The 115,298-nt window shown below is 40.4% G+C and overlaps 2 protein-coding genes across 3 annotated transcripts; both read right to left on the minus strand.

Annotated features, from left to right (window-relative positions):
• Positions 1 to 52,350: 52,350 nt before the first annotated feature.
• BRIP1 (BRCA1 interacting helicase 1) lies at positions 52,351 to 98,708 on the minus strand. Of its 2 annotated transcripts, none has more exons than XM_056506871.1 (20): positions 98,573 to 98,708; positions 97,445 to 97,572; positions 96,754 to 96,865; positions 96,205 to 96,396; positions 95,847 to 95,974; positions 95,216 to 95,350; positions 90,239 to 90,529; positions 89,588 to 89,800; positions 89,106 to 89,305; positions 86,163 to 86,295; positions 85,474 to 85,625; positions 85,221 to 85,392; positions 84,971 to 85,108; positions 84,455 to 84,616; positions 68,032 to 68,191; positions 67,458 to 67,579; positions 57,556 to 57,668; positions 56,073 to 56,155; positions 54,565 to 54,864; positions 52,351 to 53,891 (listed from the first exon to the last, which is right to left on the minus strand). In XM_056506871.1, exons 2-20 carry the CDS (start codon positions 97,535 to 97,537, stop codon positions 53,086 to 53,088), a joined length of 3,705 nt encoding a protein of 1,234 aa, XP_056362846.1. In that variant the 5' UTR covers positions 97,538 to 97,572; positions 98,573 to 98,708; the 3' UTR covers positions 52,351 to 53,085. The 2 variants fall into 2 exon arrangements, with proteins under 2 accessions (XP_056362846.1, XP_056362845.1); XM_056506870.1 differs by having other exon boundaries at positions 95,216 to 95,353; positions 98,573 to 98,692.
• Positions 98,709 to 99,360: 652 nt separating this feature from the next.
• Positions 99,361 to 113,867, minus strand: INTS2 (integrator complex subunit 2). Its single transcript, XM_056506835.1, has 24 exons — positions 113,498 to 113,867; positions 112,926 to 113,064; positions 112,213 to 112,315; positions 111,934 to 112,047; positions 111,546 to 111,676; positions 111,285 to 111,458; positions 110,553 to 110,779; positions 109,792 to 109,917; positions 109,147 to 109,218; positions 108,931 to 109,045; positions 108,212 to 108,280; positions 107,920 to 108,054; positions 107,587 to 107,763; positions 107,246 to 107,354; positions 106,450 to 106,554; positions 105,855 to 106,019; positions 105,491 to 105,692; positions 104,864 to 104,989; positions 104,147 to 104,336; positions 102,976 to 103,230; positions 101,862 to 101,969; positions 101,169 to 101,274; positions 100,835 to 101,011; positions 99,361 to 100,629 (listed from the first exon to the last, which is right to left on the minus strand). The coding sequence occupies exons 1-24, from the start codon at positions 113,788 to 113,790 to the stop codon at positions 100,460 to 100,462; spliced, it is 3,588 nt and encodes a 1,195-aa protein (XP_056362810.1). The 5' UTR covers positions 113,791 to 113,867; the 3' UTR covers positions 99,361 to 100,459.
• Between the last annotated feature and the right edge of the window lie 1,431 nt (positions 113,868 to 115,298).

Consider the following 115,298-nt stretch of genomic DNA (forward strand, 5'->3'; position numbering starts at 1 on the left):
GGGATCCTCCTCCTGTGTGACTTTGACAAAAACATTCAGGCATCATTGAATTATTCACATTACAAATCCCACTCGAGATGATCACAGAAAAAAAAAAAAAAAAAAAAAAAAAAGAAAAAAAAAAAAAGCTGGTTGTATTAATTTATGGGATGGAAAAAGGTTGTTCTTTTTTAGTTTGCTTTATGTTTTCATTGCAAGATTTCTAACCTGAGTATGTGACCAGTCCCAGTCCAGGCTCCCAGGTGAGGCCCCCAGGTTCCATTGGATTTCTCCTGCTTTTCCCACCTGGAAAGGCTTGGCAGGTGCTGGTCCTGCTGGAGATGCTGGTGGAGCAGGAACATTCCCAGGGATGAAGCTCAGCAATCCTGAGTGTCCTGGAGGATGTGCTCTGTTTGTTTTTCAAATCAGAAACACAAAACTGGGGACATCACTAAAAAAAAAATCCCAACAACCTGCACAGCTTTAAAAGAGATCAAGTGTGCTCACTGTGTGCCAGTTTGATTTACTACAGTTTAAACAGCTTTTAATTCTCAAGAATGTGGAGGTTGCTGTGTGTGGAGGCTTTTCCAGCCCTGGAGTTGCAGCCCAGAATGGCAATCCAAGCCCCACTTCAAATCAGATTAAAGCAAAAATTAGCAAGTGAGAAAAACCTGAATACACAGGAGGACTGTTTTCCATTGATGTGCTCTAATCTGTACTAAAAGGGCCAGGGAATTTTTTAAATTCTGTTTTTCTTGAAGGTAGATGTCCAAATTTAATCTTGGTGCAGGCTCAGTTCCACCCAGCCCAGCAGCACTCGGTGCCAGACTGAGCTTGGACTTCCCTCTAAATAGAACAAATATTTGTATCAGCTTGCTGAGAATGTGAGTAATAGGAATATTTGCCAAAATTTAAACAAGCTAAACTTCAGTCCTGCCAAAAGCCCCACCATTCAATTTGGCATCATTGGCAGCTCAAGGCTCAAGAGGGGCCTACGTCTGGAAGAGCTGGGGTGTTTTTGGCAAACATGAATTTATTTTTCTCGCTCTCCACATTTTGGAAAATTTGTGCCTCTCTGTATTAATTTATGATGTCATTAAATAATTCTTTTTGCAGCTTGTATAGAAAGAATGTTTCTTTTGAAGATGAGAACTCCCCTGAGGATGGTTATAGTGAAAAATTCCAGCCAGAGGGGGAAAAAAAAACCTCCTCTCTCCTTGGCCACTCATGTTTCTGCAGTAGTGCTTAAACAGCAAAAAAAATCTACAATATTTTAATTTAAGGACCTGCTCCAAGGAGGTGCCATGCACTTGACTGTGACAAGAGGCAGCCTAAATTCAGTGTGACTGGAGGGGTTTTATTCCTGGGATAGTAGGCTGGAAGAGAAATCATGAGCCTGTCCCTTGCTGCTAGAAAACATCACGTTTTGAACTGGTTTGCTCCCTGCAAAGAACAGGATCAAGATTAAAAATTAAAGAAAATGAAATCTTGGGAGTGGTACAAGCAAAGCAGAAAGCCTTGTCCAGCATGACCCTTATTTAATGTGCAAACACTGCTGTGAGAGAAATGCCTGTAAACACATTCAGGGGTTTGGGTGGAGGTTTCATCACAGGGTTCACAGCCCCTCCTTGCCCACCAGAATGAAATTTAAACCTGGCATGGGCTGCTCAGCCTCACTGGGGAAGGTGATGCCCCTGGGGCTTTGTGCCACCTTGTGGGTGTTTGTGCCCTCCAAGCCTCATTCCTGCCAGGAAGATCTTTTCCCTTTTTCCTGGTCATGGCCAGCAAATGTTCCTGCCTGAGCACTTTTGGGATTGCCAGTTCAGATGTGCCAGTGGATTTACAGCACCAAGGTGCCTCCAGGATGGAAATTGCCCTCCTGAGCCCCTGCCCACCAGGTCCTGAGAGAAGGAAATAAAAAAAGAGATTAATTAGTGCAAAGAGCTAATAACACTAATTCATTTAAAATCAGGATAATTGCAGATTTTGTTAATTAGAAACTCATTTAATAAAAGGAAAGCAAACCCCACTGGAATGAAAAGAGGAGAAATATCTACAACAGGTCACAAGGCTCTTGTTTCACTGAAAAATACTGATGGGGAAGAGGTTTGAAGGAATATTTGGCAAATGCCAGCATTTTTAATCTGGGTGTTTTTGCTGTCATTCTCCTTAGTTCTTAGCAAACACAAATTTTTGGCTTTGAACCATACATTGCTGCAGTTTTGAGGAACATTTTCAGCAGGGCTGTATTTACAAACTGGTGGAAAGTTGACTTTTTAATAAGAAAAATTAGGTGGAATGTCAGCACCGTCTACTTGGGCAGCAACAGCTTTAACAGTCCTGAAAGACAAAATTTGACAAATATATCTTCTAGTTGGGAGGTTCACACTGATAACAGGACACTGGGCCAGATCTGTGTACTAATGCTCAGCCCCTGCCAGCAGGGATGGACAAATCCTTGAACAGTTACTGGAGAACAACATGTACAGAGAACAATTCCTTACGTCACCAGCAATGCCTGCTGCAGTTCAGCAGAGATGAAAAGCAAGATTTTTGTGTTTTTGTGCCAAAATCCTAAGGCTCAGTCCTATTTCTGTTGAAGTCAATAGGAAAACTTTTATAGACTGCAGTGTAGCAGGACCAGCCCTTTAATCTTCCCCTCAGCAAGCCCAGCCTGCAGCCCTGGCTGTGCAGTGCAGCTCAGGAATGAGCCCAGAGTGTTTGATTTGATGGATGACACAGACACATGGAAACTGCACTTTACTCATGCCCAGGGTATCTGAGCAGCTACTGAGAGAATAACAAAAGTCTGAATCTAATATTGTATTTAATATCAGCTGTGAATCGAATACCTGAAAGGATAGCTGAAAATGGAACAGAACAATTCCCAAACCATTGATTACCCCTCGAAATCCAAGAGGTGATTTTAGCCTGGAGCTCTGGAGCAGATTGCCCTGGCCATGAGGAATCAATCACAGGACATCCTGCAGAGGTGATGAACTCCCTGGTGCATCAGGGTAATGGGAAGCAGTTGGGTGCAGGGCTGGAGCAGAGGGGACAGCTCTGAGCAGGGCAGGCTGGCCCTGGGGACAGGGAATCCTTTTCATTTACAGTCAAAGTAGCCCCAGTGCCTCACCTGATCAGAGATCTCTGGGGGAGGACTTGGTCTGAGCCTTACTCATGAGAACACTGAAGATGATGAAGAGTAAAAGGATTTTATCCAAATAAAAATCCTGCTGAAATGAGTCTGTTCTTGCTTCTCTGATGACACAGCCAGTTCAAAGCTTGGAGAGATCCCCCCACTCCCCCTCACCCTTCCCTTCCCACCATTTATCATTCTGAAGGCAAGGAGACAGCTGAGGGGCAGGAAAAGCTTCCACTGGGATTTCTGTCCGGGATCAGAGTGCAGGACTGGATTTACACCCAGCCCTGAGCTTTGCCTGCAGCCCCTGTCCCCTCCCCAGCAGCAGCAGGTAAGGAGGGAGGGATTTAACTCTGCCTAAACTCTGCCCAAGCTCTGCAGGCCTGGGGGGGCAGTGCAGGGGACTGGGGGGGTTTTGTCTTTTCAGCCATACAGGACATTCAGATCATCACATTGATGTTAATAAAAAATCCCATTAATTTCTAAAGGACAGGATATTCTCCTTCCACAGGTACTGTATCACCCTTCCTGACACTAACAGAGATAATTCCTTACTTGGCTCCACCACCACATTCAAATGTTAGTTTGGAAATTCTTTGTTCCTTTCTGTTGTTTCTGACTGTGGGTTGAGATCCTTGGTGGGGCAATGGTTCCTTGAATTGGTTTTCCACAGCTGAACTCTTGTGTCCTTCCCAGTTTTCCTTTCCATAGATACTGCAGTGCACCATTGCAATGAATCATGCTTTCTTCTAATAAAATATTATTTCAGTCTGATGCCAAAGGCCAGATTTCCATAAAAGACATTCAGAATGAGTAATAAGCACAGCAAAAATGATTTTTTTATTCTGCATTTCCCTCCCCACTCTCATTTTTTGGGGTCAGAGATGCCTTAGAAGACCTGAGTCTTTAGAACTGATATTTTATATCTTTGGTTTTGTTTAGGAGCTGCCTTTTCTGCTGCTCCATCAGCTAGGTACTGAGGTGTTTCCACCTTCCTCATGCTCAGGAGCCAGTTTAGTTCTTGATTCAATGAAATCTCTCTGCAGTTCCTACAGCCAGGAGCCAGGGGCAGCAGCCAAGGCTCAGGACAGAGAAGCCTCAGGGAAAAGACTTTTCCCCAAGGGAAATCTGCTTATCCCTCTCAGCCTCCCACCTCCCCTCTTGGCAAGGTGAAGACCCAACAGGAAAGTGCCCGAGCCAGAATTTGGGACATTTACAAGGCAGAACAAAGCTGAGCCAGCCTCCCTGGCAGCAGGGATGGAGGCTGCAATGAGGGATTTGGTTCCTGGCTATGCAGAACCAAAGTGAGCAGAGAGCACAGCAACCTCCAGCTCGTAAATTCACCAAACCTAACAACAGGGATACACAGAGGAGTTGCTGGGCTGGACCCACAGAACCACAGCTCCTCTGCACACTGAGGCTCCTCTGCTTTGGGTTTTGTTGCTAAACTGGAAACACCTTCAGCTCTTCAAGGTACCAAGGATGCCTTTCATGTGCTGGTAGCATGCCCTGAGCAGGGAACAACTGGGAATTGCAGTGTAAAGTGATAGTAAAGGCTGTCCTCACTTTTCATTTAATAGGGTACATTCCTTTTTGTAATATTGCTGAAAGTCCCTCAAATCTAAGTGAAATAAAAACTGTTCTTTTACTTACTGCTAATAACAGCCAGTCATGCTGTCCTTGAGAGCCACATATAAAACCAGTCAAGAAATATTTTCAAATGGTAAAATACTGCACTATAAACGAGACTTCTGGAGATGTTACCTAAATTAGCCTCCTTCAAATGCCTTTGTGATATTTAATCATAATCATAAAAGTCAGAGTGCTTTTGCCTTTCCATCAGAAACCAGCCTTATATGTTTTGCTAGTCCCAGCTCCACACTGGCTGGTGTCGTGGTGTATAATTTCATAGACACAAAGACACTTCACTACCATAGCTCTCATTATTAAACAATATATTTTAATTGTCACCACCTTTCTCATATAGACATGGGCCAAATCTGCCCTTATTGGCTTCAACTGAGCTCCACAAGGGATGAATTTGGCTCAATATATATAAAAATACAGCAAGTCAAGTAATAAAAAGAAATGTTTGGGTTTCTTTTTTTATAGCAGCCGGGTTTTTTTGCCATACGAACGCTCATGCCTGGCCAGTAAAATCCCCTGATAAAGGACTGAAGTGTTTAAGACTTCATATGCAGAATAGCCCATGGTGTTTAATTACAATAGCAAAGATGCCATGCTATAAAAGGCTTTCTTACCTGGAGAAGGGATCCATGCTCTGCAATGAAGCTTAATTACCCAGGACACGCTGAGTTCTCCCCTCTGGCAATAACCTCTAACACCAATAACTCTGCTGCTTCTTTTGACATCTGAACACTTGAATATTGTTAATTTATGCTCTAATTTCCTTATTTGAGTTACAGCTTTCCACTGGTTTCCTTCTGATGGAAGTATTGAACATTAGAAGAGCTTAATTCCTGGGACATTCCTCTTCCTTTCTTGCACTTTTCCCTTGGAATTTCTCTCTCTCTGCACTGCTCTGGCACTCCTGCTCCCCCATCTCCTTCCCAGCATACTTGGCTCCAGATGGAGATTTATGCATTTCCCCTCCTGTGATCCTTTCCTGCTCCACCAGCAAAGGTTTCAGCTTCATCCCAGGCCCAGAAGATGCAAATTTCTGCAGAATGAATTTACTGGAGACTTTAAAGGGAAAGCTTTACCTGGCTGCCAAAAGCTCCCAAGTCATTGGTTTCACAGCTCTCACACACCAACACAGGGCACAGCACAGGGAAAATCCCCATCCAACTGATATTATTGTGGAGAAACTGGATCTTTGTTATTTATTGAGTTATATCAGATTTATAGCTCACATTTCTGCTGAGCTTTTATTGATTCATAAAGAGAAGATTCCATTTTTACCTGGAAAATGCTGCTCTCTGTGGGGAGGGGAGGAAAGCTCTCCCTTGGAAAGGGCTGGGATCTGGAGCCATGATTTAGAACCATCACCTGCATGATCCTCCTCATCCTCACTCCTGCATCCTCACTTTTGATGGAGCCAATTTCCTGAGTGCATGTGAGAGCCTGTGGCTGCAGCCTGGAACAATCCTACCTCAGTGCTTCCCTTCTGTTGTTGATCCTTTAATTTCCTCCAGCAGACTCCTGCAGGGGACTCACAGTTTTATGCTGCTCTTTTGGACTAATCATTTACAACTGACTTGAAAAAAAACAACCAAATCCCTTCTCTGCTGCTACTGCTCCATGGAAGGGTCACTAATTGGGATGTACTTCCAGCCAAAAAGCAACACAGGCTTAACAGCAATTCACAGCAAGCTGAAAATTCTGCCCAAAGCTTTCTAACCTGACCAGGTCTTTAGAATTTTACTCCAAAAATTAGGGTTGCAATCCATAAAACTCCTCTGTAGTGCAGATTTTCACACTTGGAAAAGCCAGGTGAGCAGAAAGTCAGAGAAAACTGATTAATGGATGAAATCACAGAGGCAAGATCTATTCTGAATGTTACACACAGGGCTCTTCTCATGGGCATGGAAAATACAAAACTGAGAAGTTGCTGCAATTACAGATCTGGAAGAAAGGCACAAGCTGGATTGGAAGTTTAAAAACATGTGCCTTAGGGGGAACTGTTACCTAATGACAAAACAGGAAATGAGATTAAATACAGAAGGGATATACATTAATTTCTCTGAATTATTGATGTTTGTGGTCTGTAAAATGGAGATCAAAACAGTAATTTTATTATGTAAGAAAGCCAATATTCATTTAAGGCTATTTTAGTAAAAAAAAATTATTAAATTCCAACTTAAAGCTGAGAATCTGATGCCCAACTCTTAGGCAAGAGCCATATTAATTTATTTTATCCTGTTAATGTTTATTTCATTAATTTATTTTATCCTGTTAATTATGCAATCACAGATGCACATCCTTCCAAATACATTTTTTAATAGTGCAGCTTTTCTGAGCTGTGCTAATAACAACCATCACAACAGTTGTGATTTGAACACAGACATGAATGATCATTTATTAGAATTCTTTTTGTATTTCCATACTTTACAGTATGGAAAAAATATGGATAAAATTGTTCCTGAAGAATTATTTTATTGCATTAAAGAATAAATTTATACAACATTTTGATGCATTTTACACACCAGCAACCACTACAAACTATTGCTAAACCTTTAAATAAATACAAGCACATTACTTGAAGTGAAAACAAGCCCACAGCAGATTTTTAAGACCAGAAATGGGGTTTTCTGGCTCACCCTAAAAATCAGCAAATTCAGCCTTTCACATGCTCATGATAAAAACTTGAGATTAAATTAAAAAAACATTCTGGCATCCTAAGCCAAGTGTATTCCAAGCTGCTTTAGGGACAGAAAGGAGAGTTTAGGAGACAGGAAGGAGAATTTAGGGACAGAAAGAAAAATTTAGGGGCAGAAAGAAGACTTTAGGGACAGAAAGAAAAATTTAGGGACAGAAAGAAGAATTTAGAGGTAGAAGGAAGACTTTAGGGGCAGAAAGGAGAATTTAGGGAACAGAAAGGAGAATTTAGAGGCAGAAATGACACTTTAGGGGCAGAAATGAGACTTTAGGGGCAGAAATGAGACTTTAGGGGCAGAAAGGAGAATTCAGGGACAGAAATGAGACTTCAGGGGCAGAAATGAGACTTCAGGGGCAGAAATGAGATTTTAGGGGCAGAAATGAGACTTTAGGGGCAGAAAGGAGAATTTAGGGAACAGAAATGAGACTTCAGGGGCAGAAAGGAGAATTCAGGGACAGAAATGAGACTTCAGGGGCAGAAGGAGGGCTGGGAGGGCTCAGGGTGGCTCAGGGCTGCTGTGCAGGGCAGGAGCAGCACGAGCACAGCCAATTTATGCACTGCTAATTCCTGCCCCAGACCTGGGCTGATTTCAGCAGGAAAATCTCTGCATGGAGATCAACACTGCTCTCAGGCATAAGATCCTAATTATTTGAAAGGCATTTGTTTTCATAGCTTTTTTTTAATGTGTGCAGGTCGATGGCATTTTAATGCCTTATTAAAAGGCTGTTTTACAGCAGCCCTCTGTTGGCTGGCGGTGCCCATGGCTGTGCTTTGTGCTCCAGCATTTCACCTTCCCCAGAAATGTTTGCCAAATTCCCCTGTAAAAGTGGTGGATATTTCCTAAGACAAATAGTGGGAGGATTTTTACCTGCTCTGATTTGTCATTGATAGGGGAGATAGGACATGGATGTGTGTGTATGTCCCTGTGTTTGTGGTCTCTTGCAAAAAGGGTTTGTGTTCATGAAAGGATATTCTTGCTAGCTCAGGCTCATTTTTATAGGGCTTTTTTAGTTACATAAACAAATGGAAATGTTTTCATTTCTGGGTTTCTTTTAATTCAGTTGAAATCACAGCAAGACAAAATATGCCAATGCTCCCCTACCATGTTTTCAGCCCAGACATTGCCATGTGGGGTCTTTAAATGCACAAGAAATTAAAAAATGAGGCAATTCAAACTTGGAATAAAATGGAATTGATGAGAAGTTCTTTCATTAAATTACTCTGAAGGGCCATGTAAGGTAAACAAACATTCAAAAGTGGAAAGGAAGATAAAACCACATTTACCAGCATTCAGAAAATCCCAGGGAAATATTTCTTTTAAACATTGGTGAAGCCTTTGCTTTGTTGCAGTGAAATGGCAGAACCCCCACTGAGCTCAATGGGGCCAGAATTTGTACCCAGGTACCTCCTTCCCATCCCTCACACACAAATATTGTGCTAAACACCAGCTTGGTTGGGGTTGGCATTAAATAATTAAAAGTCCTTTACTTATCTGTCTTATTAGTCCTGATGAACACATGGCATGGAGCAGCAAAACTCTTCTAAGATAAAATAGAATCTAAATTGCCTGGTTTCAGTTCTGGAGGATTCTGTAGCAGCAAGCAATAATGAACAGATGAGGGAAGCAGCCAGACCTACAAAAGAAATAGTATTTTAAAAGGACTGTACTTAGAGGGGAAAAAAGGGTTTGCCTTTGTACATAAAGAGCTCTATTCATTAAAAGAAGTTTTTACAAATGTGGTTATTTCAAATAGTGGAAAAGTGTGAAATACACTTAAAATGAGTAAAATTTGTGGGTTTTCCTATGGGTTAAATATGTGCCATACTAATAAAGCTCTCCTCACACCTCTTCCTACCTCAGAGGTTTTGGCCTCATTCTGCAAGATGTTTGGAATTGAGGGAGCTCAGCACTTCCCTGCAATGGACCATTAGCCCTGCAAGCCCAGCTCTGGAGGGGTTTCAGGGATCCTGGAAAATCCTGTGGCCCTGAGTGAGGCACAGAGCAGTGGCCATGGCACACAGGGGGAGCTCCAGGGGCCAGCACAGCTCCCAGGAGTGAAGCAGAAATCAGAACACAGACCAATCACACAAACCAGAAACACCCAGGGAGCTCAAACCTTCCTCCAGGCAGCCCCCAGCAGGCAAATCTTAAACCAAAAATTGCCTGAATTCTGTGTAGGTGCTCAGACCTCATCACTGCAGAGTGCAAGCACCTCTCAGGTACAAATATAAATATAAATATAAATATAAATATAAATATAAATATAAATATAAATATAAATATAAATATAAATATAAATATAAATATAAATACAGTATAAGTACAAATATAAATATACACATATCTGTGGTGTCAGTGACTCAGAGACCCCAATATCAGGCACATCTCTCTCCTGAGCCTTTTTAATGACAATTAATGACATTAATGACAATGTGCTGCTTTCTGCAAGGGGCTCTCCCACACCCAGGGCTCTCCTTCCCATCCTGTTTTTAAAGCATACCTGGCACTCACACTGTATAAAACCCACATCAACAGCCCATAGATGAAAAAACATCCCTGCCCCAGGTTTCAGGAAAGGTGCCCAGTGGTGCAGGTCAGGATTCCTGGATAACCCAGAGGAACCCAGCAGGACCATGGATTTCCATGGGAACTCAACAAGGGTTTATAAACTGATGAAAATCTTTACAGGACTCATTTTCCACTGTTTCACCTTCCTAAAGCTTCCAACAACTTTAAAATGAAACAAAGGTGTTAAAATCTGATTATTTATAAGTATCTAATTTCCAAGCTTTTGTCCTTGCAGTTTTCAGCCACCAGAGGTGTGCAGAAGCTGAGCTATCAGTATTAAATGTAAATGTGGTTAAACCCAGTTCTGTAACTCTGGTATTTGTTGCTTCACATGTCAGTGACACATCTGAAATGTAATAGGACTCCTCCAGGGTGGGTTAGGTACAGAAAAATAGAACATTTTGGAAAGCATGGCTAGACACAAAAAATTAAAAGCTTAATTTCTGCTGTAAGAAAATCCCCTCAAATTTTCATAGCATTTGGTTTAATATAGCAAGAAAATGATCAGTTCACATGCACTGACCCAAGGAATCATAATGATATTTTATAAATGGAGATAAAACCACATGTTCCAGTCACATGGTATTGGAACACCTTCACTAAGGTACAGATTTGCTTCATCCAACAGTGGAGATGGAGAATTTAATAGCAGAATAATCTTCCTGAGCACTAACAAATTAATATATTTGAGTTTATTGCTGTGTATTTATGTCAGGAGACACTAATGGAGGACAGAGCCACGTGTTTCCTCAGCACAGTTGTGTTCAACAAACAAAGTCCCCAGCAGGAATCCCAGAGCAGGAGCTGGTGTCTGCTCCCACTGCTCCAGGGAACATTTCCAGGAGGACAATTGGGCATCAAGCTCTGTCAGGGGTTCCCAGTGACCTTTTCCTGCTGTTCTGGGATGGGACAATGTTGGGGTGAAGCTCCCAAGTTGCTCTGTGGATGGAGCTGTGCCTGAGCCTGTCCCCCCATGGAATCCCAATTCCTTCCACAGGGTCCCTGCAGCCTGCCAGGGCTTGGCCAACCCTCTCAAAGGTGAAACTTTCTTTGCATTTAACCACTGTCAGATGTTCTTTGAGCAGAATATGAATTTTTCTCCTGAGAACAGAACATTTTGTTGCAATCAGCCCCCGTCCCCTCCAGTGCTTTGATTCCCTCAGTCGGTGCTGCCCCCAGGCCAGGAGTGTCAGCATCTGTGTCCAGCCTGGAAGGTGTTTGGAACATGGGGAGGTGAAAATGGGAGCAGTTACAAGAGGTTTTGTTAAAAAACATTTTTGAAATGTTAAATCACACTGTGCCAGCCACTGAAATGGTTTCCTTCTCACCAAAGTCACACAGTGGTTTTACAATATTAACAAAGCCACAAAAAATCTGCCTGAAATAGTAGCAGTAGTCCTTAAAAAATCCTTCAAATAGCCTTCACCTGAGTGGCAGTGGCTGGGGAGCTGCCCAGGATGGTCCTTTTGTCTGTGACACCATTCCCTGGCTGGCTGTGGACTCACAATTAATCACTTCTGCTTCCAACCATTGCCTTGCCTTAGGAACTGATGTCAGCTGAGGACTTTCAGTGTGTTACAGAGCATTTGTAAATACATCAGTTCACACCTCAGTGTTGTACTTGGTACCAAGATACCATCCAGAGCTAATCTGATCCAGGCAGGCTGGAGCACAGCTCCTTCCCATCCTCCAAAGGCAGCAGGTGCTGGGCCAAAAGTCATCTTTGGAACACTGCAGCAGCCTTGTCCTGCTCTGGAAGCTGCTCCCTCCCCCTTTCCTCTAACTTGGCTCTGCAGGATCCACTCCAGCCACCATTTGACTTTAATCAGAACTGTGAGTGAGGTCCAAAAATCATTGCAAGCTCATTTATCCATCCCAGTTCACTCCCTTGATGCCCAGTAGCACTTTCTGACAGCGAGGTGCTGGGAATGGGTTGGTTTCCCTCAGAATCCAGCTGTGGTACACCACTGTGTGCAGCCTGTGTGTTTATTGGACTCAGAGAACTGATTTTTAACTGGAAACAACTTCTGGGAATCTAAACAGCACCCTGGAACTGGGACTGTGGCACTGCTGTGGTGACTTTAGCCCTGTTCACACAAGTACCAGCAGTGATGACACCTCTAAATTCAGTAGAGGCTTGGAGGCTCTGTGGATCCTGGAAGTATTTCCTGGACCTTTAGGACTTGTATTGACCTCCAAGCTGTTGTATTTTCAAAGTTTCAATTAATTGTGAAAGCTGGAGCAAAGCCAGAGCAAGTACACCCACTAGAGCATCACATGCTGCAGGGAAATCACTTGAAATCTTGCTGCAGCTCTGCATTTAAAGGAATTTTAAATTTTAATTGTTTAGTGCAAGAGAAAAAACATCCTTTCCTTCAGATCCAGCAGCAAAAGTTTCTGCAAATGCTTGGCCCTTAAAATATGATTTCCAGCACTTGACTTTGATACTGCCACAGGCAGCTGCTGTAGTAGTTGCCTGCTGCACTGGGAAAATCTCCTCACTCCAAATCAGTTATCTGCAAAGTCTATGCTTCATCTGAGCCACATAATTAAAGAAAATTTCCAGGGATTTCATTGGTAAGACAATACTTCCAGCTTGTATTACTCTATTACCAGCCATAATGATCTCCAAATCCTTCCATAGCCTATCCATCATTTTAGTTACATTTCTTGCTCAGAGGATGACTTTTCTAAATCAATTTCCCCACCTTTGGAAAGCCCTATGTCTGCCAGCAGCCACTTTCCCTGCTTGAGCCCAATTTATTCTTTTCCAGCCCACCTTGTCCAATAACTCCAGTCTGAGAAAGGGACTTCATTCCATTCGTTTCCCAGATCCCAATATACACTCAGAAAGTAAACTGACCAAATCTAGAGAAAAGCTTGAAGCTTTGTGCTCATTCCTCTGGAGCTCAGCACTTTCAGCTTCATGTCCTCACATTCCCTGAACTGATTGAAGAACATTCCCCAGACATTTCTGAGGCTCTGTCCTGGCCAGCCTCAGAACAGCTTTTATGGCCAATTTTTTTCATAACTCTAATATTAAACTGAACTACTTCCTTTATTTTTTTCACAGCTGCCAATTTTCCTTGTTTTACAAATGAAGATTGTCACTTCTTCTAATTGTACAGTAAGGCCAAGGATCAGATTAGGATTGCCCCTTTTCATCATTCATTTTCCAAACAGGACTTGAGTTCCAGGATTTGGCTGCCAGGAGCTCCAATTTCTGCCCACCTTTCCAGTCATTCATCAGGGCTGGGATCTGAAAGGACCATGAGCTCAGATGGAGAGGGTTTGTTAGTTTTTAAATTGATCTGAAACATCCCATTAGAATTATTGCTAAATTTCAAATTACAAATTTGGTTTTTGTCCTAATTTTTCATCTCACAGAGATCACTGGCTGACAATCATTTGTTGCACTCTGGGCTTCAAATGTGACCTAAGATCCTTTGATTTGAATGTTTTAGTTTATAGCTTCATCTTTCCTTCTTTCTGCTGTTTTCTGGGAAGTTCTCTGAGTGATGGCAGTCAGACCTTATCAGTTCAGCCTTGGGGGTCTGGATCCAGCATTCCCACCTGGCCTGGGAATTCTCTAAATGTCCCCAGACCTTTCTTTCTTATCACAGGTCTCAGTCCTTCCAAAAAGGACTTCCAGATGTTGCAGATTCTTGTTGCAATTACATCTGGCCACCTTTGATTTCTGGGTGAGTCCTGCAGAAAACAAGGGATTTGAGGAAGTAAAAAAAAAAAAGAAAAAAGAAACAACAACTTCTCAGATACTGGTGTTTAAAAACACTGTCTGGATGTTCTGAATTAATATTGTGTTAGAAGAAGCCAAATGGCTGTGTGCCAGGGCTCAACCCAAGGTGTATTTTTATGGCAAAGCTATAAACCCACAAAATAAGTGGTTCATAATGGAAATTCTGACACACTTTTAATATTAAGAGCAGAAATGTACTGCTTGTGGCAAGTAAGTATTTGACAGCTGCAGTACTCACCTGTCAGCTGCAGAGGCTGAACAATCCATCCTGAAGGGAGGATTCCTCCTTTATCTCATCCTGCTCCAGCCACAAGGTTTGGGGGCAGATGGCTCCAGCCCTGCTCAGCCATTCATCCTGGAGCTTTTCAAACCCCTTTTCTGGCTGATTACAGGGAAAAGCCACAACTGGGGTTCCCAGAGTTGTGCAGTGTGCTGCAGCTTTCAGCTGGAGGATGGGAGGTTTTCTGTCCCACTGCTCCTCCTGAGTGGCACTTGCCACAGGGAGACAGAGGCAGGAGGAACTGTGGGACTGAGCTGGCAATCAAAACCAAAAATCATCCCTGGAAACCTGTTCATACCAGAGCTATGGAGCAGTCCTTGAGCAATATTTAGGATCTAAACTATCAGTTTATACAGGCTGATACAGATCACTGATAGGCTGTGAAAGTGATAATAATAGAAAATATTGGCCACAATGAGAAAGGAGTAAAATGAGTAAAATAAGGCTGAAATATCACACAAATGAATACTACACCTAAGGCAGTTTAATTTGGGAAAAGACAAAGGACAGTTTTATTTCCACAGGAATGTCACCTACATTAGCAGTCTCCCATCAAGAAATCATTTACAGCATATAAAGGGAAAGCAGGAGGGAGAATTAGATCTATTCAATGGCCAATATTCCATACACTGGTGTGTGCTGGCTCTGGATCTCACCTGTCTGTAAAAAAAAAAAAGCTCAGATTTCCAAAGATAATTTGGGAGGTTCTGGATATTTTGCCATCCCAAACATCTTGATTTGCAGTCACATTCTTCAGGAAAACCCAGAAAGGAAGGAGTCAATGTTTGCTTGCCAGAATGGAAGCAGAGACCTGTGTACACACACTTACACACACAGCTTGAACTTATTTCATACTGCACAGCAGTTGTGAGGCAAAGTGAAGGAAACCTAAACAGCTGACAAATAAACACAGGGAGATGGATTCAACTCCCCAAGCAGCATGAATGTCTTCTATGCTATAAATTAACTTCTGCTCCTCCTAATGCACAGATTAACTACAGCAGCAAAAAACAATGCAGAAGCCCTTTTGAAAATAAATGAAGAGAAAATAAAAACCAAATCATACATTACTTAAAAATAATCTGTCTGGAAATGAATTAAAACATTTGTGACTGTGAAGCAGAATTCATACCTTTATTTCCAGCATCTTCAATTAACACCCCTAGGAAATTTAACACAGTTAAGTTAATATTCTGGAGAGTGTGCTGGATCCAAGGAAGCAGAGCCTGGGGCACAACAACTGCCTACAGATTTTAGGAGACTCCAAGAGCTTAAAGACATCAGCAATTTTTACTTGCATCTTGAGGATATTACTCACAAATGCACACTGGCTTAGCTTGGTAGATTCTAAGGGCATTTCTAGCATGCCTAGAAATTAAATCAAAGCTAAAAAAAGCCATTGCTGTGTGTCAAATCACCAGCAGCCTGCTGGGCTCAGATGGGAAACACTTTCCAGAACTGGAAAAACCAAACTCTGCTGGGATGGTTGAAGGCAGGACTGAGACACCACTGAAACTCTGACTGAAAAGCACTCCAGCAGCAAAACAAACTGGAGCACAGGGCAAGAATGGGATGGAGAGGCAGCACACAAAGGATCCTAAAGGTACCAGGAGACACCTCAGTAATTTGGCAATTAGAGGCTTTCAAAGGGCTGCAAATTCCAAAGAAAGTCATTCTTGGACAAGTTTTTTCTTTGCAGGCTGGACATGAGGAGGGGTGGGCTAAAGCTGCTAAACCCAGCCTGACAGAGCAGGAACATCTCCTGGGTCTGGAGGCTGCAATGTGGCCCTGGAGTGCCCACTGCTCCTTGGATCAGGAGATCACTGGAAGGATCCCAAACCTCTCCTGTTAGCATTTCCAGCCCATGTTGGTTTAAAACGTGGCACAAAGCACACTCACCTGATGGATCTCTAATGTCTGTATCTACACACCTTTAAGTTAATTATTTTAGTGGCTGTTTATGATAAAAGGTGAATGAGGGTGTTTTTTAATATTTTCTTCTTCTGATGACTGCTGTCATCAACAGAAACAGAGGATCCTGCCCTCATCCTGTGTCTTCTGAGCAAGTGGTGCCTTTTTTACTTTGGATATTTCCTTTTGGGCGCTCCAAATTTGAAATTAACACTTATTCTTAAACTATAAAATCAGCTCTGGTGAGCTGAGAACAACATCAATGTATCTGGGACAAGAGCTGGAGAGTTTACTTTGATTTTTCTGAGATCAGGCTTTGCTTTGTGATTAGTTTCATATATTTTTTGGGGATTCCTTAGGTTAATTTTAAAATATAAATTAATATTAGTTAGTTAAATCTCTGTTTGGATGCTGGAAGGAGCCCCAGTGTGGGTGCAAGCCCAGCTGTGCCTTGCAGAGGAGGAAAAGGAAGGGGATTGACAGCAGCTCTTGTTGCTCCCCAGCCCAGCTCTGCAGATCTCCAAGAGCCACAGTGCTTTCCTTGGACCAGCTCCCCTCCTTTTATTAGCTCCTAGCTGCTTTTCTGGGGAAGGAAATCAATGGAAACTGGATTTCTCAAAATATTTGTTTTGGTGTAAAACAAAGATAGCCCAAGAAAAGTACTTCAGGCAGAAATCTCATGACTGAAAAATTAAACTGGTAAGATTTTAAGACCAAGTTAAAAGTTATGGGTTTTCTTGGGTTTACTTTCTTTGGAAGCAACAGAAACCTACAAACTCCTTTTTGGTACAACAATGCTCAGGACCCTTGAGGGTCTCAGCATCAGCTTCTGGCATGATTTACATCAGGAGAATTTTCATAAAGAATTTTAATCATTAGATTTAAACACTTTAGATTTCAAGACAGATACAAAACATGCACCCCTGAGCTGTAAAAGCTTTAACAACTCAGACCCCTACAGTCCAAGCAGCAGAAGAGCTCCAAAATTCCCTCTATGGCACGGGAGCAGGATATGGAAAGTTGGAAGGTCAATGGAAAAAACTCTGTGCCATAGGAACTCCATTTTGTTCCATTGTGAAATCACCAGGGGAAAATAAAGGATGGAAGCCATGAGTACAAACACAACCCTGAGCAGGGGGTGCAGCAGGCAGGGAGCTGCTGGGAATTTGGGAATTCTGCTCTGTCTGCTCTGTGCAAACCCCATTTACCTGAGCACTGCACAGGGCAGATCCAGAACGTGTCCCAGAGAGTCTGGAGGGAGCTGAGAAACCCTGAGAGCCCCAGGCAAAGCTGGATGTGCTCTGAGCCCTGCCTGACTCAGGGCTGGGTCCTGCCTGGGGCTGGCCCCAAACCCCAACCCAGCCAGAGTCAGCAAATGAGGCTTTGTGCAGCCCCTCACTCCCTGTCTGCAGCTCAGGGAAGGAACCCCAACATTCCCAGGGCAAGCACTTGGCTCTCCCAAAACACAGGAGGCCCTTGCTCAGAGCACAGGACAAGCCCAGGAATAATTGTGAAAATAAATACTTCAAAACTTGGCTCCCTTTCTTCACCTCCACAAAAAGGAACAGTTAAATCCATAACCTGAGCTTCAGACTAAATTTATAAATTATTTCTCCTCTGCAAGAGTTAAAGCAGCATTTCTTTGATCTTTGTGTATGAAATACTTCAACTTTCAGGGGAATCACAGTCAATGTCCACTCTCATTTTAAAGTATAATTTGTGGCTTCAGCATTTACAATTTTGATGAAACAGAAAAAATATAATTCATTCAATATTGTTTATGTCTGGTTTAAAGTCCCAGATGTTACAAATTGAAGCTCAGATATTCAGATTTTTGCATCCTTTGGAATTTTAAACTGTGCCTATATGGGACAAAATTTTTGCCTTCCCAAGGCTCCTTCCCTGACCATCTCATGTTGATTTCAGAGTAATTTGGTTTTTACCTGACAGTAGAAGGCAGAAATTGGCTAAAAGTAAATTCTGTATCTTATTAAGGATTCTTTTGCTTTCCCAGTAACATTATCCTCTAAGTCTACACAGTATAAACCACAGAGCAAAGGAATACTTATATATGAATTATTTCCATATAAAAAGGAACTGATTTTTCCTATCAGTGTAATGTTATTGTACCACATACATGGAGCTGTCTGAAAAGGTGAAACCTGGGGTACAAGGTGGGAGAAACCCCTTGGAGCATGGATTAATGGAAAATAAAGAGCTGGAGGATGTTCATGGACTCTAACACAAAGCACAGCAACAATTTAAACGAGGATCAATACAAATGAAAGTTTATATTGACAGAAATATTCCCTAATACAGCACATGCCATTTTATATGTAGTAATAATTAGAAAAAAAGAAAAGAAGGATTGGTTCAACTCTGTAAATAATGGGAGCACCTACAACATTTTCATGTTTTCCTGTCTTAAATTTGATGTTTTTTATAAGACTGGATAAATTGGGAAGAACAATTAGGAAGAACAGCTCAGTTTGAAAGAACAAGCTCTGCAAACAAGGACTGGCCAAGGACAGAACAGTGTCTGTTTTGGGAATGACTTCACTGCATCCCCTCCAAAATAAAACTGCTGTGAGAAAAGAGAGAATTCCTTCAGGTACAAAGCAGTGTTTTATTTGCAGCAGCATTCATCTCACCCATTTTGAACAGCCAGAAATGCAGAAGAACATCTCCAGAGCCCAGAATGGAGAAGAGCTCTGAGGCCACACCAGAATGAATTTTCCCAAGAGGCACCAACAAAATTAGAAATAGGTGGCAAAAATAAAGCCAATTAAATGCTTATAAAAAATAGCCCCATGCACTATCCCTGCTCCTTCCCATCTGGAGTTTGTTGGGGGATGCTCCTGCTCTCTCACAGGTCCAGCACTCCCCATTTCACACCAAGGAAGGGCTCTGGGGCCGGGGCTGCCTGGATTTCCCAGGGATGCACTAATGTGTCAGACTTGTAAAATAGCTCTTAGTGCTGCAGCCCCATTTAGAGAAGGAGGAAACTCACTTTAAATACTTAAGGCTTTAATATCTAGTCCATTACTGTGCAGAAAGGTCTTGTAAAGAGTCAATTATGGGATACTTCTGATTCGATCCACATGCAAGGGAAATCCGCTCCTTTGCCTTTAAACCTCGGGACTAAGTGTCCTGTTTAAATAATTAGTGACACTTTTTCTTTGATCAAATTGATTCACATTGTTATTCTTTTATGTTAATTTAAAGCTTAATCCATGTAAAATCCAAGACAGATCTTAATCCATCACTCAGAGGCTTTTACAAAAAGGCACCGTCGTGAGATTGTCCAGAAAACACGACAGGTTAAAGACAGTAGTGAACCAAATTGAAGTGAAATGGTAAAATGCCCTTTTTTCTTCTTTTTTTGGCCTTCTAAAAACCTGTGAATGACCAAGCCAGTTAATAGCAGTAGCAGGGTAACAGTTTGGAAATAATTGTGAGTGGAGACACAAAGCTGGCAGCTGCTCTAGCTCAAACCCCATTCTCCAGCATGTTTAAGAATGAAGCCAAAATCTGGGCGTCTCCTGCTATTAAAAACGTGTTAATAATGGAAAATATTTTAAAATAAACTGCAGTTACTTTTACTTATATTCTTGTTTTCTCCTCAAAGCTTAGTTGCCTAGGTTACAGGGAAGTTACCAGCAACAAAGTTGGAATGAGTTTCAGACAGAGCTTGTTAAGGTGCTCAGCCAGCAGAGTATGTAGGAGAAAAAACACTTTCAATATTTATAATTTCCATATTTTGGTAAGATTTCTATAAATCTACAAATGAGAGACTGATAATACAGTTACCTCTATAAGTTTTGCCCAAGCCATAAATTCAAGAGGCCTTGCAAACTCTTTACTTGCTGTATACATTCAAAAAATCAAAATTAGTATTTCAAAGCTGAGGTAAAAATTCAGTACAATTGTACTGGAAAGTGACCTGATAATTTCTGGATATCAGTTATATTCTAACCATAACATTTCAGATTTTTTTTGTTTTCTGATAATAATTAAAGTGTTGTGCTTCTAGACAGCAGCACTGCTGCTGAATGACAGATGAGGCACAAGAAATACTTGGCTAAAATACTGCTGGATGTGTCTTCAAAAGACTCCACAGAGGATTTAAATCCTCCAAGTGTGTTTCTAAAATATTACTGCAGAGGAAATAACAACAGAAAATATTCTACAATAATAATAATAATTTAAAAAATCAAGGCAAACAAGATGTCTGTTTTGTTTATCTCCATGATAAAATAATTGAGTTAAATTCTTTTCTAGAGTGACAAATCAAAGGTAATTGCTGCAAAATTCCCACTTGGGGATGAACAGCTGGGTCTGGAGGACCTCTGCTGTCCAGGGGCTGTACAGCCACACTCCCAACACCAGCCCTGCTCAGCAGCCTTGCCTGAGGAATTCAGAACTGTACAATCCCTGTGAAATTGTCAAAATTAGTTCATTTAGCTTAATAAACTCAGCATTTCTGTAAAAGAGTGGCTCAGCCACCTATGATTTATAAAGTCAGAGACTCTGTGGGAATTTCTATAGGAAAATTTTGATTCACCTGCTTAAATTTGTAGGGTGGTGATGAAATTTGGGGATTTGTGGATATTTTCCTTACCCAATTTCAAATAGAGTGGGATAAAAAGAAATTTGCAGGTGACACCGGGGACACCAAAGCACTGAAAATCCAGCAGATCCAGTGTGGTCACACCAGACACAGCAGCTCCAGCCTGGAGAATCCAGCTGGAGAGAAAACCTTCCCAGGGTTCCTTCTGCACAGGAACAATCTCCACCCTCTGGGAGAAATCAAAGTACTCAAGAGCTGGAGACAGTGGGATGAGCCCCAGAGCAACTCAAATGGCACAAAACCATTGGGATCCATCCCCCACTGACCGAAGGGCAAAGACACAAATCCCTCTTATGAACAGGAGAAATACAAAAGTTATGGCTGGAAATGTGAATAAGAAAAAAGAATGCCTTGCTATTAAAGCATTGAGGCACTTTAGGGAGCATGAGAAAGGTAAGGGTTTTATTCTGCTCTTCAAGCTTTGGAGAGATCCCCCTGTGTGTAGCATGTGGAACCCTGGCCATGCAGAGCTCACACACAATCCACAGACTCAAAAAAGCAGCTGGGGTATAGTCTAATCTTGCTTAAGATACTAATTTTCCTTTATTAAGGAATAGATTTTATTTTTTAGGAAAAATGCCATGTGAAGGGAGGCTGCCCAAGGCACTGCTCTGTCCCCTCCCTTGGTGTCCTGCCCTTGACAAGTATTCTCCTTTTAGAGCTATTAAATCTTGGCAACATCCACTGCAGTTCCCACTTAAGCTGCAGTAAGTACATGTACAGAAGGGCTCTGTCAACATATCTGGAAAGATGTTTGGATTAACTAACAAAACCTATTTCAAATCTCAGATAATAAAATGTCCTCCTAAATCCTAATTGCAACTTTCATCTTGTGTCTTAGGCCCTGGCAGCAGCTGATGTGCCGACACAGATCAAGTGTTTAGTTTGATAAATGCGGCTTAGGGGGTCCTGGTATTGCTGACTGACAGAGTAGCTGAATAGGATCCAGCCTCCTAAAGGTGATTATCTGCCTAAAGAAGGAAGAAGATGAGCACAGGACAACCTTGTTTGTCATTTTGTGCACTTAATCAGACAAAGCTCATAATGCTAAGAGCTTCTCTATACTATCAAAAATAAAACACAAGCAGCTTTCAAATAAATTACACCACCATTTTACAGAGGGGAAAATCCATAAGCATGCCTTGCAGAATTATCTTTTGGTTGCTGTTTTCCAGCAGAAGAACTTGGAACTGGAGCATTAAATTATAGTCCCAGAGACTTTTCCTTACACTACTGAGGTTGGAGTGGGTTGCAGCCAAATCTCACTATACAGGACACAAAAAGCAGATTTTTTGTTTTAAAGAAGATATCCAGGTAGAGTCACTGGTTAGAACATGATCCTTTAGGTTAAATTGCTATCTAAAAGAAATAGAAATATAATGTTCCTCCCAGGAAAATACCCACCCACTAATGCCCCTTTTCTGTACTGAGGTAACACCAGGGGTATGTGGGCATTGCTTTGGCTTTGAGTCTGCACAAAAAATCATAATAATGAGTGAAAGAATAAAGCAATTCCAGTGTAACCTGGCAGAGTGGGGTATTTCTCACTTATGGATTTAATTTACACAGCATTGTGTTTAAAGGAGGTCAGTGAGCAGTGTCCTGTTACCCTTTCCTTTCAGTTTGTTTTATATGACAAAGAAAAGAACAATTCATTTTCACAAAGATCTCTTGACTTTCAAAAGGGAATATCTGAGAAGGGAAAAAAAGAAAATTTACTCCTGGTTCTGCTTTAAGGTTAATACAAAATCCACAGCTCTGTCACCAATTTCTATATGGTAAAATATCTGTGATATTTACTTCACATTTCTTTAACAAAGAAATTAAATTAAATTTAGTTAAATACTACTATAAATACAAATGTAGTATTAAGAGCAGACTTATTCAAACTCATACAAATAAACAACATTTTCAGTGGACAGTTCTCCATTTAAATGACAAAACAAAATCTCCAAACTGAAGAAGAAATCAAGGTACCTAAGGAACACAACTTTAATACTAGTGTTTGAAAAAAAATACAGGAATCAAAATCTCAATTGAACTGCATTAAATCCAGAAAAAGTTATACATTTAGAATTGCCAATAACTTGTTACTGGCAGCTGATGGAAACTAATGTTATTCTGAATTTTATCACAATGTAACAGCAGTTCAATTCTTATTTTCATATTTAAATATGAAGTCTGCCCTTGTTTACAACAAATATCTATAATTATAAATATCCTTCACACAGCAAATATTTAAGCAGCCTCAATTCTGAAGTGCAGGGTGTTTCTCTAAAGGATGTGAGCAGGCTCAGTGACAGGAGCACTCACACAGTGTCAGGACCAGTGCTGACTGAGAATTTCACTTGGTCATTAACTGATACCACAATAAACATATTTCAGCTCCCAATCACAGCATTTTCCAGCTAATTATCCCCAGTATCACTTATTCCTAATCATTTCATAGCTGATTCTCCACTCTGTCCCCCCAAACAGTTTCCAAGTGTGCTGTGATCACACCCAGTTCCCCACGGATCCTCAGAAGGATGAAGCTGTTAACTTGAAATGGTATTTGTCCTACTTTGAACGTTACCAAACTGTTTTCTCTAATCCTTTAGGAAACACCATAATGAGGCTCACCTAATGCCTTCCACTAGTTAGGAAGGCAAACTCCAAGATTTAGCTCCTGAGTCTGTCTCTAAATCTTCTAAGTGAAAGATGATTTACAGTTAAGCTATGAAAAATGTGACCACTCTCAAGTCTGGAAAGTCTCAATCTGATTGCAGGGAACTTCAATCCCGGGGAGAGGCTGCCTGACTCAGGCAATCAGCAGCTGGTGTGAAACATTCATTAACTTGTAAAAGCTTTATAGACTTGTCTGAGCTTCTATTAGAGAAAAAATGGTCAGGTTTTGCACTGAAAACACTGATCTGAAAGGTGGAGTTTGGAGCTTCTGTGGTGGAGATCTAAACAAAATGTTTCCCTGTCCCACTCTTGAAAATGTTATAAAATCAAATAAACCAGAAATCGTTACTGTGAGAAAAAACAGAGTCATGCCAATACATTAGGACAAACATTTAGAGAAATTCAAAGAGAAAGGGGGGTGGTTCTGGTTATGATAAAGCCAAATCTCCATCCTTTGGGAACTGAATCCCAAGGGGCTGGAGAACAAAAGGACAGGACTGACCTTAGAGAAGCCACAAAACATTCATAAAGACAAGACTACATTTTGTTTAGGATTTAAAGCAAAGATTTAAAAACTAATTTCACAGTGAGCAAACCAGGAGGTGAGAAGGGGAAAGGGGACCTATGCAATTCAATTCAAATATAAATTTATTTGTAGCAAGCCATTGCAGGTTGGTGTTTGTCATTTGCCTTGTCAGAGACCCTCCATCACACCCAAGCTCCATCCCCTCTTAACTCAGGCTCTACTCACCATTCCCAAACAGCCTGGGATTTACAAAACAGCTCTGCCCAGTTAAAACAGCACCAGCTGATCCAAATTAATAAAATTCAAGTCTCCAATAAACCAGAAGAAGCTGTTTTCTTAAAGTGAAATTTTCATTTCATAATTAACCCTTGTGCAGGACAAAAAAAAACCCCAAAACTGAACATGCAGCCAACTCAAAGGAACAGAACTGAAGAACTGAATTTTATATATCAAGGCAAATATTCAGCAAAATATGTATTTAAAGAAATGGATTTCAAAAATCTGATAAATACATAAAAGCTTTGAAGTAAAACAGCCTAGGGAATATGCAAATAATATCTCTGAAAGCAAATTTGGGTCTGATTCTAAAAACCACTCCTAATTAGAGTCAAAGAGGACTATTTCCTCGCAAAAATATCCTTCTGTCTTAAAGTTCTGTACACTGAGCAGGAATTTTATTAGCAGTTTGATGGCCCAACAATAATCACCTCAGTGTACAGCAACTCTGCTAAGGCTGACACCACTGTGCAGAACTGAAACCTCTGCTCCTTCTCCAGAATAATGAAATGGCTGGAAAGAAAATCAGTCTCAGAAAGGAAATTTTAAAATGGTTTAGAATAGAGGTGAATGCACATCCAATGTATTTATTTGAAAAACTCATTGGAACAGCCACAAGTTCCTCACATGGAAATGAAAAGAAAAGCAAAGATGAAAGAATACAAGTTTAGTGCCCATTTCTCCTTCCTCCTAAGGACAAATTCCAGCAGAAATGTGGGGAAGGAGCTGTTGTGATGGGCCAAGCACTGTGCAGAGCTGGGTGGGCTGCAGTCTGAGCAGCAGTACAAGCACACCTGCTGAAACATTCTCCAGCTCATGTTTACTTGGGGAATAACAGTTTGGGGTTGCACTTTCTTGCTATGACAACCCTGCAGAGGTGATTTGAAAAGGTTATTTCAGCATTTGGCTGCAGAGCTTCTCTGGGCTTTTGTCTGCTCTGCTGTGCTGATCCAAAGGAGTTCTTTGCAACTTGCTATTGAGAGAAGCTGTGAGAAGATGAATTGAACTGAAGATCAAATGAAAGCATCTCCTGTGGCACTGGGTGTGCCCAGACCTGGCAGCCCTTCACTGTAATTCTGTATCACTGCTTTAGCACATTGATGGAATCCATTCTGGAGGAAAGCAGCCCCAGAAAAGCCCCTGCAGTGCTCAGGGTGTTCTAAAGTCCTGGTTTTATTTCTGTGAATGCAGCTCTGACAGCCCAGCCCAGGCTGATGTGTGACTCAGGCAGGGCAAAATGAACACCTCAAACAGCCCAGGGAATTGTGAATTGCTTATTTGTTCTGAAGAATAAATTCAAAGTGTGCTTTGAACTTCCCTGGCTGTGAATGGTGACCAGGAAGAACAGGAGAAAGAGGAGAGAGAGCAAACAAATCCCATTTTCTGACTTTCAGCTCCATTGTCCCCAGTGGTGCTTTCCCCACCTTTGCACTGAGAATAACTCCAGATTTAAGGAGTTCCTTTATGCCTTGAAAAGGTTTGATCTCATCACAGCATTGTCACTCTACCCACAGCACACACCAATAAATAATGTGCATTTTTTATAACTCTTTCTGTAAGATTTCAGATTTTTAAGGGGAAAAGGAATTCTGATAAAACGTAGACACAGTATAATTGTTCTCAGTAACAACTCCAACAAAAAACAAGGTAAAACTGTCAGAGAAGCTGCCTATGTTTGTCAGATTCATTTTTTTATCTCCTATCTCTAATAACACAAATTATTCCCACAATCTTCAGAGATAGGATGGCAAACAATATAAAATATTCACTTACAAACAGCTTATATTTTGTTTTTTGGTGCCACTTACAAATATTTGACTGTTGTACAAAATCTTACAGGATTCTGTCCAAACATATCTGGCAAATCACCTGCTTATATTTAAAGCTACAGTGCTAATCTTATTAAAGCTTAATATTCCCTGTTCTGGCTTTGTATATAGAATATCAGTGATTTAGAGTTAAGTAAATAATTGTATTTCTGCAGGCTTCAGAGTGAAAATCTCAGAACCCTGGCAGACCAGAATGTTCTGTAATACCAAAGAGAAAAATAATTTCTATTTGAAAAATAGATTTTAAAATACATATTTCCAGGTTGCAAATGAAAAAAAAAAAAAAATCTATTTTTCAACAGCATGATCAGATTTTGTGTTATTAATTGGCTAAAAGTTCATTTAGATACTGGGGCTGGGTGGAAATAACTCCAGTGTTCTGCTGCCACCTGCAGCTGAACCAAGAGGATCATTTCTTCAGCAGCAAGCCAAGTGGGGCTGAAGTTATATATTATTTTCAACAATTAGTATTATATATCCAGAGTTATTATCCCCAAATCTGGCAAATTTTATTATCTTGCAGGAGTGAAGAGAAAACTGGTGAGAAATTAAAAAGGCTGATGCACCCACTTGAGTAATTCAGGAAAATAAATGTATTAAAGCATTGAAGAGTATGAATATATGTCATTTAAGCATGGAATATTCAATAATTGCAGAAAGAATTTCCAACTGGTCTTTATTTAATATTTAAAGTATTTTCACATGGTGTAATGCCTCCTTTTGGTCTTCCCATGTGGAAACCAGGACCAAATAAAAGAAAATATAAAAACATATTTCTCTTCTATGTGGGTCAGACAAAAAAGGTAACACAAAAATCAAATTCTGTTTCTTCAGAGCAAGCTATTAACAAAAAAAGGGTAAAGAAGTAAACCCCAAGTAAATATGCTGTGTTTTAAAGCTGTAAATGCTCAAAAATCAATCTATTCACTACTTGTTATTCTTATCATTCCTATAAGCTTTGGATCTGTTTAACCTTTCATTAATAAAACCCTCCAAATACTTCTGGAGCCATCACAAACATACTTGTCACAACTCCTTGTGCTTTCCTTGTCACCACAATCTGTATAAATAGTTTCCTGAGATTACAGGTCATTCCTCCAGGAATGAGGCAGCAGCAAAGGTCTATTACAACCACATCCTGATCCCTTTCTCTGGGTGTGTTATTTCTAAATATTTATTAACATCCAGAAGTCACCCAGCCCTGGATCTGAAGTGACAAGTAAGACTTTACACAGCCACAGAAATTAATGAACAACCTCCCACCCATCTTTCAGCATTGTGTAAAAATGCTCCTAATTTCTCAGTGATTTTTTAAATAAACAAAGCCATTGCCAAGAAAGACTCCTAAAGCTGGAGATTAAACCAGAAACTTTCTAGCTTTGAATGGTCAGTTCTGAATGGCTTAAATTCTTATGGAATTTATATAGAATGGAAGTCACTTATATACACACATATCCATGCCTTAATGCATGTGTGGGTATCTACAAGTGTTTGTGTGCACCTGTATTCAGCTATTTTAAAATAAAAGTTATAAAGACCTTCCCTAAAGCAATTACATCTGTGTGTGTGCACCCATATTCATCTACTTTTAAAATAAAAGACATAAAGGTATTGCCTAAAGCAATGCAGATCCAAGGAATGAACAGCCAAAAAAATGAAACAGATCCCTCAGATCTCTGCTGTCATTCCTGGATCTCTGCTGTCATTCCCTCCCAGATCTCTGCTGTGATTCCCTCCTGGGTCTCTGCTGTCATTCCATCCCAGATCTCTGCTGTCATTCCCTCCTGGATCTCTGCTCTCATTCCATCCCAGATCTCTGCTGTCATTCCCTCCCAGATCTCTGCTGTGATTCCCTCCTGGATCTCTGCTGTCATTCCATCCCAGATCTCTGCTGTTATTCCATCCCAGATCTCTGCTCTCATTCCATCCCAGATCTCTGCTCTCATTCCATCCCAGATCTCTGCTCTCATTCCATCCCAGATCTCTGCTGTTATTCCATCCTGAATCTCTGCTGTTATTCCATCCCAGATCTCTGCTCTCATTCCCATATCAGCCATGGGAAGCCCCCTGGCCCAAGCTCACAGTGATCAAAGTCAGCTGGTAACAGTATCTCAGCACAGCTCTGGCACCAGTGAAACCAGATCCACGTTCTGTGTTCCCAAATGTAGGAATTCCAGTGGATCATGGGGAGCTGTGATGGGTTTGACAACACAATGCTCTAACAACAAAACCATCAGGCAACATTTGCTTATTAAATTCCAGGAGGATGCCATGGCTGGTCCTGGCACTCTCCCCCATAGCTGTTCCTATGGATTTTGCAGCTTTCCATTTTATGAAATAATACATCTCCTCTCAATGTGTGAAACTCATCACTCCTGGTAATGTCATCAGCCATGAATTATTGCTGTGCTACATCAAGACTTCTTTCAGAGTTTCTTTTGGCACTTCATGTGCTCACTTCCACTTTCTGTCTGAAGCATTGCAAGATCATTAGCTAAATCTGGAATGCAACTGGAGAACATGCAGGCTGACAGAAGGATCTGAACCTTAGATTCCAGAGAGAAAAATAACTTATCAGGCAGATATCCTTATTGCCTGAAACCTCTGGCACAGTGTTCCCTGGGAAACCACTCTGGCTGAAGGCCACAGCACTCACATGAACTCACGCTGGGTTTACTGCAAATTCCTGATAGCAAAAAAATGCACAGGTCTGGTAACAATCACAGCTGGGCATGATACCATCCTGAAATGCAATTCTGTGCACCCACAGAGGATAAAACTGTCCTGACCCCTCTTAGGCATGGCTGAGGAGGAATTTAGCCAGGTACCCTGCAGGAGCAATAAAGCTTTTCCCTCCATAAGGGAGGTTCATGCTCTGAGTGCTGCCCACGCACTGGCAGAGTGGGTCTGAGTGTTCTCATCCTGACACACACAAAAATACCCCAGGGATGCACAGTGACTGTGCAACTCCTCCTTTCTGTGGCCATTTCTTTGTATTTCCTCACATGGAACCTCTCTAATGAGTGAGCTGCTGGACAGGTCCCAAAAGAGCTGCCAGTTTTTCCAGATCAGGTGAATACCTGGAGAGTTTGATGTGAGTCTCAACCCCAGCTGAGAAGTGCAAAGCACACTCACATCAGAACTCACATCACTACCTGGGCCCTTCATCAGGAGCTGCAGAGCTGCCAGATTGCCCAGGCCTCTCTGGGGATGGATCTAAATGAATTATTCAGCAGAACATTGCCAAGCTGAATGGTTTTTTGGATGGAAAAACAGGAAAAAAATGTTGGAACTCTAGGAAACATCAAAAAGAAATAAGAAAAAGAGCAAGGAAAAAAAGAGCCTGAGCTCTCTCTGCTCTAACTGTCGTGCTTGGAGCAGCTACTGGCACTTCCTGGTCACTTCATGAACTAATTGGTTCATCATTTTTAAGTTGAAATGCTCTGTGCCTGGACAAGTTCTGCTTTTGTACTTTTCTAATTCCTTCATCCTTTCAGTTGCTTTAATGCAATTCAGTGCTGACTCAGTTCATGCAGGAGAGATGCAGTTTTCGTTTGGATAGGAATTAAGAGACTCTCCAGTAGCAGCAAGTTTTTCCTTCCTGCACAAAATGCTTTTTCCCTTTAGCACGCTATCCTTCCATTGTGGCCCTAATCAAATAAACTGATGAAAGTAAACATCTGTAATTCAGGAGGCATTTGATCACTGCATTTGAAGCCAGGGGTTCTTTTACAAGTGAGCTGCCCTCTCCCAGGGTGGGACACGTGATTACCCAAGTCCTGTTGTTCCAACAGACATGCTTAAACCACCTATTGTGTGTTCTCTCCATAATTCTATTTGTGGTTTTGTTCTGTCCTGGCTCCTGCTCTGTGAGCTCCTGCCTCCCCTAATCCTCTTTAAATGAATGAGACACAGTTCTGAGACCCAGAGATCTTGTTATCAACAATTACCAATTTCTGCCTTTTTGCAACACTTAAGGAATCAAAGGTACAAAGAGGATATTAAAGATCTTTCAAATACATGAATCAATAAGCCATATTGGATTAAAAGAATTTATCAGCAACCCTTTCATAAATCTGGAAGCATTAAAACCAAGAAATATTACAGTGACCCCAGGTTAAGTACAATAAGGAGCAGAGCTGATGAAACATGGCTAATGATTGTATTTGAAATACACACAGGGGGCTGGAAGGGCACTGGAGGTTGGCCCCCACCCTCTTCATCATGCCCCACACCATTATTTGCATTGTGCTGGTACATCCTGAATGTTCCCAGTCCACAGAACAAAAGAAAGCAAAAAGCCCATTTTTTGTAACAGAAAGACTCAAGAAATTGGAGGGACCTGCAGCCCTGCAAAGGCTGGTTCAGAGGCATTTTGGCCACTTAAAAGAGAATATTTCCTTGCTACCACCCCACACCAGCTCCATTGGTGTTATTTATGATTCTGAATTGTTGGAGAACTCCACTATTGTTTAAAAAAATACCTGGAAAGGAAAAGCAAAGCCCCTTCTCCATCAAGGTTAGGCCTGCAAGGAGAAGGAGGAAAGGAATTTTAATAAAACTAAAGTAACTCTGTGGCACTTTCATAATTTTGATAACCCAGTAGGTTTTCTTTTGGCAGTTCTGTAGCAAAACACAGGTTAAATAATAGGAGTGTTTTATAATGCACAGCAGGAACAAAATCAAAGGTGGAGGAAAATCCTCTCTTCAAAGGTCAAATGCTTGATGGAAATTCAAAAAAGATCAAATAAAAATTACATTGAATTTGGGACGCTACACAAAGTATAAAAAATTCCCTTCCATTATAAAGAGAGTCTTGTTTTTGTGTCACTTATTTGATGTCTAGAAGGTCTCACACCTTACTAAAGCCACCACCTACACCTCTATTGATTTAATTTGTTTAAACAAACCAGGATTACTGAAATATATATTTGTTCCATTTCAATGACAGTCTAAGCACTGTGTCTCTACAATAATCATATTCATTCCAGAGATAAATGTTTTATAGCAATATCTTACTATAAAGTTAGTATATTAACTATGTTCTTTACTCAAACTCAAGAGACAAATTAATATCCACTCTATGCTGATACCACACATAAAAGGTATTTAATTTAATTGGAATAGCTGGTAGAGTAAAAGGAAAAATATATTAAAGACTGCACTGGAATACTAACACCCTTTTACAGTCCACAGTATATTTATTTCTTTACTGCCTAACTCTGATGTGTTTATTTTCTTTATGTAGAACCTTTACCTCCAAGCTGGATTTGAGAGATTAGAAAGCAGATAGAAATTTTTCATTGAAAGGGGCCAAATTCTGAAAGCCTTTTTTACTGAATATTAATAAAAATAATTTAAAAACATGGGCAGACCTGCATGAGTATTGGACAGCCTCTGTACAGTGCTTTAGGGTGACAGAAATTTAAAGATTCAGGTACCCAGAAAATCAGCTAAAATCAGTTTAACCCCACACCTTGGCTCCAGCAGGGTCCAGCATGATTTGATTCAGTCACACCTGAGGTGACAGGAGTGACCAAATGGAGGTGCCCAGTAATAAACTGGATAAACTGGGGCCAGTGCAGCACAGGGGCAGCTGGAGGAGGGAGTCCAAGAGGAGGGGCTGGGGATGGGCTCATTAAAGCTGGAAAAGGGAAGTTCAATGCTCAGAATCCCACCAGTTCCAAGGGGGGCACAGCAGCACATCCTGGTACCCCAGAGCTCCTGAGCAGATGGAAGCAGCTCCCCATGGATGGGCTGAGCTCAGGAATTCAACAGGAGGAATTCTCACTGCTCTGAAGGAAACCAAGCAACCCAAAAGTCCTGTCTGAGGGAATAACTGAGCAGTGCCAAGAGAGGCAGGGAAATCTCCACCCTTCCTCCAAGGTTTCTGACACTGTACAAATTCCCAAGCAAGCTGGTCTGAATTCCATCCTGCTTTGAGCAGCAGCCTGGACTAGGGATCTCCCAAGGTTCTACCAACTCAAATAAAGCTGTTTTAGGCCAGACTTAACATCCACCTGAATCCACAAGACCATTCTTCTGAGTCGCCAGAAGTGACCAGGAAGAGGAAAAAATCAGGACAATTATAATAATTCATAGCCCAGATTCCAGTTTATGGCTTTCCAAAGCTGGTGGGGTGTTTACTCTTTATTGACATCCCTTTTTCAATTCCTGGAATAACTAAATCAATCCTTGTTGCAGAGCTTTCTTCCATGGGTGTTTCTAATTGCTTTTGGAATCCATTTACACACAAGGCACAGGTTACAACCTGCTCCAAGGAGTCTCACAATTCAATTCAACAATGCAGGAAAAGCACCAGAGTCTTTCATGTACATCAAACACTTCTCATTCACTGCTGAGCTCTTTTTTTTTTTTTTTTCCTCATTAGAAACCCTTTTTTTTTTGTTATTAATTTCAAACAAAGCAATCAAATGTAATCAAGCTTCTAATGATTCTTTTGGAATGGAGGTAGCAGTGATAAAAATGTCCTTTTCAGGTTAGGTTTTTTCTCTCCCAGGCCTCTACACAGGTCTGACTGTAACCAGAAGGCACCTCCAGCCAGGTGAGGCATTTTATGTGTCTCTGGACACAGAAGCTCATGACTGCTGAGGATTTGATATCTATGCAATTCTTATTTTGAATATATTATTTCTCACTATGACAGCTCCAGAGAGGAGAGGTTAAGAACAATGAAGAGCTGCCCTCCCTTGTCTTTCAGCAGCTGCTTCTCCTCTTCTCTGCATTGTTAGCAGAGCTGTCTCCTCCCAAACCTTTCATCAGTTTGATGATCCCTGACTGAAGAACTGCTCTGCTCTGCTGCTGGGCTCACCAGGAGAAATGGGCTGAACCTGCACAGACACTGAGGCTGCCATGGAAAACCAGGGAGCTGCCCAGGGAGTCTCTGCAAACTCTCCCAGTGGAGGTTTCCAACATTTGACAAAGATGTTCTCATTGTATCTGAGCTTGTCCCAAACCAGAATATCTCTCTGCTCCCATCCTTCAGTGATTTCTGTGCTCAATGGATTCTTTTCCAAAATTTGGCTCCTGTGCATTGTGCAAACAAAACTTTGTTCCCAAACCACTCCATTCTCCTGATCATGCAGCAGACTGCAAAGTCTGTACAGACTAGAGGTACAGCAAATTCTAGACATGTCTGAAGTTTTATAGATCACAGGGTTTTTCCTTTTTAAAGGTAACACCAGATTTTTGTCTTATTCTCATTTTTCAAGTATCTAAATACACTCCCTACATTGACCATTCAGGTAGAGTCCAAGACACACTAGACAAATATAAGCTTTTATAACCTAATTCCAGAAAAAATGGCATTTCCTGGGTTCCCTTATTCTACTTGCTGAAGGTTGTTTTAAATTATTATAACTTTTACTTGTTAAAACATTCTTTATATCTATACATTGAATTTTCAAGTGAGGTAACTTGGGAGAGTCACTTCTCCTACTTTATCTTTTTTATGAGAGCAATGAAAATATAATATTTACACAGTTTGCCCCAAAACAGAGGAGTTTAATTTGGAAAATGGGAAGATTATTTCAATTACATCTGTAGAAACTGCTTTAAACTGCTTAAGAAACCTTCTTGAAGGTTTAATCAAAATGAACACTTTTAGATAACTAACAGTTATATCAAGGGGGCAAAATTGGGCATGTTAAGAACAAAATGATGACCTGAACTATGAAGCTCATTGATACTTTCAACAATGGATTCAATGTTACTATAACATATTTTTAATAGAATTTAAACTAAGCAGAACCCCCTGAATACCACATATAAACCTCCACTGGGAGAAATACTCAATTACTTTCTGCATGTATAATACCCCTCCATAATAATCTTCAACTTCTATAGGAAAGGAGTTGAAGTTTTTAACCAGGGATTTGGTCACACTTCATCAGTGTCATATTTACATGAGCTCAGCCAAACACCAGTGAAAGTTTTACTGTCAACTTACTTTGCATGTTCTGTTATTAATCCCCCCAAAGCCCATTGAGGTGCTCCCCAAGGTGCAATCAGTTCTCAAATGTTGGGAAGGGTGTTTAAAATTGAGGCTAAATGGATTTGCCAAGGTATGGAGTTTGTCCTATGGCAAGTTTTGAATGTGTAATGCAATTAAAAACATTCTGTAGGACCAGCTTGAAAGATGACAGAGAAATAATGCAGAATATGAAATATGGGAATGCTGTGCACCTGTATGATTTGCACACATTTATAAATACATCATAAAAAATATATCAATCTTATTTACAGACAAATCAGACAAGTCCTAATGGGTTTAGATACCCTATAGATAAAAGATCCAATAGATAACACAAGCACTTTAATCTATGTGCCTTTACAAGTGTTTAATGTATATTTCTATATAGCAACAGCAATTTTTAGTTCTTTAAGAATTACAAGTAATTGCTGTGTATATGGGAATTTAAGGTCCAAAAAGTAAGTGAATATGAACTATTCTTGAAGTGAGTCACATAAAGCTGCACATTTTAAAGCCATAAACTTCCCAGTCTATTAGAAATCGAGCACATTTGTATTTTAAGAGGTTTTCCAAGTGCAAGTGTGATTTACATTGCTCAGACACTTCCAGTTATTATTCATTTCCATGAAGGAATGCCCAGGAGAATGGCTTGGAATGATTCATCTTAGACTTGCACCAATTCTGTACTTTCTGTTTACACCTGTGTCTATGGCAGAGGTTTTGGTCAGGTTTTTTGGGTTTTTTCCCCCCAGAGCTATATTTTCCCTCTGAACCACCTCAACAACCACCATACCCATTATTTTACAATATTTTGCTATCCTTACAGAATATTGGAACTATTCTATGTGTTAGCTCTAAAAAAAAAATCCATATAGTAGTCAAGAACTATCAAGGTCATTTCCTTTAGATGAGTTATGTTTTGTCTGGATTTTTCAATTTTTTTCCTCTGGCAACATATGGCCAATCAGAATAAGAAAATCCCATCTGTTTGCAATTGGTTTCAGCTACCATGCTTTAGTCTGCTGGTAATATTTTGAATTCTAAGTTAAGTAGGTCTTAAGCTGAGATTTTTTTTTTTTTTAACAGATCTCTGCAAAGGAGAAGATTCCAAACCAGGTTTAAATCAGCAGCAATACTTTAAGAAATAATTTTGATTTTTCATTCTCTATTATTATCAGAATAAAAGCATTTCTAGAGCTGTAGCTCTTAAAGATAAAAGCACAGGGGAGGTGACAGCCCCACTTGGAGTGTTTTTAATATTTATATAGAGCCCAGTAGAGCATTCACTGTGCTGAGCTCAATGATGGTGTGTAGTTCTGATTTAAAGCACCAGTGGATAACAAAGCCTGGCTGCTGCTGGCATTGGAGCCACACTGGACTTGTCCAACCAGCTTGGAGTGAAGCTCCTCTCTCATCATCTCTTCCTGCTAAACAAACACCTGGGTGGGGAAAGGGGCTGATGAACCAGAGCTACATTTATTTTTGCTGGATTATTTATAATCCACACCATTCCTCCTTTCTAAAACACTGCCACTGAGATATCCTTGGAAGCATTCACATCTCCACTTTTAAAGCAGCAAAACTCCTTTTGAGAAACCCAGCCCAAACAGCTATGAGTTGATCAAATGGAATATTGAATTTACAAAAAAAAAAAAAAAAAGAGGGCAATATTGACTGTATTTGAATTTTTATTCACTACAGGGTGCTATGAGTGGTGACTTAGGAGATTTTCCTACTTCTAAACATCAACTAAACCAAGTTGCAAATTCATAAGACAAGAAAATCTTTCAGATTAGTGTCTGATAAGGGAGTAAATAAACCCTACACCAAACAGGAATAATAATCTCAGCATTTCAGTTATTAAACCTACTGTGCATCAAATCATCTCAGCAGTGCCTACGAGGGAAACTTTGGAGAATAAACACCTGATAAATCATCCCTGCAGAGACACAGTTAAATACAAACTCATACAATGTCCACAAGCAAATGAAAATTTCAGGGCAGATTTATTAGCTTGTGGATGTTCCTAATTACTTGAAAAACTATAGGCTTACTACCAATGGTAACAGCAAGCTGTAATAAGACCCTAAATCTTTGAAAAGAAAGAAGTTGCTCATTGAAGAAATGGTTTCATTTTCTCTCTCTCTTTTTATTCTTCAATCTTGCAACACAAAGCAAATATCTGGTGGGCCAGGGCAGTGGGCCCTGTTCTCCTGTCATTCCCAAAGGCTTCCTAGAAGTGTGGCCTCAGAGATGCAAAGCACAGGGCAGAGCAGGGGCTGATTTATTGCATTCAATTATTTTTGTTTAAAAGTTTCCTCTGGGGCACAAGCACGTAATATATTGTACTTTCCATTACCTGGTGCAAATGTAAAACATACCTGAAAAACACATTTCATGCTTATAACATATTAAAACAACAAGTAAGATGTCATGGCATGAGTTTGATAGATTAACTGCCAGTTACTGATGTTGTACTATATTAGTTAACAGCAAATTAATATCATCAGGCATATTTCCTCTTTTATACCTAAAAAATATTAGTATGGAACCAGAGATTCCCATAAATTCTTATCACTCAGTTCTAGAAGAAGCCTTTTAATCTAATTTGGGACAAGATAAGCAGCAATTTCTCCATTTGTTTGCAAACCTGTTACTCAAACCCTTTTCTACCTCAGTTACCTTTTGCTAATCAGAAAGTTTTTACCCTAAAAGCCCAAAAACCTGCACAGGCATCCCCAGGGGTTTTTCACCATGATTGTACCTGATGCCCACACACACTCCTGGACTTTAGGAAGCATTTCAACAATTTGCCCAGAGGTTCCCATAACTGTCCCTGCCATGGGATGTGATCAGGACCTTTTGTCAACACTGATCTACACCAGGTGACAAAAGTTGATTTAAGGGAATCTTAAAAACCTCAACCACGACAAGTTTTTAGAATTCTCTAAGTATGGCATAGAGAATACTAAATAGTTTTAAAAGAAATCACAAGTAGATAGAAAAGCCATTGAATAGAGGTAGAATTGGGTTATGCTTTGAATTTTCAGGTCTAGTATGGCACTTATGATTTAATATGGAGTGCACAGAGGAAGAAACTGTTTTTAAATGCTACATTTCAAGTTTTTGCTGTAGCATGGCATGAAGCCCCAAAACAATTGATATTTGTGCAGTCAGAACATCCCTGCTTCAGCTCCTTTCCAAACCACCTTCACAGGGCTCTGCTGCAGATTAAGTTGTGACAATTTAAACCCAGCACAGCTGAGATTCCTGTCACTAAACACAGAGTCATGAAGGGAGAGTCAGCCTCCAGTTCAGTGATGACAAATGAGCTCTAAAGGCTGACATTCCCATCTTCTGCCAAGAAGAAAAGCAAGAGCATCTTTAATGAATAGCAATGAAACTGCCTGAGAACCCTCCCGTGAGAGGAGCAGGGCTGTGTTAATACAGAGAAATATCAGCTATAAAGTAGAGGAAGAGCTCTAAAGAAGAGCTTGGCTGATGCCCAGAGCCAGCTGGCACAACTGGAACTGCAGAAAACAAAGCTTTGAAGGATCAGGGTTCAGCTCATTCTAAAAATATTAATAATGAGATGATAAATTGAGGAGAAGAGAAAAATTAGTTACATTATTTTGGGCTATAAAGCCAAATGCTGAAGTAAGTAAACACGGATCTCTATTAAATCCTTATCTTCATATTTTCCAGATCGAGCCCATAAGGAAGTTAAGAGTGGAGGAAGTGGGTTCAACTAATTAAAAAAGAGGCAATGCAGGAGTGCAGCTGTTCCTGCTTAAGCACAGCTTCAGAAAACTTTGTGCAGTTTTGCAACCTTGATCTCCAGGCATTTCACCCCAGTTTCCTTCAGAAGAGGATGAAGACCTTGAATAATGCTGTAGAACACAGCTGACCTTTCATCCAGAGTATCTTCTGTGGGTTTGGTTTTGTTTAAATTAGGAAAATGCTTTTTTTAAAAGAATTTTTTTGGGGGGGAAGAAACCTGGTATATAATAAAACATAGAATTTGAAAGCACGAGTGTTCTGGTAAATTTTTATTTTAATATTTTTGAGTGCTAAGCTAAAACTGGAATATAGATCATATTGCACTTAGATTCTTTCAAACAATAAAAAAGAATGACTGGGCCTGGTTTATTTAGAAACTAAGGAGTGTTCTCAGTGCAAAGGGGGAAGGAAAAAGTTCTGTGCTGGAATTCTAAAAGAGCAAGTATCAAAAAACTAGTGAAATGTGCAGCCCAGTGAAAGGTTCAGCATGTAATGATAAAAGCACAGCAGTGGTTCAAAAGCAAACAAATCCTGCTAGAATGAAAAATCAATGAGCTTTGAGAAATTCTGACAATGAAAAGGTCCCTCTCCCTGTGAGATCACATGGAGAAGCCCCATTAGCTGAGCAGCCATCTGCCTTTTCCTGCTCCCCACGTCCTGCACCAGCACCCAGCCTACTTTCTCCTTCATCAATACAAGCACATTCACAGTGCAGCAAACAGGCCCAAAATTTAGGGGAAAAAGGAAAAATAAATGATCCGGGGTGACACAGAAAGGTGCCAGAAATCAGCCCTTAAAACCAAGCCCAGGCCAAGGCAGGCCAGTATCTGGAAGGCAGGGCAGGAACTCCTTGGGCACAAAACACCTCCAGTGCCAGGGGAAGGGATGAATCCATGAGCCTGAGGCACATCCCACAGAGAAAACTGATTATTCACACACACACAGATTAAATATTGCCATAAATTCTTCTGCAAGGTTATCACACACAGCAGTGGGCTAAAGGTTTATGGCAGCCAGTGTCAAACAAATGTGATTTCCCTGAATGCAGCTGAACAAACCTGGGGGTGAAGGACAAATCTGGGTTATTGATAAGTGTCTCTGACTTGTCCCCTTTGATAACTCTCCAGTGTCTTTCCAGCCAGGCTAAATATTTCTAAAATAATGGCTGCAACACAAACTGTGAGGGAAGAAATTTTACAAGAGGCACCACATAACAAAGTGCAGTAGATAACACAAGTTTAGAAGGCAACAGGAGTAAAAATTCCACTCTCTTGAAGAGAAAATTGGCTCTGACTCACTCCCTGAAGGTGACATTCATAACAAAACCCAAAGCAACAAGTGGTTTATATTTGGGGTCTGTTTTATCAGCTGATAGTTGAAATCTGACTGTGAGAAAGGCAACATTCTGCTTCTATTCATGGCAGCTCTCTCGTTGCTTTGCATGACTTTCAAAGCAACAAAATAGTTGGGAAATAAATTTTAAAAAGTTCAAGAACTACTCATTAGCAGTCAGACATCTGCACTTCCCAAACCACCCAAAACAAAGCCTGGTTCTTAATCCCAGTGGATCATGTGGACAGCAGACTGTGGGGGAATGCAAGCAGTGTTTTGGCTACAGCACTAATTCTTTGCAGTGAATAAATATATTTGCCTAAAAAGTAATGCAAAACACACATATTCCCTTCCAAATTCCCCAAGTGCCTCGTCTTCCTTCCCCCATCCTTTCTGAGGGGCTCGGTTCAATGGACAAACATTGCTGCAATTCCAGCTAATGAAGAGGATGTGCCAGTTCTTTACCCCTGGAGTCCAGATCTGTTTCTCTTCAACAAACTCTGCTCTTCAATAAAAGTTCTACTCCAAGCATAGCATGAGCAGACCAACTTTATACAATGGCTCTCCCATTTATGACATGAGAAAACCATTTTCTCTATTACCATAAACTCTAATGATTCATTTGAAACCAGTAAAACAGGGGGTTTAGCCGCCTTGATGAACTTACACATCCACTGTGGATTCATCTTTTAAAAGGCATAAATAGCACAATGCATCAGAAAAACCCAAACCAAATCATTCCCTAGCTTGTGGCTTTATGAGTTACAATAAAAACAACCTTTATTTATTTATTTTCCCACCTATAAATATCAGAGAATGTTCAAATTTGGCACGGAATCAATCTGCATCTCAGTATTGTGCACTGATAAAAGAGATGGCAAGAATTTAAGAGATAACAACACCTGCTTGTGCCCCAGGGGAATGAGGTGTAAGCTCTTGGTGGGGTGGTTCAAACAAAATAACACTGACCCAAAAAACCCCACCCCAAACTACTCTGCAAACTGCACATTTCTCCCTTTCAGAAAGAATGCACAGGACCAGCGTGGCTTACTGTGATTTCTCAGATGATTTCCAAATGTTTCATTACTACAGAGTATGGGATACAATTTCTGATCCAGATGCTTAAAAGAACAAATCTAACAGAGAAACTTAATCTGAGCTAGACTTGGCAAATTTTCCAGAAAAAGAAAAGAAAGAAAAAAAAAGAAAAAAAAGTAGAATGATGTTTTGGAAGCTGCTCAAACAAAAGCCAAAATGGAAATTTGCCTCTTTCAACCATACCCTGGGCTGCTGTTAAAAATAAGAGGGACACAAAGTTTCCACAAGTGTGAACTGCAGCTGAGGTTTATGAAAACTTCAATGTCACAACTGCCCAAGAACATTTCTTTACTTTTATCTTAAGCTAAAGCCACCATTCTCTACATTGTATTAGCAAAAACATATGAGGTTTTGCATATACATGGAAGATTCCAGATCAATCAGAAGGAAAACATCGATTTTTAAAAAATATTTTGCTTTGTAAATAACCCACAGAAGCATGCAGATGGCAGAAGTGACACAGTCCCCTACTCAGTAATAATGCAGACTATTTAAACTTTAACCTGACCACTTCAGAGCACCTAATGAACACAGGCTAAACTTCCAGAGGTTTTTTTCATCTCCAAACTGAGAAACTCTGGGACAGAGAGCTCCAATCTGCTTGGAGTCACGTAGGATTTATGGGAATTCAAATGTGCTGAGGTATTGCTTTATCTGATAGCCTTGTTCCTCTCCTGAAGAGAGACAAGGCTAAATCTTTGTACAGCCACACATCTCTCTATAAACACCAGGAAAATTTCAAATCTTAGCCAATTCTTTTTTATTATTATTATTTCAAGCCATTCAGAGAGGAGAAAGAACCAAATTTATGTTTGGCTTCACTTACTTCTGGGAAAGAATTTGGCCAAATGTTTATATTCCATCAAGAGGAAGAAACTATGAACTCCAACAATAAAAATAACCAATACCATATACAAATTATATATGGAAGAATGGTGGTAATTGTCTGTCTTTTCACCCCCCTACCTTATATTATTGCTGTATGGTTGCAATTTAAGAAGTAGAAAAGCTCCCAAAGTAGAATTCCTACAGTGAGCAAGCCAGACAGAACTACTGCAGGGAGTATCCCTGCACACCACAGGCTGTGTGCAGTTTAATTATGTAAATCTAGAATACCATATTCACATTATATAAATCAATTTTATTCTGATTTCCTAGCAAGGAGGAAAAGCTCACAGAACAACCCAGAGGTATCAGAGTTAGAAAACATCTGCAGCAAATTGAATTCTTTTATTCTGCTACAGCACTTGGCTCCCAAAGTGTGAAAAATGGCTATCACTTAGTAAAGCTGGTGTCCAACTACTTGAAAGCACACTCACTTTGAGAATAAAAGTTAAATTACAAATGTTCTTACCTTGATTGGAGATTTACATTTTATCATAGCACAGAAATTTATAGGAAGGGAGAGTTCAGTATATTAAATTTATGATGAGTTTAGATACCTTAACTTCACCTCAATTTTAATTACGTAACAAGATACCAAAGTACAATTTTAAAAAAGACCTGAACACGATCATTAATATAGACATTGAGACTCCTGTCAGTGGATTGTGGAGCTTTTAATTTGCCTGTGCATGACTGCAATGCTGGTTTAAATTCAGCCCCACAATGGCCAAGACATTTCCCAGAGTGATAACAAAGAGGGGTTTTGTTACGGCTGCTGGAGGGGTCAGTGGCAGCTGCACCCTGGGCCTGCCATAATCACTATAAAATACTGGCCTGCAACAATGGCTGCTCATTGGAATATAAAACAATTGGAATGTAGAATCTGGAATTTCAGCAGCTGCTACTGGACATTTTCCATAGCTTTGAAGCATCAGCTATCAGCACGCTCATTTTCTGCATCTTCACATCCCAGATCTCATCTTAGTGATAAAAAACATTTGTGGGATTGTACCACGAGTCATATGCCTGATATAAACCAGTATAAAAATAATCCCACAGAAATGGCAATATTCTTAATCCAAACCATTCCAGGGATGCATTTTGCAAGGCAGTTTCTCCAGGAGCTGCCCTGGTGGAGCAGAGGCACAACCTGAAGCTCGGAGCGAGACAGGAGAGGGGAAAGGGCAGAACCTTCCCAGCCCAGGCTTTCCTCCCAAAACAGCTTCATCTCAGCTTCACACCTGAGTTTATTTAAGCCAAGCTTAATTTCTGCACCAGGAAACAAGTGAAATGATTGCATTTTGCCACTCACAGCTTCTGTGTGCACTGGCCTTGCCTGATGAAAGATCACTTGATTATCAGCACCAGGCAGACAATAAATCACAGTGCTGTGACTGTCTCAGCACTTTAGTATTAATATACATTGGACCAGCTAATACCAGGCTTGTGCCTATATTTTAAAATCTCTCTCTCTTTAAAGAATATTTAAAGAAATTATTATATATTTTAAAACAAATTTCAATACAGAGGAATTCAAATAATTCTGCTAAGTTAGATGTCAGGCTTTTTCTGGCAGGCATGAGCAGGGAGGAGCCCTGGCAGGACAGGATTCAGAGGTTGACATTTATTTCTCACTCAATAGGATTCAGTTTCACTTAAATATAGCCCACAAGGAATTAAAGAATAAAATATTCAGTCCCTGACACCTAAGAGCTCTCAGCCTTCCCAGAAAACATGGATGTGATGATAAATACATGGCAGATTTTGCAAACACACATAGAGACATTTACTGAAACACTGTTCAGCTTCTTCCCAGAATTATAAATATATTTTTGTCTTCTTTAATAAGGCTTCAGCAAACAATATTCCCAGAGAGTTGAAAACAGCACTGACCCCAGTGAGGATCTACTGACAGAGACAGGAGGAACAAACACATTTTGGCTGAGTGAAAAGAAGCATATTCAGTGTCAAGCACAAGGAAAGCAATTCAGACAGATAATTCCTGGGAGACAAATGATTCTGGCACCAGCAGAAAGAAGAAACATGAAAAACCTTTTCCAAGGTTATCTCTGGATACACACCATCAGAAGGGGAAAGCCAGACTCATGGAAAATATTTAATCCATTGACACAAACTCAGGTGAGTTCCAATATTCCCTGGCCATCAGAACATTATTTCTTGGAAATTCTCAACAGGCAGCTGCTCAAGAGTTGATGTGTGGGTCATAGCCTTTCATATGAAATACAATAACACACTGAAAAAAAGTTCTATTTAAATTAATTCATTCAAATGGGTAACTAAACAGATCAGTTAAAGTAGCAGGGAAAGACAAAATGCTGAGCAGAAAAATAAAATTGTGAAGGCAAAGGAAAATTGTCCAAAGGAGATGTGACAATTTCAGTGTCCAATCACTGTGGACATGAGTCCTTTGCAGCCTGATTTGACAATTGCTGCAATGCTTGTGAGTGCTGCTTTGGAGGAGTTTTTTGCACTGGTGTTATTGCAGACAAACCTCAGTGTGCAAAACCACCACTGAAAATTCAGAAAGAAAATGGCTGCTGTACCTCTATATCAATAGTACAGCTGAGCCTGTTCATAGCAATAGATTCATTTCAAATAATGCAAGTAAATATTTATTTATGCAACTATTTTCAATTTTTGTCTGTCAAGGGATTTATCAAGCCAATATCCATGTGCCCAACAATGAACAGTGCAGGAAGGAGAATATGGTTTCCACAAAACAATTTCATTTTGATTTTTTGCAAGTGTAATATAGGTCTGTGCTTCAGAAATTCTCAGTTATGATCTGTGTGAAATGTTTAAAGAATATTTTACAGCTCACATGCTACATTTATTTTAACTTAAATTGTATGAAGCCACCACCACATTGAACTGGTGGTATCAGCTGACATAAGCAACTATGTAATATCAACCAAATGTGGCCAGACATTAAAATTATTTAATATAAGTAATGTCAGATGAATGTTATTCTCCTCCTAACCCTCCAAGGTATCTCAGTGCTCATATACAATAAATAATTGCCAGTCACAAACATTTTGCTTCAGAAATAGCCACTCTTCCATTTAGCTGAGATTGTCAACAAAAGCAAGGCTAGGAAAACCCAAGCTGATGTCATGGTTTTCATGACATCTTCTCCACAACAAAGCCTGGATCCAAGATCTGACCACTCACAATTTCTAAACCAGATTATAAAGCTAAATCCATGCAAACCCTTAATGGATCAGGATTTCATTTCCAGCGCTGCAAAAACTTCGGTTGTGGCCAAGTCTTATCAGCCACGGTGGCAGTCAGATTACAGGAGCTGTGCCATGGATCAGGGAGAGGCACTCCCAGCTTAAACCAATTACACACTTAGCACAAAGTTGTCAAACTGCAGACCCATGCCAAATCCTGACATGCAATTTCTGTAATGCTTACACATTTTAAGGAGAATTACAGTAAATGGAGAGCTTGGGTGGAAAGAGCAGCGTTTGGAAATGCAGATTTTAGTGGTGTGAGGGATCCACACTAACTGAAGCTTTACCAGGGCAGAATCTGCTGGGTTTTTACCAGAAGTCCATGGTTCCAACTCCCCTGCATCTATTCACAGGCAGGCAGATCTATTAAATGATTTGCCAGCTGGGAGTCATTTCTTTTACAATAAGCAGCGGAGTGAGAGGTAACTACAAAGCAATCCAGAGCTGTCCTAATTACTCCTTCCAGGCAGGAAAATGTGTGATAAAATGCATGTTTTGTGATTCCCTTCCCCTTTACTCACTTCAGCACTGTTAACCTGTAGCTTCTGATGGCCTTCCCTAGTGCCCTTAAACCTGGTGAAAACCCCCAGACAGACAATCACTGTACAATTTAAGGCACGTAATTAGCAATTATTTCATGCACACTTCACAATAATAATCTGTTACATTCTAAGGGGAAAGAAACATTAATGAGCTACTTCTGGTGCTGCTCTGTGTACTGTGTTTGCATAATAATGAGGCCCAATCTGCTGGAAAACACAGAAAGGACAAATTAATAAGGTGGTCATTTTTGTCTAATGATGCTTAATACAGTTTGAGCAATCTGCTCGAGACAAAAGACGGGCACTCAGACATAGCCGATTATGCATTCGCGTGGCAGCTGAAATCTTTATTAAACAGAATGATGAATCTGATTAACATGTGATAACAAATATACAGTCTGGGAGCAGGGCCCTGGCACCTCCCGCCAGCTCCAGGCCCCTCCGAGGCTTTACCCAGATTGAGGTCAGACTGGAATTCCCCATAGGCGCATTAAGATAAAAGTTTGCCAAATGTGGTAACGTGCTGAACAAAACAATATCCTGTTATATAAAAGCTACTGTCTCAACAGCTGACTGTCTAATCAGTGAGAGCAACAACTCCTTAATAAGTTTAAAATTTTAATTGTGGGTTTCCTTCGCCTTTTAACATATGAAGGATGATTTAGTACATTAGCTGAGCTGCATCTTAAAGCACCCCTACATTTGTGCTAGCAAAATATTCTCTCTAATTCCAAAGTACTGCCTTCTATTCCATTTCACAAACACAATTCTACTCCCCAGAAAGGAATATACAATGATTTAGGGTGTTTTAAGCAATACAAAAAAATTATAATAATTTATATGCCACTGATTTCATGTTAATGGAGGTTTCTAGGTCAATGGGGAACACAGGATGTGATTGAATTTGTAGAAATGGAGAAGTAAATTTAAAAATCTAATTTTCAATAGAAATAATTGATAAAAAGGGAGATTAAAAAGATGTACAAGATGCAATTTGTTAATCCCACCTTAAATTTAAGTCATGAAAATACAGCATTGCCTCTTTAAAGAGTGATCAAATCTGGGAGTAAATAACAGCTCTTAAATCCAGGGATTCTATTTTAAGCTTGCTTTGCTGGAGCAATGTGATTTCCATTAAATGAACAATTCCTTGCCTTCCAGAACCAACTGTACTTGATTTATAGTCAGCACATGACACGAAGCAATTTAAGATGACACACGATACCCCACGACAATGAACATGATTTAGCACAGGGTGGGCAGCAGTAGAAACTATAATGTTGATTTTATCTCCACAAATATATTATTCAGCAACAGCAGGAGCTTGGATTCAAGAGTATAGAACTGGGACTAAGACTGACTGAATCACAGCTTCTTCACTTTAATGCATCTGTGTTTGCTCTGGTAAATGATAGCACATCATAAATCATCATTTTCAACTCCTTGGAGTCATTCTGTGCCTTCATTTACATGAATATATTCCCAATTACAAGATAACAACAGCCAGTGGATTTAAAGCAAGGAGGTGATAAAATTAAAGCTGTATTTACCTCTAGCATCATTCATTCCCAGTCCATCCTACCTTTGTAAATAAATACCATTATTTTCACACACAAAATAAAACTCAACTCCCACATTCAAGTCACATGAATCTACCCCAAAGTCATGGGAGATGGACAGTGGTTTCCCAGCCCTGTGGAACATGATGGGATATTTTTTCCTCCCCAAGCCTCTCCTGAAACAAAGCCATGCTTTAAGAGATTAGATGTGTCTGTCCCAAAGCCACGAGCTCCCAGTGACTCCCCAAAGCCAGGCTGGGGGTTCAGCCTCCTGCAGCCCTGCAAGGCTCTCAGGGTTCATTTTAGTGGGTAGAGAGAGAGACAGGGAAGAATGGGAAAGGAGGAGACTCACTCAGAAAATCTGCAGGAGTCAAATGAGCATTTTTAGCTAAAAAAACCCAGAAGTTCAATCTCCAGGTGGGCTGAGAAGAAAACACTGGTTTGTTTTACATTTTTAAACCAAACCCAGCTGATCCCATATTTACACCTGATGGGATGGAAGAAACACAAAAAGACAGCTCAGAAGATAAAACAAAAAATCAACTCATTCTGCCTCTGAGGATCCCTTTATTCATATTCTGCCAGGATAAATTCCCTGAGTGTAACATTTCATTATGTTTGATACAAAATGAATGCTGGAAATGCCATGAAATCGTCGTGGTGGTGTTTGAAATCCCAAAATTCATGGCAAATACTGCTTCACAAACCTTGTCCCATCACTGTCATATTCTGCATTTCAAACAGCTTGGACAGCTGCTAATGACACACACAGACCAAAACATGAGGATCATATTCAGATTTTGGCAAAGATTCAGTCTCAAAAATCTCTCATTAAACTCAACTGTATTTTTATCCATGGAATAAATGAAGGAAAATGCAGGGAAGGCAGAGGTGTCCTGGGCTTACCTGCACAGACCACTCAGGATGGAGCCTCACCCTCCACTTTTAAGAGAAAAATACAAATTTCATCCAGATTTCAAAGGGTCCTATTGAGAATTCCATTTCACACTGAAATACAATACCTATAAATAAATTTCTTCCTGTTGACTCCATTAAACCGTGTCCATGTTCATCCTTCAGGGGCTGATTGACTTCTTTTTTTTTTGTGCCAAAACCAACATAAAACTACATGTCTGAAAATTCAAGTCTACAGCACTTGTGTAAATATGTTTTGTTCTGGTTTTCCTTTCATGAAAGACATGGATGGCTGCTGTTTTCCCATCTCTTCTCAGATGTAATATTACAGACATTGCAACAAATTAGGTATAGACAAATATATTCAGTGACCTGAACTCAGTTCTTAACTATCAAATCTCTGGTAAAAATCAGATCAATCATATAAAATTATCTAGATAAATATTCATTTTTCCTTTTACAAAAATATAATTTTACTATTTCCTGTACAAATCACTCCATGATCATTTTATTATACAAAATAAACTGATCTGACTTACCCATGACTGCACTTCATTACTGAAATGAGTAACCTCAGCTCCTATCAAAGGACTTGGAGAAATGGACTGAAGGACACAGCTCCTGCACTGCAAGTAACTTGTCAGAGAAGATTCCTTCTCATTCCAAATAGCATTTAAAGATAAACTGCCATTCAGGTCTTTCAAAGAGAAAGAAAAAGTGGTTTCTATAGGAATCAAGAGATTTTTAGAAGAGATAAAAGTCATTTTATCAGTTGCATTTCACATTTCAAAGTGTCAGAAAGATGGTAAAGAATGCTCAGTAATCCCTCCTAAAAATGAGTCCTTGTGGCAAAAATCCCATCTCATTAACTGTGCCATCCTAACACCACTGGATGGGCAACAGAACTGCCCACATGTGAAATAAAATATTTCATTTTTGGTCTCTGTCACCTGAAGAACAAAGGGTTGCACATTCCATGGGCTGGCACCTGGAATGATTTCCTAGCAAACACAGCACTTGTAATTTAATCACAGAATACATGTGGCCAGTTCATGGATTTTAACTGGGAAGGAATGGAAAGGATTCTGTTCTCATTATCCTTTTCTTTTATTCTTCAGCAGGATATTCTGAAAGGACCCAACAAATCTGGGAGTTCAGGGGACACTGGAGCTCATCTTCAGTGTTTGTTAAACATGCAGAGCCCACAGAGCTTTGAGGAAGGAAAATTTCACCATGAACTTCCCAAAAGGTGCAGGGGAAGGGTGTCAATGTTGTGAATGATATTAAACTTAATTGAAAAATGTAAGCTGGTATTTATCAGTAAGAATTTACCTTCCACTGGCATCTGATAAATCTTCAAAGTTTCTTTAAGGTGACCAAGACTTGCAGCATCTGAGATGACCATCATCACATTATCATCCTCTGAAATGGCCTCTGCTTTACACTTACAATTATTAATGGATTCTTTACTTCTTATATTGGCATTTCTGAAGAGTTTCCAGATTATTTGCAGCTCACTATTACTGTAGCAAGCTTTTCTCAAAATTCCTATAATTTAAAAAGTGGGGTGTAAGACTTATATACACACATGGTTTTCAATACAGTACTGTTCAACCATGCTGCAAACTTTCCACATTTACAAGATGGGAATTTAGGCCCTGATCCAATACCCACTGCAGGCACTGAAAAGACTTCTATTGCTGTAAATGGCCCTTGGAAGAAGGCCTTATTTAAAATTTTTAATGTGTCCAAAATTTACTTTTCAACAGATAATTTTCCCCTTGTTATTACTCCCAAATCAACCAGTGAGCTTGAATCCACTTTGAATAAAGCCATTTATTTTTCATTTTCAGATTTTTTAACTTTCCTCAATCAACTGGCATCTGAGATTCAGTTTAAACAACATAAAACTTCTTGCTGACAACAGCCACCCTGCTAAGTGCAGACATTCCTGTACCTCAGAATGCTCCTCCTGAGCACTGTGGTTCCATTTCACAGGTTCTGCACCAGGGACAGGATGATATTGATAAATTCAGGGTGTGAACGGAAGGTTCCTGATGAGATTACCCAAATCTTTAAAGTTCTTTTAGGAAAACAGGGAGGCAAGAAGTGCCTCCATGACCTGAGCCTGCCCAGTGTGGACTTTTCTAACTGGCCTGGTGTTAATAGGTGCAGAATATGGAATATCTCCCATTCTCCCTGAGGCACAGGTTTGGTTTGCTGAAGAGATTTTTGTCCTTTCTTGGTTTCATCAGATCCAGACTGTTTAAGCATGAAGCTTCTTTAATTGTTTCTGTATGAAACTGATGAGAATATCTTGTAATTAGGTCATTATCACACATGGCCAGTGGCCTGAAGATGAAGCTTATTAAAAAAAAAATAGAGTTGCTGTTACTTTTATGAGCTTTTAGACATTCCCAAATGAAAATGTCTCACAAAAACACAAAGAATTTCCAAAAAGCAACTCATCCCCACTTGGTACAATGTGTCTCAACAGATTAAAACCAAATTAATACAAGGTAGGTTACACATTGGAGAACAGCAGTGGAATTATCTGGATTTTGAGTCAGACTTTTGATAGCTCCATGCATAGGATTCATTGAGTTACTGTGCCAAGGTATTACCAAACTTCTCACAGCAACTGGTAGCAAATTAACACCTAATCCTGGGAAGGAACAAACCCCAATGAATGGGCCACTATGCTGCAAATAATTCCTCCCAGCCTCCCATAATGGCAGGAGAAATTAACCCCCAAATATCAGATTTAAACTCAAGACAGGTCAATGTGGCAGGACCACTGAAAACTGCCAGAAAAAATAACTTTTTTAAAATAATTGTTCTTGTCACAACTCCCTTCTCTCCCCTCAAAGGCTCTCTGCAGGTCTCATAACTCATTTATCCAGATACCAAATCCAGTGGAGAAATGAGCCAATTATTCTAAAGTATCCCTCCAGCATCCAGTGTGAGAGACTCAAAGGGTGGATCAGAAATCCCATTTTTCCCAGTGAAATAACTGCTCTTACCCTGTGCTTTGGGCAGGATTTCAGCTCCACAGACAATACAATAAAGTCCTTTCCTGCAAGGCTGGTTCTGTGCTTCCTTCTAACAAGGCAATGCACAAATGCATGTAAAAATTGGTTTTCATATAGTAATGATGCAGATCGAAGCATTTAAACAAAAATAAAATTAAATCTATCCAAACTGCTTCAGAGAAATGCAGTACTTGAAACACTCAATGGAGTATGAGTTTATCATTTATATTAGTTAATAATTCAATATAAACACCATGCCAAAATATTTAACCTTACTTAAATATTAACACTGCCACATAAAATATGAGGGATTTTATAGCCTGTAACACTGCAGGCTGTCAATTTTGTTGGGAATTTTGCAAAGCAGCCTGGGATGGTTGGTGCTTTTGTGTTTCCCACAAGAAACAAAGATATCTATTGAGTGTGTAAATCAGAGCTTTACAGATCAGGAGGAAACTATTCCATTGTATTATTTCACTTGAAAAATGATAGAATAAATTAATCTTAGTTCCCTTGCACCTCAGCACTCAGAACAGGTATTTCATCCATGCTTGTGGTACCTTTCTCTCTCGGGAGGAGCCACTTTGCCTAAGGGCAGCTTTCCTTCTGCTGCATCTCCTCTGAACCTTCAATCCTTGAATAAATTCAAGATGTTGTTGTTATTTTAGGCAACAGAGAATATACTGAGCTATTCTGTCAAAGTAGGAAAAGCATTTTCAATATTTTGGCCTTGATAGATGTCACAAATCCAAATAATTCTAAGAAATTTGGTATACTGACCTCAGTTCCCTTCCATCTGCAGAATGGGCAGCATTTAATTCTGAGAACTACCATAAATATATCACCTATAAAGAATATTCTTACCTCTAACATATCAAATAACACAGTTATTAAATATAAAGACAAATTAAGAATGAATTTACACCAAAAGAAACAGTCTACCCCTTACCTTCCAAACCCAGCAGAACACAAAGGGGTTTTATCACCTGTTGATTTGAATTTCTAGAGGACAGAAATTTTGTAAGAAATCATAGTATCAAGTACTGATGTTTCAATAGATGTTTTAGAAATAATGGTTAATTTGATATAAAGTTTAAATGAGTGTGTTTTGACACAGAGCAGGCCTTGCCTTAAAGCATTTCTGATCAAAGGAAGAGATACCACAAGCTCAAGAAAGGAACAATCTGCTCCAGACAAGGAAAAGGAGATGGATTTTCTTCTCTTTTTTTTTAATGTTATGGACTTAAAGACAGACAAATCTCCTGAAAGACAAATAAGAGGCTGTGGGCCACTGGATGAGCAGTGTGTCACAAAGCTTAAGTGATTTCTGTTATCATCTGTTTAGACACACAAAAATGCACAAGTGGTTTGGTGCAGAGGATTTGCTTTGGGAAAACTGAGGGTTGATACTCCTGAGGATGAAGCCAAGTTGATCCTCAATTCTGGGGAATGTGGCTGCAAAGCACCTGCCAGGACAGGGACCAACAGGAACTTTAACATTATTTAATAGAAATTAATAATATTTCTCTTTAGATGTGTCAGAGTTTTTCAATACTGGAATTTCTGCCATATCTACTAAATTAAATGTTGATAATCCAGAGTGAAATCCAGGAAACCTAAACCAAGGAAACTTGATCATCAATAGTGTAAAAATTGAACCAAATGCCTTATGTCAAATGCTGCAAGTTAAAGAAATTCTTCTTCCCATTCTTGCAAACAGTGTCCAATTTCATAAAAATGAATTTGTTGGCACAAAAGGCACAATTTAAATCCTACTGATATGAGCATGTTCACAGCACTATAGAGATGGATTCAAAGTATTATTTAAATGAACTTCTATGGAAAATGACCAGTTCATAATTTAATTTTTACTCTCAAACAAAAAGTATCAATATCTCTGAATCAATCTTTAGATTGTAAAAATCTTGCATCTTCATATGAGTGTAGGATGGCAATGAACAATCTTTTCAAGAAAAAGTCAATATGTTTTATTACAGAAAAATCCTGGCTATTTTCATTGCAGTCAATGAAAGAAACAATAAAATACTTTAAAAAAAAAAAATAGACTGGGCAAGATTCAAAGAGCTTTGTGTACAATTTACATTCCATATGTTCCATGTAAAAAGTGCATGTAGGACACACAAATGAGAATATGAATAAACACAGAATCCAAGCAACAGAAATTAGATCCTCTCACAAAACGAAAATTTAAATAAACCTCCATTTTTTTCTCTGGAGAAGCTTCTCATATTCATCAAATATCAAAATTTGCACAGCTCCTACTGGACATTTTGATGTAAGAAATTGGAAGGAGTCAAAGTACTGAAGAATACACCTGGTTTGGTATTTAGGCTAAATCCATCTATGACTTGATCTGCAAAAATATTGCTCTAGATGTTTTACTAAAAAACCCCAATCTAAAAAATGCAGAAAACCATAATTTGGTTATATGGGTGTTTTGATTTTTGAGGAAAAACCCCATTATTTGACTGTATTTAATGGTGGATTAATTAAATCTGTAATGGACAAATCAATATTTCCAAGTCAAATCCTACTTGGGTTTCTATTCAGAGTTTCCAGACATGATGTCCTCTAGCCATGAAATCAGGATGAAGAATCTTCTTTCTACCCCTAGAAAACTGCCCACTGCAAAACTCTCCCAGTGAAAACCCCAAAACCAGAATAAGAAATGGAGCCTGAGGGAAGCTTTTGTTGCATGAGGAGAGGGAGGCTGGAGCTGCCCTGTGATGTTTTGAGGGCTGCTCACCACAATTCCCACACAAAGTGTCACCAGGTGCCACTACTGCCCAGCAGGAAGGATGACACACCTTTATTTCTGGATCTGGAAAGGCTGATTTTCCTTTCTGGGGTCTCCACCTGCTGAGATCCTCCCTGCTCTGCTCCTGCTGCAGCTGCCACCTCTGCAGCACCAACTGCACTGTCCCTGCTCCTTGCATTTGCCATAATTCCATGGGGATTTCTGCCAGCCTCAGCTTTTTCAGCCACATTCTGTGTTTCTGAGGTGCTGGTAGCAAAAAGATCAGCAGGGACTGTGGAGTCCCCACATTCCACCCAATTCCCAGTGGTACAGGAGGCTGGAAGTGGGGGCTCAGTTCTCTGTTCCTCTGGCTCTGCATCATCATAGAGTTCTGGGGTGAAGTAAATGCTTTCATCCTCATCCTCATCCTCATTTACTGGTGAGGGCTCAGCTCTCCCTGCTGCTGGAGCTCCCTTACCAGGATGTCCTTCAGCAACTGGAGCCTCAGAATGAGTTGTTTCCAAACATGATTCTGGTCCACCTGGCTTGTGTTCTGCAGTTAATGATGATTGGCATTGATTGAAATGATCCATGAGGTCACTAGGCCCATTCACATGCTCCTGGCTGCTGCTTGCTGTGGCCCTGCAGTTCTGGGCTGCAGGGGTTGAAGTCAGGGGTTCAGAACAGCAATTCTCTTCCACAGCATCAGCATTGGTCCAACCATTCACTGTTCCTGTCTCTGTTTTAATTGCTGGCATTTTGGGGGTGCAGTCCAAATGTTTCCTTCTCTGTTTTACACAGTGAGGGTGGCTCTGTGAATCAACTTGCTGGTCACCTGTGAGAAATCACAAAACATAAATGAATTGTATCTGATTTACAGCATGTTTAGCACATCAGAATTACCACTGGTTTAGAAGGTTTACAATGATTTTACAACATTCATTAAAAATAATACAAACAAAAGTCCAGATGTTATAACTACCTGCACATGAATTGTCATAATTAAATGAATAGATTAACAGGCACATAAAGGTAGAGTATGACTGGATTTGAAATTTGTAATCTTTTGTTATTGTGCTCTTTCTTGATTGAAAGGAAATCAGCACCTTCCCTAAAATTCAGGGATGGATTTTACTTGTGAAGCTGGAACTAGTGCAGATCACATGGAAGGTGTCTCTAAACAACACATGTAGCTTGAACCAGGGCTCAACTGCAATAATGCTAATCCTGGTGTGTTTCAAATATATTTTAAATTATCTTCATAGTGTTCAATGGAAAAAGAAATTAAAATGAAAGCATTTTGATTGTACTATAAACTTATCAAAGATTATTCTTTTAAGACAACCAGATGGAACGAGAATTAATTTCAGTCTGTTGAGCACAGCTCCTCCACATTTGTGAATAATTATCATTTTCCACTATAGCACTTCTGTAATTTTCAAACACATTTGTTTCTTCCAGAAAAGATGCAACTCCACATTTGAGACTGCCAGTGGAAATGAACATACTCTGTGTCCCTGCTGCCATGCTGCCACTTGGCTGAGCCCGTGCTGTGCGACGAGCTGAGCTGATGGCTGCAGTCACTTCTGAGCCCAAATTCTGCTCCTGACTTTTAGCAGGAACATCTGGGGACAGAGGAGGGGTGTCCTCCTGCTGAGAGCCTTGGGAGAGGTGGCTGGGATGGGCAGGGGGCTCTGGGGAGGGGTCCCCCCCCCGCTGGTTCCTGCGGGCGAAGGCGCGCAGGGAGCGCAGGGCGCTGCCGAAATCCCCGTGGTGCTGCAGCTGCTGCCGGATCCACTTGGACAGTCCTGGGGGGAACACAGAGAACAGAATTACAGCATCTCTATCAGGAACCACAGCAATGAACAGCACCCTAACAGTGCACAGATTTCTGTGGAGGTACAGTCTCAAAGATTTCAAGAATTTGCTCGTGAAGCTACAACAAATCCTCCTTTCCAGGGCTGGGAATTTGATTTATTCAAGGGCAGTATTCTGATAAGGAAACTTAAAATATTCTTCTTTATCTACCAAGAGCCATTCTCTTTTACACTAGTCTTTTTAGGTTGAAACTGCTGCCTTGCATAAACACCATTTTATTTCTTTGATGCCTGGGTGTTCATTCTGCTTGTTATCATCCATTATTTAAAAGCAACTTACACAGAGTACAGCTATTTATTATCATATAAACAGGGTCTAATAAAAATTTGAATATAATGGAGCTTTTACAACTTTGTGTCAGATTAAGTAGCAGTAACTGAGAAAGAATCACAACTGTTGTACAACTACAAGTTTTATTATAACCTGCTCCCATCAAAATAATATTTAAAATTCTTAAATATCAGATGTCATGAGCATAACAGCTTTTTAGATGATATTGGAGCACACAGGGGTCAACTAAAAACTGACTGCCTCGATTTTTAGTGTTTTTGAACCCATCTAAATATTCTTTGAATACAATTAAAAAAAAAATAAAATAAATTTAAAAAAATCAAACCCACAACAACAGAGAACTTCACTCTTCTGTGAAGTTTTACTTTTTAGAGAAAGAAATCTTACCAAGTCTTGAACATATGAATTTCTTGTGTTTACTTCAATAATTTTGATGGATTTTAGTACAAGCACATCAGAGGAGCTGGACTGAACTGCAGCAGCTGAGCTCCACCTGCTGACTAAGCCCAGCATGGGCTGGTGAGCTCAGCTCTGCCCAGCAAAAAAGGGCAAGAACAAAGCTAAGAACACATTCCTAAGCAATTTATTTCCTCATTTTTATTTTTTTCAAGGTTCTGTGCAGGATCTGTTTTATTTCACCTGCATTTATTTTTACCCAGTATAAAACTACAAACAGAAAATCCCTGTTGTATATTGAATATTCAGCATTTCAATTTCTGTTCCATAGTTGTGGGCACATCCTGATCCTTCCTACTCACCTGTATTTGTACAACCACATTTCTGTAATTCAGAGTTTTCAGAGTTTTTTAGCATTAGGAAGTTTCCCCAGAAGATGTTTCCCCCTTACCAGTTATGTATTTATTTGGGTTATTCTTGAAGCGGTCGTCAACTAAAATAAGAGCCCCCCAGTCATTCCTGTGCCTTATACACCTACAAGTGAGGGGAAAAAAAATGTTTATGTAATTAGAGGGCACAAATCAGCAAAAATCTGTGGGAATTAGGAAACAGGGATTGCTCTAAGTCAGGTAGAATATGCAAAATTATACAGGAAGTGCTCTTCTACTGAATGCACCAAAAATTGTTATGGATGTCTCAGAAGCTCCATTTTCCTTCAGTTGTTGAATTTACAGGAAAACAGCTAAATTAAAAATAAAACACACAAATATTCAACAGCCAGTCAAACCATATAATTTGTTTTCCACTCTTAATTGGGCAAATTGTAAATATTCTAGAGCTTCCTGCCAGTTTGGTGGAAATGTTGTGGTTTTATCAAAATCCTTCCCCACATCTCAGGTTAGCAAGGACTTTGGCTCCTGGTTTTATAAGGAATTTGTACCTTTATGTCAGAATGGAAGCCTATTTTCTCCATTTAACTTTAGACATCCAACTGATAAATCAAACAACAAGTAATTGTCACTAAAACTTGATTTAAGTTCAAGCTGATTCCACAGTTAATATTTCACTATTGGTATTCCACAACTGAGAGTTCTTTTAACCTACTTTAATTAATGCCCCTTGATTCCAAAGAGGAATTTAAGAAATCAGGCCTGTAACAACAAGAATCCACAATGAGATTTCCTAATGTTACAATTTCTCTCAATTTTCTCCCTAAGCCTTCATTTATGTCATCACATTTGCATTAGGACTAATTCAAATAAGGAATTTTCCAGCTGATGTTTCTGTGGCTCTGTATCCATGACAGATGCACAGCACCTATGATAGATAGGGATGACAGTTCTAATCTTTATTTATATGATAAATTTTGTTGAAGGAGGATGAATTAATTCTACCCTGTTAATAACATTTGGGGGAATTTTTCCATCTAGGAAAGGGAAGCTATACCACTTCTTCTAAATCTGGGAAGAGATCAGTGAGCACAATAATTGAATTGACCTTTTGCAAAGGTCTGAAAAACCCCACTGCTATTTCTCCCTTTCAAAAATACTTGTAGGCTAAATATCAAACAACTGTTATGAGCCCACTGAGAGTGTCAACAATTAGTGCATGGAAAAGTCCTCAGGATCTCCATTTGTCTCTGCTTGTGCTTTTTTTTTTTTTCCTGTATATCTGGACTATGAGCAATAAAACTTCAACTAAATTGAAGTGGATTCTGAATGTAAAACAAAATCTCTGAATTATAACAATGCTCAAGAGCACAACAGGCTGAAAAGCAGAGTTGTCAGCACAGAGCAGCTCAAGAGACAAAATTTGCAATATGAGAGGTTTGGCCTCACTTACCCCTTTGTGCTAAAGTGGGGAATAAATCCTTAAAGATCTCCCTAAAAAAAAAGTTCTACAAGTTTATATAGTTTTAGTTATGGTTATCTCACCTTCCCAGGGCTTGGTTGAGAGCTCTGTAAGCTTGAATTTCATACCACTGACTCCCTGATAAAAGGCCTCTTGTACTTTTGTGCTGGTCATTGTACTTCCTCTTTAATTCAACCTAAGAAAGAAACCATCAAATATCTGGTTTATGAATGCTGTTGAAAAGAAGATGTTCTAAAAGAGGAGAACAAGCAAAAACATTGATTAAATAAGAGAATATATAAATTGTGCTTCAGTGTTTCAAATCTGTTTTTGTACACTAACCAATTCTGGCTTCTAAAATTGCCCTTAGCTGTGACCTGTTCCAATCATTTAAATGTATTGACATGAGCACCACACACTCATCCAAATCCCTGTGCCAGTGAGAGAAGGATAAACTGTTCAGACAGGTGAAAAAACCCCAACCCAGGTACAGGCAGATGGACTCCAAACCCCACATTTATTGGCTCTGCCAAAAGGAAATGTCCCACTGGAGCTCCCCATCCTTCCCTTCACCACTAAACCCACTCCTCATGCAGAGCTGGCACCAGACCCTGCTCTTCCCAAGGCAGGGTTTAGCAAATCCAACTTTTCTACCTCAACAGAAGCTGCAAAAGAGCTTTAGAGACAGAGGGGCCTCTCCAAGGAGCAGGAGTCAGCAACACCAAGCAAAATTCCCAGCTTGGCATCACCTCCTGAGGTTTGGAATTGTTTCACTGGAGAGCAGGGGGAGATCAGGAAGGGAAAAACATCTTCCCCTTTTCAAAAACACATCCCTGATGCTTCATAACCTGGAATGAACTGCCCAAGAAATCCCCTGCCTCCCCTTCCCACTCCCATGGATCACCACACACAATGCCTGCTCTGAATTGGAACAATTTGCATTAGAACATTATTTATATCAAAAGGATTTATTATTATTATTCAGCGAAGACTGAATTTATTATTTTTTAACAAGCATAAAACTACACCAAAAAGGGTTTTTCTGTTGCTCTTTTGTACAGTATTAACCTTTCTAAACTGACAAGTGAAAGGACACGCTTCAGGAGAGAAAACAGCAGACTTCTAACCTCTTCTGACAGGTAACTTTCAAGTTGCATTTGGATAAGAAATTTTATTTTATGTACTTATGCCCTTTAAATTGCCTGTCAAATTTACAAATCAATCTTTACAGCCAGAAAGTAAATTCAGTTTGATTTCACAGATTTAATATTTGTTCCAGTCACTCAGAATTTACTGACTGGCATGTGAAGTTTCCTTTGTAATTTTCCAAACAGAAGATGATTTCTTCTGAATGGTTTATGAACATTAAGCCATTCCTTAAAAAGGAATTTGGCTTTATCTGTGCATTTCTACAAACTGAAATACTACCTGGAGAAAGAAAGGGGTACTGCTCACCTTTGGGAATGAGGAATGATGTTGGAAAAGTTCACTGAAGCCTTTAAAACATAACCATTGACAATCTACTCCTCTGTGTGTTTTGCACTTGTCTTCTAGTCCCGGTCAGTTTTATAACAATTTATTTTTTTGAAAGATTTTGTTATCAGTAAGATTCTGGCCATTTGGAACCAATGGAGGTTTACCAGCCCCTTACTTTGCCAGCAGACTGTGCAACAGTGTTGGAATAATTGGTCCTGTGCCTTATGCTGAAAAATGACATTATTTTAAAATATGTGCATAAACCCAGTGAAGCAGCATTAAAATGCAAGCCAGTCAGACCACCTAAATAAAATACATTACTTCCACATTCTTCTAATACATGTCAGTGTTACCAAGTTTATTCTTGTATGCCACCACCAATGACATTACAAATTATATAAACCCCATTTTTTAATATAAAACCCCATGAGTTTAGGGGATTTTTAACCCAAATCCCTAGGTCTAAGTGTGTTACATATCTCTAAAACTTCCTAATATTAATTTTAAAAGTGTTACCAGCAAACAACCATTCTGTTTTCTCCCAGCAGAGACAATGCCAACCTGCAGTGCTGTGAGCTCAGTTTGCAGGGGGAGGCTGCTGCAGGTAAAAGGCCAGGGCCTGTCATTTTAATGCAATCAGAATCTATTTCATTGTGGAACTGCTGCATTCCCCCCCATCAATCCCAGGCCAGATTCAAGCTGACATGTTACATATGTGAAAAAGCCAGTGCCTCCTGCTAGCAAATATCCACAATGTGCAGGAAAGCACAGGCTAGAAGGGATTAGTTAAAATGTCAAAAGACAGCCTTTTACTTTTACCTGTTCATCCTTAAAAACATCCTCCCAGCTCTGGGGCAGGATTTGCAGACAAAGAGCTGCACAAGGCCCCTGGCAAGCTCTGCCATGCTGTAGCTGTCACCCAGATTAGGCTTTGATCAGTCTGGGAGGTCACGGGCACAGCCACACTCAGCCACGTTCCACCTGCAGAGCTCTCCTGCTTTTAATGCTTAATTAGCTCGACATCTTTCACTCTGCAACATTAGCTGGGAAACAGCAGCCAAAAATGATAAATGCCATGAACAATTTCTAGGTTTTTTTTAAGGTTTAGAAAGATACTTGGAGGCAGTTTGTGCTGCAGCTCAAGTGTATTTTTCAAACAGAATTAGCAATTGAGGTTTTTCTCCAATAACAACAACATTAAATGACATTTGTTACATTAGATTTTAAAATAAGTTACCTGTGGTGATATTCCTTCATGTGAAGAAACTCAGATTTACTCAGGATATAAATTGATTCATACTGTGTTGACCATGGATTATATGAGTTAGTTCATGGCACAAAGCTGAGAAGAGGAACTCAAAAACTACAGCTTGGTTTTTGACCTCCAAAATAACCTGGAAATTCACACACAGAACCTGCAGCCTTTTAGCAACACACCAGGTTGAGCCAGGTTTATTCACAGTGAACAACCAGTATTTAACAGCAAGGTAAACAAATATCAATCTATTATGGACTGATTATTTCTAAAGAAAAATCAATCAGAATACTGTAAACTGATTTATCACTGCCAGTACCATGACATGGAGTGGGCTAAAGCCATTTGTTTATTTTGTGCCATTTAAATCAGCAAAATGAACTCTGTTTGCTTTTACTTCACCTGGCAAAGTGAACAGTTTACTTCACTGAACCAAACTTTGCTTTTTGAGAACAAATATAAGTAACAGCTTAGAATTATTTTTTAACAAGTTAGGCCTATTCTTTGACAGCACATCACATCTCCAGCTGCCTCCTATTTGCTCTGGCAGGTTAAAGGAAGGGAAAACAGCTGGAAAAGGCCAGTGAAGCTGGGCCTGTGCCACTGCAGGGACAGGTGGAGGTGGCACATCCACAGCTGGAGCAGCTCGTGCCCTTCCCTCCCCAGCACTCTCCTCCCTGGAAAGAAAAACCAGAAAATGGATAGAAATGTTTTCTGCCATTCCACCAACTTGTTTCTCTGGTTTTATGAGAGGAAAAATAGTAATGAAAACAAAGACCATTGCTCACATCATCCAAAAAATTTTAAAGACACATTCATGTTTAACGTCCACTAATTCCCCACGTCTTAAAAACAAACAAGCAGAAAAAATAGCAGGTGGTCACTCCCTGCTTCCATCCCAAAAAAGACATAAAAATGTTTTTTAAAGCAAATCTCCCCTCCTAAAAATCTCATGTGTCCACTTAGAGTCTCTCTTCCACCTGAAATAGCAATAATTAGAATTTTTCAGGAACATGTTTGCCATCTACTTTCCTCCTGACGAATGCCAAGGAACCATAAAAGTTTGTGAGTGCAGGAAAGTTAAGACATAAAAACTCATTTCTTTTCTTTTACATCTGAAATTTCTTAAATAGAAGCAGCATTGAGCAGGGCAGCATTTCACTCATTTCAAAAGCAGGAACAAGGGCTGGGGGCTTTAAGACAATTAATGCACATGTAAGGACCTGGGTGAGTCACAGAACAAGCTCCAAATATCCTCACCCCTCCCAGACCCACAACATTTCCATTTATTAGCCCTCAGGAAAAAGATATTATGGCAAGATTTTTATCTTTAAATGTTCCAAGCATTCCAAGAGCAGTGTCAATACATAAATAATATGGAATAAGGAAATGCTTATTAGCTGCATTTTATCAAATTAGATTCTGATGATTACAATAATTTATTAAGGGCATTCTAATGAGTTCATGTAACTAAATAAGATCACTGGACACAAAAATAACACTTTTATTTTCACATATAAATAATGCATTTCCTTCTAAAACAGCAACAACCCCCCCAAACTGTGAATGAGACTGATCAATACTTGTACTGCTCAATTTTCATCAGGATGCTGTTACACAGAAATTGCTCAGGTGACCTTTTCTGCCTGAAAATTTCTATGTGCACTTATCAAAACTGCCTTCCTTTGATAACACTGAATAAAAAAAGGAAGCAACCCAGATCTCAGAATTACTCTGTCTCACAGGGAATATGGGAAGATACTGGGATTGAACAGTGCAATGGGAATGGAGATATAACCAAAACTAGAGAGTTACTGAGATAGAAAAATGGCACAAAAATAAACCCCATAGGGAAAACCACTGCTGGCTTGTTTCCCCATAACCCAAAAGTTTAAATTGGAGATATGGCTTCAAGGGCAGGGCAAATAAGCCAAAGGCACTGGAGTGGCCAGTGCCACCTCCAGGGCAGCCAAGCAGCACCTCCTGCCTTGTGCAGAGCCAAATTCCCTCACCCTGAGCTCCCCAGGTATCCCATGGCCAAACCCTTCCCAGAATTCTCACTCTGAATCCCAGTCTGAGAACAGGGAGCTCATGGAACAAAGCACTGAACACTTTGGGCACTGGCAGCTCCAGCCTGTGGCACCCAGATCTGGAGTTCCCTCTCACAAAGCTCGTGGCACACTCAGCCCAGCCCCATCTACTCATCCCAGCCTCACAGGGACTGCAAACAAGGGACTTGATTAAAACCTAATGCAAGCAAAGCCCTGCTCTGGAGAGGAAATTCAATCCATTTCCAGTGAAGCAGAAGTGAAAGAAATCCAGGAGGTTCCCTTGAGGTCCAGCAGCAGTGCTGGGGCTCAGAGTGTCACTGATCCCCACGGTGAGAGCTTCACTCTCAGAGCCCAACACACTCTGACAGCAAAGCACAAACCAAAGGTCACCACCACCACCTGCTAAGGACAAGAGAAACACAAGAAAATCACTTGGAAATTGTTTGGTCTGGATGGGAAAAGTGAACTGTTAATTGCAAAGGGGAAGTTTGGATTTGCTGGATTGTTTCACTTGGGGAGATATTCAGGGATGGTTCTGTGATCTGGGCCAATATTTTTGTGATCTGTCAACAAATTGATCTTGGCCTGGCACCAGCAGGACAGAAATGCCACCCTCTTGTGTCCCCTGTCACACTGAACTCCCAAGTTCCCATTCCCAGCCACATGATCTTACAGCTGCTCCCACAAATTCAGCTCTCAAATCATTTTGTTTTCTTAATTAACACAATTCCTGTTGGATGTGTCTTGGACTGTCTATAATCTTTGTTAGTTGTGGAAAAGTGAGAAGAAAAAGGCTTTGAAGGTATCTCAGTGCTACCACAGCACCTATGAAAGAAAGTTCTAGAAATGGTTTTCTGCTCCCCACTTTCTATTTGGAATTTTTTCTCACAGTACTGGAATAAAGAGGAAATTAAAAGTCTTCTATCCCTAAAAAATCCTTAACTTCACAGAGAATTTTCCAGTAAATATAACACAACAATGACCTCTCAATAAAATGTCATTTTCTGTTACTGGTTTTGCCCATATTTCTTTATTAATAAGTGAAAATATATTTTTAAGTGCTGTAAAGGCAAAATGAAATTAATACAGTGCAAGGGATGTTTCCCAACTCTGGTTAAGCATAATAATAATAATTTAAATTAAATGTTAAAATAAAAATAATTTTCTTAGAAATCTTGCTTTTCCTAGAATATGGTAAATAAGAAATTAATTTTTCCAGCAATCACTTATGGAGCACAAGATTCTCTCTCCCTTCAAGGGACACAAAACATACAGGCTTAAAATCTTCCACAAGGACCAGAAATTCAATATTGAAACATGTCATTATTCTGAAATGACAGAAATATCTCAATTTGTTGAGACAGGAGAAGAAGAAACTTCAGCCAAAGAGCTGCAAAATTTTTGTATCATTAAGTTACATAAAGCCCAGAAAATTGTAATTGATGATTTCCTTCATCTACAAGTCATGATAGTGGAAAGAAGAAAGGAAATATTCCCCCACAGCAGCCATGGGAAATAATTCCCATTAAAGGCAAACCCCAGCAGTGCCACTGCTCAGAGCTCCCAGCCCTGCACATCTGCTGCTCTGAAAGATTTGACTTTGTGCATTTTCTGCTGGATTTTGGTGGTTCTGCTGGCTGCTCCATGATTAATTCACTCTTCTGTAGCAGGATCAAAAGCATCTGGAGAGGTGGAAGTGCAGAAATGCTCTCTGGGCAGGGGAGCTGCCCATTATCAACATTTGGGAGCGAGCTCTTTATTTTCAGCTCCCCAAGGTAAGAACAGTAAATTATGACTTGAACTAAACAAGTCACACTTGGCTCCAAAATCAGATTTTCCTACCTCTACTTTCAGGTCCCAGAGGTAGGCAGAGGAAATCCTGGTCACAGCCAAAGAAGTAATTTTTGGCTCTAAAATAAATTTTCCTGCTTCACTCAAGCCAAACTCTACCATTGAGAGCACCAGAGCTTTGAGCAATCCTTGAACATTTTCTTTTATATTATTTTGTTTTAGCAACCCGATTCTTCAGCAATATGAAACCCTTTGCAATAACACAGAATTAGGGGGTTGGCCTCTTTCTTCAATCAGTTTTGTTTATAATCAGGTTCTACTTCTGAGCCTGAATAATTTCTTTCTCCCTAACCCTGAAAAAAATGTTTTAGATTCTCCTCTTTCCATGAACTTAAGATACAATGTGCCTAAAAATGCTGAAGTGAAACTAAATTTTTCTCTTTAAAGCCTCCACAGAAAATCCTGTAACTTATAAAATGCCCACAGTTACTTAAGGAATTCAAATGTTTGCCATTTAATACCAGGATATGTGGCATATGTTTAGCACAAACATGTGGAAAAACTAAAAACTGGATATTATTCATCACACTTGACAATGAGTTTCTTGCCCAAGATTGATGCCTGGATCCAAAATGCTACACTTCAAAATATCTAAGAGAAGTTAATTAGCAGTATGTTAGCATCAGATAACACATATGTGGGATTATCCATCTCTGCTTGTCACATTATTTATGTTCTCTAATATTACAGCTCACTGCTATTCAATCAAGTTACAAATCATAAAACATATTTAGAAAGCAGGTTGATCACAGACAAGTCATATTAGTGGAGATGAGCCAACATCAAACTGCCAACATAAAATATTGCTCTCCAAAGGTCCAATTGCACAAAGGCTGCTGGCTGTGCTCAGTCCTGGGAGAGTTACAGGGATTACTCACACAAGTAAGAGCTCTGGGCAGGAGTAAGGGGTTATGGAATTGAGGCTTAAGAGGACTTTTATTAACCCAAAAAGCAGACATCCAAGTGTTTTTTCATGTAGAACTGAGCACTTTTTAGTGATTTAAATCAATCTCAGAAGCATATAACTCACAGCTTCTCCAAGGGAATTGTTAATCATTTGCATTTCCTATTTTTAAAGGAATATAATTATTAATCATCTTATCATCTTCCTCCTCTGGTACCTCTGCTGAGCACCTATTGCTGTGTGAGTGCCACTGATGCTCTAAGTCCAGCCTGAGTGTAACTATGGTTTGAATTTTATGTCTGCTGGAAACTCAAAATCCTCCCCAGAAGTTTCAGGCTTTACCCAGTTTTCTGCTTCACCTACAAAATCCAAATGAACACCAACCAACTGCATCACCCCAGCAAATGTTGTGACTATTCTCTAAACTTTAACTCTTCCATTTGGGAATTCCAGTTTCTTTCCTGAGCTGAAAAAGATGCTTAATCTTCCAAATTTCTTTTATATTTCTACAAAGGTACTTCTTCAGAGTGACCCTCCTTCACTTTATCCTTCTTGCAACTCAGCTGGTAAAAAGAGTATGAATCCAGAATTTTTGGGGATCTGACAAACCTAAAGCCTTGAGCAAAACCAAACCCTGTTCAATATAAAGACATTTAAAATAAAACCCATTTCCTCCAGCATCCTGCAAGGAGCTCTGGCATGCAGCAGCTCTGCAGATCTCATGCTGAGACTGGTGCCTGCCCTTCTCTCATCCAGAATTGATCACTGCAGAGCTTTGGGCATTCCCATCTCTAAATAGACACACTCAGACCTTGAGCTGCTTGCAATTTGGCAGCTACTGTTTCTAGTCCTACTGAAAAATTTAGGGGTTTTCTTCAGTCTAATTAAAAAAAAAGAGTTCAACAGAACACTGATTTTTAAAGTAGAGTTATCAGAAATGTGCTGTAGTGCCTGTGATTCTGTTATTTGAAATATTTGGTTGAACTCAAGGTAAAATCAAACCATAATCCCCTGTGAAGATAACTCACCCATAACACATTCTTTTCAACCTAATTTTGTATCATTTAGAACCCAAACCCATTGATTTCCAGGAAATCATTAGGTATTAATTGTAGAGTTCCAGCCATAAAACAGACAAAGGATTTCCAAAATACCTTGTCAGCACATGCCCCTACAAACCAGCATTTCTAACTCCAGAAAAGAGCCTGAGTATTCTTTAAATGAATTTTTACACTACAGTAGAGTGCATTATATTTTAGTAGGACAAAAAAATGTTGTGGCTGAATGAGTGCTCCAAGGAATTCTGCAAACATTGGAAGAGCTGCCCTAACACAGCCCCCTGGTCCTTGTAGGATGTGGGTTTTTCCCAGCAAGGCTGGAATTAGGCACATGCTGCAGACAACAAAGAAGCCTTTGCTTGCTCACTTAAGCTCAGAACACATCTCTCAAACCAAAGCTGAGTCTGTTTGGCCTTTCAAGTCAAACCTATGATTTTCTTGTTTGATTTGGCATTAGTGAGAACCAGAATCCAGCTGCTCCTGGTATTTATTTATTCTGTGATCCTTCACTTTGTTTCTTGGCTCACAGAGCAGTCCCAAAAGCTCTCAGAGGAACACACAGGACAGAGCAGTGACAGTGACTGGAGCAGTGGCAGCACCTCAGTGGCACAGACCACTAGAAAGAAAAGCTGTAACAAACTGACCAATAATAAACCTTTTTTTTTCAGTAAGCAGAAAGCCTAGAAAAATACTTTTCTATATTTCTTGGCTTTCTTTTCCTTCCAGCTCTGAAGTGCCTGCTCTAATGGAACATTATCTGTCAGACAAGCTCTGCTCCAGTCAAAAGGAAGGAAGTGTTGAGGTGGGCAATTACACAGCAGTGCAACAGGATGCTGCTTTCACCACCTCCTGAAAAACACAAATAGTTTCAGATTTATTTCACTGGAGCCATTTCAAAATGCTATTTTTACAAGGCCCTTACAAGTGTTTGCCTACAGTTACATGGAGGTTGAATATTCCAAATAGTGCTGTCCTCAGTCTCCAGGAAGAGTTTATGTTGTGTCATAAATTCATGCCTCAGAATTGCAAGTTAATAAAGCAGCACAAGCTTGGAGCAGGTTTCCAGCTCCACTCTGTGCTGAAGTGGGACACATAATTACACTAAAGAAGGCAACGGGATTAGAAAGGTGAGACAGTGCAAGCAGTGGGACACACACAGTTCTACTGTGAAATAATAACATAATTCAACAATATTTATCTTTCCACCTGTTTTCTGCAATAACCTTATTTAAAATATTATTTAAAGCTGCAGCACCTCTTACCTGTGCAAGGTAACTCAAATAATTCAAACAGGATGGAGAGTTCAAAGCTAAACACAGAGAAGAAGTATTTTGTGCATATTTAATGTTACAAAGATGACATCAAAATCAGCTCTGAAGTGATGTCCTACCTGAAGGTCCTTCACATTTGGGAAGGGGATTCCAATGGTCACAACTGCCCTGGCATTCTCATCACAGAAATCCAGCCCCTCACTGACCTTCCCTCTGCACACAGCAATCAGGAGAGCTCCATCTGCAGCAGGACAGGAATACAGAAATTATCCAGGGGGAAACTGAGGATCAGGGGAAACTTTCACCAAAATGTTTCAAAGAGCTATTAATATAATATAATATAATATAATATAATATAATATAATATAATATAATATAATATAATATAATATAATATAATATAATATAATATAATATAATATAATATAATATAATATAATATAATATAATATAATATAATATAATACTCTGGCTGGCAAAGGTGAGTGGCCATAAAAATAAAAGACTTGTTAGAGGGATGAGATTAACTCCACTTTGATCAATAATATTCTGATTTCAACCACTAAATAGCAAAATAATTTTATGCTATATAATACAGGGGTAATTAATTATGCAAGAACAATGTGTATCTACAAGGAAATGTTAAACCTTGAATTTTACTTGAAGAGTCTGCTTCACCTGTTTTGAATGTACCTTTTTCTCCTTTACATCTGATTGCATCATAGTAGATTTTCAGCAGCTCATCAAAGTCACTCTTGGCCCCTCCCTGGGGCTCTGCAATGACTGTTTTTACATCCTCCAGGTTTCTCCACAAGCCAGTGTGCATCCAACGATCCTTTAACTTGTCCAGCATCTGAAACCCAACAGAGAAATCCATGTCAATCATTGAAACTGCTCAAATAAAGCATACAAAGCCATTTCTTTTACTGAAGTTACATTATTCAGTTTTTTATTTGTAAATGCAGGTTTTCCTACCATGCACAGAACCTTAGCTGTGCAGCACTTGGGAAACAAAAGGCATTATTCTGCTAATTAGAAATAAGGCAGATTTTTGAGTTGTCAAAGCAAAACTAAATCTATGACAGTGGCCACTAAAGAGCACCTTGTGGTATTCCTCAAAGTAGAGGAATGTCACCCAAAGGAAAATGGAAGTTTCCTGTTTTTTTGATTACTAAGTAAGATCAGAAACGAATTCCAAATTAATTTGAAACAAGCCTTCATATCTTAAATTTCCAGAACATTTCAATACATGAACATTTACATAGAGAAGTTGGGAGAGGAAATATTGATGTAGGATATATCAGCCTCCTCTGCTTCTTGAAGAGCCCACCTAAAATTCTAAAATTACCAAATCTGAACTGTGCACATTTCACTCCAAGTCAGAACATGCTCAAATTTCTGAAGCAAATCAACTTGTCCCACTTCTAATGCAAATAGTGAAAATGCTGCATTACAGAAATCAAAGTTTAAAATTAGCACAGAACTTGAAGTCAGCTGGGTAGGGGTCATTTAGCAAATGCATCAACTTCAACATTGAATTTTCTCAAGTCAGGGAGTAAAAAGGTCCCTCCTTGAGCTGCAGGGCCCTGCCCTTGAGACAAGGGGAAGGCTAGAAAAACAATCCAGAGAGAGCCAAGAAGCCCTGGGTCAATGGACAGAATTAAATCCTTTATTTCACCTTCTGCTGCTCACTTACTCCATGCAGTTACTGAGGTTCATATTTGAGATTTAAATCCCAGATTCTGCAAGAGGGGCTGTGTTCTTACTGTGTCTGCACTCCCCTCCTGAAGACTTTTCCATATTTTGCTCCAGGCTACACAAACTGCTCCATCTGGAACCTGCTCTTGCCCTGCTCCATTCCTCCAAAAGCCACAGCATCCCCCCACTGCAGCCCACTTGTTTCCAGTGCACTCCAGCCAAGATCCCAGGATCCTGAATAGGTGACTGTTACCAAAATCATCTGTCCTGTGGCCAGTTCCACAGTTTAAGTGCTACTGTGAAGCAGAACTAATGACAACTAATTGTTGTCACATTTGAAAATTTATAGGAAAGGTTACAAGGCCCTTTGCATTTTTCATGTCCTCAGTATTAAAGATCTGAACTCATTGTCTGACATGAAGAATTTGGATGGGTTCCTCACAAGAGGGGACAAATGCTGTTATCTGGAACTTGCCCTGTTTTGTGCCAGCCTCTGCTCAGGGAATTACTCTTGCTTTACTACTGATGTGACACCATTAGCAAGCACAGAGAGAGTAAGTGATGAGTATAGGAACAGTTTCCCCCACACAGCTGTAGCTGCAGAATAAATCCTCTCTGCTAAATGTGTCTGTCCTCCTGTCTGTCCCCTTCTCTCCCAGCTCTGCCATTTCCTGGCAGCATCCTGTCTGTAATCTCTTTTTCTATAAAGGTTGTAATCCTGTGACTGAGCAATGAGTGTCCATCTTGCCATGCCAGCCTGCCACTGTGGCCTCAGTTCTTGGATGTGATGTGGAGATAATTCTGGGAAAGTAAAGAATCAAACACATTACAGCTCTAAGTACATCCATTTGGGATCTGCCAGGGACTGTAACATCATTAACTGCCCAGATTTCATTCCTCCTGCTGTGGAGCTGGGCCCCACTCAGCAATCCCTGCTGAGCCCAGGGAGAGAACACAGCACATCCTTGGGTAGAGCTGAATTTCACTTTTACATCCACAAAACCATCCAGGCTTTGACTTCTAAGGGTCACTCACCCCTGATTTTCTCCTCTCCTCCCACCACAGGGTATTTCTCATCAACACACCCCTAGGAGATGTTCTTGCCAGAAGGACAAGATTCCTCACAAAAATTCCTTAATCTCTCAATCCCCCTTTTAGTGCCAGTCTCTGCCTTTTCTTGCCAGGGGCTCCTTTTCATTCCCAGTCTCTCCCTTTCATTCCCAGTCTCTCCCTTTCATTCCCATATTTCTCTTGTATTTGAAAAAAGTAACATTTATATTCAGAACTACAAAGATGGCTGGAGAAAACCTTTATCCAAATTCTTAAGAAAACATCTTTTCTCTTTGTGGGTTCCCCAGCCCCTCCAAGCAAGTCTGTCTTGGACCAAGCTTCAGGTTTCTTGTTTCATTGACAGCAGCCATCACAAGAGAAAAATCTGTGATTTTGATGGAAATATGGGAATTATTTATGAAATCTTTGGCAAGAATGGAGCAATTCATTTAATTCACACTACAGCTATTACCTCTTCCATTAATGGAGTTTGCTAGATATGGAAACTTCCCTTGTATCCACAAAAACACAGGACCATGGCATGGACAGACACTAAAACAACAAGAATTATGGAGCTGACTGAATACAAATAAATAAAATATAGAACACACACATGCCTCAGAAGAGCCAGGAACCAAGTGCGGGTTTCTCATAAAAAATTATTTCACTTTGGGTTGGAAAAGTGCAAATGGGAGCAAGATCCAATGCCAGGAATCACAGGAAGGAACCATTAATGCCCCCAGCCAGTCACTCCTCCCACCCAGGGGAATAATAGTTCCTGCACTGGAAGGCAGCCTGTGTATATTTTATTAAATCCCTTAAAAATGGATTCTCAAATGGTTTATTAACAAATGGTCTTCCTCCAAGAGAGCAGAAAATCTTGTTAGAAAGAATCTGTCATCTTCCTATGCACTGAGGGATGTTTACTGGGATAGCTTTTCCCTTTTATTCCTTCCTGCCATTTAAAGACACCTGTAAGCTGTGATCCATGAAAACCTGGAGCTCAGGTTCAGCATTCCCTCTGAAGCAGTTTCTGAAGTGACTGGAAGTTTGGGGATGGGGGGAGCTGTTTTCTCACCACCTCCTTCCATTGTGCTGCTCTCCAAGGCCAAACCCTGTGTGCCCACAAAGGAGAAGCTTTGCCCTTTTCCATTTGCTGCTTTGCTTTATACAGTGCCAAAAATCACATTAGGGGGCCCCCCCAGGTCATGAAGCAAACCCAGAGATTTGTTAAATGTATTTTACCCTAAGGCAAGGTGATTGTAATTTCCACCATTGGATCAAACTTGGAGATGTGCTTCTCCTGCAGGATTCATCACCTCCTGACAGAGAGTTGTGGAATAGAAAATAACTGACAAGAGAAAAGGTCTAACAGAAAAATTCTGGCTTATTTTAGCTCTTGTCCTGCTAATTTCTTTATATAAAATACTCCTTAAATATTTTAGCAGTGATTCATATCATGAATGGATCACACCTTTTCAGCAGAGAAAGAAAGGTATCACAGAAATAATCCAAAGAGCTTGGGGAGGCAATAAAACACCTAAAAATATCCAAGGATGCTCCAGAGCAGTACAGGACAAAAAGGATAATGACCTAAGAAGCACCTCACAGCATAGGAAAATAGCTCTGACTTCACTGGGTAGTTTAACAGCTCTTAAAAATGATAATAATTATTACAATTGCATTGTGTCCTCGTGCACCTGTAAAACTACAAGCTGTCTTTTTCCCCAGACATTTATACAATAACTGCACAAAAAGTATTTCAAGGTGAACAGAACTTACACAAACATTTTGTAACCCTTCTTAAAAATCTGCCATTATACTCTAAAATAACTCCACTTCTTCAAACTTTGATTTTAAAAATCTTGGATCTCTGCAATGATATGTAGTTGCACTTTTCATTGTTATTCAAATATTCAGGTAGTTGGAGGGAAGAAAGGGAAGAGCCATTAGGTTTCTCTTAATAAAAATCACAGTATTGGCACCACTGTTAGTGCAAAAAGTCTGAGCTCCCCAAGGGAGCAGCATTGATCTAAAAGCCTTTTCCCTGTGTTTGCTCCCAGGATTTTCTTTCTGAATAAACACTGCTTCAAATCCAAGTGTGTCTCCAGTGGGCTGGAAATGTGTTTGAAGGGTCAAACAGAAGTTCCACAGGCAGGCAGCACAAAACTCCAGAGATGGCAGCAGGAGCTGCTGCAGGCTGGGCTCCCTGCAGAACTTGTTCTGGTAGAACAGGAGACACAGCAGGGCAAGATCCAGCTGGAGAGACTGGGAGGGAAAGGGAGACACTGGCACCAAACAGGGCTCTCATCCCCCACCAACATGGAGTGTCACAGATTGCCAGTGCTGCTCCAGCCATTGCTCTGCAGTGTTTGTATCTGAAAAACCTTCAGTTCAGAGAGACTGTTGAGAAGAAATGCACTTCCCTTGTTTTGCCACAAAATGTTTCCCACCATTTGGGCTGCCTGCAAAAAAACCAAGTACAGGTTGTTCTGTATGACAGAAAAATCTGCATCAGCTGCCTCCTCTCTTCCTTTCAGTGAATATAAAAATAAAAAATCCCCATACACTGACAGGTCCTGCTGCAATTTGAAGCTCTAGGCTGGAGGACATCACATTTTCCACTCAAGCAATGCCCTGCTGATCCCAAGGCACAGATGTTTTTATCATGGCTCATTCCAGAGGAATTTTGCATTCCCTTTGAAACCTTCCAGGAGGAGATTTGCTGAGTCAGCTGCTCACCTACAGCTGGAAGTTTTTGTTCCAATCCCTCTGGTCCCAGGAGAAGCACCTGGATGAATTTTCTACTTCCATTATGAAAGGATGGAACTGTCTCTCTATTAGTGATAACCCTAAAACATATTCAGTCATTAAATCAGGATACTGCTTTACAATAGTGGCCTTAAATTCCTGTTCTTCCAAAGGAACCCTGGAGAGGGGATCTGGCCAGACTTCACCCACTTTTTTTGGTATTACAGGTTTCCATTAAATTAATTTCTTCAAGGATTAAGATGGTTTGGAAAAGCAGAGAATTGGCAGAACTTATCTGACAGTTCTTGAACTAAAAACTTTGCCAAAACTTGGTACTGAATGACCCAGAATCCTACAGGCAACTGAGCTCCAGGAATATTGGAACTCTTCACTTTGGGGGAAAAAAAAGGCTTTATGAAGAGTTTGCCAATGTGGGGTAACAGAATCACTTATTCCATTTTCACCTTCAGTTAAAAAACAAACAAACCCCAAAACAAAAGGTTAAAAGTGAATGGAAAGGGAACAACAAAAGGAAGAAAGGAAAGGGGAATGAAATGGGAATTAAAGATTGAAGGGACAAGAATAAACTGCCTGGAAAGATTGGTGTGAAAGGAAAATTGAGTTTCCCTCCAAAAATAGGAGGGAAAATATTTGGGCTAACTAACCAAGAAACTCTAATGTCCATTACCCCAATCATTGAAACCAGTCTGGAGCAGCACCTTAGAACTATTTTAAAAATCACATAAAAAGCACAAAGTCCCTCAACAAGAGTAAAAGGGAAGAAAAGTGAGCAAAGAAACCCAACCACATTTATCACAACCACCAAAAAATATTCCCCACTTTGAGAGGGACTAAAAGAATATTCACCTCTGGGCCACAAGTCATTTACCCAACTGGTAAAAATAATTTACATTTCACCTTTTCTTCTTCATAATCACCCCATACACTTTTTCCAAAGGTCATTTAAATCATATTTTTCACCCAAAAAAAAAAGAGAAAAGTCTCAATTTTGCTCCACACCCAGACATTTGCACTGCTCTGGGCTGGGACTCCACCAGCCAAGAATAACTGAGGCCATTGAATTATTTAAAGCAGTTGTTTGCACTCAATTAGATTTTCATGAAAGGTTAAGCAAGAGACAGATTCACAGCCCCTCCTCATGTTTATGGGAGGGTTCTAACCCAGGACAAGGTATTTCAAATTCATCCATCTGAATGACTGAGCCAATACAAAATATAAACATAATTTTTCATTAAAAAAAAAGTATTTTAAACTTCTAATTTCATTTTCTCATCTTCCGGTTCTAACAGATTTAATTTCAAGAAAACTTGAAAATATCTGTGCTAAAATATTTAATTTTTGAAATAAAATTTACTTTTAAAATAGAACTTTAAATTCCCACTTCTACCAGGAAACTGGAGAGAAATACTAAACATCCAAATAAATACCCATGCACAGGGTTAATCTTGTCCTGTCTGACCAAAAATAAATTGATTTAATGCAGCATTTTAATGGAGAGCCACACAAGAAGGTTATTTTTATCAAGTAGAAGCTCCACCTGCTTTCTCCTGCATATTTCCCAATTATTTATTATATCAGGGAGCATCACCCAGCAATGCAGAGAAGGGTTCTGAACCTGCCAATTCCAGGTGAATTCCTGCCTCATTTCCTTTCCCAAACACTCACAAAGTCTCTGGAATTAAATGCTCCAGAAGAGCAAAATAGAAAATTATTTTAAAAATAAAATTATTAATCCAAGAGGCTGTGCAGGGAGCTGGAGCCATGTTACAATTTATTCTGATATTTTAAATTTCTCCCAGAATTCTGAAGGAAGATCAGAGAGACTCTGAATTGTCCTAACAGGTGCTCATGGAGTTTGTCCTCCCCACTTCTCCTGGGAAAAAGCTGTCCTGGATTGGAAATCTATTCCAGGAGATTTGTCACTTAATCTATTTCTTCACAGCAGAAAATGAGTTTTTAGGATAAAACTTTAAAACCATGGAGGTTTGATTTTCAAGAATTTCCATGGAAAAGGTGTCTTTTTAAATAGAGAAGTACTGCACTTATTTTCTCAAGGAGAATTTTAAACAAACATGAAATAAACTCAAATATTTAGGGCCAAGGATGGTGTTGAGACCCCCACATATGGTGGGAAATGTGGGGTAAAATCTGTGCTCATCCACACAGCAGGGGAAATGGAAAAAAAAAAAAAAAAAAAGAAGTAAAAAAGAAAATAAATAAAGCTACTGTGCAACACAACTCCATAATTCAGCTAAACCCTGACCATGGTGAAAAACTCTGTATTATGAACAAGATTCTGATCACCATGTGCACACTCCAGCACAATAAAAGGTGAATAATTCATCATCATTTTCAAAGGCAAAGTATGCATCACTCAGCTTGGGGCAGCACGGGGGATTTCACTGCAGCCTTGTTCTTTGGGGACAGTGACAAAGTGGTGCTCAGCAGCAGCAAACTGAAGCACTGAAGTGTGTTCCATGTGCCATAAATCAACACTGCAGCCACAGGATGTCTCTCTGCTCCCAACATTCCATCAATTTTTCAATAAGCCCCTTAAATAATGGAAAACGTGAACGGCGACAACAGTAATGAAAAATGAAATGTTTTGCACGCCAAAGGCTTCACAATAACACTGCTAATATGTTGCTCCTGCAGCTAAAGGAGATTTTTAATAGAAATTTTCTCCCAAAAAACTCAACATTTTGCCCCCCAAACAAACTGGAGAGTCTTTGCTCAGTCCCATGGCAGCTGTTTAGGAACAACCTGGCTCAAACCAGGATTTCTTTTGTGGTTTTAAAATTAACCAAGACAACAAGTTCTGTGTTTCCAGGCACTGCTTGTACATCCACCCTAGGCTATCATTACACCTTCCCATCCCAGAGAGGGAAAACCCTTCATGCAAAGAGAGCTCTCAGGAAAAAAAAAAAAAAAAAAAAGGATTTTTAAAAGGATGGTTTAAATCCTGGTCTGGAATAAAAAGGAAAATGATGAACTGGTCATGGATGAAGTCAACATCTCCACTGCTGCTCTTCCCCAGCCAGAAGCCAAGCTCAGTCATCTCTGACCTCTTTGTTTTTTCAGAATAAAGTGAAAAAAATAGTGCAGGGTTGTGTTAGTGGCACATGAGCAATGAAGCACAGAAGCCCTGGAGAGCTGAGCCTCCCCCTGGGCACGGGGCCAGGCAGGGCCAGCAGGGCTGGGACCTGCCCAGCCTGGCAGGGACAGCTCTGAATCCCTCTGCTCCTCCCCAGGCCATAGCCCAACAGGAAATCCTTCAGTCCCCCCACCACATACACGAGACAACTCTAAATAAAGAAATAAATAACCTAAGTATTTCTCCCAAGTACCCAGTTCAGTCTCTTCTCCCTCCTTTCCTTCTGTCCTCCTGAAAAAAAAATTAGAAAAATAACAGAATAGGAAGTAAAAGATGAAAACACAGTTTTTACTGTAGCACATTGTAAGTTGTTTTGATATATTTTTGCTAAAAATTAGTTAATTACTGAGCTGTAGAATTAAACAAAATGCAAGGAATACTCTAAAATACTTCACTCACTAATTAAATGCTCTCTCACAGGAGCTTGCTTAGCCTATCAGGAGGTAAAACTGAGGAATGATTTTTCTAATTTTTTAAGACATAAGTTGATGGATCCCAGACCTTCCAATGATTTAGAATTCCTCTGAATTTAAAAAAGCCCAACTATTCCTTTCAATACATTTAATATACAGATTCTTGTATGAGCTGTTACACTGCTGATGCACAACATGCTCCCCAAATAAATCCTTCCCAGTTATTTTCTCTCCTATCTGGTGTTTTTCACACATGAAGAAGTCACATCTCTCCCACATCAGGCACTGAATCTTTCACAGCCAAGGCAAAAGGACCAAGAATTGCAGGTTGTGAATGTTCAGAACAACATTAATGTTCAAATAACCTGGGCAGGATACACCTTCTTAAGAATAATGTTGCTTATGGAAATTATTTTATTAAAAACTCCTGAGGAAAAAGACATGTCCAGTGTTATTTACTATTTACCCCACCATTCACAGAGTGCAAACTTCTTGAATGTGAAAACTCATTTTCAATGCAGTTCCTACTTATATGGGAGGAAAAATATGCAAGCAGCAAGTGTTAATTACAAGGGAAATTGGAGCATGTGTTAACGAGCTACAACAATTCAGCTTGCAGCACTTTGACAAGTCAGAGCTCACAAGTGAGAAACAATAATAGATTTTTCGTTTATTTTCCTGATGCTGTCTGCTCAGGGTATTTAAATTAGCAATGTAATAAAATATTAAACTGCCCAACTCTCAGGGTGTGAAATCCACAGGCCAAGCACTCATCTGCCAGCACAGCAGATAATTTTTTTAGACATAATATCCAATAATCTGCCACGACTGTCGCTCTGGATTGGATTTCAGTGACGAGCAGCAGCAGCAGAGAGGAGCTGCTCTGTGTAAAAAGCAAGTGCCACAGGGCACCTGAATTATTGCACAGCCCTTGCTGGCCACCACAGCAGTTCAGCAAGTCATGAGCAGTGTGTTTGCTCACTCTTTGCAGGCTGGAATTCAAAATGAGAATGTGGGACCCAAGCACAGGTGGGAATTTCCCCTGGGCTGAGGAGAACATTGCAGCATGAGGAGGAGCAGAGGGGGAAAGGGACAGCAAAGAGCTCCAGTCCCACTGCAGCACCAGCAGTCACAACAGGGCATTCCTTTCATATCACCTCACCCACATTTCCAGTCACCCAGAATATTCACCTGAGTGCCTCTCCAGCTCTTTGGGTAATTCACAGTCAGACACAGCCAGTTAAGGATGCTGCAAACTCACACCAGCAGCTTCAGAACATCAGCCACAGTGAAAAAAATTAGCATTTCCAAAGGAGGATCTTTATAGATTCTCCAATTACAGCCAAGTACTGGAAAACATATTAAAAAAAACCCAAAAAAAAACAGAAACATGAAAATGTTTCATCCCTGAGACTGAGAACAAAAAAAGGATGATCTTGGAATGTGCAATATCATCTCTTCCCTTGAGCTGTCTCTGACACTTCTCTGACCTCCTGATGAGCCACCTCAGTTCACAAAGCCACCTGGAAACTAACTGGGAAAAAAATGAATAAAAAATGAATAAAAACTTTTCCTTTGCTCAGGAGATCAGAAAGCAGCACAAGAAGTGTCCCAGGGAAAGGGGGAAGAACCTGCTCATCCAGCCACAGGCTCCTGGATCATCTCCTCCAAGGTCTCAAAGCATCTCTAATGTTTGGATTGTCCCTAATTTCCCAGAAATCAGGAAAATCACTCCATAATTTGTACATCTATGATCCTGTTATGCTATTTAAGAAGGAAAACACATTATGCAATTATCCAGATTGTCAGTTATCATCCCCAGAGATAAATTTATCTTGGCCTGCTGTCAGTAACCAAGCAGTGGGGAAAAAAAAAACCCACCAAAAATAATAAACTTAGACAACTCAAGGTCAAAAAATTCTAAATTAAAACCTTCTAATAAATCATTAAATTTTAGGAGAACTTCAACTAGCCAACTCTTCAGTTATTCCTCTGCAGAATCCAGCCCTGCTCTGGCTGTGGGTTTGCTGCAGCCTCTGTAATTGCACAAGAAATGATCCTGCCAGGCTGTGAATTGCCAGCTCCATCTGCAAATTTAGTTTGGCAGGGCTGGATTGAACTGATGACATTAAAGATAAATATTATATACCTACTTATACAAAAACTCTCATTCCAATTATTTTTGTATGGAGTTTATCATTCCTTCTGCTGTTTGTTTTTTTTTTTTTTCCATTTGAAGCAATTTCACCACAGTGCCCAAAGCAAAGTGTTCTGAGGGAATGGTTAAAATCTCCCCCCTCTCACAGGGATTCTTACAGACATTTGTACACCCAAGTCAATGGGAAAAGCGAACTGCAGACTTCAGGAATCACATGAAGATTTACAGGAGCTCCTGGAGCTCTCAGAAGGCACCTCAGATAATTGTATTTTTGGATGACTGTGAGAGCCTCAATAGCAAGACAGTTTATATGACTAATACTGAAATGATGGAAAATAGAGAATTGAACTGAAAGTAGATACTGTATATGATTAATGGGAAAAAAAAAAAATCCCATAAAACATTAAGAAGCTGAGATAAAGTTCAAAAAGAAAACTACCAGTGCAGGGGAAGAGCGAAAAACAAGTAACAAAGAAATAAAAACAGACAAGTAAAATGAAATTCTATCTGTGTTTATCAGGTGCAAATGTTGAAATGAATAATTTGGGAGCCATTAGAACTCAGCTTTTTTAGAGCACATTTTCCCCAAATCGTGGTCCATCAGACAGAAATCACTTCCCTAAGATTCCCATCTGTCCCTCAACCCTCTGCAGCTTTGGGGCTCCTGTCACTGTCACAGCACCACTGCAAACAAACGAGGCCTCTGGAGAAAGACAAAACCTCTCCCTTGGGGCAGAAAGCAAATGCTGGGCAGAAAGTGAGCATCATGATTAATTTACAATTATTTTGTAACTCACTCCTGAAATGCCAGACCTGTTTAAAGGCATCTTCCTTTCCATCCCAGGGATGCTGGGCATTAGCTGCAGTCAAAACATCTAAAATTGGATGACACACTGCAACATTCTCATCTCCTGCAGCATTAATATTGTGTTATATTTTTGTAACTGTGCCAATTATATTCTCTAACACTAAAATTATGCAGAAAGTTAATGTTGATGTAACTTTAAAGAAGAAATTTCTGTCACAAATGACACTAACAGGTCCCTACACCCTGAAAATATTTACACACAGGAGTAAATTTCTTCTTCAAAGCCCTCCTACAGCTGTCAACAGGAACATCAAGGAGAATATTACTCTTGATGAAGCATATAATACAGAAAATCACCCAAAAGAAAAAGTTCAGCATTTTTATGGAACTTAATAGATAATTCCTCAGAGTCCCATCTGTGGTGCAAAGAATGATTTTCCTATTTCATTTCAAATTCACCTTTTAATTGCAGGAACCTAATGGTTTGCAATTTTTCCTCCTTGTACATAATACAAGCAAAAAGACACTGTGGAATGTTTCTCTCTTATCTGGATATTGTCATTTTACTGTCTCAAACTTCTAAAAACAAGCTTTTGGCTGGGGAGGAAATCAGTCAGCATCAGACCTAGTGGGGAAACCCTGCACTTGCTCAATGTCTGTGGCTCTTACACAGTTCCAGATGTTCAGAACATTAATAATGCACTAACTCAAAACCTCTTTTTGAAACTTTAGAATGTGCAAATTGCATTAAAACCTCTTTGCCCTCATTAATGGTATTGTTACAATCCCAGTACTCTGGAAAATGTTTTTTGGCATTTGTTTAACTTTGTGATATTGCCATTTACTCATTTTAACAGCCAGTGCTCAAATCTTAATGCTTTTAATAGGCTGGGCTAAACAGACTACCATCCTTTGGAAATTTATTGAAGTAATTTATTAAATAAGTAAAAGTTGTCTGAAAGCAGCATTGCTTTGTTTTATTGATGGCAGGAAAAAATGGGTTTCTCATAATTTATTTACAAACCCATGTTTCAGGAAAGTTTCAGAAATGAAAATATTGTCTTTTCAGAGTTCTAGTCACTGTCTGTTACTGAAACACTCCTTGAAAACAAGAATTTCTACCAATCTCATGTATCTCAATAAGAAAAGGCTCTGTCTGAAATGCAGAAGAGCCAGACACTGAGAATTATCCTGAAATGATATCCCTTCCTCAGCCTGTCATACCTGAGGGTGCCACATTTACACCAGGCCAGGGCTTAAACCCAAGGACACAGCCTGAGGTTAAACTCAGCTCCCTCCTGTTGGCTCCAAATAATTCCCCTGAAGCTGAAGATTCTCAGTCTGTTGAAAGCAGCTCCACACTGCTCAGAGTTAATTAATATTGTTAATTCCTGCCTGGCTGGAGCTGTGGGAGGGTGCCAAGAGTGGTTTGTCAGCACAAGGGCAAACAACACCAGCCTGAGACTCCTGTGCAGGTTTGGTGGATACCTGACACAGGGAGAGGGAGCCAAGCAACAAAGAGAGGAGTCCCAGCCCAAAGGGATTTGCTGTCACCCAACCCTGGCTGCTCCCACTCCAGAAAACATCATCAGCCCAGAGAGCAGCAAAATGGGATGAGACTGACAGAGCCTGAACTCTGAGCAGCTCCTACAGTTATGAGACAGATAAAAACTCAGCAGTGAAATTTAACATTTATTTTTGCAAGTGGCAAAAGCTGCTGTGTCTCAGCACTACAACCTTCCCCCAAAACTCTCAAGGAAAACAGCCAGTGCAATGCAGCATTAATCATTTATATGCTAATTTATGCTAATTGTGGTCATGGAATAGTTTGGATTGCAAGGAACCTTTAAACAGGATCCAGTCCAACCTCCCTGTAAGCTCAGGTTTTCAAGCAGGGAATTCCAATCAGTTCCTAAGTCTTCCTGCTGAAAACACTCATTCAAACCCTTTTCAACTACAACTGTAAAAATTTTGCTTCCAAGTAATGACTCCTCAATTAGCAGATCCAAATTAACCAACAATACCTCAGAGAACACAACAAACCAAACCAACATTAACAACATTGTCCAAAGCTTCTTTTGTTAAAAAAAAAAAAAAAAAAAAAAAAAAAGCTACTAAGAAAGGTCAGTTAATTCATCATGATGGATTATCACTAAAATTTATAAGCATTAGCATTTTTCTCCTTGCTGGATAGCTTGACTTTGATATGACACATATTGAATGAATCATCCAAGATGCAGGCACCAGGCAAGATATATCTTAATGCAGACAGGTTGGCAACATGAGCCCTAATGGGCCTTATCTTAATCTTGTTTAAAAGCATCTTAGATTTCTGAGCAATCTTTTCACCTTCTGATATTCTCTTTTAGAGAGTGTTTTTTTCCTGGAGTTCCTACTGATTTTCACATAAATGCATTTTTGTTGCATAGTATCACCAGTTTTAGGAGCCTTAAAAATGATGGAGGTTTGGAATTTACTGAATGTTAAGATGGAGCTGATTTTTAAACAAGTCAATGTGCCACAACTCAACAGTGACACTAAAAATGTCCACATTGTTTGTGAATTACCCCACATGAACCATCCCAGCTGTTCAGAACAGACACCTATCAAATGTGGGGATGCACAGCTGATGGGTTGTTTGCCCATTTTCCTCCACTGCATTAACTCTATTTATTTGCCATACATATATTTTAAAGAGTCACTCTACAATTAAAAATGTATTTACTCAAATACTGATTAAGGTAAAGGGAAATTTCTCTACTATTGGTTTTTTCCCCATTCATACTACAGGTGGTAATTCCAAACAGAAATCCAATGTACACACTCAACTAAACTCCAGTTTCATAAAATTACCTGGATAGAAAGTACTCAAAATTCAGAGCATTGTCCTCAGCCTTCCAGAGAGGCAAAAAAACCCTTTATTTGCCATTTATACCAAAGTTGAAACCTCAATTCATAAAACATATTGAGCCATCAAAAAATCTGCTTAACTCATAATAGTGAGGTCCATGACCATGTGAATTAATCAGATCTTGACAGTCTTGAAAAATTCCTTTGAAGGCTGCAGCTTTTTAAAGAGAGGCAGGAATTTCCTGTGAAAATCACTTTTGAAATGCAAATATTCTGTATGATGATGAAAGAACAATACCTTGTTTTCCTTGTATTAATGTGCTTACATTATTCTGTATTTCCAACATATTAATCTCAGAGGCAACCCAATCCCAAATAAAAGTAGTAGGAAGAAAAAGGGCATCCATAGAAAAATATTGGCAATGTGATTTTAAAATATCATCCTTCAATTGTCTGCAATTTCTATTTATCAATACTTTGCTGGGCTCAGGGAGTGTTCCTGCAAAGAACAGAACACTCAGTGTGTGCAGGGTGACCTTTCAGTAAGGCAGAAGGGCAGGGAGGGGGAAGGTTCCAGAGCTGGCCAGCAATTGTTTTCCTCCTTTATTAAATGTCATTACAAAGTCTCCCTGTACTTACAATTCACATTACTATTCTCATAAAAACTTTCATAAATATTTGTCAGGTCTGGATATGGAAGATCAGCTCTCCAGTGTGACACACCTGGAAAGATAACGCTGCAAACTGAAAGATGGTCCAGATAAATCCTTAAATAAATTGAAGATTTCTTGTCAGATCATTTCCTTTGCATGGAAATGCAGAGTTTTGTGAGGTGAAATAAATTTATGCTCAGTAATCTGCTTTTTCAGGGGCTTACATTACCTGGTCTGATGTGGTCACCTAATGGTTACTGTCAGGAACTGCACTGTGGCTCCAATTCCTAAAGACACCCAGGCAAGAAACAACCCTCCCTTTGCAGCCTGCCAGTTAAGTAATAAAAGATGAAGGGTTTGTAAAAAAATAATAAATAGTTTTTATTTCATTTTATGAAATACTCTTTGTTTAGGAAGCTTAGCAATGAGGGGAAAGGTCTGAAATTCCATTTCCATCACGTTGTGCCTTTTAATCATTTGGTAGGATTTTCTGGAGATTTTTTTTTGAGAGGTCTTTTTGTTTTATCTGTTAAGATGATTTTTAAAAGTCATAAATAATCACTTAAAATTTAAGAAGTCACACCCTTGCAAGCAGTACAAGAAAAATGAGTATGAGTTACAGAATTATCTTGCAGGTTTATATTCCTGTTCCTGACCATAAACAACAGTAACAACAAATAGAGAAGAAAGCAGAACTACTGGGAGATCCAGATTAACCATAATTAGATAACTGTTGTCAGTGAAATTAGATATTACATAGCTTGAAATGGAGAAATTTGATTCCTTTCAGCCAATGTCAGTGAGCAATTCCCCTGACTAAAGAAAAATACACTCCAATCTCCAATGCAGTGAAATGGAACAAAAAACAAGGGAAGGAGAAATTAACTGGATGAATTCTGCATTCCGGTAGCACAGAAAGAACATGCAAAGGCATTCTTCCTTCTGAGTTATACACAAAGTATCATTTCATGATGTGATTTTTAATTTTTTTTCTTAAAAAACAATTTCTAAACCTTCAGGGAAACAACATAAGGAAAAAATATGGATCTGGCAGGTTTTGTGGTAATGCTAATTGAAATGACTGTCTGTACAAGTACATACAATTGTGTGTACACAAGCACATCTGTTGAGAAAAACCAAACATGAAAACAAACCTGAATGCCAAGAAACAACAATATATACCCATTGTGTTACTACAATACATTTATTTGATAAACATTTCTTTATGTAGATGTATAAAGGAGATCACAATGTATTTTAAAGATACATGATCTTGATGCCTTAAGTCTTAAATTTTTCTGTTCTGCTTGGGCATGCAGCTTTTAGTTTTATATTAAGGGTTACTAGGATCATAGGCTGGTGAAGACAAAACAGTCCTATTCCAGCTGGGGATTCAAAGAAAATCTCTTCAAACTTCAGGCCCTGAGCATAAACAACGTGAAAAGAGCAGGGTGGGCAGGCAAGCGAGGAGGGTGAAACTTCATGATTTGAGGCTATTAATTGGACTTCTGTATGCAAATGGACTAAAACCTATAAAAATGTGAGTTCTCCTGAGCTTACCTTATAGGATGGCAAGAAGCAGAGAATTCCTTGGCCAATTGTGTGGCAGACTGCCAGCAGCAGTGCTCCCACCTCGTCCTGGAACTCGAAGGTCTCGGTGTGCTGGAAGGTGGCGCACAGCTTGCGCCCGTTGGGTCCCGCTCCCACCGTGCCGACCCACACCTGGGGTGTGCACAAAGTTCATTCTAAACCAGGCTGCACAAACCAGCTTCACTAAGTGCATTTTAAGTGTGAAAGAAATATTGAGGTATTTCTCAAATTTGTATCAGTACTTGATGCGCAGTAATTGATGTGAGGTGGTTGTTACCAGTATAGCACGATGCACTTCTCTAGGGAAAAGTGTCTAAAAAGTGCCTCCTTATTTAATTAAAAATGTCCTTTCCCATTGCATTAAGCCAAGCAACAGTCTGGCCCTTTCTTTTAACTGACAGAATGGCTTTGCCATCACTTTGATTTGGTTTTAGCACCATGGGCAGCATTAGAGCTCAGCAGAGGGAAGAGCCATGCCCCGCTCACCTGGGAATTGCGGATAACGTGATTCGCCTCCAGCTGAATGGAAAACTTCACCCCAAGCTCTGAGGAAAAGGAATCCATGGGAGAGAGTGTGCCTGATGTCAGAACAATTGTTCTAACTTCATTTAAGTCAGAAAAAGCCTAGGTGAGAGAAAGAAAAGCAAGAATTTGGAACATCAGTACAATCTCTTTCAGATCTGATGTGATTTGTTATCACTCAGATTATTTTAGGTTTTTTTCACACTCAGCTCACCACAGCAGGGTTCAAGCACCAAAAATTCAGCATGTGGACAAGGGTTTTCTGCCTTGAACTCTTTTTGTGCTTGGGCCTCGTGAAGAAGGGACTTGCATCTGCATCACCACGTTGGTTTTCTGCCATCCAGGTGTAAGTTTGTTGTAGAGCAACCCTGTAATCATCTGCAAACCTATACAGAGAGAAATATCAGTAAAAACTACAATTAAACAATCAAACTGTGAGCATTCAGCTCATAAATGTTAGGCCTGACCTGCTGTTCTCTTTGAAGAGACAGGAGAGGACCATGAACAGGCCTTTGAGCACAATCTGTGTTGCAGGGCTCACAACTGGCACCTCAATAAGTTCCTCTCTCCCATGCATAGACACTTTTTCTTCTTTTTCCAGGACAGCAGCAAGATGTTTCTGCAAGAGGCAAATTCCACAGTAACAACATTCTAAGTGACTTCTCAAACCAAAGTTAAGAGAGATACAAGACTGTCAGCTCACTGCTTTAAAAGGTTATTTAAAACACCTATAAAGTCAGGGGGAAAGGGGCAAAGAAGGTCCAAAGGAAAGGGAATGATCCTTTCAATTTTTACCAATGCTTTTAACATATCTGGCTTACATAGAAAAGAGGGGTAAACTTGAAAATAGGGTAAAAACATTTCAACATTCAATAAAAACGCAGCTGGATAGAATAGGCAAAAACATCACTGGTTTAATGGTTCAAATAAAATAATTCTATGTGAGCAATTGTATCCTTCAAAACATTGATCCTCCAAAATTCCAGTAGCTTGAGTGGATTACTCCTGGTTTTCATCAGGAATGATTTTCAGACAACTTTTCAATATTGCAGTAAATTAGAAGACATGTTTGCATTTAACTTCTGTGCATTTTAAGATGTTTAACACCACCAATATTCTACATGGTGATGTTCATTTACATAACACACAACATTACCTGTAAAATGGGAAAAGTAATGCCAGTTATTCCCATTTTGTGCAAAAAGCTGAGCATTTCTTTGCCACTCCACACCTTACAGGCAGTTTCATAGGCTCTCTCCACCAGCTGCCCTGAGCTCTCCTGCAACCAGCTGAAAGAGAAAAAGCAGAAATCATTTCAGCATTGATTTTAGAGATTTAGAGACACTTTGCACGTACAAAGCAAACCTCAAAAATTGCACCAGACTTCTAAGATGATGATAAATGTTTCACTCCATTTAAGGAGAGAGATTTTGCTTTTCCATTGTGCCTGTTTTTCACTGTTGAACTCCCATGGAACTGCTTTGGATGCAGCTCATTGAAATGAGAAGAAAATGTCTCCCCACATGGTTATACTTTATAAAGAAAAGTAATTAAAATGTAATTTCCTCTTATGATATGTCAGGTTAATTCAAGCAAGACTTCTGCTGCATATCTAAAGCCACTCATCACTACTCCAATTGCTGCAGGTTGGTTTATCATCCCTGTCAACTGCTGACTTTCCAATTAAGAACAAATCCTGAGGCATGAAATGAACACTTTTCATATTACCACACAGAAAGGAAAGTAGGACAATAAAAACTGCACACTTAAACCTATCCACAGGTATTGGCAACTGCTGCAACTTGAAGCAGAATTAGAACTGTAATACAATGCAAAATGTGATTGCTAAAAGCATGAGCTAAACATGGAGCTCATCTCATTTGGGGCAGAGCTGGAATTTTCTCTGAGTGAGCATGTCCTCCTTCACCCCTGCAGAACCACAAGAGCTTGTCTCTGGCTGGAAAAGCAGGCAGCTCCCTCTCCCTCCCTCCCAGGAAAGGCTGGAGCTGTCTGCTCCATCAAAAGGCAGGAGGCATCAAAAGGACAGCTGTCAGTGCTGCAACAGCTCAAACTATTTACCTGCAAAACCAGTTCAGCATTAGCAACTCAAGAGCAAGGCTCTGGGACTGCTTCAGTTCTAAATTTCCTGCCCTGTCACCATAAATAATCTGATCCATGGAACAATTAAAATATAACTTCCCTTCTGCCAGGTTAAATGCAAACAAAACCTCACCAATACTGCCACAACAATCACTTCTTTGGCTATAATTTGCTTCATCTCATTAATGAATCGTGATCACTAACACAGGCAGAATTTGGCCCCAATTCCTCAAATGTAACATCAAAAAGACCTGGAATTGAAATTAGGACAAGGCCTCTATGACAGAAATTAAACAGATTTACAATGGGTAAAACACTTCAGGAAATGTAAAATGCCTCCCTGTTATAAACTTCAAACACCATCACATACTTTTGACATAATAAATGCAAATACAAATTTAACACAATGGCCAAATATCACCAAAAAACACTAAATTCTCAAATAAATTCCATCTGAAGTATTTACTTGCAAAGCCTGTAAAATCATTTTTAGAGCTAAGCAGGAAGCATAAATAAAATTAGCTAGATTCCCAGAAAGGTCTCTCTGGTTTTGAAGTGGAAATTGCTGTATGCAGTATTTCCAGGAAAAGAATGAATGGATGCTGCACACATGCCTTCAATTCCAGGAAGAGCATTTGCTGCTTCCCTCACTACCAGAAAATTCCACTGTTGACACAGCATATTCCATTGAACAAAGTGCTCAGCCCTGCTAAATGTGCATCTCTCAGAGCTGCCAGCACACCTCCACTGGTGCAGCTGCAAATTCCTCACAAAGGTCACTGCAGCACCTCTGTGGCACTAAGCCCATCCTTAAGTGCTTTCTGGAATGAGGGCCCAGGATCTTTGGAAGTGAAATAAGATTTTTTTCTAGCTCCCCATGCATTTGGCAGAGCCATGTCACTGTGCAGGGGTATTTTACCTATTACTGGCTACTTACACCCAGTCCTCTACTTTCCAGCAACTGCTTTTCATGCTGCTGGCAGATTTGCCAAGACAATCAACTTTAGTTTTCCTGATAAGGTTAAAAAGCTTGAGGCAGTCAAATCTTCAGCCATGCTGTTCTTATGTTTTACTAAAAAGTTTAACATTTGAAATATCCAAGGTAGAAGAATTTGCTTCTGCCAAGCAGAAAAAGTCCCTTGTGTCTGTAAGACACAAACTTTAACTCTGACAAGAGTGAGGATGGGAGAGTGAACACCTCCTGTGCTGTCCTGCACAGTCTGTTGCAGTAAATGAAGATACTGCACACAGTAAAGCAGAACTTAGTCAAATGTGAAATCACTTGGAGCATTATTCACTTTCTTCTGCTGACTTTGATGCTTCTACCTCACCCAAAAGACTTTGCCCTGGACCTCTCATTTCTTCCTGGGCTTTTGTCCATTTGCTTTTGTTACATCTCCTCTCATGATTTTCAACTTATGTTCAGCTCTTCCCCTTCCAGGAAGTTGTTTCCCAGGCAAAACAAAGAGCATGACTGACAAATTCAGTTTCAACTATGAAGAATTTGGTGGATTCCAATCTGATTCCAAGAACAGATTCCAACCCATTCCAAATACCTCCTGTCCAAGGCTCTGAAAGCATTCTATAAACATGAACTAATTCTTTGAAAAAATAATGCTATTATTATTTGTAAAATAAGCAAACAGAAATATAAAAATTCATCTTATGAAAACTTTCATGCTGAGCTTTATAAAGCAGAAGTCCAAAAAATGCCTCATAAAGAGCAGCACATCATTCAAGAGAACAAGACTTTTTAAAATAGAAGTCCAATGTTTCCATATGTTTCTCCAGTAGTTTATTTAACAGATCAAAATAGTTTATCTAATAGATCAAACCCTGTGGATTCCTCAAACAAACATAAATCAAACATCTGCACAGATCTAAATGTACCTTTGCTGCATTTTATCTGATGCGACAGAGTAACTTATACCATCAAATGGAATCAAAAGTAATTTTAAAAAGTATTAATTGATATAAAGCAATAAAGAAGTTGCCTTACTTGATCAAGGAGCAGCACACAGCCTGGAGGGGCTCATGGTGCTTCTGCCTGATGCTGCTGCTGACCATGAGCTCCAGCTCCTCCCGGGCAGCTCGCAGCTGGCTCTCGGTGACCCCGTAGCTCACCGACTCCCGAGCACAGTCCTCAATGTTGTGGGCTTCATCCAAAATGACTACTTGGTCTTTTAGATGAATGTCCATCTAAAAAAGAAAATTATTGTCTAGTAAAACAGAGTGAAAGACATGAGAAACAGTAACTAACAGGATCCTGTTAAAAAAAGGCATATTCTGCATCACAGTGAAAATGAAGCTTTTCAGGCTCAAAATTAATTCCCATAAGCTAGAAAATATTCAAGGGGAAAAAACCCCAGGAGTTATTTTGTAGATAGTATTTTGCGCATGAATGGGAACTCAGAAACATAATATCCAGTGGGCAATTTCTTTTTAACTCCAGTTCTTGCCGCCTGTCACCAATATACTCACACTGTCCCGGATCTGTGGGTCCAGGAGATAATTGTAAGGACAGAACACGATGTCTGCCCCCAGCATGAGCTCTCTGGCTGCAAAGTAGGGACAGGCACGAAGCTTCCTGCCCAGGCTCACCAGGTCTTCAATGTCCCAAGCCATGGGTGCAGGCTGCAGGGCATGGTGCTCACTGAGCTTGTGAGTACCGTGGTAATAGGAGCAGGACTTGCCCTGAAAGCAAAGAGCAGAGATTTAGTGGGTACAAGAAATAATGAAAAACATTCCAATGTTCCATGCACCTGGCTATTTCTTGGAAACATTTCTAACAGCTGCTTTTTATGCCAGACAGTAACACCTCATGTCAGGTAAATCCACGTTTCTAAATTGTACATCAATACAGGACACTTCTTTCTTCATTTATAAACCCAGAGATAACACTGTAATAAGACTTAAATTAACCTGGCAGTCATAAACCTTATTCCTGTCATCATAAGTTTCTGCAATATTGCTACTGTGTATTAACATTCTCTAACAATTAATATTTAATTTTAATGTCACCAGGTGGCATTTAACCAAGGTAATACAAAGAAGTAAAAAATGTTACTCATTCCAGCTGTTAAATCCGACTTTGTTTAATGAACGCTCATTTACTCAAACAAAATTACTCACATGTTTTCCTTCCAGCAATTCTACACACATTTCATTCCTGTTACTGCTGTTGGACACCACTGGATGAATACAGGTATAGTCCCTGCTGGAAAGGATTGTCATGGGGACACAGGAATATGCTGTCCTCTGCAGCTCCCTGCTGATCTGGGTTATTTGCTTGTGTGTTCGTGTCCCAAAAAAAATTTTGGGAACACACAACCGATCTCCATTTTCTTTCTTCTTTGTGTGACTGGGATCTTTATCAGGTTCTTTCCCAGAAGAACAGGAACACTCAGTGCAAGGGCCAGGAGGCTGCAAACCAAGACAAAAAAATGATTCACAAAATCCCACCATGAGATGAATGTGCTAAATCTGCTCATTGTCTGCAAAGTGCTCTCTGGGATGGCTGGTTCAGTCACCAGGGCTGCAAAAAGTTCTGAAATGTTAAAGCACCACATCCTTGCCTGGAAATCCCTAAAAAAAAAAAAAATTCCAGCAATCACAATTTTATCATAACCCAATGAGAAAGAATGATTAATCCAGTGGAATATTTACACACGTGAATAATGCAAATAAAGCTTCTTACATTGAAGCTTCAGCTCCAGTGATCAAGAATCCAAAACCTTTAATGAAGAAAACTTGGAACAGACACTCAAAATAGGTTTTTTTCCTTAAAGCAAGCAGAAGTGTAGACAGTCCAGGAACTCAGTGTGCAGATAAAACAGACTATACCACACACTCTCCATTAGAAACATGTTTGCTGTGCCTTTCTGCCAAAGGCCATGGAGTAACCAGGAGAATAAAAGAAACACAGGGAATAATTCTAAACAGAACCTAATCCTGTAAAATATTTGCTAAAAGCCTTTTTTTTTTTCCTCCCAGAGAAGCAGTGTCTTTCAGAACATGAAATACTGAACAACTGACATGAAATTGTCATGATGAATTTGAAGAGACACATAGGAAAGAAGGAACTCAAGTGTAACCATGTCCAAACACACCTCTCATGAAAAATAAAGAGTTCTGTCAGTGCCAAAGAGTTTGTGTTTGGGCTCCAGGTGGTGGTGCAGGTAACAGCATGTAGCTGTACTCCTCCCTCCTTTAAGTGTATCAGTAAGATTATCCATGATAAACAAATGCTAAGTCATGCTGTGTGTTACACCACAATTCTGGGGATCAAGCTGTCTTCAGCTCCACTCCAAGGAAAAGCAAGTTCGTGTTACCCTCAGCCCCACTCAGCCTTGTGTGCCATTAAATATTACAATACATGATAGAGAGCATGTAAATGTAACCCTCTGGAGCTGCCACTCACTGGGATAAAAGGTTCACTGATGTGCCAAATAAACAGGCCTCAAAGCAGATAAAGTTACACCATGCTGGAATTGTTACATTCCCCTCTCAGGTTGCCAGGAACAGCAGATTTCATTACCCTGTGCTGCCACATTAAATAGCCAGTTCCAAATATCCTGCCTTCTATATTGAATAATTACTTATTCACTGAAAGGATAAAAAGAAGAGTTATGAATGGCGCTCTTGTCACCAGGCAAGCAGGAAACAGCTGACATATGGTATATGTTACATACGTGCAATGCCCAGCTCTGGGCTCACACACAAAGCTCCAGTGCTAATGCTACCTTGATATTTCTATCAGTCACATTCTGCTTTGCTCCTGGAAATAATGAAAACCACATTACCAAGCTAAAAATTAATTTAACTGAAGCAGTGACTGTGTAGAACATGTCTATCTTTTAATTTGAATCCAAGTAAGACTGTGTTTTCAGAGGGAAAAACAACACAGGACACCAAGATGAGACTTTACCTCTATATTCATAGAGATAAATATATGAAAAATATTTCACTGCTAAGCCAAATAAAAATAATAGAAAAATATTAAGACCCATCAGGCAGCTCTTTTGCAAGAGTTCTTAGAACAAAACAACAGGAAAATGCAGCTCAAATTAATATATAAAAACATGAACAAAAAGTTCTCCTATGATTGGCTTAAAATATCAGATATTATCCTTTCCATAAAAAAAGAAATAATGTGTTCTTATGTGTGAGGCTTATAAATTACAGTATTTTACAGGTAGGCTTAAAAGTTTGGTTTAAGAGGTTTGGAATTGGTATAATAGTGGCATTAAGAAGCACTTTAGCCATTATTTCAGTACTAAAATGTTACCTTTAACTTTGAAAAAAGTTTTATGTTCAAAAAACACTCAAACCCACAATATTGAGAAAGTTGTAAACCCAGGCTGATTTTATAGTAAGTAGTTAAGAAATAAAACTGCCTGCAGTAGTCACAGCATTTCTGAAAGCCACAGCCACCATTAGCCCCAAATCCATTAATAAATAAAACCTTTTTAGAAGGTCCTTCATCATGAAGAAAAACTTTAGAAAATCAGTTAAAACACAGTTTAAAAATTGAGTTCTTCATATTCTTTCCACATTACTCAAGTGAGTTGATTAGCACTTGAATCCTTAAAATACCATCTTTAAATTTTATTAAAGGCAAACTATTTTAATTCTGTATTTCTCTAAGCAGAACCAACTGTGGATATCATATAGCAACACCTAATGTGGTGTTCCTCTCCCATTTCTACAGCAGACAGAAAGAAAAGTCTCCATGAACAAGGAGTTTTATTGGCAGTGCTGCCTCAAAGCACAAATTTTTACACTCATACTACAGAGATATTGTAGATGCACAAAACGCAACAAAAATTAGAAAATGTTTCAATTTATCTATGAAGGAATTAGGGAAGGAAGCTGATTAGAAATAATTCATATTAAGACAACAGAATTGTATTTCATAATACCCTCTGGCTTCAGAACTAAACCTGTTTTCAGCTGTTGGAATCTGAACGAGGGATTTTCATTTGGAGGAGAGTAAAAAAGATCCTCCTGTACTTTGTGCAGTATTTAATGAGAAACACCCAGCAACAGATGCCATTAGAGATCAGATATCAGCCTATATGGACCTTAGGCTAATGCAGCTTGTTTGTACTTCTGTCAGGGCTAGATAAAACAGCCTATCACATCAATATTTATATGGCAAAAACGTGGAAGTCCGATTAAAAAAGGAATAATCAAGTCCACCACCCTGTCCCGTGTGTAAAATAGAGCTAAACAAACACTGGGGCTGTGATCTTTGAAACACAAAGAGGTAAGAGGAGTTCTTCATATCTCCATCTACATTTCCCAGTTACAAAGGCACCTGAATGCTGCAGCAGTGAATGTCTCTTGTGTGAAATATCACACAAGCACAATCTAGGCAGATATCAGCAGTGACATTACCAGAGCTTTTCAACTGCTCCTTTGGAAGCTCTCAAAGCCCAGTATTCTGCTGCTGCTGCAGCCTCTTGTTTAAAGCACACAAAGCAGCTGTTTATCCTCCCCCAGTCACCAGCAGGTGAACCCGGTTCAATATTTATCACAGGCTTTCACAGATCACTGCTAACCAAGCAAACGTTTTAATTAAGCTGGAACTTGCTTCAAAGAGCTCATTCAAAACGTCAATCAGCAGGAAAAGGATCAGATACAGTGTCAGGTGAGAGCATGTAATACAAATCCACAACTTTCTTCATCCCATCGTGGTAAATTAGCCCATTCTGGAGTCCAGACCCTGATTGTAACAGGCTGCCAGTCCCCTGGAATGTGTAACAGAAGTCACTCAAACCCCATTGTGCAGGTTGTAAGCAATATGTTAAACTGCAATGGGCTAGCACATTAAGACAGATTCTTTTCACAGTTGTTTTTTGATACCCCAAGTGTTTGTTACACTACTCTCCATTTACTGTTTACTTTCTTTCCCTGCTAGAAAGGGGGATTCCTTAACCCAGCTGCCCCAGTTTCTCAGGCCATATGCTTTGACAGAAGTAATCAAGAGAGTACCCTGAGGGTATAATTTCCCCTTTAAACTCTCACTGGAGCTGCCCTCCCTTGCAGGAGTTAATAGCAGAGGGCCAGAGTTGGATTCCCAGGCTCTGGAGTGAGAACAGCTTTGGATGCTCAGGCACACACATCTGCAGGTGTTGGGATGCAGCAGTGCTGGGCAGCGCCTCTCCAGCCAACCCATTCTCCCTCTTGTAGTATAAACAGGGCTTGATCAGAAACTAAATCTGCTTGGAGCAGAGGACTGGCCACAGTAAAACACAGCTCATCCAAAGGCAGGGTAGCCTCAGTGAACAGGACAATGCTGTTATCATTCTTGTATCACCCTGAATACACAGTCCATCAGGGTAAGTGTTGAACAGAAGCTCTGCTGACTTCATGTCCTAACCACAACCAGAAAAGCACTTTTACACCCAACAGCCTGTGAAGTGATGCTCTTCCTGTTGGAAACTAAATGCAATTAAAGCTCAGAACTACTAATGAGAAATAAGGCTTTATTTTCTGCAATTTTCTTGATACCAGACAAGTTCTCAGTGTGCTAAAGGGAAAGTTCATCACAGCAAAATAATACCTTATTCTTTCATCCTTAAAAAGAAACTTAAACAGAAATAACTCCCTTTCTTTCTTCTTAGATTACTTCTTCCTAAAGATGTAGCAAAGTAGTTTTCAATTTTCTTCTAGACAAAAAATTTCTAGAAGTTTCAGATCAAATTTTTCATGTACCCACACCAAAGTACCAAAGGAAATTTTATAGCCAAGAAGGGAGAATGTCTCTATTTGAAAATCAACAGCACACTCTGGTGGTGTTTGGATTTCAAACTACCAATTGAAGCTCAGTGGCACAAAGCATTTCAAATCTTACTCAAAAATCTACAAAGGTTTCCAAAACTAATAAAAAACTATCTCCTATCTAATTATCTACAATACAGATTCACTTTTGTTAAGAAAAGTGGAAATAAAAAAGAAAACACAGAGGAACCTTAGCATTAGCTGCAATGTTTGCTCCAACTTCATTAAGCTGCATTTCATGCACAACCCTTTCACAGAAAATATTGTTTAAAATTGTTCTTGAACTAACACTCCTGATGTAAAAGGTATTACTGAATTACTCACTGTTTGGGGAGAAAAGGTAGCAGTTTTCATGCTTTTTTCAGAGTGAACAGTCAGCTCTCCATTTTTCCTCTGATGATAAACTTCTAAAGCATCAACCAACTGCACTCCTTTTGCACAGCAGTGACGTTTTCTAAGCTGCTGGGGAAAGAAACAGTGTAAAAATTAACTGGGCAGAGGGATGTGCTCACACTGGCAGTTCTGGTTTTGTTTCAGCTGAGTCTCTTTTAGTAACCGGGCATCAACAGGTTAACCAAATCTAAGCCACACAAAAGTCATTAGGGAAAGCTATAAAGTTTTAATTATAAAAGACTCTGTAGTTATTGCTGAGCTTTTCAGCTTTGCTTTCCCACTGTTACAAAACTTACAGAATTTATAATACCATCACCTGGGAATAGATATTTTGGGGATATTACTTGTTAAAAGGTGAAAGATTTTAGGCAGGGTATAATGAAGAACTTAGTGCAACAATGAACTCCTTTGTAACAAATAAAAAAAAATAAAAAATAAAAATAAAAACCTGTCATCTAAACTGGGATTGTGATATGACTCAGTTATTTCCTACAGCCTCCTCTGTAACATTAAGTGGGATTTTAGAGTTTGAGCTACACCCAGACTATTTCTGTCTGCTCACCTGCTGCTCTGTTTCTAGAGGACGAATCCTTTTCCTGTCTACTTGAAAATCATCCTTCTCACTGTCACGAAGAGATAACTTTTTTTTGGCAGACAGTTTTGAAGCTAGTGTTTCATTTTCCTTACATTCTGTAATTAACAAAATAAAATGGATGTCCATCACTAGGGATGCATTGAATAAGGGAAACATTTTAAATAGTAACTGCTAAAGTACCATAAATGTATATGGTGTAGGAAACAGACATTTCTAGACACATGAACCACTGTGCAGAGCAGAACCATGTCTGCTATTATGATGGTAAAGAAACCATCCCTGCCTTGAAAGCAGCAGAATTTTAGCTGCCTATGGATGAAGTTACCTGTGTTTGTCAGTGGGCTCCCAGTTTTTCTGGAAGTTCCTGTGCCAGGATGACTGGCAGAACAAGGAGCACTGGGAGTCCCACTGGGTGCAGCCTCGCTGCTCTGAGGCTGGGAGTGACACCTGCAGTGACACGGTGGGGACGGCTCTGCCTTCCTGTCCTTGTCACATGATGAGGTGGGCACTGATTTATCTGGGGGACAAAGTCATTAGTCTGTCATTAAAAGCCACTCCAGACTCAACACAAAAGCCAGAGGTGTATAAGAGTGAAGATGAAAGTTCAGGTGAACAAGAACTGCAGTGCACAGAAAGGAAAATCCTCCCTCTTCCCATTCAATCCACACAACAACCCAGCAGGAACCTCTTCCAAAGTGCCAAGAGCCCCATTCCCTTATGGCACCTAAACCCAGCTTAGCATCACTGCTTTATGCTGCCATTAAGGCAAGGGGTGGTGGACCCAGACCTGACACCAAATGGTTAAAAGCTGATGAAAAACAATTAATGATTTTATATTCTGCAATAAATATTGTGCAGTCTCTAAGACACTCACCATACAAAGCCTGCTGCCATGATAATGCAGAACAAAGTAATGCCAAACTTTTGCCACTTCCTGTGGGGCTCTCCAGCAAACAGTGCTGCCTGTTATTCAAACCTTTAACAATCTTTAAGGAGAATAAAAGAAACAGAATTAAAGAAGAGAAAGCAGATGTCTTTAACTAATCTTAGCAATAACATCCTGATGTCCAGCCTAAACTTTCCCTGGCACATCTTAAGGCTGTGCCCTCTTGTCCTGTCGCTGGTTAAAAGTTTTAAAAAATGTTTAAATATAAATCCATTAATTAATTTTGAAAAATTCTCCAAAAAAAAGAGAAAACTTATTGAAATACTATTATATATAATTATTCTGTTTAAACAACGTGTTTTACTAAATCATTTTCCCCCCCTAAAAATTTGAACATTTGTATACAGCTGTTATTACAGCATACATAGATAAATAACCACATAGTTACACCACATGGAACTTCTTTCTTGACATAAATGCTCCCAAATCCAAAACATCCTTCACCATTCCCTACCTATGGTCCAGATACAAGACAGAGAGCACTGAGTGGTTACAACTGAAATTCTCAAGATACTGCAAGCTCTGAATTTAATGTGTCAGCTTTCCAAATGCTGACAGAGATTTTGGAAATTCCAAATATTGGAAAACACAAGCTCTTAGTCTGGCATGTTGTACTCACAGCATTCATCATGGCAAGCTGGGAGGGGTAAGCCTTGCAGGGGAAGAGGATCTTCACCCCCCCAATTGTATATTCTGCCCCATCAGAAGGCATTGCCAGTTTTTGTCCCGTTTACTTCAGGTTGAAAACTACAATTAAAATACAGAATTAATAACTCAATGCTAACAAACAAAGCCTGGAACAAATGCAGCACCAAATAAAAACAGGAAACTGTTAACATGGTAACAGCTGAGGATATGAACAGAACTGGAATAGAGGAATTTATCCCATACATCAGCATTTCAGAATATTAAGCAACCAAAACCAGCCAGTTTTTTAACTCTAGAGATCCATCAGCTTGAACTGCAAGACATCATAATCCCCAAACATACAGCAGTTTGTACATTTTATAACAATGAAAAATAAAACAAGACAGTGACTTTAAAAACGAGATGTTTAAAAACACCTTTCTTCAACAAATAACACAGTAATTAGTCAGGGGAAAAGGAGCATCACCCACTTTAATAGTCTGTGATTATTACCCTGAAGCCAGACAATTTCCCTGTGTTAAAAAGGTGAAATTATTGAACTAAAAACATTGAGGAGGCATAAGCAGCTTTAAGAGACAATATTTTTGAACAACACAGGGGTTTTTTTCCCTCATAGTTTTTCAACACTGACAAAATAAGACAGCAACTTTAAACAGGCTGATTCCCAGGGATAAATTAACTCACTGAGGGATAAATTAACCCACTGACTTGTGTCCTCATATGACTTTTAATAATTAAACAAATACATAAAAAACCACCAATAAATGGCACGATTCAGCTTCACCATCGAGTTTCCCAATAGGAAAAAGCAATTCTAGCAGAAGGAGCTCGCTGACAGGAGTTTATATCCAACCCCTCCTTCCAAAAGGAAAAGCCACCTCACTCCAGGGCTTTACCCAACCCATTGAGGGAGGAGAACTCGCCTAAACGAGCACAGCTCCGAACTAAGCTCGCCCCTGAGGAGGAGGGAGGGCCCTTCGCGGTGTGCCCACATCTCCCTCAGCCACATCTCGATCTGGGCAGAGCTGCTTTGCCTGCCTAGGGCAGGCGGCGCTCAGGAAGCGATGGGGCCGCCCCAGCCCGGCCCCCAGAGCAGCACCTGGCCGTTCACTTCCCCTCTGTGCTCGGCGAGGCGGAGGCGCCAGCGGCCGCTCCCCGCGTCCCTCACGTCCCTCGCGTCCCTCAGGGCCCCGCGTCCCTCACGGCCCCTCAGCGCCTCCGTCCTTCCCGCCGCCGCCGCAGCCAATCAGCTGACAGGAAAGGGCCGCGCGCAGCCAATCAGCGACGCGCACACTGGTATGGTCCCGCCTTCCACCTCAGCCAATCACAGGGCGCGTCCTTGGCTTCCGGGTTGTGCACGTTGCCAGGCAACCGCGCTTTTGGCTCATATAGTTATTATTGGCTTTTATCATTATTAATATGAATATATTTATTGTTAATTGTGATAACTGATAAAAGATCCGTGTTAATCATAGAAGTATTCGGTTTGTATAAACCAGAATACTTAAGTCTAAAATAAAGCAATCTAAATTTTGTTGAATATCGAGACTTTTGTTTCTCATTTATAACATTATATTACCTTGGTTTTGTATTTAGTATGTTTTATAATATTTTATAAGTATTGCATGTTATTACTGGATATCATTACGATATTATTATCATATTATTATTATTATTATTATCATTATCCTTCTTTTAAGCAGAGTGCACAGAAAACACTATGAAAAATGAAGTTTTTGAAAAAAAAGTGTCATTTCTACTACTGCCACACACAAGTCCTGCTCTTGCCAGGTGTCTGTGCCCCAGGTGTTTCCCTCAGGTGAAATTTGGGATAAACCTGGAAAACTTAAAAGCAAAACAGGCAACTCCCTTTGAACTTCAGTCAAACTGTTGTTGTTTTGTTGGTTTTTTTTTTTAATTTAAATACCACTACAGCATATAAAATTACACTTGGAACTGAGGAGAAAAAAAAAATACATACATTTAGATTATTTACATAATTTACATAAAGATGACAAAAATACACTCGGTAGGCAGATGGTGACAGGGGGTGTTGCACAGGAATCCTGGAACACAAACCCAGGGGGGTTCCCACATTTCCACGTGGGAATTCCATCCTCAGACACAAAAGAACCAAATCCATGGTGGAGCAGGAAGGATTTGGCCTTGGAATTGCTTTGGCATGGCTGAACCCTGTCCCTCCTCTCCTTATCCCTCAGCATCCATTTCTTTTTTTGATCTTATCCTGATGACAGCTCAAGATACCTCTACACTCATTTCTTAAAGTCTTTTTTATCTCTTTTTTTAAAGTTAAAACACAAAACCATCTGAGCTGTATTCTTTAAAAAACCCATTTATATGGCTCATTTTTATTATCAGTACTCTTTTTTTTAAAAGAAACTTTTTAGACCAGTTTCAAACTCTCAGTGAAGGCTGGTTCATCTTTAAATTAAGTTCCTGATCTCATGAACTGAAGCTTTGACCAATGGTTTGACACACAAATTTTCTAATTTTCTTAGAACTCAGTGTGACAGTGACAGTTTTTGACACCACTTTGTCAAGTATTCCTTGGAGTCCTTTATTCCAACTTGCTCTGCAAGGCCCTGGATCAGGAAGGAGCTCATTTACCTCGAGCAAAGCACTTCAATCCCCAATTTTTCTCACCCATCATTTTGCTGTTTGCCCAACAAAATAAATATTCATTTTTCAATGTTATAAAACCCTTCCAGGTGTGTTGCTGTGTCACTTCAGGAGCTGAGCAAGCCTGAAAATCAGTTTCCCTGGAAATTATTTACTGATCCCATCAGAAGTTTTCACTGGAAGCAACAAAATCCTGTTGAAGGGATTTTCTTCTCAGCCATGACTGAACTGATGAATGAAAAATGTGGATTCTGCTCCAGCTCCTCATTCCACTTTCACAGCTTTTTCCAAATTTAGGCACCATAAAGAGAGGGAAAGCTACAGGCCAGCTTCCCTGGAGTTTTTTCTAAATTCCACTGACACTCATGTTAATTATTTCAATGATGGTGTTTTCCACACACTGGCACAGCTGAACATCAGGGTCCAGGCTGGCAGTGTCCCTGGAACAGCTTTTGCTGGAGGAATCTTTACAGAGCCCTGAGAAATCGTGTGGCTTCTCCTTCAGCTGCTGGAGACCTAGAACACAAAGCAGGAGAAGCAAAGTGCACCTAAATAAGTGCTGAGATTTGTTATTTCCAGCCATGACACAAATGTAGAGACTGCAAAGCTGAGCCAGCACTATTCCATGCCTCACCCCAGGGTATTTCCAGAGCCAGCAGGACATTCCTGCCTCACTCCCCTGCTCTGACCCCCTGGGCAGCTCCCACGGGCCCTGACTCACGGGTGATGATGGGGTCGAAGTCTCGTGTCTGGGTAGCAACATCAGAGGCACAAACTTGTCCAATCTGGATCAGCAGGGACATGATGTCCTCATAGAGGGGAGGAAAGGCTTGGCAGAAGGACACCAGGCAGGGCAGGGTGGGCATGAAAAACGTGTAACGCTTGGACTGGGTCAGGACTGCCAAGGAGGAGCAAATGCAGAGGTAAAAATAAATGATTATAAAATCCAACCAAGAACTGTTAACTTTCACAATTAGACAGACAAAACTGCATTCAGCCTAGAGAAATGATGCAGGCTCCCACAGCAGGGAGTTTTGGGGGTGCTGGGGTGGTACCTGTGAGCAGGGTCCCCATCACATTGATGGCCAAACGAGCCACACTGAGGGATTTGGGCAGGGCATACTGGATACACAGGTAGGAGAGCAACTGGATGGCAAAGATCTGTCAAAACAGAAAAGCAATGAAGTTACAGGATGTTTTACAACTTCTGTCCAAAGCTCTTCACCACACTCAACAGTAAGGAAATACTCTCTGTTTTACCATGAAGGAAACCTTAACAATAGTTATTGTGATTATTTTTCTGCTGGTATCAAGAAAAATAACCCACACATATTTTACATTAATCAAAGTGTTTCAAAAATCTCCCCCAGACACTATTGCTCCAACATTAATGATGGGCAATAAAGCAACACACAATGTGCAACACAACCCTTGCAGAAGATATTTAGGTCTGATATATTCTAGTTTTAACCTCAGTTGATCAGCAGTAACTTAATACTAGAAAGGATTAAATAAGAGCAACTATAAAGTTAGTTTAATATAAAAACAGGGAATCTTTAGCCCAACAAATTCCAGTTGCCTTCAATGTCAGGCCTTTAATTTAAGGTAAAAGTGCTACAAATATTACCTGAATATCCCAGGCAAGTTAGAACAGGATGTTTTCAGTGCCTGTTTTATTCTCCCCGCTCAGAATATTTCATCAGGGTTAATACCCACAGTGATTCCCCAGTCAGGTGAGTGCACTGTACCTGTTTTTCCAGTTCAGGCTGGGCAATGAGCTCAGGAATGAAATCCAGACAGATGTGCATGGATGGGATCCCAGCCACTGTCAGTGCCAGAAGCTCACAGGGATAACCCTGTGGGATTAAGAAAACACATGTGTCAATATGTCACAGGTGTTTTAAAAAGTCTGCTTCAACTAAGACCTTAAATTACAGTTGGGTTAATGCTTTGTTTCAAAATTAATGTGTTTATAACTCCCTTTGTTCACAGTTTACAGCAGGCCTGTAATGCCAGGGCAACAAGAGGCAGGCTGGATACACACCCAGGTCTGAATCAGCTCTTTATCCTCAACATTCAGTGATTGTTTGCATGGCAGCTCTCTCCCCACTCCCCAAAGGAAAGCAGACTGCAGTGACCTTTTCCTTCTGTGTCTTTCCTGTGCTCCAAATTTCACCATCAGCCCCAACTTGCTCATTTCACAACTGCCCCATAATGACTTTTTTATCACTTAATCAGTTCCAGGTCAAGGCAAATTAACTCCTTGTAAAGAGTCTGCCATCTGCCAAGGAGCAATTTAATATGCATTAAAACCACATTTATAGTTTTTAATTGCTGATCTTTCCCCTCTTTTTTTTTTTTTTTTTAAGGTGCTGAGCTGCTTTTGCAGGGCCAACCTTTGTCCTATCCACTCTAAAGAGATAAACTGTGCCCTAACAACAAGGAAAGATAAGGAGATGTTTATATTTGAAGCCAAATTAATTTTGAATAATGACAATATTAATTTAAAACCATGGCAAGAAAAAAGTAACCCACAGAAGATGTGGAACAAGTAATTACAGGATGATTAGGGCAGCTTCCCTTGGCCTAGATACCCAAACTGGAAAGGCAGAGGCACAGAGGAGGGGTTTAATGATGAGAACAGGCAGAGCTTGGGTGCTGCCTTCTCACCACAACCAGGACACCAAGCACTGAAACAGGGAGGAAGTGTGAGCCCTGCAAACTGGGGGACAGGAAGGAGAGAAGTGGGTTTTTACCATCCCTGAAGAACATCCAGCAGCCCCTGAGCCCTGCCCCTGGCTCACAGCCAGGTCCACAGCCCTCCCCCTGCAAACCAGAGCAGAGCCCTGGCGTGCAGCAGACCTGGAAATGCACCAGTTTGACGATGTTGGGGTCAGCAATGTACATCTGGTGCAGCAGGCAGCAGATCAGGCACTGCACCTCCCGCAGGTTGCACAGCAAACTCTGCTCCTCCTCCTCCTCCTGCTGCTCCTCCTCCGCCCCCTGCGGGCTCGGGGGGCTCTGCACATCCCTCAGCAATTCAGAACTGCTGCTCTGGCCCTTCTCTTCCTCTGTAGGCAAGCAGATCTCCAGGAGGATCTGCACAGCAGCACTGTCCTGGGGAGAAAAGCCACAGGAGATGTTTAAAAACCCCCAGTGAACTAAAACAAATCAAACACAAAATAAGGACAATTTAAGAAATGGAAGATTGCAATGGAATTAGGATTTCTACCTATAGATTTAAGTACAGAATGAAAATGACTCAGCTCAAGAATCATAAATCCTGTAGAAAATTTAAAAAACTTCAACACTTTATCTCAATCAAGATGCAAAGAAAAAAAAGGCTAAATCTAACAAAATATCATAATCACAGATGAAAAGAGTAAATTCAGTGGAATCTCATATTGGTTCAAAATAAATATCTATTGGTCCCTTAAAGCATCCAGAGCAGCTAAAATATGCACAGGGCCATGTAAATCACAGTATTCATCACCCTGCTCATTTAAATATAAAACTTCCTATTAACTCAAAAATCATATCATAATGGGAACTCCCTATGTGACATTTTTCCAGACAGAGGAATGAAGAGATGTCTGTGGAACAGGATTACTCAAGAATTTCCATGATGTCAAGCTAAGGAAGTGAACCATCCTTCAGCCTCCCACCTTCCAGTGCTGGCTGCTTCTCTGAAACACCTTTCAGATGATCAGGCATGGGTCTGTCACATTTACTGATGTTTTACTGCTCCAAATCCAGACTCAGGAACAGCCTCTGCATCACACAAGCATCAAAGCAAAAGGGCTGTTCTGACAGAACAAGCACTATCAAAGCAGTACATCAGCACAAAGCCTCAGACTAGAAAAAGAAAGTATTTAACCACCTGAATACAGAAGCAGCTTTCTTTTCCATGGTAACAGAAGCTGGTAAAAAAAAAAGAATTTAAAAGACCTCACTTTTTAATTTCCTGTGTCTGCACTTCTCTTTCATCATTGTTTTTCCTCACATCATGGAATATTCATTTCTTCCCTCTTACCTGAGCAGCAAGCAAAGCATTTTTTAACTCTTCCCTTGTAACTTCTGGGGCCTCTGGGCCCATTGCATTGTTCTGGGATGGCCTGATGTCCTGCTCTGCTGTTTCCTTCAGGTGAGCATTAAGGTAAGCTTTGGAAGCAAGAAGATATCCATTCAACATGTGCAAAATGATATCCATCAGAGGAGGACTCCTGAGATGGGAACAGTAAAACAAAGACATTTCAGTAACATGAACAAACTGAAAGCATTCCCAAAGGCTGGAGCACCACAGCATCTCCTCTGGCATTGCTGACATCTGGAGGAACCAATTTCCAAGTACTGCAAAGATTCCCCTGGGAAATGGAGCAAACCTGCCTCTGTCACATCCATCAGCAGCACCTACTGGCAGAAACTGGTGCCCAAAAGGATGGAATAACCTACAGGCCAAACCTCAGGCACCACCACGTGGCAGCAGCCATTTCCAACAGGCTGCACAAATTCCCACATCCAAATCCAAAATGGATGAGCCATGTGCAAATCCCAAAGTTTTCAAAGCACAGTTGGACAGGATGAAATGCTGCAACAGCAGGCACAGCTCCACAGACCTCAGGCCAAGCTTCAAACAACACAGATGCAACTGTGATTTGAGGAGATGTTCTGAAGTGCTGAAAGCTTTTAGAAGTTTTCTGCTGGACACCTTTATGTTAAGCACTGACTGTGCAGCAGCACAGACACTCACCTGTGAACTCTCTGATCACACCTCAGCACAATCAGGGGATCAATCATCAGATCATTCTGGGTGTATTTCTGCTGGCGCACGATTTTTGCTGAGGGCTGCAGGGCATTAACAGTCATCACCCACAACCTAAAATGAGAATATTTTAATGATTTTTAAAATAGAAAATTTATAAAAGGGTTTCCCTAAGCAGCCATGTTTTTCTAGGTCTATCAAGTAGCAAAAACCCCATTTGCAGCCCTTGAAGTCAAACAAGGTGCAGTTAATTTACAGTCCCTGGACTTCCAGCAGTTTTCACTGACATAGATTATCCACTTCATAAAAAAGACATTTTCTGACCAAAGTGAGTTCCAGTTCCATCAGTAATTCATCACAAACAATGGACACTATAAAACCATACTCTGTATTTTAAAATGAAGACTTCCTTTCCCCTGAGAATGAGAACCACCTTCCTTTTAAATGCAAAAGTTCAAAATGTCAACAAACTTAAAAAAATGCAGCTCCTCACATTCTATTCAGTCACAGCCTCCAATCTCCCAGATAAACGCATTGTGTGACTATTTCTTAAAGAAAAAGTGGCCTCCCACCTATGTGCACCAAGAAACCAAACAGTATTTTGAGCCTTGATACCTTCTGGGCATGACAGTGTTCAGAACCATCCAGAGTTTATTGACAGCCTGCAGGATCCCCCGTGGGACTCCAGCTTCCAGCAAGAGATTCATGTTCGAGGTCAACACTTCTGCATAGGGGATCAATTCTCCAGCTGAGAGAAGGGTCAAATGTTCCAGGATCTGCATCAGCTGGGTGTGATTTCCAGGCAGCATGGAAAAGGCTGTAAAACAGAAACAACAAACAGAAACATCAACAAACAGAAGCATCTTGGTAGAAATGGACTTCTGACATTTGAAGCATTTTGGTTATACAAATGCAGTATAATCACACACTTCCAAATCTACTATATTCAAACCAATTTGGGAAGAATGAAGTTCTTTACCTTCCTGGAGCTGTTTGGGGGAGTGGTTCTTGGCCATGTTGGTGAGGAGCATCCTCCTGAGCAGGGCGTCGGTGCCGGTGATCTGCTCCTCGCAGATCCAGTCGTCCACGATGCACAGGTGGGGGTAGTTGGTGGCCAGGAGCCTTAGCAGGGCAGAGTGCAACCCTTGGGGACATCAGGGACATCCACAGCTCAGATCTGAGCAGCTGCCACTATCAGCTGAACACATCTATGCCTTTTATTTCAGCCCCTGAGCTGAATCTCTGCCCAGCAGCTCAGTGAGGTGCATGTTCACAGCCTGACACTCCAACTCCAACAGAGAGCAAAAGTTACTCCTGGGAAAGTAACTCCTAAACTCAGCCTGGAATATTCAACATTCCCAGATAATTCCTACCCTAAAACCTGCCCTAGGGAGGTAAGACCTACTCTAAAAGGAACTGCTTTCCTCACACTTTCATTTTGACTCTTCAAACATCTCTGACAGATTTTCAAAGCAAGAAAAAGGAAAGCAAGCCACGAAAAAAGCAACAGCCACTGAGCTGAGAACACTCAGCCTTCCTTCTCATGCACTTTAGACCTCCAGACACGTGTTTACCTCCCAGTTCCTGCTGCAGCCCCTGTGCCTGGCGGATGAGGTACTTGATTGGAATCTGATCCATCAGTGCTGAGGAGTAGGACTTGGGCTTTCTCTGCATTGCAGCTACAAGGGAACAGGACAAGAAACCACATGTAGCAGTCACAGCTAAAAACAAGTATTTCTCCAACTGGATCAATAAGGAAAATGTAAAGCACTTGTCTCTGTATTAGCCTGGCAAAATCAAGAAAATATCAAATATCTGGAATTAGTTTTAGAGTACCTCAGACTTCCTTGAATAACACAAAAAAAAAAGACTGAAGAATATTGGAAGTTTTGTACCTTAAAAAGGGCTGGTAAAACCACACCAGATATAAACACTGAATTTTCACTGAAGTTTAATTTTACAACAGTCCTTTAGAACTGATTTAAAGTCTTCATATCAAAGGTAAAAATGGGATCATTAATTATTTCCAACTATAAAATTGCCAACTCAAAAAAAAGTGTGTGCAAGTTTGATGACATGTGAACAAATGAAGATCTCAAATAATTCTGAAGTCTTTGTTAATTGCTGTCACATTAATTAGATGCTCATTTCTTGTAACTTAGCTTGGAGCTCTTTTAATCTTCAAAACAAACTACTCTACCAGAGAGTTTTAGCAGGAACTTTATGTCCTGAATCTCTACAGCAATGTTTTATTCAATCCAAACTTCTAAAAGTTTTATGCTGTGCTTAAATCTGACAGAAGCATGAATTTTTCTCCTCTTTACACCTAATTTCCAGTTAATCTGCTCCCCCTGATGCTCTCACATTTACCTAGAATCTTTGTGTTGGCCAGCAGTGCCTCTTCATAGGACAGGACATAGTAGAGGACGAGCAGCTGTGTGGTGATGCTGAAGCGCTGCGTGGGACGAGTATTTTCTCCCTGCACATAAAACCACACACAAAGGTCAGGTTGAATTCTTTATTCTTGGTAAAAAATTTGGATTTACCCACAAATATAAGTATCTGAGCAATAAGATTCACTTCAAAATATGACTGTCACTGTAGCAGGAGGGAGCTTACAGGCAGTGAAAACAAAAAGTGAAGCAACACAAATACAAAACCCTGAACCACGTCCACATAAAGTACAAGAAAGATCCAAACAAGATGATTACCCCAGAGAGTCCTTGGAAAACATTGAGGATCTCCTGTTCTGTGACAGGCTGGTTGGTGGCCTCTGGGTTGGATTTAGATGCAGGAGTGAGGATGGAGTTAATGTAGACATCAATGAGGGGAAGCAGCTGGGGGTGCAGTGGGGTGGTGGTTTCACAGAGCTGCCGATAGATCCAGTCCTGCAACACAACATCCTGACTTAAAACACAGCTCCTTTGCAAATTACATGGTAGGAAGGTACAAGACTCATCAAGAATTCTGCTCCTGTAAGTCAACCAGCCTAAAAGCCTCATCAGCATTCAGAATTACAAACAGAAATAAAACAAAGGAGGTACCTTAATGGACACTTTGTGCTTGGTGAAGGAACGACTCTTCAGGAGCTGGTAAATGCAGTGGATGGGTAAAAAGCCAGTGATGTTGGCACTGAGGCTGCCTGTCACAGGCACACGGACTGCATGGGCTGTGACCACCTGAGGGAAGAGACAACAAACAGAAAAACACCCCTCAGCACAAGGCACAGGGTCACACAGCCACACCCTGACTGGCACCTCCTTATTTTTGGGGAATACCCCAAAGAGAAAGGAAAAGGCAAAGGGGGAATAAAACAAATCTCCAGGTTGAAAATACCTGTTCAGTGAAAATCTCCTGTGTGAAGATTGTCTTCATTCTGCTGAGTGAGCTGGGCTTAATAACAATCTGAAATTCAGAAGAAAGGACTTAGAATTGCAAGTTCTATCTTTCTTATAACTAAGGACTGCAAATTTATTATAAACAGTTAACTTCTAGAAAACTTTTTAAAACTTGTCTGTTTTCCTGGTATCCCAGTCACATCTGTATCAAATGTCAAACAGAAACATTTTCCAATGTCAAAGTTCTTCACCCCATGTCTTCCTTGTCCTAAAAACTCCCTCCCCAGCTTTTACATCTGGTGAGACACTTTCATGAGAGTGAATTGTTGGCAAATCTCCTTTGACAATTTAAGTGAAATTAATTTTTACATATATAGATACTTCTTTTAACTATTTTAAACATAAACTCTGCAGCTCAATTTGGAAACTACTTCAGTTAGTTCTAAAAAGTTAATTTCTTGGAAATAATGATTTCAACAGGGCAGCAGTTTTTAGAGATACTTTTATAATCAAGTTCCTCTGTATCAAGAGCTATGCACATTTTAATGTTCTTCCAGATAAATTATTAACTCATTTTTCAGGTTATATTTATTTTAGATTTAGTAAAAATAAAGTTTTTTATAGCAAAAGTAAAGTAAATACCAAGGTACCAAAACTCAATAAAAAAAGCTGATTTTAATAGACAAATGCACAGGCTAGAAATAGTTTAAGATTGACCTTCATTCCCAAGGTGGAGCAGACCAAATCAATGATGGCACTGAGCTGGTTGCTGTGGAAATACATGGCTACCAAGAGCAGCATCTCTCCAAAGGAAGCAGACACACCAGAAATGCTGATGAGAACAAAGAGGAAGAAACACAGGACATAAGTAAATGAAATATAAATAAATGTGAGATTCCTGGAATCATTAAAAGAAATCCAGCCTGCTCTCACCTTTCAAAGTAGGCTTCTTCCTTTATCATCCAACTGAGCCACATCACCATGAGCTGCTCCTGTTCTGGGGTGCTGCACAGAGAAAATCCAGAATAGATCCTTTCCCAGAAAACCAGTGCTAGTTTTACTGTCACTTGCAGAAAAGCCAGTATTTGAGAATCTTACACCAGGAGACTTTTTGCCACTTTACTTTTACTTTTTGCCACTTTTACTTTTTGCTTCACTTCAGCATCCAGCTGCTGATAAGCAGTGATATTTGGCACAAAGGTCACGCCAACTGTCAGGTAACTTCCTTTCTGGAATGCACCCAACAGAAAGCTACACCCCTGAATTATTTGCACTGCTTTTCTCTAAGGAATTTAGCCATGAACTTGTTCCATGAAAAAATGAATTAGTCAGGCCTATTTCAGTCTTCATAAAACCACTCACACTAAGTTCATGGTAATGCTCACCTCTCAAAAGACTTGCTATAAAACAGGAGTGAAATATCCATTCACTAACCACAGAGTGAGACAAATCCCTTCCACCAACATACAGAGATTTTATAAAGAATTAGGGGAAAAAATAACTCTGCAGCTGTGGAAAGGGCATTGCCTTAATGGGGCTAAAACAGATGTTGCAAAGCTCCTCCTGCACTGAGAGTACCTGACCAGGGTGGAGAAGGCCAGCAGCATGCAGAAGGACAGCGACACGAAGCGCACGCCGGCCGGGGTTGCGGGAGGGCGGCTCGTCATCAGCTGCAGCAGCTGCTCAGCCTCCTCATCCGTGGGCCTGAGCAGGACACAGAACAAAACAAAGCTGGGCATTCAACAGGGAACACATTTCCAGTCTCTCACAATGGTTAAAGATTGAATTTTCCCTGTTATTCAATCTATCAAGGTGGTAATTTGCTCTGAATTTAAAGGCATAAAAATCTCTGTTAAGAGACAACAGTGAGAAAACTTCCCCGTTATTTTAAGAATTTCAGCATAAAATTTATCTTTTTAACAACAATGCAGAAGGCAAACATCTTTAGCTTTACATATAAGAACTGTGAAAATGGAGTTGAATCGGATGTCATGTTTATGTCTTTCTGCTCCATTTGCCCCCAACAATGTGGTTAATAGCAGCATTTGATTATCTTGCCTTTTAGTACAAACTACTTAAATTAAAAGTAACAATGCATATAGATGTTACATTAGCACTCTCTAAAGAGTGAAAGCAAAGGAATAGAAATTCAAAATCCATACAATGTTGCTAGAAAATAGCTGATATACTCCACACTGCTCCAACCACGTGGGTTTAGAGTTCTCTTAACAAGTCTGCAGAAGTGATTTTGAAATTGCTGAGTCCTGCCACAGGTTTTGAGGACACAGTGGCATTCAGACAGAAGTGCCCAAAGCCCAGAGTATGAGAAGGCTCCTTACTTGAGGCCAGCAATGCCCATGAGGGCGCAGTAGAGGCGCAGCAGGGCGCTGGCCTTCACCACGTGCTCCTCCTTCAGCCCCGAGTACACCGACACGTTGGGCTCCGTGTCGGCCTCCGCCTCCTCCACAATGTGCGTGCTGCGCACCGTGGGCAGGATCCCCATCAGCTCCAGCAGCAGCTGCCTCCTCATTTGCCACAGCACAGAGCTGATGTTATCTCTCTTCCTCTGTGGAAGAGGTTAAAAGATGAGAACAATGTCAAATTCAGCCCACTGGGCAACGTATTATATAAGAGTTTCTGCAGTCAAAGGAAGAGGGTTATTTTTTAAAATTCAGTTTTCAGTTTCAAGCTCTAACTAAGTCACCTAAGCAAGTCAAGATGCATCTTCCCATTGTGAACACTGATGCATCTTCCTACTGTGAACACTGATACATCTTCCCACCGTGAACACTGAGGACGAACATATTTATCAGGTAAATATTACAAATGTATAATTTCCTGGTTTCTATGCCTAAAAACCTCTCAGGAGAACAACCAAATAGCTGCTGCCTTCAGGGACATTATTTATAGACCTGAGAGCCCCAGAAGAAGAGGTTGCCTTGTAAAGGTGCCTCCAAGAAGTGCAATAGGCTTTATGTGCATTCACACAAATGTGCAGCACACACCCAGAAGAGTTACAGAAAGCTACAAGAATATTTTTTTAAAAGCAGAACCTCCAAAGCTTTTCCTACCTGTTGGCCATTTCGGATGAAAGTTCCAAACCACGTGCGAACCTTTGCATTTGTTCCAAGCAGCAAACCACTCACAAAACACACCAGGTCACTGACTCCATCATCTGAGGATTCGTTCTTGGTGTGATCCAAGGTCAAAGCCACACCGAGACCCGGCAGGTGACACTCTTCCACCTGGATAAAACACTCAGGATCAGACATCTTTGTTTGTGTTTGAAGCCTCAGGAAGGTTCTCAGTGATGATTCTCATGTCAGACTCACCACCATGCCCCGCACCCTCAGGGCTTGGGAAGGGTTCATCTTGCACAGGTGCCGGAGAGCTTCGGTTCTGCGCCGGCCGCCGACGCTCTCCTCGTCCTGCCGCTCGCCGTTCTTAATCAAACCTCTGCACACTAGAGATCCAACAGCAGCTCTCAGCAAACCTGCCCTTCCCAATGAAATCATCATGGCTCAATGGAAGGGACAAGAACTGTCAGCAGGGATAGGGGAGGTTCTCAGCCCAGCCATTCCCTGCCCAATCAGCCTTTGTGACAGTGACCTAGAGATGAAAAGCTGTGGCACACAGCTGAGCCCAGCACCAGCAGTTCAAACCTGTACAACTCATGGTTTAGAAATCATTTCAAAAGCTGGAGAAGAAGCTGTAACTCACCCTCATTGAAGCTGTCAGGGACATTGGCCACCAGAAGGCAAAGGAACCAGGCTCCATTCTTAACATGCAGCAGAGCTTCGGCCACATCCACTATTGGCAACAGTGATGGCAGCTCTGCATGGAAAGATGGTGTTGAAAGTCACAATGTTTCACTGGGAAACAAAAACCCTGTTTCCAAGAGCTTGGATTAATCTTATATCTGTAACAACAGCTCCCAAAGTTGTTCTGTTACGTTTGGGAGAGGTCAGAAAACACCATAAATACAGGAGCACCACACACCTGCTTGCAAAATGCAGAGAACATCTGCTGCCTCCTCCAGGTAAACAGGACTCTCAAAAAGCTCAGAAGATTTGAGGAAAAACTCACCATTTGATTCTGACACCTGAAAAACATTTATCATCAGTGAGCAGGTTTTATCAAGCAATTTGTCTAAATCTGCTTTAATTCAACGTGTTTAATAGATTAAAAACTGCCAAAAACATAAAGCTATCAACATAGAACAAGCAGGAAAAATTTGTAGAATAAGAACTATTTACTACTGGAAATACTTTAACACAGATGATATCACTGCTTCTTTTCAGAAGAAAAATAGCTCACTGACATTCTAAGTTTATACAAGCAAAATAATATGTTTGGTGAACAAGGAAGTGGGGGAAGAGAAATATGATGGCTAATATCACACTGCAATAGAAGCAAAAAATGGATGGAGAAAAGTCATCACTTCATTTCCAAATTATTTCTGCACTGATAGATCACCAAATCACATTATGTTTGAGTACAGGATATTATAAAATCTCTATAACATCAGCAAATACTTTCTTTAGGAAGTCACAAAGAGTTTAAGCACAACTGTTCATCAGACTGAGATTCTGAATAATGATAAAGCAGGTAAGAACTGAAGAAGAGTGCTCACACCAACAGCAGCACCAGAAACAGAACCAGTGCAGAGGGCAACCTAAAACCCACAAATATCCACTTATGAGGAATTTCACCTTGTTCATAATGGCCAGTAACTCACTGAGCACCAGCCGCAGCCGCCGAGGAGAGTCACTGTGCTCAAACTCCAGCGTCAGCCCGTGCTGCAGCTGTGACACCAAGATGCTTTCTCCACTGCCACCTCCCAGCTTGTGCCTGGCACACAATTCAAAACAAGTATTAAAGGTTCCTGCAAAGACACATGCTTCTGGTTAAAGGAAGGCAGCGGCTCTCTAGGGATCTCCTCTACACTGCCACAGATCTGCAAAGACTGCTGTGATTGCAGTGCAAGAAAGTTAATTCAGTGCATTATCCAAATTTCGAAGTGTTTCTATTGCCCAGCAGCACAAACAGTGAGGAAAGCGCATCCACCTGAGCTGTGCCTTCATCCCAGAGCCATCCCAGCCCTTCCCAGTGCATCCCACACCCTCCGCCCAGCTCGGGGGAACAGACCCGCAGGACACACAAACACAAACACAGCCCAGGGCTTTCCTGCGAGATCAGCAAGGGACACGAACGGCCGGGGCTTTAAACAGCTGCAACAACTGGAACAGCTGGAAAAGCCACAGATCTCCGCTCTCTGCGTTACCGGAGCTGCTGCTCCTTGCTGGCGTCCTGCTCCAGCGCGTGGAAATCCACGGACAGCAGCGCCACGATGGAGTTCACGGCCTCGACCCCCGAGAGCAGCCGCAGGATCAGCTTCTTGTCCTGCGCCCAGCTCTGGCTCTGGTCGGCGGGCGCGCACAGCGCCATGCGCACGAGGCAGGGCAGCAGCAGCCGCAGCTCGGGGTCGCTCAGCGCGGCCAGGCGCACCACGTCCACCTTCTGCATGGCCTCGAAGGCGTAGGGGCTGACGAACTGCAGCGCCGAGCACTCGGACATGGCGGCAGCAGCGGCTCCCTCACGGCCCCGCGCCCACCCGCCGCCGCCGCCGCCACTACCGGGGGAAGCGGGAAGTGACGTCACGGCGGGAGGGGCCGAGGGGCGGGAAAGGCTGAGGGGCAGAAAGGGAGAGGCGGGAAAAGCTGAGGGGCACCGCCCTGCCCGCCCCCTCAATAAACCCACACCACAATCAAGGCTTCATTAATAATTTATTCCATTTGAATTTTTTTGTTTTTTTTTTTAAAAAGTATAAACCTTTTTTTTTTTCTTCATTTCCTCGATCACAATTTGTACAACTCAGTGTTTATGGCATTCGGCAGAAATAGTGTTTGTTCTTTAAATCTTTTTTTATTTCTGTGTTTTGTCACGATAAATACGACGGTGGCTCGGCTGAGGGCACATGGCGGTGGCTGGGCGAGGCTCCCCAGCACATCCAGCCGCGCCAGAGGGTGTGGGAGCGGCTCCCTGACTGTCCAGCTGTGCCAGAGCGGCGGTGGAGCAGCTCCTTGGTGTGTCCAGCCGGGGTGTTGGAATGGTTGGAATGCCTTCCCAGTACATCCAGCCATGCCAGCAGGGTGTCGGAGCAGCTCCATGGTGGGATGTTGATGTTGGAGTGGCTGCCTGGTGTGTCCAGCCAGGGTGTTGGAATGGCTGCCCACTGTGTCCAGCCATGCCAGAGGGGCGTTGGAGCAGCTCCGCGCTGTGTCCAGCCGTGACAAACGGGTGGTGGAGCAGCTCCGCGCTGTGTCCAGCCATGACAGATGGGTGGTGGAGCAGCTCCACGCTTTGTCCAGCTGTGCCGGAGAGACACTGGAGCAGCTCCGCGCTGTGTCCAGCCGTGCTGGAGGGGTGTTGCAGTAGCTCCGCGCTGTGTCCAGCCATGACAGACAGGTGTTAGAGCAGCTCCATGCTGTGTCCAGCTGTGCTGGAGAGACGCTGGAGCAGCTCCATGCTGAGTCCAGCTGTGACAGACGGGTGGTGGAGCAGCTCCATGCTGAGTCCAGCTGTGACAGAGGCGGTGGAGCAGCTCCGTGCTGTGTCCCAGCTGTTCTGTGTCCACTCACCAGGCCACAGGCTGTGCCATCCCAAGCCAGCACTCAGCAAGGTCCTCATGTCCAGTTGACTCAGAAAAACCTAAAGCTCGATGAGTAGCATCCTGAAAAAGTGACCCTGAGGATTGTGGTAGGTCCCAAATCCAGTTTTACTGTAAATTAAGGTTTACTCCACTGAAAATAAAAAGTACACCCACAAATAATAATAAAAAAACCCTTAAGTATGAAGCATAGTCCTGGGCCCTTTACTTAAAAAATTTTAAAAATCCAAAAGAAAATAATAAACAAAACCACCTTCCCAGCTGGAGGTTGTGAGACAGTAACGTTGTACAATGTCACCCCGTGAATGATTTCTCCAGAGAAACCCAGATGAAAACAAGGTTGATGCAGTATTACTATCCCAACAGACTGATATGTGGTGCCATACTGTTGTGCAGCAAATTATATGGTGCAATA

The sequence above is a fragment of the Oenanthe melanoleuca genome, chromosome 19 (genome assembly GCF_029582105.1).
Source record: "Oenanthe melanoleuca isolate GR-GAL-2019-014 chromosome 19, OMel1.0, whole genome shotgun sequence".
Taxonomy (NCBI): domain Eukaryota; kingdom Metazoa; phylum Chordata; class Aves; order Passeriformes; family Muscicapidae; genus Oenanthe; species Oenanthe melanoleuca.

What these genes read in the sequence shown, in the direction of transcription:
- INTS2 (XM_056506835.1), bottom strand. Translation starts at nt 113,790, where the DNA reads ATGTCCGAGTGCTCGGCGCTGCAGTTCGTCAGCCCCTACGCCTTCGAG. An exon ending in TCTCTGCATTTTGCAAGCAG is followed by an intron (nt 112,048 to 112,212) that starts GTGTGTGGTGCT and finishes CTTTCCATGCAG; the next exon opens with AGCTGCCATCACTGTTGCCA. An exon ending in GCTGCAGCAGGAACTGGGAG is followed by an intron (nt 106,020 to 106,449) that starts GTAAACACGTGT and finishes GATGTCCCCAAG; the next exon opens with GGTTGCACTCTGCCCTGCTA.
- BRIP1 (XM_056506870.1), bottom strand. Translation starts at nt 97,537, where the DNA reads ATGCCTTCTGATGGGGCAGAATATACAATTGGGGGGGTGAAGATCCTC. An exon ending in AATTGCTGGAAGGAAAACAT is followed by an intron (nt 89,801 to 90,238) that starts GTGAGTAATTTT and finishes CTTTGCTTTCAG; the next exon opens with GGCAAGTCCTGCTCCTATTA. An exon ending in CAAATGTGAAGGACCTTCAG is followed by an intron (nt 57,669 to 67,457) that starts GTAGGACATCAC and finishes TTTCTTTCTTAG; the next exon opens with GTTGAATTAAAGAGGAAGTA.